This window comes from Cinclus cinclus, chromosome 1 (assembly GCF_963662255.1).
Source record: "Cinclus cinclus chromosome 1, bCinCin1.1, whole genome shotgun sequence".
Classification (NCBI taxonomy): Eukaryota; Metazoa; Chordata; class Aves; order Passeriformes; family Cinclidae; genus Cinclus; species Cinclus cinclus.
Genome location: NC_085046.1, coordinates 129,370,468 through 129,479,975, shown reverse-complemented (window position 1 = coordinate 129,479,975; position 109,508 = coordinate 129,370,468). Strand labels below are relative to the sequence as shown.

Genomic DNA, 109,508 nt, shown 5'->3' with positions numbered 1-109,508 from the left:
CTCTGTGACATTAAAACATAAGCAAATAGACATAAAATGAAAAACATACAAAATTATATCACAATAGAATTCTCAGTATTAGGCCACATGATTTATTCAGTAGTGTTTATGTTCCCAAATTACAATTATGTCTATCCATGTAAGACTACAAAAGTTACCATTAGAATTGTCTGTGCTTATAAAATACCAACATTTTCTTTTACTGTAATATACTCATTAACACCAGTCTGCAACGAGTCACATATAATCATAGGCACTTCAAAGGCTTTAAAGACGTTTACAACTTAAATGCATTTTTAAAGAACAAAAATTTAAACCTCTACTTGTACCTTCAAATTGCAAATAATTAACAAATACAGTGGCCATAGAAATCTGCAGCAACTTCTCAAAATACTGTTAAGAGTCTTTGGGTTTGCTTAGGTTTGTCAGTAGCTTACTACAAATCTTCTTTACAGGAGATTTGTTTAGTAAGAATACGACTATACAGTTTGTAGTAATAATCCAGTTTTACACATTAATTTGCTGTTACAAATCTCACTGAAGCTACAGGTATGCTGAGAAACAATGCGAAGTGTAAAATTTATATTCTGACACTCAAATTTATACAAAGTGGAGGTTGAAGTTTACATAGCTGAAAAATTACATTTACACTAAAAGTTACTGTTATCTGAATTATCTGAAGACAAATTGCACCATGACAACTACAAAAAGGCATTTTTTTGAAACAGATAAATTAATGAAATAAAAACTAACTTGTAAGATCAATCTGAGACATGCTGACCAAAATTAAACAACTTTCATTGAACCATAGGATAAAACAATAATTTTAATTATTTTATATTTATGCATAAAGTTTTAAAAATCATTCAGTGAACATCAATGGTTTTATAAAATAATGCTTTGCCACTGTTATTCACAGAACACTGCAAATGTTAAGTTTTAATTTTACATTTTTTAAACGAATACGTGAAAAGTTTTAAATACAATGGGGTTTTATCATAAAGGTGCCATAACGGCTCTTTAATGAAAAAAAAACTTCATTATTCTATGCAAAAGCTTTATTTAAAAAAGTTCAGTGATCTCATAAATAGAGACACTAAGTAGGAATTTTATGCATAAAACTCCTTAGTTGGTGCCTTTTGATAGGCAGCACAGGATGGTTTACGTTCACCAAGGTCGTAACTGCCTTCATCCTTCTTTCTCATGCGATACACCAGCAGCAGGATAAGGAAGATTGCAAAAAGAAAACCAATAACTCCGCCAGCAATAACAGCTGTAATCAAAGAAACAAGAGATTCACAATATGCCAGTAAAACAAGTTTAGCACCATACTTCTTTTTTCTTTCACACAATGAATTTGCTATTATTTTCAAATTGCAGGAAAGGGCTTTCATTATGCAACTGTCTTCATTATTAGTATCCTGAAATATATTGTCAGAAAGCTTGTTGGCATTCATGAAGGCAATAATTTGAAATGACAGTCCACTTACAAGACAGATATCCAACAACCCCAGTTTTCAAAAAGTTATTGAAGTTTTTTCAAAACCTCAACTAAGAAGACCACTAGTACTGCCAGAGCATAAAACTGTCTTTCAAACTCATTTCAACAGTTACATTTTCAACTTTAAAAGATTTTGTTACCCTAGCTAAGAAATGGGTTTTTGCTTTTCTCTGTCAGTCTTCACTCTGACTCTACGTTGAAATAAACTTCCTATTGATCAATAATAGGAGAGAACACTTCATGCAGTCGTGAGTGTGTGAAGAGTATCATCTCCCAACAAGACTTCAAGAGGAAACCCACATGCTTCCACTGATGTGGATTTAAGGCTATTTCACAAATTGATGCTCACAGGAAGATGTGGTCCAAAACTACAGGATTTTCATGGCTCCCAACTCCCCTTCCAAATACATGGGGGGGAAATTTACCTGTAAACACACTTCTTAGGCAAAAAAAGAAAATCTCACAGGTAGTGAAAACAATGGTGGCCAGCTTGTGCCTCCCTGGGTTATGCACAGAAATAGATCCTCTTTATCTTATGGGATATCTGTACCTTAATGGATTGTCCTTATCCATCCCTTTCCATCCACTCATGCCTGCCATGAGCTCCTCCCAAGCAGTGCTCATCTGCATCAGATGGACCAGGCAGCAATGTGCTCTTGGGAGGTGAAAAATACACTTCTTCATCACAAGCATCAATCAAATTCCAACTCCTTCCAAATTCCAGCTCTGAGCTGTGAAAGCTCCAGATATTCAGACAGCAGTGTCCAACTTGTGGGCATCAAATCAATTAGCAATGGACTCTGTTATTAAATATTACCCAGGATGCCCAATTTATTCTCATCAAATGAACCACTGGATACCACTATGAATGTGCTTAGTACTAATGTGTTTAACAGTATGAATCTGCCAAGAAGACACAAATGTTAAGTTTACATTATTTGATATGGATCCTCTGTTTTTTCTGTTTTATTTCTGGTGAGATAGACCTTGGCAAACACTGCCTCACCTGCCAGAACTTCTGTTCTCTGGAAGAGGTTTTCTGAATGCTTCTGAGTGAACACGTCAGTGTCATCACCTGGCTCATCGCTCTTTTTCTTGGCATCCATCTCTGGCCTTTCCTCTTTATCAATTTCTTCAGGTGACTGTGGCATAAAAAGAAAACTGAGCATTGCTTACACAGAGGGCAGACCACAACTGGCACAATCACTGCCTGCCGTGGGCAGTCACGTAGCTGTGGCTCCACGCACATACTGCACAATACCAACACAACACATAGGAAGCTTTAGAGCACAGAAAGCTGGTCTAGACATTGTAATTGGATCTATTTGTCGTCATCATGTCAGAATGAAAAACACTGCTCGTAAGTTTAAAACCTCCGAAAGTACATTTAGCAAACAGCTCTTAATATTGCCTGTGTTTATCAGAATAACAGCCTCTGAACAAAATAACAACTCTGAAATTAACAGATCAGATGTTAATATGCAGAACACCTTTGAGGGGAACTTAGACAGTATTATCTACAATGGTAGAAGGAAATACTAAATTACTAAACAGAATCTGCCAAGTGTTCAAACTACAGCAAAACCATACAGCACACTTCTTTGAGAAGGGAAGTTTAACACAGAATTTCTGAATAAAACTCTTTGAGAAATGTAAAAATCGTACAGCTCAGACTATCTTGAGAAACTGTCTAGTGTATCATACATTATTTTGCACCTCTCTTTTCTCTCCCGTGAAATCCAGGTGTTGCCATACAGACTTTCCAGTAGGAATGAAAACAAACAGCTCTGTAGTCACTTAGCAGGCTGTAGTCTTAAGTAAAGTTTGGGGGGGCTCTTTCATCCATATAAATAGAAAACTTAGCATCAAACCATTAAGAATGTACAGTGAAACAATTTTATATGGTCACGCACCTTTGTTTGTGCAGGCACCTTGGTCTGCATTTTTGCTGTGGTGGTGTCAGCCCTGGATGCATCACTAGCTGTTGGGAGCTTTGGAACTGTCCTGGATGTTGTCATCACTGCACTATCCTCATCTTCCTCAGCACCTGGAGACAAAATGTAACACTTCATTGACCTGTGAAATTCTTTCAGAGAAATTACGTTTTTCATTATGACACCAAGGTAGAGGTGGTTGCACAGCCCACCCTAGGCAAGGGGCCTAGATAACAATGCCCGCTAAGATAAAGATGTGAGTGCAAACAGTGCACCCAAACTGTTAGGGGGATACTTCCCCCAAGTGATCCCATATAAAAGGAAGGAAGTGCATCAGCTGGAATTAGTAAGAAGCAGGTAACTACCATAATACTCTTCAAACAGAAGAACCCTTCCTGAAAAAGAGGTATGAAAAAGGCTTTACCCCTTGTAATAGGGGCAGAAAGTCTGGAATGAAAGCAGCAGCTATCACACCTGTGTGACATGGGCAGACCCCAGTGCCGTGGGCTCTGATGAGGTCCCACGGCATCAGGGGCTCTGCTGGAGCTTGGCAGTACCACCCCCCACCCTGTGGGTACCCTCAGCAGCTACCTCCAGCTTCCCCAGAGCCACCATGGGCACTCCTGGAACCCACACCCAGGGGTGCAGTCTCCTCCTGGGTGTGGCAGGAGGTGTTGGTGGGGCCTCAGGCTCATGCGGGGGTACCCAAGACTCCTACAGCAAGGGTGTGTGGACAGAGGGTCCTGTACAGTGAGATAAGGGGAGCTTACACACTCATGGCCTGTGAGACGGATCAGTTACAGAAAGTGACTCAGAAATTTGTAGTTGCTTGTTACCATTTTAGAAATGGTAGATATTGTGGTTGTCTGTTGCACTGCTGATATTAAGCTTAAAAGTATAGTTCAGTGATTGCTAGTTAATGATATACCATAAATAAATCAATACACTTCATCTTTACTTAAACCAGATGAACTGAGTAGTTTTTGCCTGTCACATACTGCTTCAACAACATTATTTCTCTTCTAGAGCACATCTGTTGAATTCTAAAAAACTATGCAGTTTCTATCAACAGGAAGATTACTACTACTTCAGTCATTAGGAATTCACATGGTTTTAAACTCCGCATAATTCAGAAGCCCTTTTCTTTTGAACTGAGGAAGAGGACAAAAAACTCCCTACAGATTACCTTAAATTTAATTTCCTCCCCATTCAAAGCCCTGCTGGAATATGAAGGCTCCTTTAGAATAAGGTAATGGACATGTCTAATAAATATCCTTCAGTGATAGTGAAAGGAAGAAGACACAGGAGAGAGACTAAATTATTAGCAAGGCCTGAAAGAGGAAAAAAGAATTGACCCATTCTTGGACCACTCCTTAGGAATCTCAATGTGTTCTGCTCGTTACAGGCACCGGTTACCCAAGTAACCCTTGGGTAATAAATCTAACAAATGTGCATAAGAATAGTTCCTTACAAAAAAACCACTCCTACAACAGAATAGAATGACTCACTCATTCCAAAGTGATTTTTTGATTTGTTTTTTTAAAGAAAGAAGACAGGCTGAAAATATGAGCACAATAATGATGTTTTGAAGTCATGATCAAGAGTTACAAACATTTGGCATTTAAAGGAGGGGTGCCAACAACAACTAAAACAACAACTAAACTAACAACAACAACTAAATGTCTGTACGGTAGAAAAGAAAATTTAGATTCATTAAAAAAAAGATACTGACACTGAATAATACTGGGAAAAAAAGCTTTCAGAGATACCAAAATTACAACTCCTAGAATGAAGACCTCACAACAAGAATCAGGTATTTTCCTGAAATGCAACTCAAAGATCAAAAAATCAACATCCTTCTTCAAAGCAGAGGTGTGGAAAGGCATACAAACAGGAAAAATTTTCTGGCTTTGACTCAAGAGTTTTCTTTGAGAAATAACGGCTCGCTAGATAGCTCAACCTACTTTACCTTCTGAAGTTCCTCCATATTACACAAAGCTTTCACAGGCAAGGAAATTAAAATTTATTATCAGATTAGAGATCTGATAAAACTCATCTTCAGAATACAGAAATGTATTTTCTTCTTTTTATGAAATTAAAAGTTCCACTTAATCACAACTGCTCCTCCAAATTCGTAAATGCCATCTTTGCTTCAGGCAGTAGTTGGGTCTGCCAGACATAATGGAGAGTCTTACTGTCTGAACCTCTCTGGCTAAGGAGAATGCAGATCCATGTTCTCTCAACTAACGGGGAAATAATCAAATCCCTGGACTAGTCCCTAGATTTGCACCAGAGGTACCCAGCTCTTCTTCCATACAGCCTCAGGGAAATTCTGACAATCCCCAAAATGCTGAAGCAACTATCATTTAGGCCTGATTTGGGTACTGGCTAAGACACATCCCCCATGGCTCCTGCTTTCTCATTAGCTTTTTTTATCTAAACAGGTCTCTGCTTGGCATGGAATAGAGCTAAACAGGAAGACATTTTCGTTGCTAAACTACAGTAGTATTTTTGGAATTATCTGTAAATAGGACTGAGGGACCAAAAAAAACACTCACTAGTCCTCTCCAGAACATAGCAACAGCATTTCACATAGTACGATGTTCCCTAAAAAGCACAAAAAAGAGCATCACCAAATCCAAATAAGACTGGAAAGAAAAAGCCTACAGTGTCATGAGCGTGACTTCCAAGCAGGTTGTTAAGAGGAATACTGTGAAACAGTTGGAGTGTAAGAACGTACTTCTTCCCCTGGAAAATACCATTTTTTCTATAGCTGGTTTCTGGGTTTGGTCAGCTTGGGGTATGGCACTGGTTATTCACTGCCTCGAGTCCCTCTTATTGAGGGCACCACAAAAGCCCTACGCTAAAATTAAACCCATAGCCATCTCTGTGCTAGAGCTGAGAGATCTCAGCAATCTTTTATCCACTGTAGCTTCTTCAGGATGTCCAACTGCTGTCTTCACTGTGGTCAAAATACCTCTAAATTGTGCTGCAGTATTGGAAGTATCTAATATAACCCTCAGTGACGTGTCTATTAGCCACCCTTGGACAACAGGAATGTGAATATTTTTTAACACTCTTAGTGCTTGAGGAAACTTGTCAGGAAATCAAGATGTGCCACCTTAAATTACTGCATAGAAAATAGAAATTACTGTACAGATAGCAGTATTTTTTTTTGCAGAAAAAAGACCATAGTAGTTAGCAGTCTGACTTGTAAAGCAGCCAGTGATTAACACCTCTATCAAAAAAATCCAATCACTTCACCCTATCTTTTGGCATCTGATTAGTCTGCTGTTGCACATCACGCTCTGGGAGTACCACCACCACAAGCAAATTTGTAATAAGGTGGGCACACACATAACCACCACCATTTTCACACCTTCCATCTCCATCAGCAGTGTGACACACATCAAAATTACATATTTTTAGCTGACTTATATCACCTACATTCACTGAACAGTCCTCAATGCAACCCTTCATCAGCATAGTGTTAGGCACCCAGAGATGATACCATAAATATAATTCTGTGCCCTGCCAGGGAACTGCAACTAAAATAAATTGAGACAGTGCAACGATGTCACATCTCTGATAGCTCTCACACAAGGAAGAAAAAACAAAGACACCAAGAAAATTTGAAGGAGGATTAAAAGGAATAGTCCTAGCTATACTGAAGTATAAGATTCTGTCCACCACATCAAAAACACATTTTCAAACAGTATCATAGTAGATTATTATGTCAGAAGACCTGAAGGACCAGGGAGTCAATGTCAATGAAGCATGCTTAGGGCTGGTTTAGCAGGTGGACAGAAGAAGCTCTTGCTCCAAGACAATGTGAAAGGCACTTAGGAGTGGGACCATAGCAAATGGAAAATGAATCCCTGCTGTACTGGCTGCACCATGGCAGGGGAAGCACTCCAGGAGAGGAGTGCCTGCCAGGCATGCAGCCGTATGGACCAGGAGCACCCAGTGCCAGCCCTGGACCTGTGCTGGCTCCTGTGCAGCACCCAGCAGCTCCCCCAGCCCCATGACCATGAGACACAGACCCCCAGGCACACCACCCCCTGCCCCGAGCCCCACACCCCACTGCCACAGGACTCCCAAAATGTCTGCTGGCCTTGGAGTGCAACATCAGCTCCCCTCTCGGACAACAGCCAAAGCAGATCTGCTCTCTGCTCTCGTGTTTCTTGAAGAAGCTCCAACCCCACCACAACTCTTCTCCCAGGGCAGTCCCCAGTCACAATGTCAGAATACACAGTGTTCATCCTGAGCCAATGTTCTCAACTCAAACTGCTATTGACTGAGAAATGTTAGGCTGGGGAAGAGAAGAAGGGGAAGGAGAAATTTGCATGATTTTCTGATGTATATTACTATGAGTGATTTTGGAGAAGACACAAGAACAAGACAGACTGTTTTTCAAAGAACTTGTAGATAAATCTAACAGACATGGTACCTTTCCTTAATGTAATGGGTAGTCATGCTGCTTAGCAGCTACTTTCACTTAGCTCCAAGACCAAGACTCTGTTAAAATCTTTTATGCCAGATGAAAAAGTAGCAACAGTGTATATAGGCTGGGAAACTACTTTTGTTTTTTATTAATATGGTATATAAAACACCACTGCTAAAAAGAGTGATGATGGACTGAAGTATCTCCTCAGAGATGGAGATTACAAGAAGGAAACAATGGACTAATTAAATCCCTATGGATATTCTACTGTTGATATAGGACAACCAGAAGGCAGGCATGGCTTCTCTGGAATTGTTGACCCATTGATTCAGATTCAACAACTGGGCAAATGCACAACAGCAGCTGAATGTACGCAAAAAAAAAAAAAAAAAAAAAAAAAAAAGAGGCTATGAAGGGAAAGAAAAAACCAGAACACATTACCTTTGCTACTCCTTACAAAAAGCCCTCAGCCAATTTCTAGTTTGAAATGTGTCACTCCTACAGTGACATTTGTCCATGTTAATGCTGCTTGAAGACCTGCAGGGGCATTAATGGTGGTGCTGACAATTCCTGTTTATCTCCATAGGCCTGATGGCAGCTAACAATTTTCACAGCAAAGAAAGGAGTCAGCAATGTTGTCATCTTGGATCTGTTTGCTTGGACTATGCTTGCTACATAGCAAGAAAACCACTCCTGAGTGGGAAGGCTCTTCCTGCTAGAAACATTACATTACATCACTAAGAATCAAGTAAAGAGAGAGAGAGAACACAGTATGAGAGATACTGATCAATGGTGCATCTGCAGGACACTTTCAACAGAAAACAGAGAGCAGTAAGCATAGGTGGACTAGGATGAAAAGGATGCTACTTTGCTTCCCTGAACTGAAGACCTTTTGCCTGGTTCAAAAATATTCGATCTGGGTGTATATAGATATATAGATCTGGTCAGGTGAGCTCCTTGCAGGGGCATCCAGCTTGTCTCAATCTACAATGAGACTTTCCTGCTTTCTTGAAGCAAAGAAACAGATTTCCAGAGACAGCAGAAGTGCACTCCAACTTCCACCCACGGCTCAAGGCTGAGCACAGGAAAAGAAAGAAGAGAAAGACAAGGTGTTACTCTTGGTGAAGTCTATCTAGAGGTAGTTTCTGTCTTTTTAGCTTCACTTTTACAACAGAATCGCAGAACTGTTAGGCTTGGAAAGGATCTCTGGAGGTAATTCAGTCCAACCCCTCTGCCAAGGCAGGGTCACCTGGAGCAAATTACAGAGGAATGTGTCCATGTGAGATTTGAATGTCTCCAGAGAAGGACACTCTACAACTTCCCTGGGCAGCCTGTACCAGTGCTCTGCTTCCCTCCCTCACTGTCAAGAAGTTCTTCATCCTGTTGAGGTGTTCTAGTTTATGGCCCCTGCTCCTTGTCCTGTAGTCCTGGGCACCACTGAAAAGTTATCTTGGCATGATCTTGGCACCTGCCTTTGAGGTATTTGTAGCTGTTGATGAGTTCCCCTCTCAGTCTTCTCTAAACAGCTCCCCCAGTCTCTCCTTGTAAAAGACATGCTCCAGACCCCTCATTATCTTTGTACCCCTCTGCTGACCCCCTCCAGTAGCTCCTTGTCTTTCTTGCACTGAGGAGTCCGGAACTGGACACAGTTCTCCAAACGTGGCCTCACTAGGGTGGAGCAGAGGGACACCATCACCTCTCTTGACCTGCTTGCCACACTCTTCCCAATGCACCTTAGCACACCATTGGCACTCCTGGCCACAAGGGCACTGACAGCTCATGGTCAACTTGTCACCCACCAAAACCCCCAGATCCTTCTCTGCAGAGCTGGGTCAATCCCCAGCCTGTGCTGGCCCTTGGGGTTATTCCTCCCCATGTGCAGGATCCTACACTTCCTTTGTTGAATCCTGGCTTAGAAAGATCTGAAGCCAGTTCTTGTGCAGTCTTTTCCACTTCAAAAGCAGGTCTTTTTGAATTTTGAATCTTCCATATTAAAAATAGCTAAACACCACAGAGGGATGGAATAAAAGCTACACTAGACCATTATTTATACAACTATTTATTGTCAACCTATTTCCTTTTCTGAAGCATATGAAGTCACGAGCATCTGAAGACACGACAGAATGGGATGCTGACTGAAAGCACATTTTCCTGGAGATCAGAACAGCCCTTAGACAGTCCTAGGAACTGAACAAAAATCACCAATTCACTGATTTATTTTATTCAAATGAAATATTAAATTTCTCCTCAAACAAGCCTACATCAAGGAGGTCCAATTAAGCCTCTAATTACACTGAGATGTCAAATTAACCTAACAGAGGACTCCCAAAACACAGGACATCACCCACGTATGAATGATGATGGGCCTGGATTTGCCTGGCAACACAATCAGATGTCTGCAGAAAAGAAAAACAAAAATCCATCTGAAAAACCTCACATGTCCCTTACAGGTAACACAGACAAAGGCACTAGAAGAAGGGCTCATCCTTTGAAAGTACACAAATTATATATAAGCATCAAGATATATTAAAAAAAGAAAAATAACAAACATATAAGTAACGTACTTGGAAAAAAAAAGGGATTTCCACAACAGCTCAGCCAATATTCATGACAATAAAGAAATGTTTTCCAAAACTACCATAAAATCCTGCATTTAGCTTTTAACATTTGGAGTCTCCAAGCTAGTCTAGAAGATACTCCTCAAAGAGACTTTCTAAGAGAAATGATTAAGAAGGTTTCACTGACACTTTTTTTTGAAAAATTTTGAGCCAGCTACATGTCTTTAATGAGTGTTTGAGAACTCAGCATGCTGTATTTAAGAGTTTCTTTATTCACTATATGGATGTCATTTCCTCAGTGAAAATTCACAGTTTTGGCAGTATCTAGATTTCTAAATGTAAAAGAATAACAACAAAAGAGGAATGGACACCATGTTTGCATGAACCTGACTGCATATAAGAGAAAACAAGAATGCTGCTGCTATGTTTTCTTACAGAGTGCTAAATCAGTATTATGTCATGGGGGAATTAAGCCTTCTATAATACTTATTTCTAAACTCCAGGGAGACCAACATATAAATCAGAGAGAACAAAGAGAGCCAGCAGTGAGAAAATAACACAGTGAAATGATTCAACTAAGGAGTAAGAGAAAAAAGCAGAAAGTTAATACTTAAAACCTGGCCCACAGGGATGCCCTTCTCAGTAAATAGCAAAGCACTCACAATATTCACTGCAAGTATCATCTCTAGCTTATAAAGCAAAACTGCACAGACTTCCCTCAAATAATTGCATTACTTCTTACACTTTTAAAAATGAATTTGTGACATGTTGTCTCACCTGAACCTGACCCAGAAGAATAATCATCATCATCAATTGGATAGACGCCTGATGCTTCTTCAACAGAGCTGTTGTCAAGGTATAAATCTTTATCAGAGGTCAAATCTGCTCTCTGGAAAACAGATAAGAGGGAATGGTTAAAAAGGTAACAGTTCTCCAGCACAGCAGTCTCTTCATCTTCAGTTCTATTTTCTACGTTGATGGAGGCACACTGAAGTTTGTACTTTCAGTTTATGCCACACATAATGTAAGTTGTTAAAGAAATTTGTAAAAATCCAAGGCTGCACAATGAAAACCACACTTCATCTCATTAAATGCATGAATGAATAAAAAGGATTTGCAAATATACTCTGCAGAGCTTCTGTAACAAGAAGCAAATCCCAGGACTGAAGCCCTCTGTCAGGATCTCAAATATACAAATCTATAGGCTGTCACATGAAGTATGCTCATTTGGTCTCAGATGAAAAGGAACAAAAGCATGAATCAAAAACTACCTCAGAGTTTAATCAAGTCAAACCTCATTACACTCTCTGGCAGCAGTTAGAATTAACAACTAACTTCAAATGTTTCTAAGACAGCTCTATTGATTAAAGATTATGACATTTCCAGCCAAATCAAACAGCATCACACTCTGACTCCTAAATGAACACATCTCTCCTCAAATTTAACTGTATCTTCAACAGGCTAAAAACCTGGTTTCTTGTGACTATCACCACATTTCTGTGTCTGCAAATATTTCCCTACTAAAGAAAGATTCTGTTAAAATGAGCTCAAAATAGAACAAGGTATCAGTCATCTTTTAAACTGACAATTCAGGCTGAGAAAGACTAAGAATTGTCTTCACCTCAGCTTGTGCATTTTTAACAGAGAACAAACTTCCTTGGGAGAGGTCAGGCATCTTGGATGGCTGAGAAGGTAGCTGCCACTATTACTCCTATTACTTCAACCAGCACTTCTGTCAATGCCTGTTTGCCATGAATTTTGAAGAAAATGTAACAGTTATAAATTTTAAGTTAAAAAGCCCTAAATAGCAAAATGCTACACGAAAATTCATCTATTCAGTATCTCATATAAGCACTCAATTCTGCCACTCTGAGTCCCAAAGGTTTCCAATTTACTTATCACTGCATGGCTTTGACTGCCTCTTTTTTATTCCACCCAACATTCATTAGGCTAAAGGAGTAGCAAACAGTGAATGGGATAAATCCTGTATGCAAAGACTCACATCTGACTTTACAAGGTAACTTTTTCCTCAGAGGTCTTCCCCAAAGGTCTAAAATTATTGTTCAAGACACTTGTGATTTCTTTTTAGGATTTTTTTGCTGGCAACAGATTTCTGTTTAAAGCTTCTTCACAGCAAAACACTACTCTTGAGTTTGATCTACAATCATTCTTTATGAAAAGCAGAAAGGCCATCCTGATTATTAGTGTATTTCAGAGTAAAAGATCTTTGCATGGGGAATACCTAACACTTCTCTGAACAGCTCTGAACTATAACAGTATTACCCCTGTAGTTCTCTTCTACAGAGGAAAAGAAAACCCACATGATTCTTGATCAAAGTCTCCTCCACCTATGGCCACTCTTATGTGGGGGATATGTAGGGGGAAAGAAGTGCCCTGTTATTAAGATAAGCTTACAAAGACCTGCTCTGATTCTGCTGCTGTTAGCTCACATGGTCTGCCTGGACTGGCTGCAGTCCAAAGCAGAAATTCAAGATGATGTCTGGTCACTATCAAACAACTTAATTCCTTTCAAAGATGTCTCCAAAGGAAGTCATGAAGTACCTTAGTAGGTATGTAGGTGGAATTGTAATTAAGACACAGCTGAGACTGTTTCCGTATAGGAAAACAACTCCCTGTCACAGGACAAATATCCTGCTCTTGATCCAGCTGCCACAATGGACCAAGCCACTTCACCCTATTTTGTTTTCAGACACAATCATGGTACAAAACAGACCATTCCTCAATATCAGGCAGGAAAAAACAAAACCTTTTTTAAAGGAAATGCAGGTGGTTGGCTGTGAGTATAGAAAAGGCATACAATATTCAAAGGGTATCAGAGGCAGTGAATGTTACCTAATGCTAAGCTGGGCAAAAAGTTTAATATCTACACTCAGGAATTTCCCAACAATGGAAGTTTCTTTTGGAAACAGGTGAGAAACAGGCTGAGTTTGCAAAAGTAAGGGAATGAAAACTAGTCTTCATGAGAACAGAAGCATCACACAGCCATGCCCAGAATTTTTAGCATTCGGTAAAAATATGAACTTATCAATAAATTTATTACCTAGACTATTTCCAACTTCTGTCTGTGTCAGAAGCAAACTGTATCAATAGGATTCAAAAACCGAAGAGCCATTTCTCCTTCCCAGCTCAAAACAACCATCCTGCTTTCTTGCTCTTTCCTTCCTTGCAAAACTCAGAAAAGACAGAAATGACTCGTGACAGTTCTTCTAACAATTCAGTTTCTGTAAGACAGATGAGCAGCTTAACCAACCCAGCCCAAGCTGCAACCGCCTGGTCAGGCAGGCTCCCCACCATCATATTCCCTCCCTTTTTTTTGATGAATTATGTCTCTTTGGCTGCCAAAAGCTTTTATTTCCTCACTAAGCCGAGATGTTCTCAGGCTCTAAACCAGCTGAACACAGAGGAACAGAAATGGAAGAGAAGCCTGGGCAGCTTTCAGCAGGAATTTAAGCAACTGTTGTATTTTATTATGGGCATGCAAAGAATACAATGTGAAACATTATTTCATATCTAGTACTGTGGATGGCACCAATCCATCAGAATGAGCAAACTATTCCCCACAGTTTTATAGAACCAGTACAGTATTTACTACAGGGAGAAATACATGGTACAGTTCAGATCAGCCATCAAGCTCTACCTGAGGAAGATGCTTTGCAGCCTCTCTGACCAGAGCCCCTTGCCTCAGTTCAGCCTGTTTCAGTACAGAAGATTCTTGTCTTGTAGAACTCAGGCAGGACACAGGCATCCTCTCAAATCAAAAGCAAAGGAAGCATACTCTATCTTAAAAATCTCCAAGCATCTGCACAGATAAATGCATTCACTGCACTGTCTTTGCAAGCTGGCTAGTAGACTCGTGAGAGAAGCAGCCCCTCTACACCCACAGCTTGCACCTTTTATCCCAGTTGCTCAGAAACACATAGATGCCTTAGGCCACTTGGAATGAAAACTGCCTTAAGGCTCAGAATAAAAAGAAAAGCCCAAGAGTTAACAAAAAAACCCACAGCCACTAAAAATAATTCTGTGAAGATTAATCTTAGAAAAATGAGAGCAAAATAATGAAAATAAAAGGATACTTTATAGTGTTTAAGTCAGTACCAAGCACTGAAGCCATGCTTTACACTTTTATGTTAAGCTATGTTAAAATAAACTTGACTTAGTATTTGCTCTAGAAATGTTTTCTCACTTGTCAGCTGGAAATCCATGGGGGTCCATGGACTACTTCCAGGATGTTCACAAAAGACAAGTTGGAAAAACAAATCTGTTGTCAGAAGGCTTGGACATAGGAAAGTCTGTACTAGCATTTAAAGTCTGTACTAGCATTTAAATATATTTAGGAGGAAAAATAAAAAAGTTAGCAAATTCTAGTTCCATAGAACTATCTTTAGGCATTATGAAGACCAAATATTTCAGTGACTGTTTCCTGTGGCTAACAACTGAAATGAGAGCACTCGTGTCACTTTTATGTAACAGCCTTATTTTCAGACCTATTAAAACGGCAGGAACACCAGGCAAGGATGTCTCTGTTATCAGCCCTTTAATCTGGCCCTGAAGCCACAAAAACTGCTTGTTACCTCTTGACAGAGATTGCATTCTCGTCTATCATTGTTATCCCATTTATGTTTTTATTCCAAGAATACAGTGCTGCAAAATCCTGTGACCTAAATACTTCACATGCTACATGCCAATGACCACTGATTCCTGCCTGGTTATTGACTACATTGGCATAAACCTAAATCTCACAGAAGTAGTGTAGCTTAGCACCCATTAAGTAGTAGATAAAAGATATTTCCATACCAATAATATGTTGAATTTGAAATACCAGTGTCTTTATTCTACTGTATTTTACATTTACAGTACTTTTGATTTAATAAACTGGGATCATGCAGGATATGTTAAAAAAAACCAAAAAACAAAAAACAAAAGAAACCCAAACCCTTCATTTTGACACTGAGAGAAAAAACAAAGCAAAAAATCCCCACCTTTTCCCTGTCTCATTATCTCATGAAAGACATAAATTATCCATCAAAATTACAATGACAAAAAATTGAAAACAATCATCAGACAATATGAGGTTTAGGAATGGATAGCGTATTTTGTTTGAAAAAAATACAAAGTGCCTTGTCATAGCCACTCCTTTTTACAGTGCTGCTGTCACTGTCAGTCCTCCTATTCCATAGGGGTGGTTTAGGAGTAGGACATTAAAGACTTTTATGCCATGTGGATGAAGCCAAGAAAGCTGGTGTGAGCAGCAATGAAGGAGTCATGTCTACCATGGCTGTCGTGGCTGTTGAAACTCAGACACTGGAGCAATGAGTAGCTGACACATGGAAGGAAACACTTCATTATTTACAGATAAACTCAAATTTCTGCTCTCTATCTTTGGGTATATGCATGGGACAAAGAATTCGAGGTTTGCAGCTGTGTTGCTAATGATACTTTGCCTCCCTTTTTCACCAGATGGAACTCTTTTACATGTAACCCATTCAGTATGCAGAGGACTAGAGACTAATATTTTAAGAGTGATGTTGTATTACAAATATCTAAGCCAGAAGTCTCTGAAAACTTGCAAGAATTACAGCTGTTGATTAGCCAAAGTTCTTCCCTGTAAGAAGGAGAAAGAAAACAGATTTTCTCTTCTACTGACAGAAAGTGCAGTTTCATATACACGTGTATAAAAGCATGCTCAGCTGGAGAGTCTGAGTTCACTAAAGTGCTATACTCTTCACATACACTATGTTTTTCGAAAGCTAACTATGTGAATGCATTCATCTAAAGCCTGAGAGTCATTGCAGAGGCTCCCACTGAAGGCTGGGGAAAAGGCAGTTGTGTGAAGAAGCTCTATTTCTAGGCTTCCTGCAAAAGGAACTATGATCTGCCACTCAAAAGGATTTAGTCCTGACAGACCTCAGCACTGATGGCCTTGAAGCTGGCAGGTGTCTTCCTATCATTGTTTGCCAGTTCTTTGCTTTCCTTCATTGTACTAGGAAAGGTGAAACTGGCCCATTTAGAGTTTGTTAACCTTGTCCAGGAATGAGAGGCATGATTTTAAACAAAAAAAGTACAAAAGTTCAAGACCACATTTTCTCCTCAAAACACCAGGTTTTCCCAGAGAAACATGCCAACCAGAAGAGCATCAGAGCTTCCCATTTCTCACTGTGTTACTCATTCTCAGAGATGAGCCTCTCCTGGCCCCTTCAGTCTGCAATTTCCTATGCTGCCCACATGTATGCAGCGACTAACATATAATTTTGACAAAGGATTTTATGTTACAAGGTATGTTTACCACTAATTGCCTCAGTACAGATGTCTGCCTTTCCTGTCACTGATGTGCCCTGTGGTTGGCCACAGTAGAAAATAAGCAGCCCCCAGTATTTCCTTCCAAGGTGACACTGCCCATTTTTAAGGGCTCACAGGACAAAGTCTTCCCAGCAAACCCCATCTCAGGTGCACTGTGCCAGCCACGGTGGAGCCCTCAGTGGAAGTGTTAGTGGGATGTATGGTTGTGGGATTTTCTGGGAAGTAAGATACATAACTGGTGACATCACTTAAGCAGAATGCTCTAAAGACTCCCAATCTTCTTCCCTGGAAGAACCATCCTGCTTGCACAATGCTGATATTAGCAGAGCAGGTATTGGCTGCAGGAGAGCTGCCCTGCAGCACAGTCTGGGTCATTGTGACCACAGCCAAAATATCCTTTCCATAACGACAGGCACCAGACTTAGTTTTCCAAGTTTGAGAGCAAGACAATATATGTATTGCTCATTTCCCCCAAATCATTCTGCCAAGTTAGCATCTCCCAGTTTTACCTCGAAATGGCTTAAAACCCTTGCCAATCCTCGTGCCTATCTGCACTCCCAATGTGAAACCCTGCAATGGGAACTGCCTGGAATTCCAAAAGCCACCCCCCCCTCCTCCACTGCTGCCTTTGGCCAATTAAATAATAAGCCTTGACTGGACTTGTTCCGGAGAGCTTGTTTCCACAGGTATTTTTAAAATCTTAGATGACATTTGCTGTCCTTCCTCAGGTAAGAGTGGAAAAGCAAACTGGCTTGGTATGGGTGTCCCTCCTAGTGCGGTGTTTGCCTCTAGGAATGGTGCTGGTGCCAGCACTGTCATCCTGCATGGAGCAGAGCACAGCCACCACTGCAGCTGGAGCACCTGCCAGAAAAATTATTCACGCTCCTCGTACCTCATGTATAACTTCCTGATCCTGCACAAAACTATAGCTTTAGGCCTCCAACCTCACACGACAGATAAAGAAAGGGTTTGACCGCTCGTGGCTGTAGAGGAGAGGCAGAAAGCCCAAAATAAACACAAGTACTGCAAACTGCTTCTACTACTGCTACTGCTCGACAATAGAGAAGTCTACGAAAAGAGCTGATTTACAGAGATTGCCTCATGTCAGAGCCAAGAGTCTAAATATGCTGGCTTTTAGGATGCGCACAATCTGTTACGCCAGACTAATTACCAAAACAGAGGCGCGTTTGACAGGGATGGCATTAATAAAACAACTCTTGCTGGTGTCAGGCATTTCAGTATTCTATGTCACGGCTTGCACTGAAAAAAAACACACCACATCCAAGGAGACACCAACAAGCTACCACCACGTCAGCTACTGTTCACTCACGGCCATACACCAAACAAACTACAGTGCTGCAGTTGATAGGTTTAAGTTCACACTCTTCAGAAAGCCACAGAAACTCATGTGCCTGTTTTCTAACAGTCATCTGTGCCTTTAGAAATATTCCCTAATGTGCAACTACATGCCGTATGGTACACTGCATGGTAACAGAATTTAAAATGGTAACAGGAAATCTTGTTTAACCTTACATGTTTTTCTTCCCATTATAAAGACTCATAGATCTGTGCAGTGGGTCTTTGGTCTGCTTACAGCTTTGGAGCTGACACTTGTCCTGTCTTGAGGAGAAAGATAAATGTCCTCTGAAGTTCTGGCTTGTTTGTGATGAATTCCAATGGGAAAAGCCTCTGTCTTTCAATTTATTTTCAGAGTGTCTGACTTCCAGCTGTGCATCATTTATCTACTAGATGCACAACGAGACCAAACTCTAGTCCTTACCCACAAATTGTCCTGCCCACGATGGGATAGAGGCTGCTGTGTGAAGATGCAGGAGGGAGATTAGCGAGCATAGCAGCAAGACAAGGTGGAACTTTCTGTCCTTACACAAGTACCAAGAGCAGGATCTGTGATGAAGGACAGATCAAACAACTTCCTCCACGGTCTACACATCAGTTACCCTGCAGCCTGCCTAGGCTATTAAATTAGGCTCAAGCTCATGAGCAAGCAATAAAGGACTGCTAGCTGAATGAGACCATAGTTATACCACTCCAAAGATATATTCATCATCTCAGACGAAGATACATTCTCATCTACCCTGAGAAAACTACTTTTATCTTCATTCAGTTAAAATAACTGTCTGCAAAAACCAGCCTTCACCTCTGTGGAGCTTTGCCACCAATACAGTACGCTGAAGAGCAGCTCTACACAGGCTACAGGTCAGGACCAAGAGACCTTCCTAATTCCACGACCACATGAAACTTACTCCAACTTCAAAATGGTTACTTAGAAATTATAGAGGGGCCCACCAAATCTGATGTCAGCTGAGTCAAACAGCACTGCTGTGCTGTTTATGGAGTTCTCCAACTCCACACCATACAGTCTTTTCTTGTATGTGAAACCCAGAAATGAACACTGCACTTGTCTCCTTCACCTTGAAAACCTCAAGACTGTTTAACAGTCAATTAGAGTACACATCAATTCCCGCTCCCCATGTAGAAGCAGAAGTTTAGTATCAAAGTTTCTCCAGATATCCCCAAATAACAAGATTCAAAGCCCATCCAAGCTTTCAGGCCAAGCTATTAATCGGTGCAAACAACAGTTTATTCTTCAACTCTGTCTTTGACATAGGCATGATACAACAGGGAAACTATTTTAAAGGGGCCACAGCTGGATCAGCTTCCAAAGTGCTACTCCAGACTGAAATATGAAAGGGCAATATACAGGCAAAACAGCATCAGAAGCCAGCAATGTGCATCACAGATTGATTTATCTCAATTAGCACAGCAATTTCCTGCACATTTTCCAAGAAGCATCCATTGGTTTCCCTAAAAATAGGATCGAAATCACCATGCAAATTGTTGTCACAGCTCAAAACGCTGATCAGTTTTTTAAGGACACATCAGCTCATGTGCAGACAGGTTAAATGTAGGGCACAGCTATAACTGAGAAGCTAATGCACTCCTTTGAAAATGCTGAATGAAGAGGTCAGCCTGTCTTTGAATCACCAGTCACAAATTTGAAAGTAACAGGAGAGGCAGGTAGCTTTTGGTGCAGAGGTCATAACTGCAAGTACCTGCCCCAGTCAGTGCTTTTAAGTCTTCCACACACACCTCCCCTCTCCTTTCATGCTTTACTGATCCTTTTTGCTAATCAATCAGAAGAACTAACACTTATATTTTCCTCCCTCCTCTTGAGAGTGTGGATGAATGATTAAAGCTGCCAGGGTAACCTCTTCGGCATGCATGCCAATAACTCCCCACCTAATAGCCTTTCCTCTGCCTCACTGCCCTGGCCCACTGGTGATTACAGCAATCCCTTGAAGTGGTCAAATTGCAGGGCAGACCCCATGGAAACCCATTTGCAGTTGTTCTAGTTCGTACCAAAGAATAATGTTTTTAATACAGATTGTTCTTTTTAAAGCTCTACAAAAGCAGCTGCAATCAATCGTAGTGGGAGCACTGCAAACCTCCACCAGGTTTCAGAAGCCCTGTATTGATTCCTTTCCAGTCCATGGATTTCAGCAAAGTAATCCCACGTGAGGAACTGAGAGTCAACTAACACGTAATCATTTAAATTAAGATCTCGTTGCCATTGGTAGCAAGAATTTGCAATAAACTGTCTCAGTCAATTACATTCCTTCTGCATAAACAGGAAAGTTACACATAAAAAAACTGTATTATTATGACCACATTAATCAGCAATTAAATATAGCTAGCAAATGTTATGTATGGCAACTGAAGTTTGTCAAGAGATAAGGAGGAATCAGACTTCACAGTTTAAGGAGTGACCATTTCCAGTTCTATAATGCATAATCTGCAATTCAACAGGGCCTTACTCACTGAACAACAAGGCTGTGATTACCTCAGTGGACACTCCTGTTTGTCACCTGCAGCCACCAGCACTTCTGGTGACATCCCACCAAAGCGTCCCACAGGCAGAAAAATGACTACTACTAGATCTACAATCTGCTTGATCTTTCCAAAATTGTGTGCAGTTGTAGCAATTAGATGCAGGACTTACCTCCCTCCCACAACCACATTTCATAAGTTAAAACTCCACTAAATTAAGAGAAATCCTGGATTCCCTAGGATGGCGAAGAATGCTGTTGGTAGCACATTTATCTCAGGCTCACTAGATTCTTAGTTAAGGAAACTAGAGTTCAAATACGCTGTAAGTACGTTTAAACAGAACATCTTTGTACCAGGTCTCTCAGTATCACTGCAACAGAACATGTAGACTGGGCACTCAATGCAAGAACAATTAATCACTCTTTAAAAATATATAGAAGCACCCAAATCATCATCTTTATATTACTTTGGTTGATAGTAGAGAAGATATTCTGCTTGGAAGTGGTACTGTATAATGATGCAAAGTGCAAACTGAACTGCAGATCAATGTGAATTTTGCATTACTCAGAACATGCTGGATGTGTTGACTTCTTTCTCCTGTCAAGGAAAACAATCACTTTATTTATTCAGGTAACTACTTCCAACTTGTTGGGTGGTGGTTGGAAGCATAGAGGTAGAGGATTAATTTGTTCTAGGTCAAAAGCACTGGTAAATTCAAAACTTGGTTAAACTAGGCCACAGTCTCTACTGCCAGATGGATAAATGGTATCACTGCTACCTTTTCCACTGGTATAGGCTTCTCAGCCACCAACAGCAAACACAGACAGCACAGAGACACCAGGTACACCCATATGAGATACCTCTTTTTATTCCAGATCCCCAAACAGAAAGACAACAAAGATGATTTTATTGCTATTTCCAGATGTCACTTCATCTCACTGGTTTCCAAGATTAAATTGCTGGATTCAGCACTCTGATCCAATATTACTTATCTGAATTTTTGCTACAAAGGCTTGATTTTCATATCCTTTTTGATGCCTACAAAGATAAGAAATGAGTTTACTTCACATGGGATAAAACATCATTCTAGTAACTTCCACGATGAAAGCAGCTGAGTGAAATCAGAGATGGGGTGGCTTGAGCAGGCTCCAGAAGCACTCTTCTGTGTGGTATGGTGCCCTTCAGGCACGACTCCCTCCTTCCACCAGGGAGAAGGAACCGGCGCAGCACCGGCACAAGCCAAACACGGCAGACAGGTTGTGCTGGGGGGGGACACAGCAACCTGCCAGCAATGACACACAAATTCCTAGCCAGCTGGGACTGAGGCAAGAAGGAAGGATTTTCTCTCCTACCTTCCCCATCTTTGACTTTCCTGCTGGCTCTCTGGGGCTTGCAGTGCAGCATCAGACTCGACAAGGGAACCATGGGGACAATTTCTTCTGAAGACATACACAGCCCAGAACTGCATGCAGAATTACGTAAGGGATGGATATAGTGAGCAGAACCACTAAAAGAGAATTTCAACTGCATTGTTAGGAATTTCTCCCCACACAGTTGCCCATGTCAACTGCACAGCAAGACAAACCAAGGCAGAGCCTTGGTGAGGCATCTGCTGGGAGCCTCCACACCTACACTTCCATATACTCTAACAATTAACACACATTTTTATTCCTGAGAAGAACCAGGGAACGTGTCTGCTCTTAAAAACCCCCACAAATGTACATGGACTTGGACAACATCAGGCTGAAATGGTGCAGTGAAAGGTACACTAAAATAAAAGGGCTACTCCACAAGCAGCGGAAGGGCTGACACCCGATATCCAACACAGGTTCCCCTCTCCTGCTTCTTTCCCTTGTGCTACTGTCTCCCTGTGAGCTGTGCACATGGATATGGCAGAACATGGATCAGAAACTGTGTAGATATAGGAATTTCTCAAAATGAAATTTTTGACTGGAATTACATAAGACACCACCTTCAAATAGCACATAACTTTTTGGTTTAAAGCATGGTTAAGAAAGCTGTTGATTTAATTGAAGTTTCAGTGATAACAATCTCTCCCAGTTCTCATGAGCAACTGCTTTTAATAGAACTGAAATAAGCTTCATATTGATTACTTTCAGCTGATGTTTTAAAAATAATGCTATATAAAATTAGCACCAAAAGAATTAATACATTTGTGATGAAGGTAAGGTTAAATTACACTGTATTTGATAAATCTACTTCCCATGATTCAATGGGAAGCAAGCCAGGTATGTTGTTTGACAGCATTTTTAACAGTCATAGATCTGACTGAAGAGTAAAATACAACAAAGACTCTTTAATGGTATTAAGTATCTTCTAACAAAGAAGAATTCTTTCTTTCTTTCTAGCATTCATACTTTAAATCAGAGTTCTGCTGGAGGGAACAAAGATTTCTGTATTTCTATAGCCAAATCTCAGATTTTCATATAGCTGTCCCAGCACCATCAATACAAGGTTAGCACCACTCTACAATCTTTACTGCCTTATCAACAGTCTAAAGCTTTTAAAAATCTATATGGCTACAAAACCTCCTGGGAGATGTTACACATTGAGGATTCCACAGCATTATTGACCTGGGCAGCCTCTTTATCCACAGTAAGTTATTTTAAGCAACTTTCTGCCAGCAAGGAAGTCTCTTTGTTAGACTTTGTCTGTACAAATGCTAAAACACTGCTTACAATACAGCACAAAACAGGGAGCGACTAAGCAGAAACCAGAGTGAGGTCTGTCAAATTCTCTTTTTATTTCTCTTTCTCCTCCACTTTCCTGTTACGCTTCTAATACCCTACAGATCACTGCCCTGCTCCCAGAATTCTTCCATGCACCTGAGCCACCTCCTGAAAGGGGGCAATGTGAATGCACAAACAAAACAGACTGAATCCATGTGGTTTTGGGGCCATGCCCTCTAACTTGCACACTTTCTTTTGCCTTGTTTGTTTATATATATATAAAGAGAGAGAGAGAGAGCAGAGAAGAAGAAGCTGGCAAGTGTATTTACCTACTGAATAAGAAAATACATCACCTGGCTTGGGAGGTGAGGAAGAGAACAATAAAGAGAGGTAAATTTCTCATACTTCAAACTCACACCCTGAACACCGCTCTATTCCTAAATCCCTTATCAGATAAAGGTCTCCATAAAAAAAAATTAAAAAATAATAAAAAAGATAAAAGTCTAAGGATCAGACATCTTTGTCATGGTAGGAAAAGCAAATACACATCAGCATACATCAAAAAGCAATCTTGTGGTCTTCTGCAGGCTTGTGCCTGGAGGTATCCACAGAGAAGGCCAGTGCTAGCACAGCAGTTTTCCTTGGATGTAACTTATAAACAGCCACAGTTGAGCAGTCACATCCATGCTTCTACTTTTCTACCTACAAAAATATTTACGAGGCAATCCTGTTTCAGGGAGCAGCTCTTGCTTGTACTTGTACTCTGAAGCTTCCTATCTTGAAAGCTTGTGCGCTCAGTGACCCATACTATCCCTTGGAGTCATCAGAACCACTAGGACCTAACTTGCTTTAATCCAAGGGCACATAAAATCTACTCAACTGACAGCCCATACTGGCACAGAGAAGATTCAGACTTGATACCAACTTCTGTATCACACTTGATAACTAGAGTCTCAGCTGAGGGCCAAGATACACAGTGGAAGCTGCCCAGGGAGGAGGGTGAAAGAAAGAGATTTAAACTTTAATCCACAAAGTCTTTTCTAGTGGTATTTTATTTCTGGGTATGAGATCAGCTTTACTATTTCCTTGTTAAACCTGTACCTTGTGGAGAGAATGGAAGTAATGGATGTTTTTTAAGTAATCGATTCCGTAATGCTCGCAAGTGCCACAGAAAGAGATTTTAACCCATGTCCTATGGAAGTAACTAATTCAGCACAGACATCTTTCTGCTGCTTAACATGGTTAAAGGTTGGCAAAAACAGCAGACATGAGTAAGTAACCTGTCAATCATGTGTTATTCTAGATAAAGCGCAGATATATTCCAATTATCTTCACCTTATTTCCAACAGTTTTGCTTCAAAAATACAGCACAATCTGCTCCATATAGCTGTCAATCAAATGGACAAATTCCCTTCAGTTTTCACTGCAGATTTGTCTAAAGCAATTGCACTTCACGAGGGTATCCCAAGATTAATAATGAAACTTTAATTCAAATCACACATTTTTCTCTGCAGGCAATCAAAAAAGTTGCTACACTGACTGTATTAGAAAGCTTCTTAGCTCCTGTTTCTGGCTGCTTCAGGAAAAGGGTCACTCAGTACTTAGAAATGGAACAAGCAAAGAGGGGTTTCATCAGCCTAAGTGTTATGGATGTCTGCTGCTTAACAGACCTGACCTTGTGCAAACCTGCTCACCTCCCTGGGCTCTATGAGCTTAAAAAAACAAATCCAAGGACAAAGAGGGAAGGTGTAAAAACTCTGCTTAGGGAGACCATACAGCAAGACATTCAGACCACTCCAAGACAACGCAGAATAGTTTTGCAACATTACTAGTGCAAACTTGCATAAGTACATCTAAGAAAACAAAGGTCAAGAACTGAACTTCAAATTACAGCAATGCAACAGCAAGCAATATTTTAACATAATCACCTATTCAACTAGAAGTGTAGAATGCTCATGTAATGTTATTTTAATAGAAAAAGTACAGGAGTGATCAAGAACAAACCTCTCCACAAAGGGTAGGGCATGAAGGGTGTAAATCAGGTTCCCTCCTAAACATACATGAGCAAATTAGATCAGGAAGTTATCAATAAATACAATTCTTCAAACAACACAACTGGAAGCAGCTTTTTATGGCAAGTTGAGAAGAAGAACATAAGGAGGCAATTGCAACATTTTATATCATGGAAGGCAAGATCTGATTATTTGCTTTGACCAGACAGAAAAAACACTTTCTTATGCTTTTCTTAGGGACAACAACTGAAGAATGGCAGATGATGACCAAGCAACATTTGAGAACTGAGAAGGTGAAGATCATTTCTGCTGAAAATTAAAGTCGTGTCACTTTATTCAACTTCACAATGATATAAACAAAAAGCATGAGGCAGAGGAACAGAATAGCTACTGTCACTGGATAAAGGAGAGTCATCAACCCATTTCATTTAAGAAACATGAGTCTCTACTGGACACATCCACCAAAACTAATGATACTTGTCCAGTGAAATACATAGCTGCACTTGCCTTGTGGAAAAAAAAAAAAAAAACGTCTTATCGGGATAATGCTGACACATCCTGAGTCTGCAGTGCTGAAACTGCTCACCTCACAGCCTGACAGAGCATGGCCCCCTCTGGAGACAGGGACTGTCCTTCCTCCACTAATTACATGTGCACACACACAGGCCCACGCAACAATCCCCTGGGAAGCTTCTGATGGGCTGGGAGAGCCGATTATTACCGGCTTACAGCTCAGGTGTGCGCAACTGAAAGGCTAAACAAGCCTCCATGTCATCCTTTTTAAGTTAGTTTGAAGGGGGGAAAATGAATGGTTATGAAGAACATCACCAAAAAAAGTGTCATAAAACACAGCACAAAGCAGTGGAATAATGCCTCAGGTCTCACTTTCTGGAATGAGATCTGTGTCAGAAGCCTCAATGCCTCTCAGAAAGGCAGAACTTGCTCTTTATTTTCTCTCCAGACACCATGTCCTTCATGAGGTACTTTACAATTTTAAAAAGAAAGACCAAGCCATGCTCCACAGGTCTAATCCAATATTATAAAGGTCTGCTTTGGAGGTCACTCCCTTTTCTACGGCAGGCCATGGGGCAGAATGGAGAGGAAAATGTCCATATCCCACCAGACCCCTGCCCATGGCTCCAGCAGCTCCTGGCCCTGGTAAAACTACTGCTCCTCACATGAACCATCTCAGCAGCCACCGGATTCAGGCAGGCAGCAAATGGCACTGGGAGCCACAGGCATCCCTTCAGGAAAGCTGCAGCCTGCTTCTACAGAAAATCTCAGCAGCATTTTCTTCATTACTTTCCCAGCAGGGCCAGTTCGAAGTGGCACAACATCTGCACTCAGAGAGAAAAAAAGCTAATTTTGCCATCAGAAAGCTGTGGAGAGATTTTCAGCAAGCTATCACCAGGCACATGCTCACTGGACACTAATTTGGCCCCACTCACTTTGTGGCAGCTCCAATGCAAGCCCAACCAGGCACTGGCAAGCCACCAGGACTCAGTTTTTCGAAACCCCATTTTGTGAGGATGGGAGAGGGCTGTATTGTTCCCCTCTCTGTGTTCACTATTGCCACATTTCAGAGGTAACACAAAATGGAAAGCATTTGGGTTGGGAACAGCCAAAAGCAGTCCTTCAGCACTCGCTGATAAAAAGGATAAAAGTGGCACTTGAAGATCTGACCACAAAACCTCCGTACATACAGACCGCATACTGAAGGAGGGGTGCAACAGCATTGCTTTTTTTGTCTGTTCTCTTTTTAAATCAATACATGACATTCAAAAAAAGCTATAATTTAGGATACCTCACACCATTGCTCAATCTTATAGTATCTTAGGAAACTAACTTAATATCCACTATTGATGTATAAACAAGATATATAGTATCCTATATATCTTGGGATATCCCATTATCAGTTTATAATCAGCCCTATCACCTCTAATTAAAGCTCACGTCACTTGAGGAGTCGCTAAAAGGAGCAAGCTTCTCCCTAACTTTCAAGCCTCCTCCGCTGAATTGCACAGCTGAAGGTTTCTATTTTGTTGTCATTCACGATATTATGCAGCACAGAAGGAGCCAAACAGATTAAATGGACATCTGCATTTCCAATCTGCTATAAAAGTGGTTTAATACCAAGCCGTGTTTAAACAGTGAAAGTGTCTGCAATTTCTGCTCTATAATCTGTTAGTAACCAGTCTCAATGCTGAGCTTCCATTACTGCTTCTCTGCAAGTAAATGGAAAAAAATTTCCAGGGCACATACTTCTTATTTTTACCCCAACACTAAAGAGGAATTAAACACAGATTCAGACTGCATTCACAGTGATCCTGGCACACGTCAAGTCTCAGGCTTGTATTTTCAAAGCAAAGCACAGAAAGTACCGTGAAACATCCAGTTATGGCAGCTATTTGGCATTTTACTTCCCCTCAGAATGCACCATTGCAATAAATACCCGGAGGACTTGCCAAAACGAAACAGAGTAACCCATTAGAGCCCTCATCCTCATACTCTGAAACCTCAGAAGTGAGGTGCTCAGAGAAAGCACAGGATGCAGCTGTGGTCCCATGCCACCAATGGAGTCTGGCTGCTCCGCCTGGAAGCCATCCCAACCAACAGCATCAAACTCCACATCTTTCTCAAACTTGCTGCTTGATGTTGTAATGACTGTGGGATTAAGACCATGGTGCTGGGGATTCAAAGGCTTACTTCTTTTAACAAGAAGTAAGTGAATCTGTGTTCACAAATTTTGCTTAACATGTGTGTCCCTTGCTCTCAGGAGCTACACAGACACAATGCAGAAAAGCTATGCAGATCAGCAGCTGACCTCCCTGCCCAAGAAAACTGAAGATGTTTCCATTTAAGCAGGGAAAGACCAAGGAGGAGACATGGGCACTCTGGTCCAGGTACAGGATTCAGGTTGGAGTGAGGTCAGAGCTAAAGACAGGAAGCTCCCAGAGGCTCAGTGTACCTCGTGACAGGGTCACACCTGGATTACACTGCTGGACATGAGCATGCCCCAGGCCATCCCTCTTATGAAAGAGATGGTTTCCAGAGTGAATTAATGCTCAGCCTTTCCACCTTCCTTAACTCTGCTATGCACAGGTTATCGCAGTTCTCTCTGACATGGTATATAAAGCACAACTATCATCCACCACCTGTTTATCCCTTTGATACCAAAAAGGTGACACCTTGGCTCCCGGCCCAGTGCCAGGCTTCATGTGACAGAAACCCTTACTTTTACTGAAGTGGTCACACAGGTTGTCCCACAAACACACTAGGTTACACCACTCAATTCAGTGCGGGAAAAGTGAAACAGTTCTCCCTAACAGGGGTATCAGGATTGAATTCACACATCTCAGCTGACAACTGCCTTAAAAGCACCACTTGCTCCCTGTATTTATTCATCAATAAATCCTGAGTGTCTTGCAAGTGCCCAGCACGGTGGGCTAGACCAGGAGCTCAGAAGATGGGCACTGCTCCTCACTCAGCTCTGCTGTTGCCTACAGTCACCAAACCTCAATGGTGTCTCCTATGTGGGATGGGGGATCCTGCCTGCCTCATGGGAAGTTCCCACAGCCTGAAATATAACATAAGCCTTGGATAAAACCTAATGTATTTTTCCAATGTTACCTGCATCTACTCCTACTAGCTGGGTCCCTCTGCTTGGCACAGGGAGACAAAGGATCAAAGCAAGTCCTTGAAGAGACATATACACATGCTTTTCCCTCTCAATACCTATGTACAATCAGGTTTAATCACTACAAGCAGAGTTCACTTGGAATTTTAGATCCACTGGCCTCATACTGGATTATCCAATTCAGAGCTTTAGCACTCCTGGATGAGACTAAGGAGGTGGGGAGACAAAGCCACTGTGTATTTCAAGCACCTAATTTTACTTCTATTATGAGCAGCTGAATTTAGGACCAAAAGGTCCTTCTACACATCAATGGAGAGAGGCATGCTCCAGCAGGGTGCTCACAATCCTGATTTTATGTTTGAATTCAGACTCCTCAGTTAACAGTAGAACAGTCTTTCCAACACATGATAAACAAAGGGAGTCAAACTCTGACTGAAATAGCATGTATGACATCAGGTTCCAGTAGGTCTGAGTGAGTTTTGGAATAATGGAGAGGCACATTACAAAACCAGCAGATCATCTGCATCTTCCAAGGGAACAATTACTGTGACAGAAGCACATTTACGAAACTCAGGAAAAACCTCAGTATCTCAGAGCTGCCATGAGATCTGATGAAAAAAAACCCAAACCCCATGACTTGGGGCTCCAGAGACATACTTGTGCAACTGATGGTTTCAATAAGAGATCTCTGTTCATTTGCAATGACACAGTATAACCCCATCAAGTAGGTGACTTGTCCCTGGGCTGGAACAGCAAGTACTCATTTCTCTGGACAGTTTATAAGAAAGGGAGAAAACAGCAACCACAGCATAATTCCTGACTGCAGAGATCTTTCAGCAAGAAGCAGCTGTATTTCTCTGGCCCTGTACAACAGCAGCTATTCCAGCTATATAAGCACCTGGATGTCACTGTCATGAAACTAAATGTGCAGATTTAGCTGTAGAGAAAACAAGTTCTTCTGGATAATTAGCACAGCATTATGTGCCAAAAAAAATTCTTCCAGGTTAACTTTTTACCTTTTCCTCTGCTTCTTACAGTCACTTGTTGACTGCCGTGAAAATTATATTGTTCCATGCTTGGAGAACTATAACTCTCCTCCAGTTCTTAATATTACCCTGTACAGTCATTAAATCAATAGCAACATAGATCCATTCTAAATGCCATCCAGTGTGTAGAGGAGAATGCATGCTGAACATAATAATACTTTAGAAACAAGATTTTTCTTGTATGACTTAGAGAAAAGGAAACTAAAGGAGTAGCTGCATTGTGATACAGTCATTGAAATCATCAAGACACACAACTATTCAGACTTGTGCTATCCCAGAAGGATTTAATGCTTTATAAAACCTGAAGACTGTGTATTTTACTGTATCTTCTCATGCACCATGAGAATGAAGTGTAATCTACTAAAGCTTAAAATTAAACATCCTGTATCTATCATGCCACGGGACAGAAACCAGTCAAACCAGTTCAAAATTCACCGTTGTCTTCTATGTAGAAGAGCCTTGTGTACTTATCAGCTACAGAATAGCAGAAAAACTGACCTAAGGCCAACCTCTAAAAGGGAGTTGTGCTTGTGTTAAAAAGTGCTTGAAATGTCTTGTAATGATACACACCTATTCTATCTGCAGACAGTAAGAACCTACTCCCTCAGTGTAAGACAGCACTCCAGTTCCTGTTCCTGTGCCACCTTCCTCACTTTAGGCTATTGATAAATGCCCACACAAAACAAAAACCCCCTAAGGATACCTGCATATAATGCACTTACAAACAAGGCTGTCCTGGTCAGCGCAGATTAAATTACCTTACAGTGTCTTAGAAAACCTTCCAAAAGGGACAAACTGTGCTCATGTAATAGGAGGCTGTGGGAACAAACAAGGCGAGAACAAAACAAGACAATTATACAAAAGGAATTTCCCAACAAATGTCTGAGAGGCAATTACAGGATACTGGCGTGCTTCCTGGCCCCAAGCTGAAGTACCATCGCTGTTCATCAGCGACAGAGAAAAAGGAAAAAAAAGCACAAACAAGCATGGAGAATTTAAAATCCATTCCTGGAGAGCCCAAACTGCCCACAGGGCGAGGCTTGAAGTGGGGCATTCAGCTTCAGAGACACCTACTTTTAGACAGGTATTTGTATTGAGCTCTGTGCCCAAAATCCTATTTTAATCACTGGAAATCTTGTAGCTGTGGCCAGGGGAGTCCTGTTGAGCTTCCTAAACACAGGCACCTAGCAGTGCTTGAGGTGCCTCAGGCACACTGCCTTGTTCCCAGTTCCTGCTCCAGATGGACATGTGCCTCCTGCAGGTCCCATCGCATCTTCCAGGACCAGACCGTGTGAACCTCCCAGTGCCAGAAGGCATCTTAAATGTCACAAAAAAGTTAAGGTTATTTGTCTTCTGTGTCCCGTGCTGGGAGGGCTGGATAAGCAGGCAGGAGAAGGCCGTCTCGGAACTGGGGAGTGGCAGCATACAAGACAAAAGACCCTGCATGAAGTTGTGCTGATGTCTGAAACACTTCTGGAATGCTTGCTCAGCTTTGCAACATAAACCAAGTTTGACTTGTCACCCTTCAGTGACAGGACCCCTGCACTGCAAGGCAAGCTTTGGAGAGCCATAATCCCCACCTGCTCCTCACAGCAGCAGACATCAACCCAAACCTCTGCATCCCATGTGTGCAAGATTACACAGGATACAAGACCTATGCCCAGAATTTTTTTCCCCCATCATGGTGGGTTTTTAACTAAAAATTCCAGGCACAGAAAGTTTCTAAACCTTCCAAGTGAATTTAAGTAACCTGTTGCTTCAAGAAGTGAAAAGAGCACTAATGTCTGTGTAACACAAATCTATCAGACAATTTCTTAACAACTAGAAAACCAAGGACCCAAATCTTCGCCCTCCTTCCCTTAACTTCGGTTTACTTAAACTGGTTATCCTTGCATCTCTGACAATCTGCAAGAGCACCCCGAGAATCTGCAATAGCTCCTGCACCAGTGAAGGGACACATCTGAGCTCTCCCAGTGGAGCTTTTCTATAGATCACTAAGCTCCCCTCATCCCCTGCTGCCTGTGACACATCCATGCCAGAGGCTGTGGGAGTGTAGGCTGCTGCATCAGCCACGGCTCCTTGCAGAAGGAACAATCCTCCTCCCCTTTGCCATAGTGAAAAGTATGTTAGGAAGGACATGAAGGCTGCAAACCTGAACTGGATCTTATATCAAATGAGCAGCTGAAGACAGCAGAGTGAAGCATTACCAGCTGTACCAAAACACACACAGATCTTCTACTTAGAGAGCTTCCCATTGTACAGATCATCAGCCATACTTACACGGACATCAAAAAATGTTAGCAAACATCTCATTCTTTCTTCAAGGCCAGAAAGACAGGTCCAGGCAGAATTTGCCCAGACTGATGCCTTATTACTGACGTTTCTGTCTTGGCTGGATTAAACCAGAAACTGGCCAGACACGAGAGTTGATAGTAGCTCTCCATTCCTCATCAAGGTGGTGATGAAAGCTCTGAATAAGGCTTCCAAAATAAATCCTACTACAACATTTTTAGGGTGTAGGCACACCCCAAAACCGCACAAACCAACAAGAGGGTTTTTGTTCTCTTGACTCAACTCCAAGCATTTCAGAGCACTCTACTAAAGGCCAACCAGAAAGGCTACCTATTTCCTTCCTTCCAGGCTCTCAAAAACACGAGCAATGGTATTTTGCTTCAACCATAAATCAGGCTGTCTACTAACACACTGCAGCATGGTATGTAGAATTTCATTTGTATGGGCAGTCAAGGAGGAAAAAAAAAATAATTACCATGTGCCATACCTCATTCAATTCTACTAAAAATAGGCTTTTTGGTTTATTGCACTAATTCCTAAGGGGATAAAAAGACTATTTTAGACTTCAAAAAAACCCCAAAACCTGTATATACATGTACACACAAAAGATACACTTTTAAAACCCCGTTCACAAAATCCAGCCATCACCAGAAAAGGACAAGTCCCAGATTTTAATTCCTTTATAGGCTTGGATTCTGTGATTAAATTAAACATATGAGCAATTAACTTTTGTGAAAGTATCATATAACTTTTACTGCATAGACAGTTAGGAAGCCTGGACAGCTTCCTACAGAACAGCCATTCCCACAGGGGCTTTTAATTTCTTTTCAATACAAGTACCTCTTAGGATGAACAGAAAACAATCACAAACTCCTCTCAACAGCCTGAGGATCACAGCACAGGCTGGGGCACAGGGGAAGGGACAGAGAATTTTTTTTTAATCTTTGTTTAGCAATTCAGTAAAATTTTGAATCTTCATTTAGAAATTTAGAAAACTTGCTATACTTCTAAATTTCTTTGATTTTCCCATGAAGTGTGGTTGCTGCAATAACAGTAGCAGGTATCTAGAAGTTGTTAGCAAGCTGCTCACTCTACGTTCTGTCCTTTTAGGGCAGAAAACACGTTCAAAGTTTAAAATTTCTCTATGAACTCTATTATCTGGGCCTAAATTTTTTCCTGTGTAAAGCAAGACATCATTTAAATGTTTCTACCGTTTTGAAATGCACAAGCAAGATTTGCTTGTTTGCTTCCTGATATTGCCTTGAACCAGCAGCATTAAATCAAACATCTCTTACTTAAGGAAGGAATGAGCATTATTTCAAAATGGATCCAGCATAAGTACTACATGTAAATTTAGACTTAGATATTTGGGGTAACTTTCTTAAACAGCAAAATCTTAAGGCTGCTTCTGGCAACAGAAAAACACCACCTTTATTTTGTTTGAACTACTGACTGAGAGATGTCCCCTATTCAGCACTTGTAATGAAACCCACTGTGTTGGTTTTGGCTGGGATAGAACTTGTTTTCTTCACAGTGGTTAGTATGGGACTGTGTTTTGAGTTTGTGCTGAACACAGGGCTGACAACACAGTTATATAGTTTTAACAATATAGCTTTTGTTACTGCTGAGCAGGGTTTAAACACAGAGCCAAAGGCCTTTTCTGCTTTTTGTACTGCCACAGTGGCAGAGGGCTGGGGTTATATGGGAGGTTGGGAGGAGACACAGCAGGACAGGTGACCCTAAGTGACCAAAGGGATGCTCCGCAGCATGACATCATGCTCAGTAAATAAAGTGGGGAGAAGGAGGAAAAGGGAAATGTCTGCAATGATGGTGTTTGTCTTCCTAAGCCACCCTTACACACCTGATGGAGCCCCACTCTCCTGGGGATGGCTCCCAATGGGAAGCTGTGAATTAATTCCTTGCTTAGCTTTGCTTGTGTGCACAGCTTTCACTTTCCCTATTAAACTGTCTTCATTCCAAGCCATGAGTTTTCCAGCTTTTACCCTTCAGCTTCTCTCCCTAATCTCACTGGTGGTTGGTTGCTGGTTGGGGTTAAACCATGACACCCCACCTTGGGTGTGCTGAATCCAAAGCATAGATAGTATTAATGCCCTTGGAGAGGTAGCCTTAAATTATGGGAACTTGTTCCTGACAACCACTGACAAGAGAAAAAAAAGAGAAGTTCAGGCTTTAGCATATTCCTTTAAGGTTATAGGTTGTTAAAACACTGAAGCCAAACCTGAGGGATTTTTTTCCCTCAGAAATAATTAAATCACATTAGAAAAAAAAAACTAGAGCAGAAGTAGCATACAAACCTATCTTTCATATTGGACACTAATGGAAAAGGATACAAAACCAAATAAGTTTAGGAAAACATTAACCTTAATTATACTGTGAAAATCCATAGCTGGTAAAACAATCATCCACATCTAATATATACATATTATGTGCCTTAAGTAAAACTGAGTACCTAGCTCAAGAGCACCCCTGCTTAAAAATGAAATGCAAATAAAGCACAATAAGCCTCTGCAATTTAAAGGCAGTGCTCTTAAGTACAGTCATGAAACAACAGTTGTACTACAGCATCTCATCTGAGATTGTGTTTAGAAAGAGATGCCATTAGAGGAACAAATTTATTAGAAGAGAATGCAGCAATTCCTGCCAAGCTGTTTGACAGAAACCAGGCACCTATATAACCTAATCTGAACAACTTCCCATTACCAATACCACTTCCTAAAAGGAAGGCATTAAGGTTGAAGGGCTCTCACAGCAGCTACCACAATTCACTACACAGAGCAAAGCAATCTAGCAGAATTTCTTTTCTAAAAAGTAAAATGGTCATCCTGAAATGTCTTTCCAAATCAGAATAATTTAATGCTTCTTAACAGAGAAGGACTTGTAGCATACTATAGAATTTGCTAGTAATTTCGTGGTTTACTTTTTACAGGCACTCAAATGGGTCTTGTTATCCAGTCTCCCTCCTTCTGCCTTAGCTCTTGGCCATGCTGAAGGCAACAGTGCTGTCACTTATGGTTTAGATAAAGAGACCTCAGTGCTCACTCAGTGCTGTGGCGAGAAATACTCTGACACAGCGTGGATCTGTACTTTCATCTCTTTGCAATCTCATTGAAAACTACAGCTTTCTTTTACACAGCTGAAGTATCAAGTTCTAGCAAGGAGGCTGTAACACTGAGCTCTCAGTACTCACCTCTCCTGAAACTCAGATTACCAGGAAAAAAATGTTCCGCTCTTATTAGCCTTTTATAATGAAATAGCTATTCATAGATTCCTGAAATACCTGCAATTCTTTTCATTCACTAGGAATAAACTCATATAAAGCTTAATGAATTGCAGAAACATTATATACTAACAAAGGCAAGATGCTTCAAGAAACAGGAGGAATGCCCATTCAACATTACACAACACTGAAAAAAACATAGAAAGCAACAATGTTAAAAAAGGTATATTTCATTAGAAATTCCCACAAAATATCTGTAAGGAATATAGAAACAGGAAACTGATTTATAATGCACACACTTTCTAAAATGGAGTAGTTTGAATTACTGGAAGAGAATGAAAAATAGCAGACAATGGTAAAACACTGTTGTTTCCATATAAACCTGTCATAAACTATAAATTATACTTTCCTTGTCAAGTTCTTCAAAAAGGCAGTGAAGCAGTGAAGTGACATGCTAGCAGAAACCCCACACTGCAGATAACACTGTGCTCTCAAACTCACACAACACCTTTTGTATTCCCATGGCATAATTGAGAGGAGAGAGGTCCAAAGCTGAAGCTTCACTTGGAAAAAGCAAGATGGAAAAACTTCCCCTGCCTATTTTGCTTTTCTCAGCATTATTCCAGCAGGTGTCACAGACTCTGAAGGACAAACAGCATTCATACCCACAGCTGGCACCAGCTAAATCACCACACCAATGCAATTTGGAAACCTGCTTCCCCAAGAGTCACACCAGAAGCACGGCTGCTAGAATTTGTCAAATAAAGCAGATCTGCCAAGAAGAAAAAGCATTTTGCCATGTAGTTACACCAGTTACTTCCAATTCCAAGACACCACCCTCCCTGCGCTGCTGGAGAGGCAGCCCCCACTGCCAAGGACAGACCCACCCATGGGAGCAGTGACAAAAACAGAGACAAGGAAGGAAGGAAGGATATACTCCAGCAGGTGAAACAAAGGGGTAATTTCCCAGTACAGCTTCTCTCCAATAGCGTACCTCAAATTTTACAGTAGCAAAAAATGAATTATTAAAAAGTTGAGCAACTGCAAAAACAAAATATGATGAATCAAACGGTGACTGCAGAAAGGCAGTGCTTCATTGCTAATATACCCCAAGAGAATAAATTCTAGTGAAAGTCCTATTACATGAAAATTCAGCCACCTGGGAATTCAAACAGTTAGCAGTCAAGATTTTTTTTTAATCATATTCATCTGTCAGGCCTAACAGCAGAGAGGGAAGGATTTGACAAAACCAAATCCTCTGAAACAGAGCAGAACTGACTACGGGCTTCAGAGGCATGATCTTACTGCACTGACTGAACAGTGTGTGCCTGCAAATCCTGCCAGCTCCGGGCCAGGGGTGAAACCACCAGCTTCAGAGGACTTCAGTAAACTGGAACTCATCTGTGCCTGATCTACATGGGACAAGGCAACAAAGCTTCTTTGGTAAGAAACAGCAGAACCAGAAATATAAACAGCTCCCAGGGACAGCGAGTATGTAAGAGCAGAATGAGGGTCTCGGTCCCTGTGTCACGTGTGACACAGATTTGGAGGATGTTCATGTGCACCAGTCTAATGCTAGACCAAAGCCTACATCTGCAGGTTCCCAAATGGCTCAGTCAGACTCCAGCCCTCGCAAACATCCAGTCATCTCGCCCTGAAGAGTATCCCTAAGCAAGAGCAAGGCAATGGCCATCCAGAAACAGAGAGACACCGGGGGTTTATCCCTACATTGCTTAGTAATTTTGAGTTTGGAGCAGGGGTGGAAATCTGCAAAGAGGAAAGAGCAGGCAGTTGCCAGTTATCAGTGAAGAAGAGCATGGCTGCTTCACAAATATTTAGCAAGGAAAGCTTGGAAAGGAAAGTATTACTTAACTGAAACGGGAATATGACACACATTTTTATTCAGTCGCACACAGGAATGGTGAGTTAACAGAGTCACACAGGCAATGACAACCACTGGTTTCCTTCATGCAAAGCACAGAAGAAACATCCTTTCTTCCAATGAAGATTTGTTAAGACTCATGAACTTCTGGCATTTTGATTTCCCCTCTCAAGGGCTGACCAAAGTAAGTGAGCCAGCACTTGTACAGCACTTTCTTCTGGAGTTACTCATCTTTTCTACTGAGATAATCCCATGTTTGTCTGCAGTGATCTGTATCCCCCCCCTCTCAGCTGCATTCCTAACTTTTATTGCCAAACACAGGATGTAAACTGCCTCCAGTATATAAAATTTACTTTTTTATAGGAAGCAACAGTTCCTAGGACAAACTTGCAAGCAGCCATCTGCCTGTTCTCTGCATTTGTCAGCTCCTCCTGTTCAGCCTGCTCCTCTCAACACAACGCTTCGTGACTTTGCTTTAATTCCATCTTTTCACTGACACAACACTGAATAAAGCAACCAGTGCAGTGTTAGTCTAAGTGTTCACACCATTCCATGCTTATACTGAATTCTGTAGCATTCTCTCTTCCCTCCAGAGTACTAAAATTGCTTATATTATTTTGTAAGTTTATAAATAAACTAAGCAGTAGACAACAGCATGCTCTGGCCTGTCTTACATCAATTCAAAACTGTGAAAACACTTAATGGAGCAATTTAATAAAGCCAGGAAACCCTTCAAGGAACATATTTGGTCAGTTTTGGCCATGTACCCCACTATCACTCTTGGATTTTGCACCTGTGACTCTGAACTTGGACCTTTATCAGATGCCTGCACTCATGTCTCACTTTATGCACAACAAGGAGTCCCACCAGGGACCCCATCTGGGCTTGCTTGGTGTGCTTAAATTAGAGCATGTGCTTAAGTCATGGACTGCATCTGATTTGCTTTTTTAAAAAATTCAATTCATGCTGAAAAGAACTGCTCTGAAAATATACGTTCTCTTTTATTTTTTAGTTCATTTACAACTCCAAAATACTTTAGGACACCATACAAGTAAGTGCTTGCACTTTAAACCCCTCTGACATTTTTTTTTTCTTTTAGCATCATCAACAATTGAGCAGTCCTAAACATGAGATACATGCAAGACAAACAAAAGAATAACATCTGGGATCCATCTAATCTGAACATCCCCACCAGCCTCTCCAGGCAGTACCTGTTCCACACATCCAACAGGAGGCCCATCAGGAGCCCACCTGTCACAGCAAACACTATCACAGTGACAGAAAGTTTTATTTACAGGTCAACAACCATCAGAAGCTGAAGAGATACAAGTGAGCGGATGGATCAAACAGTATTTAGTGTTATGCAGCAAAAAGACCTTTTTTCAGCAGTATCTAGTTGTAAGTAGAGACTGGGATTTTCCTAAATCCCAGCAAAATAAAGACCATCATCCAGCAGAGCAAAACTCGTGCACTAATAGATGTGGACTCCTGCACAAGGAATCACTGCCATTTCAACCTCTCTCCTTTGACGACTGAAATCTTCAAGCATCCCAATTTGTCTTGGCTTCAGTTACTGATGCCACATGGCCAAGCCATGGCCCCTGGCCCACAGGCAGTGCTTATGGCCATCACATGCCAATGGCAGGGCCACCCAGATGCCCTGGCACGGGAGGAGGAAAAGCTCAGTGACCATGGGGCAGCGTGGGGCTCCCAGTGCCCCATACGCCCAGCTCACCTGCTCCCCTGCAAGAACACATCTGGCAGCAGAACCACGAGCCTCCAAGCCACCCCAGCCCTCCTCCACCTCTGCAGAGGTGACCAGGGGGCTTGGGGCATGATCCCCAGGGGAAGCTGGTGGCAGGGCTCAGGCAAGAGGGTTGTCCACCCTACTGTGGGCACTAGGGATGTCCGTGGGAAATTAGGATGGCCACAATTCTCTGAATGCCCTTTTGCCAGTTCAAGCATCCACTTAATTTGAGGGTTAATTTAATTAAGCCATAATCATGAAACAGTCAGTGTTTCTTTGCATCTATCAAAGTTATCAATGGATATAACCAAACATCAATGACCAAAGCACCTTCCTTTCCCATATAAATGAAGTTCTGCTAAATCTACATCCTGTGACCACACAGAAATACAGCTACAGAAAATGGCTTGGCAGAAAAGTGAAGAGAGCTGTGAGCATTTTTTTTTTTAAGAATCACTTTGGTGACGTCTATTTAAAATAAATCTCTTTTGAAAGGCATTGTAATGAAGTTCTGCGTGCTTGTCATCATGCACTTTTAAAGGACATACTTCAAAGCATTTCCTTTCTTTGCTGAGATGCCACCTAAACTATCTTTTTCTGTCACACCATATTTATTTTTGTTGCTCAATGTTTATTCCTCTATAAATCAAAGTAGTAGAGATATAGATGAGCATGTATTTATTATCAAAACAAGTAACAGGTCAGCTATCCTTGTCATGCTTTCACTCTAAGAAAAACAACAACACCTTTCCATATGCTCCTTCCTACCTGAGGTTATTCCATCCTTCAGTGTCTCCAAAGCTCTAGCTTTTTTTTTTTTTCCCCCCTCTGGAATAAGATCTCCAATTCCTACAACACAAACTTCACTGAAGTCAATGGCATTTGCTCAGGTACAACCAACAGTAAAAGCAATACTAAGTATCCCAATGGAAATTAGTAAATGCTCTAATAAATTTTGCTCAGAAGCAGACAAGGTAAAAGTTGCTATTAACATGAGCTATTTTATGCTGTACTGCTCAAATATTCAACACTGAGCACCATCTCGATCCCAATTCTTTGGTTTTGGCGGCAGTAACTAGACTGATGGAGGGGGAGAAACAAATATTGGTTTGTGAGAAAGAGGGAAGGAAGAAAAAAAGTCATCACAGAGCAGTATGCAGCTTACAAAACTGCTTTTCACTATACAGATTCAGAACACAATCAGGTTTGACAAAGCCCAAATCAATATATTTTCATCCAGAGGATACCAGAAAGTTGAGGTTTATCCGTTTCTACAGCTTCTTCCATTCAACCAAGACAACATCAGGTTAGGTTTCCCCATAACATAACTGCTGCAAGGTTGGACTGTACCTCCCCAAAAGCAGAGGAGTTCCTGAATGCCCTGCTGAGGCTGCCAGGCTGTTCGTATCACCCTTAAAGCACCTTTCTCACCATGCACAAGACAGAAGAGTCTGGGAACAGGCACACAACCACAGGTACCATGGCCCCAGTGCTGCTTTTCACCCACAGCACGCTCAAGAAGGAGCCACTGCCCTTTGCTGCATTGCATGAATGCCTGCAGCTACCAGATGAATTATGCATTTGGGATAGCACTGGTTTCTATTTTCACGGTGCTGAGCTGGCCATGTGCAGCTGCAGGACTGGACTCTATTTTTTTCCAAGCAGAAGACTTAAAATACTTCCAAGTTTGCTGCTTGAGGGTGGAAAAGCAGCCTGTGCTATAAAACAAGAACCTTCTCACATTGTTATGAGAGGTTCTAATTTAATGTAACTGGGGTAATGGGTAGCCAATTTTAAGCGGGTGGTTTGGTTTAAATATTAACTCTGGTGGTACATAAGGCTTTATTCAAAGGGTAAGTTCAGCTGCATAGTGACAGTCACAGTTTACAAACCAAGTGTAACGCAGCAGAGAACTGCCTTGTAATTAAGCCATTGAAAGTTACTTTTAATCCTCAGTTTTATATGCTGCAGTATCTTAAAAAAAAAAAAGAAATAAAATCTCACACAGAACACACTAACTGAAATTAATATAGTATGAAGAACTGACTTTTTTATATGCTAAAAACACATAACTAAATCAGTCTCCATAATCCAGGCAGATCATGCTGATGCATGGAAATCCCTCAACTGCTGGGCAACAGAAACTGTATATTTGAAAAAGTAAAGTTCCTAACTTGTTTTGATTCCTCAAGGCAAGTCTGCAGCAAACTGTCACTTAATGCATGAGCAAAATACCACTTACCCATAATTTCTTTTCAAGGACCCATCCCAAGCTGTTGTATGAGGCTAGATTGCTACACCTCTGCTGATCATGGTAAAATCAGTTCAGTTTTGGGGCTGATATTTTCTTTTGCTTTGTTTGTACCTAGTCTGCTGTTGTTTTAAGAAACAAATAATACAATTCTGAGAAATTCCTTTTGGTTCCCCTTTTTTTTGCTTTATAAATGGAGTTTTGCCTTTGCCACCAAACAGCCATAATGCATACGTATGAATTATTGTTTTCCTGTCCTGTAGAAAATTCTGCCTGCTCCAGCCTGAACTCTACATGCTTTCACACATCCTGGATGTTCTGGAAAATGGTATCTGTATCACACCCAGACATCCTCTGACACTGAAGCTGAACATCAATCCCGAACAGACTAACACTACACTTCAGTACTGCTTTCTTACTTCCCTCTCCACAAAGAATCTCTGGTCCTAAAAAGACACCTGTCAATTCTGGATGCTTAAGTTTCAGAGGTTAATTTACTGATATTTAAAACCAGACTTTTAAAAGAAAAATGTGTTCAGAAACTCAGCTGTGTGACATACGTAATATTCACCTGAATTCATCAGGAAAAACCACAGCATCACTTGAGCATATGATTCATTTCAATCCTCCCTGAGAAACAAACAAATTCGTATCTCTAAAAGGATTTGTCTTGGAGAACTAACCCCTTCCTGAGTGCTGGGAAGTGCCAGATACCCACATCTCCATCCAGACCCACTGACAAGCACTGAAAAGTGACATTCCAACAGCAAGCAAAAAAGCAGCAGGAGGGAAACACATTGCCTCATGTAGATCCAGGCAGGGAGGGCAGGAAGAGAGAAGCCTCCCCAGCTGAAGATGCCTCCTGGAGAACCTCATCATCAGGCATGAATGACTGATATTTAGCAGCTAATAAATATTAATTAGGTAAGAGCCAAATAGGTTTTAATAGCTCATTTAAAATATTAGCTGATTTTCATCATGTAAGTAAGAATAACCATATGCACAGTAATGCATAGATTTTAACTTGGTCAATTCATAAGTTGAAAGCCCTAAATAAAAGATTTTCGAAGATAAAACTGGAAAGATAGAGGTACTGTACATAACTGATTTGCTGTTCCTGCAGAAGGAGCTAGAAATTCCTTAGCTAAGGCTTAAGCATTGCCATGACAGCCATATCAGTTCAGATGTTAAACACTATAATGGGTATTTGTGCTTTTTTTCCACCCAAACAGTCAGCTCCACCTTGTCAGTCTGCCCCATTTCTTCTAGTGAAGGTGGTCCTCTGCTCTCACAAGAGCTACCCAAGAACATCCCCACGTCCCTGGCTCATCTTTTTGAAGTCCCACAAAAAAAAAAATCCACCATTACCTTCACCCTCATCTCTTACATTACTTGCAACACTGTCATGCTTCCCCGATGATGGAAGGGTTTGGAAGAGGTGAGAAGCTCAGGGACTGGTGAGAAGTCAGCTCCTTCACCTTCTGGCACACGTACTGGCAATGACAATGCCATGTACCCACTCACTTTCCATCTGTGCTTTGGCTGGCTCTTGGACAGAGTAGAGTGAGGAAATGACTGAAGTCACATCCTCCATGCAACAAAAACAAAAACAAACAAACAAACAAAAAGCCCCAACAAAAACAAAAGTAGAAGAAATCAGAAGTTACAGCACATGGATTTTCTTCAAGGTTTTCTCCCCTTTTCAGGGAAAGCTGCCTCCCTCCTATCTGCTGTTGCAGCCACTTCCAAAACATGCATAATCTTCTGGAATGGTATTAATTAACAGTTGTGAGCAGTCACAGAATGATTTTCAGCATGTAAAGTCACACCATGGCTCTTATCTTTCCCTGTGTCTCTCATTTGACTTTCCCAGTGCCCTCTGCACACATAAGAAATCAGCAGCAATAACACAGCATTATACCATCTCCTCTACAAAATTTTCAGCAGAGTTTGACATTTTTTATTTGTCGAGGGGAGATCTCTCCACACTGGAAATACAGACACCCAAAGTAGCTCTTTTATCAGGAGTCAGCTGAGAGGTGAAAGTGAACAGAAGTTGATACCTTTTTGCCACAGAAAGTGTGGAGACACCATCACTGTAGTTCTAGGCTACTTCATCCCTAACTTATGCTAGTTTTACTAGAAATACAGTGTATTTATTTACTGTGCATCAATCCAGCCATTATCATAGAATTAAAAAGTAATTTTAAATTAATGAAATATAGAGGAAAAATACTTGGATTTGATATCTGTGGTATTCCCAAGACAGCCTGGAATTGCAATCACAATGAGGAGGGTATGGCAGGGCAGATCCATAGATCTCAAAATTAGGCTCCTTACCAAAATACATATTTACTTGTTTGACCGTGATGCTGCCAAGAGACACACTGTCCTTTTGGAAAATGTCATCCATTTCACAACTTCCCCAAAAATACACTGTCCTATGCTTTTGTGAACATCCTAGCATACAAACACAAGCATCAAAAATACAAGAAAACTAAGAGTCACAGACTGCCAAGTTTCTTAATCACAGGCTTCTTCTCCCAGCATTAGAAAAAAATAAATCCTGCTCTGCTTGGCATGCCAGTGTATAATTTTAAATAAGTAGAAGGGCTGAAAGAAAGTCTTCCTTCATTTCCCAAACCCCAAGAGAAAATGAAGAAGTTATTTCCAGAGCATGTACTCAATGACCATCCAGTGAAGCCTATTCATTTTGGTCAATCATCCTAAGTCCTGCACCACACCTAATGAACACACTGCTGCCTTCTGATGCATCTTACATCACCAGCAGGAGAGTATTAAAAATACATATGGAAAAAGAAAACAAAACAGGCCTAAAAATCTTATTAAAACAACTCTCTAATTTCCTTGGTTTGTACCTCCTCCATTGAAGATGTCACCTCAAGTCAGCCTTACAGTTTCAGATTCTGCTTGTATTTTAAAGCAAAAATAATCAAAAATTTGGACAACAGTGACATGTAGGGTCTCTGCTGCACAAGCAGGGACTTGGCACACCCCAGTCATCCTCCTGCAAAGGCTAAATACTTCCCCAAGAAATCCTGGATGCATCACCCAGCCTTCTGCTAATGGGGAATTTGCTGCTGGGGCATGCTCCAGATCCTCTATGAGAAAAAATTATGAGGTACCAATCTTGTTTGTCATTTATTCATGCTTTCCCATTACTGAGCAGTTTCTCCACTTCAAAATGCATGTTTCAAGAGTCTCTGCAGAGCACAGGCTTCATTCAAGTCAGGTGTGACTGAGAAAAGATAAAAGGATGAACCAGATGCTTTGAAATAGCCAAGCATCTGCAACCCAGAAAACACTACATTCATGCTCTGCCAATAACTTAACTCTCATCCCATTTCTTTGCCCTGACTGGAGTATCAGCACCACTCAGAGCACACTCTCAACTCTGGAAACATTTCATGTAATTGACCACAAATGAAGTAACACAGATGTGCTTTTCCATAAGCTGGAGAGGCTCTTTGGTCAGGGAAAGGTGGGTTTTCAGTCACACTGGCAGTGCAGAGGACAGGGAGGGCTGCAGGGAAGGAGCAAGGAAGGAGTCTCCTGCAAACTCCGCAGCTGGGGGCTGCCCAGCTTCCCTCCTGTCACAGTCAGCTATTAAACTATACTCAGTGAAACTCCCAGTGCACTTTTTCAGACCTGTGTGAGTCAAGTTTGACTCATATGATTTTCTCAGAGTCCTTTATTCCTTCTTCTTGCCTTTCCTAACCAGAAAGGGGATGTGCAGCTGGATGTTAACAACTAAAGCTATGCTTTATGTACAGTGCAGCTCAGCAATTAGAAGATTATTCTTGGCTTTACCCCCTGCAATTTTTAAGTCTGTTATTCCTGCTGTCTCTACAGATTCAGGCTTCCCAGTTCAACCTCCATTCTTCCCATGCTGTCTGTCGTGACAGACCCTTCCTCAGATGATGGAGAAAGGGTCCCCTGCCTCAAAGGAAAGCACAGCTTACAGCCCTCTGACTGCTCTCAGAGTAAGCTTCTGGCAGGCCAAATACTAATAATTCTTTCTGAAAGGGCAAATATTAAGAAAAAGCTTTGTACCAGATGATTATTCCCAAAACTTTACTCGAAGTCCCAAAATAAAGCCCAGGACCAGCATATTCCAATAGTCTTATTTATCCTGTTCTTTCACGTGAACTTCTTCCCTACACAGGCTTGCTCTTCATTACTGGAAATAAACTGTACCCAAACTTTAGCAAGGTATTTTTTTTCTGTGGCTAAGACACCCATGTGAGCTTTTGTTTAAAATAAATAAACTGATATCATTCAAAGGGAGGTAAAAGTGGAAGTCAGAGAGGACTCTTATTGCCTGCTCCTCAAACAAGGCTTCTCCTGCACAGCACACCAAGGCTATTTCAAGAGGCACCTCCCATTTTTCACCCCTGAGCTTCACAAAGCGCGTCAGCTTAAGAAGCCAAAGAAAGAAATGGTTACTTAAGGGCAAGTGCAAATACCTTGAAGGGGTGGGAGGAAGATAGGGCTGGGTTAACACCTTGCTCACTGCACAGGGGATGGAGAGGTGAGCATCCACACAGCAGCTGCTGAGCCACAGAAAATCCCACCCCTCCCTGTGCCAGGCTCAGCATCTCCAGTGGGAGCAGAAGCACCGGGGGAGGAACCACTTCCCCCTGCACTGCAGGGCTTGAGCATGGTCATCAGCCCATGCACACATTCACACTCTTGGGGGAGCAACACTCAACATTTTCCCCTCTGGTATCCACGGAGAGGTATCAGCACTCCTGTATTTCATTTGCCAAGAGTGCTAAGTAATCCACCAACTTGTGGAAAGAGTAAAAGCACTGAGGTTAAGGTATTTGGTGGGGCTCTGTTGAACGGTTTGGGATATTTCGTTTCAGTATAAAGTAAGGAAAGCAGCTGTCAACTTGATTATAGTGCCCTCGGTAATCTGACACTTCAACTAGTCCCAACTTCAGTTGGCTCCCCCTCCATTTGAGCAAACATAGTTACTGATCACTTAAACAGACAAATGGTGATTTGCACAAAACAAGTTTTGAAGTGAGGCTGTAGAACAGAGGAGGAGCAAATTGCACCCATCATTCCCATCCTTCCTCAGTCAGAACGGAGAACACAGAAGTCTTCCAAGAAAATCCAAAGAGCAGAGACGTGCCAAGCTGCAACATTTGGCTCCACACTCACTTTCCAAAAAGCAAAGGGGATGAGGGATGCAGTTCTCAAATCATCCATGTCTGGTTAAATGCTTGGTTTGCGTGCTCCAGTGCTGTGGGATGGACACAGCTGATGAGTCAAAGATGGAATTAGCATCCCTGATACAGCAACTCTTTTCCAGCTCAAGCCAGATACCTCCAGGCTTCTCCTTTAGTTACGGTCTGGCCAAGACATGTCAGCAGTCCAGCATCCCCTTCCTGCCAACAGCTCTGTCAATACTTTGGTCACTGACAAGCAACTCCTCCCCATTCCCTCTTTTTCACTGCTGTGAGCTGAGCGAGCAGAAGGATTCCTGAGAGTGGGCAAAGGCCCAGAGACAGCTCAGTTTTTCATCTACCTTTTCTTCTACTTTTGGATCTTGTACTTGCAACATGAGACTGAAGAGCAGTGCCAATGCTAACAGTTACCTTTTGTGCCTGACAGCACAAAAGTAGCAGGGGGGAAAGAAAAAAAATCAGTCTAATGAGGTTGGAAGTACAAGAGATTGCAAAGAAAAAGAGCAAATAAATAACTTAAGGTATAAATTACAATTAAGTGCACTATAGTTACCATGTACTGTGCAGCATTGCTCAGAAATATCACCAGCACGAGTTAAAACATCCCACATGGAACAAAAAGCAACATTTCTGGTAGGAAACTAGTAGTCATACACCACCACTGTGGTGATAATGGAATGAGAAATTGTACAAGTGACAGGTCAGACAGAACTTAAAAGCCTTCAGTTTGTGTTGCTTTGTTCATTTTTATCTTCTGATAAAAACCATCTACACCAACACACACAGTAACAGAGCACGGCCCATCCCTGCAGTATACTCTATTTTGCCACTGTTGAAAAATAAACTTGTTTTCTCCCCATTTTCTTTTGAAGAAAAAAGTCCATTAAGACATGTCTTACATCTCTGATCTATCCAGAGGAAAGTCAAAGCACTTATGCTTTATGCTTTAATTGATAAATTTATATAGCTACATGGACAATGCCCTATAATTTAATTATTTACCTCCTTTGAAAAGAAGACAAACTTTTAAATAAAAGCTGCTTTACATTATAGAGGTTTTTCACTAAAATACAAGTTTAACATAATATGAAGCCTTTACTCAGAGGTACAGAGCCAGCATTGCACTTCAACTGATCACAAAAAAGATCTAGCAAATAAAAGAAGTTTTAAGGAAAGCTCACTGACAACTGCAAAACACAGGAGGACACATCTCTGATAAAATGAATGTCTTTTCTGTTAAGCTGAGTACTATATTTACCACCTGACCTGCAAGGGCTGCTTTTATACAAAAGCTCTGCAGTAAAATATATGCATGTGTAGAGGATGAAGACTTTATCATTGAAACCTTCTGCAAGAAATTAGGGGAATGAGAAAGACTCACACACTTCCGCAGCAAAATCAGGTCAGGACGCCTTTGAACAGCTCCATTTGAAGGCTGTGCCAGACTTCAGATCAAATACTTTTTAGTGCATTAAACCCAACAGCTTAAGAGATGAACTTCTATACTGCTGATAATTATTACTGGTATTATGCATTGCTGCTTCCCTCTCCACCTGTGGCTAATTATAAATAGCCTAGATTTTCCAGTCCCTGACATATGCCACTTGGTTAATAGCACTTCCAAAACTCATCCTTTGTAACCACAGGTCACACATTTCAAATATGATAACCACGTAAAGCCAGAGATTGCTAAATCATGACTTGCCCCACACATGCTCTTCTCTAAATACTCTCTGAATATACAGATGTGGCTAAATGGCATTAGCATCTCAGTAATTAAAGATGTGAAGCTGCAAAGTGCCAAGCTGGTGATTCAAATGTAAACCTGTCTCTGCCCTCCTGTGCCTAGCTACAGCCCTGGTACAGGGATCACTGTCCATGGCTCCATCACCTCCTGATGGGGCTGGTGCCCTCCTCCATGCCAGCTCTTGCACTTGATGGCCTTCAGGGCCCAAATAAAACACAGTCCAGTAGCCAAGCTGGGAGGGCAAAGGTCAAGGAAATGTCCCCAGATATATAAGACAGTTAACTATACACCTCTTCCCTGCTCAGCTTTACTGTTCACACCCTGAAGAATGGGCAACAGAGCCTACCAGTCCCATATCCAGTTATGTTTGTGTAAATTTTCATTAAAAAAAAATCTATAAATAACCTACAACAATGCCTAAACCTCAAAACTGTTCCATCAAGTAATTCAGAAATTTAAGTCTTTAAAAATTCAGACTTTTCCTCAGGTTTTTTAGGCTCTTAAAATTCACAGCTAAATTCACTCTAGCAAGCTTGGTCCTTGGGAGGGTTGTTAAGATACACCAAAACATCCTACTCCAGTTTCCTACTGCTCCTTGTTTTGCTTTCCTGTTAGGTGACACTACTAATTGTACAGCTGCTACAGCTAGCTGCCAGAGACTGCTCTAAGGAGGTTTTCCAATTAGATTAGCTGAATTGAATAATGAGAGAGAGAGAGAGAGATTAGCTTTTTCTGTGCATCTCTAGGAAGCCACGGAGAAATACCCAAAAATACTCTTGCTAATGCTCCCTTAGGACCCCTCATCTCTGATCACAAATACAGAAATGCCATGTGAGTGACTTTACTACGTGGGAAGTGTGCCAGCTCTGTCTGTACAGCAACAATCTTCATGGCAAGGGATCCTACCCACTTTTTTAAAGACTAAAACAGCATCTGCCAGAAGTTTACTCCTCAGTCCTCATCAGGTTCCTCAAGTCAAATACATTTACCCATGTAAACCAGAGGAGGCAAGCCTCAGATGAACAAGAAATGGCCAAGAAGCATCACAGAGACTCCTACCTCTACATTATAGAACCACTACATGTCTTTCCCTAAAGTAAGGGGGGTTTTGCCGTAACCTAAAGCTTCCAAATTCTTTCAGTGCAGACAGAGAAGGTCAGAGGAAAAAACTCAGAAATTAAATATTTTCTGGCACATTAAGTCAGTAGCATCACAAAATATTCACAAACCCAGAGGAATTCTTCAACCCACAGACAACATTCATGGTTCTCAAAGGAAGTACAAGAAATCCTACATCACTATTAAGTTTACGCCACCAGGCAGAAGACCAAGGTGTCCACCAGAAGAGACCTACATCAAGATTCCAAGTCATCAGCTTTTGGTTTTCATAGGAGAGATATTATCAAGCAACATTAGTGTAAGCACAAAACCCAAACCAGCCAAGGGTAGAGTAAGCTTTTCAGGCTGTGAATTAATGAAAAAAAGAAAAGAGAAAAAAAAAAAGAAAAAAAGACAACCCCAAAGCTAATTTCCCTTTTCTAATGCCCCACAGCTGTATCATGACAGCAATACTGTTAAGAGTACTGTCTTGAACCATTTTGGATCAAATGCTCTGTGTTACCAGGGGCTCAGAAGTCCCCTCCATCAGAGCCCCAGTGGCATGGGCACACGCCTGCCTCTCCACCACAGCAGAAAGGCTATTTATTACTGAGCTGAGCCCCACCAGGGGCAAAGATCCCCCTTGCAGACACAGCCCTGCTCTTCAGCGGTAGGCAGCACAACTGGAGACAACGAGTCAACTCAGCTCCAAGGTCCCCAAGGTCTCCTCCAGCACCTGCACACTTCAAGGAGGAAAGTCTGCTTTTAACAGGAGGCCAGGGAACCTACTTTCCTCACCATCAAACCCTGCACAGTCGGACCATCAAGCAATACTGAGATGTCAAAACATTATGCAAACACAAATCATGAGTCTTTATTATTTAAGGCTGTTAAATAATGTATCTATAGTCAGTTATCAGACTGGCTCCTTCTTCCAGCACCTTCGTGCCATTCCTCCCCTCTGCATAGAAATGGATGCTCTGTGCTGCAGGAAGGACCATAGCTCCTACTCGAAGAGCAAAAAACATCTCCTGGTTTTGCCAGAGGGTTTTGTCACTGCCAAACTCTGGGAATTCTGGAGACATCTGTCATGCTTCCATGCAGCAGACAGACATGTCCACTGAAACATTTTGGTCAAAAGCCATAAAAAGGCACATTCAGTTGCAACACAGACAGGCAATTTCTGCTGAGCCAGGAGTCCATTCAGGTCACAGCAGCTCTAGTGGGACCTCCCAGCCTGGTCAGGTCAGCTACAGACCTATGCTAACCACTATTTCCAGATTTTCTCCTCAGACCCCAATTTTTCCAATTCATTTACATTTTGCAGTGATGACCATGCCTGTCCCCTTACCAGGGCATTTAGGGTAGAGAAAAGGCTGTGCTGGAGAATCAAACCAAAAGCACCTATGGGAGTTATGGAGGATCAAATCATACTACTGGGGGAAAATTTATGAAACTGCTGTATTAAAACACAAGCAAAGAAACAAAACAAAACAAAACAAAACAAACTCAATTGGAAAGAACACCTTTTGTTTAAGGCTATTTTTTCTTGGTAAGTAAAGTCAGAGAGGCTGCTCCTTCCACACCAATTCAGGTCAAGAAAATTATCAACATAATACTAAGAGAAATTTTGTTCTGTTTATTTAACTGGGAAGCATGTTCTGTGGGGCATTTCTTTTCCTGACACTTGAAAGACACACATACAACGAAAGAATTAAAATATATGCGAAATACAGCTCGATATAAAGTTCTATATAAAACACATGAACACACAAAGTTTCAAAGACATTTCAAGCTAGAACTGCAACAGCCTGAGAGAGATCAGTGCTGGATGCTCTGTGGAAGACAGTCTTTGTGAACACACAATTTCAAAAGTACCCCAAGAGGTTTCATTTCATGACATTTTAGATGTCACATTAAAAAAAAAAAACAAAAAACAATCTGCCTTCATGGATGAGAAATAATCAAAGAACACATGTCTGGAAAATGATAAACTGCTTCACCAAAGACAAGAATTTAGGCTATACACATAGCACTTTAATAACTTTCCCTGTCTACCTCCAAGACTAGTTATTTTTCTTATTATACCATAGAGAAGGAGATTTGTGGGTTGCAGATGCTACAGATGCTTAAGCTACCAATTATTCTAAAGCATCAATCTAACTTCAGATGCTGCCTCAGCAGTGCCTGAGAACTTCACACCTTCTCTCAATGACATTTACACAAGCCTGGGACTAGCACAGCCCGATTTCACAGATGCTGTTCATGGATGCCCCTTCTCCTTGCTGGACAAACACTTTCCTTCGTGCCTGCACTGCTACCACAGGCAAGTACCAAGTACCTCTGAGCAAATGGGAGAAGATTCTGTCCCACAGACAGAACAGGACCAGAAGGTTTTGCAATCTGCTTTCCACAAAAATTGTCAGAATCTTGCTTCTCAGCAGCATTATCTTATGCTTATCATTGCTGTAGGAATTATATGTTGTTATTATTATTTACAGAACAAAGACATATCTATTTTTATTTATGCAATGTCACAAAGTCATATTCAAAGGAAGCTCAATTTCTGTCTGTCCCAAAGATGGTGTTTTTCCATTACCTTCACCTTTCCACTTTGCTTCCCTTGCAGGTTTTCATTTTGAATGATAAGAACACCATTAATGTCACACCTCAGTGACTATGTATTTGAACATGGAACTGCACTTGAAAAGGATTTGAATGGAAAGGCTTTGTGGATGCTTTCACCTGGTAATCAGTTTAAGGGACACAATGATTCTGGAATCTTCACATCCAGAGTGAGCACAAATAAACTGAGGAAAGGAGGAATCTGTCTCCTGGACACTGCTCATCTTCGCAGCCTGCAACATACACCATGTATTCAAACCCATTTCTAGCCTTCCCCTGCAGACCCCAGTCCAAAAAGCAAACAGGACGCTGCTCTTAAAGCCAGAAGATATCAAGTGTGTGGGGTTGGGCTGTGCCCTCCAGGTGCTGTGTCCAGCCAGCTATTACTGGCTTACTATTACTATTACTGCTGTGTCCAGCCAGCTAATATTACTCCTGCTAATACTGAAGAATCAGCACAGCTGGAATTAATGCAGCTCAACTCAGAGAAAGAGGAAAGCTTGCTTCTACTTGGATAATTAATGGAAGGACAGAGGCAGACATACCAGAAGACATCCTGTCAAAGGTGGGAGAGGGAAGACCTGGTTAGGTTATTCATTCATGTGACAGTGAGTATGATACATATTTTTGGTCTCTATTGAAACATCCTTAGTCTTGAGGCTACACCGGTTATGCTCCCAAACTGCTCCCTGGGAAGTACTTCATCTCCCAGGCTGTATTACTTTAGCAGCATTCCTTCCTATGAGAGTCAGTCCTCTTAGTCCACACAGACAATCACACTTCTGAAATACACTTCAAGTAACAGGGATGGGTCACTTCACACTGATCTGGAAGGTGACAAGTGACTTCCATTAGTGTGGAAGCACCTCTAGAGAAAATTATGCTGTATTATGGTTAATCAAACAGGAACAAAATATGTCTGCCAACACTGTATTTAAATACAGACAATATATTCTGGTTGTAAATCACAGTGCTGGCTTCTGAACATTTTGATTCTGTGCCTGTGTATACCACAGGCTATTTGACCTTCTGCAAGTCCCTTTGTCTCCTTACTATTAATAAAAGTACAATGTATTTATCTTCATGCTCACAACTCAAACACAGCCAAACAGGTTTTTATTTGAACTTCCTCAAATCAATTCACCTTGGGAACAAAACAATTGAGCTTAGAAGGGTGATTTCTGAAGAAGTTGTTTATACATAAACTAAAAGCAGTGATTTCAGATGGAGCATCCAGCTCAGGCTTTAGTTAAGCACAGCTTATATATACTAGACTCTAGTAGCCTATCTGTGGATAAGGCCAATTTCTGCAGATTCATCACCACCCTATTAGTCATTATTTCACTTTAAATGAAACTCCTGCTTGAGACATCAACAAAAATAATTTGCTCAGCACAAATGCACTTGTTGCAAATGGCTGTTAAATGCTACGTTTTCTCCTACTGCAATCAGTATTCCAGTTCTTCTGAGGATTACATGTATTCTGTATTTCTGCCTAAATATCTAGTGTGTTTTTGAAAGCATCCCCCAGTCCCCCAGGGCTGAGCTAATCAAGGAAACAACATACATACAGAGAACTGTGATTATTAGAGGGTCAAACACTAATGCAGTCTGTACTCAAGAGACTGCAAATTATTCTTCAATGTGAGCAGGAGAAATCATCTTCCCAAATCACTGAGTAGTGTCATGTAACCTATGAATAAAATTACTAGTCCTGAAAATATTATAGATAGCAATTTATTACCATCTTGTTAGCACGAACTGAAGATAACCGAAGAACAAGCTGATCACAGAACAGCCTCCAGTAATTCTCTCATGCTTCCTACAAACACCAACTGCAAAGTGACTTGAATGTGGACCAAATCACTTGTTCATGCAAATGCAGAAGCACAGAGGGCATCTTTATGACTCAGATTCAAGTAGGGTCTTACAGGCCTCAAATAAGCTTGCCCATCTCAAACACAACATTTATGTTAAAAATCATAGCCTGTCGTATCTATTCAGAAGCAAAAGAGCACTTCTCCATAACTAGACAAAAGTTCTTTGTTCAGCCATTGAGCCTTACTAAAGCCTGCAATTCTTTGCCATAAGCAAGATGTTTAAATTGCTCAATGGCAAAAGTCAATTTGGTGAGAAAATGTAATTAATAAATGCCATCCATATGCCTCTGCTTGACATTTCATAAAGACAACTCGCTATAAAGAGAAGTGCAATTGGAGAGCTCTGCGAACAACTGGCTTCTCTGCAGGCTCTTCTCCAAGCTCAGGAAGCCCTGCCAAAATGCCACATTCCCCACCAAGGATGGCAGGTAGTTCTCCACCATCCACCCCTCTCCCACCAGAGGGATTAGATCATGGCTGTGTGTCTGACAAGTGACTTCCCATAACTTGCACCTCTACTAGTCAAGAAGTTAGGCTTTTATCTTGTCATCCTGAGATTATACTTAGTTTAGGACTATAGAACTTTAGATTCACCACATCTCCAAGCAAATTCTGCACTTAACTCCACACTCTCCAAAGTCTACCATCTTTACTTCATTAGCTGCAGTAACTGTCTCAAACGTACCACAGAGGTGTTATCTGCCCAAGAACCACAATCCCAGCACCCAACTTCAAATCCTAAGATATTTGTCCTGACTTGCTCCTGAAGATTATGCTCTCATCTACTTCCTTGATAAGGATCTAGGAAAAAATGCAGAGAAAATATCTCTGCACTTCACACCTCAATACTAAGTCAGTTCCAATGCAGACCTCAGGGCAAAGATATTAGAAAGGAACTTCAGTGCTTGACCTTGGGTCAAGATTCATCTGTTCTTTAATTTTTAAACGATAATCTAACCTGAGAGGGAAACCCAATTCCAGAAAATGGCTCCTGAGAACGTCCTTCTAAGGGGTGGCTGTAATACCCAAGACTGGTGGCAAACCCCAGAGCTCCCTGGGATTTCCAGAGTGTGGAGGTGCAGGCAGCTTTTGGATGAGAGAAGCCAGAACTTCAGTCAGAGCAAGGGACGCAGCCATGGCAGATTCCAGGTGTTGCCAAACCACAAAAAGCAATGGATGAACCTTTATTAATTCTACAGTGATTAGAAAAAGTACATGTGAATTGGAGGTGGGTAGCAATAAATCAAGACTGAAAAGACTTCCTCCTCTCTTTAGAAGACACTTGACAAAGCAAATTTAACACACATAGGAGGGACACACACGGTGTATAAATCTAAATACCAGCTACCTCTTAAGCCCTCTTGTCCTGTAATTACGATCTCTGAAGTCTAACTGTCTTATTAAAAAAAAAAATCCCTCCTCTCCAACACACTGTCAATTTTCCAAATTCCAAAACCAAAGTAACCATTAGAAACAAATGCAGGGAAATTACAGCATCATGCTTCTCAAATACTAAATACTTCTGAAAAATAAACAAAATATTACTCTTGGATCATCTTGCAATGATTATGTTAACAACTCAGCAGTCAGATGCTTACACAAGAAACTGAAAGACCACTTATAGAGTGATGCCCCAGGGCTCTGATCCACTGAAAGTCCCAAATTCAGTCCCAAATTCAGCCCCACACACATGCATTGATGATGTGAAGCAGTCTCCAGACCCCAGAAGCTTCCTGGGGAGAGAATGGACTTAACCTTCTGTGAGGAGAGCAGCACTGGAACACTGCAGTATGCAGCACAACCTGCTAGCCAGCAAAGTTTCTCAGTGTGCACTTGGGCATGCAGAGAGGATCAGACTATCACACAAGCTCTGGAAAAGCATTCGTCCCACTGCTGCAAACTAGAATGAAACGGAAAGGTTTATCAGCCTCTTCCGAATGGGAGCTGACAACTACAGCTGGATACTTGGCACTGCTCTCTGGTGCTATTAAAATCAGCAAAAGCTGGCTCCCAGCATCATCAGGACTGGGCTCAAGGGCTCAACCTTTTAAAAGGCGCATCAGGCCTCTCACTCAGTTTTTCTTTTCTTTCCAGCAGTTTCATGTCAGTGTCCTTCCCTCTCTTATAAGCAAACCAAGAAACTCTCAAGGTAGATAGAAAGCATGTTTTTTGCCATTCAGCCAAGTCTGTGTGAATGTCCTTCCAGACCCACAGAGGTTACCAGACCCCACTGTAATCTGATTTCTCACCGAACACTGCGCTGATGGCACCAAACCCCAGCTGCAATCCACCAGCTTTGGTTTGGGTGACACTTGCTGTGATAAGAAACAGAAGTCCCTTTTTGTTCACTGTCCGTATAAGGTTAAGAACAATGTAAATCAGTAACTGCAGCTATGCTTAAAGAAATGGTTTGTGTAAGTGAAACTAGTTATAAGGAACAAATAGTGTTGCAATCAATACTTATAAGGTTGTGTAAGAACTTTTTTGCAGCCCAAGTCAAGAAGAGGATACTGAGGAAGACTCGTGAGGGCCTTTATCAACGACCACCAGAAAGTAGAAAACGAACCCCTATCAACTGCCGGAGCATGCGCGATAAGCACCAAGAGGATGACTCAAGAAGAAGAGCGGGTGCTTAAAAAGAGAACTGAAAACCCCGGTCGGCGCGGCAGTTGGTGGAGCGGTGACTCCCCTGTCGCCCAGCGCTGCATTTTGCTTTTCTTTCTAATAAATTGCTATTTTAATTGGCTAAAATGGCCCGTTGTGCTCATTGATAACACTTGCCACCATGTGCAGGCTGGCACTAACAGGTTAGGCTCCTCTCACCCTCTCCATCACAGCCCTGTCCTGAAGCAGCTGCTCCCCCGGGGAGGCTGGCATGGCACAGCAGAGCACAGCTGTGGTGTGACAGCCCATGTCACAGCACACAGAGTACGCAGCCAGCACCGACAAACCACTCCTGGGGGCTCAGTGGCAGGTCTCACTTCCAGGACATTCCTAACACGGTGCTAAAATCTCCTTGGCACACCCCAATAAAGGCGTTTGTTAGTTATGTGGACCAAACACAGGGAACTCATTGCTTTAAGAAACAAAATATGATTCAGCTTCCCCCCCCCCCGCTCAAAAGACTCATGGATAATTTACTTCATCAAAAATTAAGTTTTGCATGAATAATGGTAATAAATAGTAGAATCTAAAAACAAGAGGAAATTCAGAGCTAAATCCATTTGACAGTAGTCTGGAGAGCTGGGAGGATTTTTTTACTATCCATATAGAATTCCTCTTATGACAAGGACAGACTTCTGCAGAGAAGACAGATTGGGCATCTGTCTTTTCCCAGAGACTGGTCTACAAAATCCTATCTTAAGGGACCACAAAGCTGCTGCCAGGCACAGTTAAAGGAAAAAGAAGGGAGGTGAAAGAAAAGGAAAAAGACTAACCTCCTTTTACTTTTCCAGTCCCTGAAGTTTCTGGCAGCAGTAAGGGCGCTGCAGCAGAGCCAGGCAGGCTCCCCCCACTGCCCCTTGAACCGCACCACACCAGATATGCTCCAACAACCCACCTCACACTGCCACAGCGTGTTCATCCTACGGCAAAAACCCACCAAACTTAATACTTTACTAATTACTGTGGCAGTTTAATAGCTACTCCACCAGAGAACTCCGTACTGACAGCGTTTCTATAAAATTACAGTATATTGTACCTCATTAGCCAAGGGTGTTTCTACAGCACAGTTATACCTGGCAGAAACAAGGGCCAGCTTTCTACCCAACGCTCTTTTAATCAGTCCTTAAGAAAAGTGTTTTGCAATTGTATCCTTAGAAATCCGTAATGATGAGCCAGATTTCATGAAGGCTATGACTTGGCTAATTTACACAACAGCTAGAGAACTTCAAAAATCAACCCAAGCTAGTGACATTATTTAGTTCAGTGAAGCGGCTCATTTTAATTGGATTAAACTGTCATGGGTTTTTTCAAATTTCGTATTGAAACCTCAATTCATCATTTCCTAGTATTTGCCCAAACACTGCATCAGTGTCATTTGCATACCCCTTCCCTCAAGACAGTCTCAGATCCACAGATGGAAAAGACCAAAACACTCCGGCCAGCCCTCGCCGGCTCCTGCCACGAAAGGTTGGGAGCGTTCGCCAGGGAGAGGCTTTCCCAGAGGTACAAATCCCGGCAAGAGAGCTAATTGCATTAAGCAGAGGGCCCGGTTAGCGAATACACTGGTGGCGCGGAAAAAAGTGTAAACAGCAGCATTATCCCGAGCACCTCGCGGTAAACCCGAGGGGAAGGGCCGGCCGGGTCCGCAGCAGGCTCCGGCTCCGCGAGCCGGGACCGGGGGCTGGCCGGTGGATTTTGCAAGGGACGCTCCCGGCTCACCGCCCGCGAAGCCCGGGCAGGCGGCGATGTCCCGGGCCGGCCGCTCGGACACGGGGCAGCCCGGCGGCTCCCGGTACAAGCCCCCGCTCCCTGACCCAGCCCCGCTCCGCTGCCTCTCGGGCGCTCCGCGAGCGCCGGGCAGCCGCCCCTCCTCTGGAGAGGAGGGAGAGAGGCACCGGGGGGGCTCCGGGACCGGCTGGCGGCTGGGTTGTTGCGGCAAACTTCGGCCGAGCTTGGCTGGAGGGCGGCAGAGTGCTCCGGTCCGGCACGGTGCTCCTCTTGGCTTCGTGAGGTTTGGGGTTTTTTGCTGGGATTTTTGTTTGTGGCTGAGTGGGGGGGGGGGTTGTCTCTTTCTTTCTTTTCCTGGCGAGTGGGACGGAAAGGTGTCTGCCGTCTGCAGACCGCTCAACTATCAACAGATGCCCCCCGAGCCAGCCCAGTGCCCGGCGGACGGCGATGCCACGGGGCAGGGCTCAGGCTGCGCACCCTGCGCTCGGCTGCCCGAGCCGAGGCGCCCGCCCTTGTCTTGTCCCGTCCCGTCCCGTCCCGTCCCGTCCCGTCCCGCGGGGCTGCCGCCGCCCCCTCTCCTCCGCCCCGCCACTCACCGGCTGCCCAGAGGCGCAGGCCACGAAGCTGACGGTGAGCGCCAGCCACACGCCCCGCATTATTCCCGCGGAGCCGGCGCGGCGGCCGCCGTGGGCCGGGCACAAAGGAGAAACCGGGGGCCGGCGGCGCTCGGCAGAGCCCGAGGGCGCGGGGCAGGGCCGGTGGCGCCCCGGGTCCGGCCCGCCGCGCTCCTTCCGCGGGCTCCGCGCTGCGCTCCGGCGCTGCCCGGCGGGCCCGGTGCTTGGGGCGCCCGGGCTGCAGGCTGCGCGCTGCCGGCTCCGCCGCCCTCCCTCCGCCCCGAGTGCGCGGCGGCGGCGCCGCGGCTCCCAGTTAAACCCCGCAGAAATTCCTGCAGGATTACAACACAGATTGGCAGCTCCCCCAGCCAGTGGAAAGAAGCAGCGCGCCGCCACCGCCGGCTCTCGCCCCTCGCAAATTCAAGCAACTTCCCCCCCCCCCCCCCCCCCCCCCTCACTTCCCTCCTCCTTCTCCTCCTCCTCCTCCGGCTTGGTCTCCCCTCTCTCGTCCTCCCCCCCAGTGGAAGACATGAGCAGCGCTGCGGACCGACCGGCCCCGTATAAAATCGGGGCCGTGGACAGGCTCCCCCTTCGGAAAAGAAATCCGGCCGCGTGTTTTTAGAAGCGCTGCGCTGCCGGGGTTCGCATCGCTGCTCCGCGCCACCCTCCCCGGCTAGCCTCGGTGGCAGCTTCAAGCGTCGGGAAAAAAGCAACATGGAGGGGTCAAAAATCACGGGAAACGGGGCTATCCCGAAAATGCCAGCTCGTTGTGAATCCCCGCTTGGCGTTTTGCCTCAGAATTCGTTTTTTTCGACTTTTCGCTCTCAACAAGACTAGAAACTTTTAAGGTTGAGGGGCGGCAAAGTAAGAGAGGGCTGCGATTTGTAGCCAGTTTCATGGATCCAGAAGCTATGTCTTCAAAATAAATATTACGGGAATTGACGGCACTGAGAATGCGTGCTCCCGAAGGCAAAACAAGAAGTGTTGCTACAACTAGTCCATGGTATTTCTCAACTGAGGAAAATTGTGCTTTTGCAGGGCTTAGGAGCCTCAGCCCGGTCCACTTGCATATGTCAGCGTGTTTTCCACCACTGAACGTGTACAAACATGACATCAGGCATTGGACATGGGAAAGGAGCAATAACCAGGACAGCGAAATATATCGGTCTCCCTTGCAAACTGTGTCTGGTGATTTAAGTCAGAAGGTAGCAAACCGCGTTTTATAGCCTGAATCAAATGGTCACAAGTACCATAATGGTCTCTTTTGTTTGAGCAAAATCCATCCCTCTCAGAGGTCCCGCCCCCGGAGAGGGCAAAAAAAACCCCAGGGAGATACCCTGGGGAGATATTTTTCCCAGGCCGATGTTTTTCCATGCCTTTCACTTTGCTTACCCTGTGCTCTGTGAAGGACTTTGGCCAACGGGTTGTGTTGAGATCCCAACCGCCTCCAGTTCCTGATCTGGTTGCCTTCCTATCAAAACAGGCATGCCATGTAAGAACATAAAATAATCTGGCAGAAGCAATCTCTCACTATACTCATCACTTTCCCAGCCTCTCCCAGGCAAACACATCCCTGGTGATCCCTGTGCAGTGTGGGCGCAGTGGCTGAGTCTGTGCTGGGAAATGGCAGGACCTTTCTCAGAGTGGAAGCTGGCTGTGCCTGGATTGCTCTTACTGTGTTCAACCCACTCCCAGGAACCTGATACCTCTCAACAGTTACCACACTTGCTATTTCTAGATCCACCTTCCGGACATGCCATGTCATTGATTTTTAGGCTGCGTTCCCCTCTGAAATCCTATCAGATTTTCAGTGGTTTGCTCCTTGTTGGTGTCACACACACAGATTGTCTAATGTATTCCTTATATTAAACAGATTGTTTAATATAATCTTTCTCCTTCAAAGTATGTTGCAGTATCCTCTTCCTTTGCAGGCAGCCGGATTTCAATTCAACTAAGCAACGATTTCGGCACTGTTTGATGTGGGTGAGTGAAGTACAGTGAAGCAAAGGGAGTAAAACTCCATTTGGGCAAAATCTGTACGACCTCACATAGGCATGGGGTCTTACAGGCAGCCCAGACTGCAGGGAGGGGAGAGATGAGGAGGTTGCAACTTGCCCCCAGTCAAGGGGGAAACCAGAAAAAGCATTCCTTAACAGTAGGAAAACAGAACGTCACATTAGAAATGAATAACATAAAAGAGCAAATGTGAAGACAAAGACACTGCCTACAGGAAGCATCCTAAGGGTCATCAGACACCAAGGGGCAGGTGATTTACTACATTAGGGTATTTTTTTAAGCATTCTTTAAGATTTTTTGCATTCTGTAACATGCACGTCATTTAACATGTCAGCTAAGCTCAGCTTACTTCCATGTTACTGTGCATGATTATGAGGGTTTTACATACTTGGCAGAATCTATCAAAGATCAAAATATCATCTGCAACAAGCAAAGAGAAGACTTTTCTTAGCCAAAGATGATGGCAACAAATGGGCTCCTTGTGGACCACCAGTGTACTTATGAGCAGTGCCCTTGAAGGATCTGGGGCTAAGACCTGCAGATCCTCCAAATCCTTAAGCCTCTGTGGGGACGATATCTGATGTCAAACATGAAGATAGGCGCACACATTAATGCTAGAAGGAGCAGAACTAAAGATCAGAAGCCAGACAGATTGTTTGAAAAGATAGAAATGACACTGAGGACTAAAAATAGAAAAAAAAACCCCTCACAGGAATAAAAAGATATTGTCCTGTGTCCCACTTACTCCCTCTCCACTCTCCCGAGTCTTCTGTCTGGGAGCACCGTACAGCATTAAGAGCATTTCCACATGTCACCCCCATGGAGAACAGCTGCAGGCTTGGGAATTTCTTACACAGACTGTCAGTGTTCACTGTGTTGCTTTTGTGTCACTCTGGGTCCCCCCAGCCCTCCAGTGGACACAGGCCACCCCATCACCACACCAACATTGAGTCAAACCAGGCAGGAGTGGGATTCAGGTGAGATTAAGAAACAAACTTCACCAAAGGCTTTTTTTTTTTTCCAAAATATGTTGCATGCTGGAAGGTTGCAAGAAGACTTCAAGTGCAGCATGCGCCGTGTGGTTATCAACTGCAGAAGATCCAAATGCCCACCAAATTCAAAAATTCAGTTTTGGGTCTCTCCTAAGAGGAGAGTTAGTGGAATTTTAGGGAAGAGTCATGTTTAGAAATATGTGGGAACTGTGAAAAAGCAAGCTGGGAAATCTTAGGAATAAGTTTCCAGCCTATGGCTGCCAAGGCACCATTAAGGATAAATGCGCATCACAATTTTTGAGTGCTTCCCAAACATTCATTTTTGCATGGCCAATCTTGCAGGTGACTTGCACCACCAGCAGGGCTAAGGAAAGGTATCTGCATGGGGAGGAGAGTTCCTAATCATGCAATTTCTCCATATTTGTTCAATAATACAAGTTGTGGTTGAGAATGCTTGACCCAAAGCACAACCTTGAGCCTCGCACCACAGTGGGTGCCAAGGTGGTGTTGGCCAGAGCTGATTGTTATGTAAATGACTGATGGTTGTATTTGTGCCCAGAATGGGATAGCCTTGGCATCGCATTCAAAGATCGGAAGAAGTGGCAAATTTTCTCAAATAACTTATTCAAAGAGAGACAGAACATGTGAAAAGGAAAAATACAGCTGACATTAAATCTGTTTGAAGCCACACTGACAATGACCTGAAAACAAACTTGGTACAATGTGTCAGTTGGACAGTTTAAAAAGATTTATTACCACATCCCCAAACTTCCAAATTTTATGCTTCTAATTTAAGAACAATAGAACTGCTCATCTCTTCTATAAAAATGCCTGTAATATTTTTAAGTGCTGTTGTGTTCATTTCTGCAATATAATCTGAATTCAGGGATGTGGTAAAATGGGAGTGGTACTCATGGGGCCATTGAACCACAGGAGAGGTGCCAGCAATTTTTGGTAACATGTCAATGCATCCTTCCTCAACAGGCTCTTGTTTTAAAGGGTAGCTCTTCTGAGTATCCCCAAAATACCCTAGGACAAGCTTGCTTCTCTTTGATCCAGAGGCCTCTTTTGCTATGCAGTTTCTGAATCATATATGTATGCAGGTTATTTAATTTTCACTGTATCTATAGTTTTGTTTTGGTTAGATATGAAGTAGAAAACATGTCTGCACAAAAACAGGCATCCCTGATAGCTGAAGCAACAGCGCAGCAGGAGCTAAGGGCATTGCTGAGAAACCAGTGCTTGTTGTGTCTGCTGTGATCACTGGGAGCTCACAGCTGGACTATATGGGGTTTGTAATGATGGGCTTTATAGGAATGCAACAGAAAGTCTGAGCATGGCCTGCAACAAGTGACAACAGAAACATGCAGCTGACAAAACTTTATCTTGTTCATTTTTCATGGACAAGTATAGCAGTAGGAGGATGTAATAAGAAAATAAAAGGATGGCATTAAAGGCAGAGCACAAGCAGCAGCCTCCTACAAGATAGTGGGTTGGGTGAAACAGTCCAGAAGTAGCCTGCAAATGGGGCTGGTTTGTGTTTGTTACTGTGCAAAAAAAGGAGTATTCATAAAAAGAGATGTACACCAGGGCTGGGGCTTCGCTCTGGTGAGGGGATGCAGAGGGGATGTGCAGGGCAGCAAGGGGATCTAGAGACATCTGGGCTCATTGAGAATGGTTCAGCCAGCTTTCCAGGAGAGTTACTTCCAGAGAATCCCAACCCTTTTCTAGAGGGGAACATCTGAGCCAGTCTTTCATCCAGTTTCAAAGATGGCCTTTACACCTGGCACTGAAGTCCAGCTTTGGCAGCATCCTGGAGTAGGGCTCATCCCCTGATAATCAGCAGCTCATTGAATCTTTTCAATGTTAAAAACATGCCCCAAGTGCCTTGCTGATTTAAGAATCTCTTTTCCAGGGGAGATGCTTAGCAAGAACCATAAGTAAAGTGAATGACACAATGCTGACAGCTAGAACTACCAAAAAATTATGAAACTTGGCCAAAACCCACTTCTGTCCTGGGTACAAAAGCTTTGTCTTTTGGACACTAACTGTCAATGTCACTTTGTGCTGGCCTCCTGAACAGGGTAAAATTTACCACTCTGACAATTCTAGCCAAGGCTATCGCACTTTTTTTCTTTTTTTAATTAGAACAAAATGTACCTTTAAAATAGAAAAGGTATTTCTTTATTTCTGAAAGTTCTATTTAGAGCCATGGTTAAATATTTGCCTGAGATATTTGCATACCTGAAAGTGTCTCATATGTGATGATGTCTGGAAATGAAATGCGGGGTGATTTAGTTTATTATCCCAAAAGATGATATCATGGTTAAGGTTTGTATGCAGTACATCAGAAGAAAAATACAGAAGGGTTGAATTGAAATAGATTTTAATACTGCAAGGTATACTGCTCAAGTTAATGAAAGGCAGACATACATTTGGCTGCTGTTGCTAACTGAATAATGCAAGTAATAACAGAAGCATCTATTCAATTCCTGATGAACGTGAGTAATTTCCATTATCTTAAAATGTGTGGGAGTTATGAATTCGAGGTGCAGTGATTGCCCAACACTTTTTCATTATTATATCTTGTTGTCAGTTGCTTATACATTTGCCAAAGTTTAATGCATCAAGCTGAAATTTCCTATACTGGGTATCAACTTCCAGCTGACTTCGTTTGTTTCATTTTGTTTTTGTTTTGCAAGTTTTATCAAGAATGGTGCATCTGTTTCCAAGAGCAAGGTTAGGAGAAAGTATGTTATTTTGTCTATGGTAGTACAAATTCCCTCCAAAATTTCCCTGAGAAGATGTTTTACCTCCATGCATGGAAGGAAAGCCCAAAAATTTGGCAAAAGAAGTCAACCAAACACCAGAAGTTTTCTTTTCAACACATTTGGGAAATTATTCCCAGCTTTGGACCATGTCTAAGCTTTTACTGTCTTTGCAGTTTGTACATGCTCAGTAGAGACTTGCTAAATTCTCGCATCTAAAAATCCTATCTAGGCCAGACATGTTCCAGCTCAGAGCCATAGAAATCTTTCTGTGCTTATTTGGCCTCCAAATAAAAGGGCTGTAGAGTTCCCCTTGGCACTTGTGAGACAAGATCTGCTGTGTGTGCCTGTGCAGCAACCGAAAAGAGAGGGGAATTTGGTTTACTCGTGGAGGAATAAAGAGAGGGTCATTGTAAGAGTTGGAGACAGAAGAAGAAGAAGAAGAAGAAGAAAGAAGAAGAAGAAGAAAGAAGAAGAAAGAAGAAGAAGAAGAAGAAGAAGAAGAAGAAGAAGAAGAAGAAGAAGAAGAAGAAGAAGAAGAAGAAGAAGAAGAAAGAAGAAGAAGAAAGAAGAAGAAGAAGAAGAAGAAGAAGAAGAAGAAGAAGAAGAAGAAGAAGAAGAAGAAGAAGAAGAAGAAGAAAGAAGAAGAAGAAAGAAGAAGAAGAAGAAGAAGAAGAAGGAGGAGGAGGAGGAGGATATAGGGGGGATATGGGGAGGGAGAAGGACAGGAGTGAGGGTAGAAGGAGACATTGGCACAGAGGGGCAAATGTCAGGACATCAGACCCATGGTAGGTGATACCCATGGGGGCAGCAAGGGAGGAAAGCAGGGCCATGCAGTGTCTGGGATGGCTGGGAGGACAAGGGGAAGGATACAGTCCTGACCAAGACAAGATGATAACTTCCATCATTGAATAACTGTGTTCTCCTCCAGACCTTGAAATTACATTGCCAGATGTAAGGAACCATCTTTGCTGTCAGCAAATAGCAAAGGTAAGATGTCTATCAGCCCCAATGCCCTGCATTGGTGATCAGTATAAATAATAGGCTTTTTAGTGAGAGATAATGATGGCAATAAGATCCATGCAGCAGTAAGATCCATGCAGCAGTAAGATCCATGCAGTACTTTGTTGCAGAAGTTTAAAGCTATGGAGACAGTGACACAAATGACTATCATTAAAGATGGTATCATAAAGGATTAGTTGCAAGGACAGCCTTAATTTTGATTTTTCTCAACTTCAAGCACTTTGTTTTGTAGCTTAAATGTTTTTATAGCAAAAATTTTCTTCATGTTGTTCTTAATATATAATGCCGGACACATCCCACTTAACTAACTTCTGTTGTCTTGCTCTGGAAATCTGTACCCATATGAGTAATGCTTGCACACATGAAAAAATCACCAGAATTAGCTGACAGCACTTATTACCTCCTAACTTATGGGTGTAAACAGATCCTGAAGTACTTGCCCATTTAATTCACTGAATGTGCTAAACTTAGTCCAGATTTGTGTGTAATTAATGAAAGTATTTTAAAACAGTATCTGCTACCTCTTGCCTGCTCGTACTTCATTGTTCAGATATGAATATATTTTAAATAAACATATATTCCAACAGCAAGTGAGCATCTGTCTATGTCAAGCCTTATCACAGCTCTCTGGGTTTTTTGCATTTCTCTTTCTTTCTCATTTGGTGTTGCTTTTACCTTCTCAGGACGGAACTGGATCCAGAGGCAAAAGAATGAAATAAAGATGTGTCCAGGTTGTGCATGTTTCTGCATATTTATTCAATTTCAGGATATACATCCTGTGAGCATCAAAACAAATTAGTCTACAGTACAAGGAGAGTCTACAGTCTGGCTGTTTTAAAGAGAAAATGCAGCTGGACTTTTCGTGCTAAAGAAAAAGCTTCATTTTCCTGTGACAAGCTTTTGCTTTTTGAGTCTAATTGCAAACTCCTCAGGTATGTAGAAAAAACCTGCTTATTAGGGATGAAATGAAATAATAACCACTGTCCGTCAGAGCCTGTAGGACAGTCTCCAAGGGAAGTCTGGCACCCAGGTGAGAAGAACCATCACCTACTGCCATGAGATGGTGCGATGGGGGCTTCTCCTGGCTGGAGTATCCCTCATTTTGGGGCTCTTAAATCAAAGGGGAGTTAGTACACACATTGTCAATAATGACCAGCTTTCTAAGATAGTAAAATGGCAATTATGCAAGGCTGAAAGCAAAGGATAAATTCTGAATGAGAGAAAATTAGTTCAAAGCATGTGATTAAATAGTGGTAGTTTTAAGGTCTTAATTCTCATCTTCTGCTATGTGGAGCAGGAGTAACTCATCTGTAGTCAGTGAACCTACAGAGATGTAAAACAGCATTGGAGGAGAATCAGGCCATTGTTCTCTGCAAAACTCACTGATAAGACATTAATTACTAAAGAGAAAATGCCATCAAAGTATTTTAAATGCTTTGTAGAATTCAGGAGACAAACTCATTAAATGCTATGTCATACAGGGAATTAGTTCCAAATTTGTGAATGTGGAGAAGGCAAATGCTGCACTACAGATAAATGAAAGATCGTCTTGAAAGCCTTCTTCAGAAGACCACTTGCTTTTGGAGTGGGAGCCAGCTCTACACATTACACCCAGAGATGTGAAACACTTCCAGATAAAATAAATCACCCTGAACCTTGGTCCATCTCACATACTGAATGCCAGCCAACTTCAGTTGTTTAAGGTTTGTAGAAGTTCACTGGACTCTGTTTCCTGCCCAGCCTGTCTCCCCTTCCTCCCCTCCACTCATAGCTCTCATCTTAGGTCAAGCAAATCTTGGAAGCAGAAAAATTAAACACCAGTCAGACAGCAACATGTGCGGTCTTTCTAGCTGAACACTCAGTTAAAGAGCAAGAAATATCTGGAGGAAATCCCACCTCCAGGGATATGATAAAATCTATGGTAAAATTCTCATTTGATCTCTCCAAGGGCAAGATTTTATGCTCATCTTCAGGATAATCCCCAGATTGTTTTTCAGACCCTAATTGCTGAGATAGGGTGACCAAGGATTTGAAGATTATGATGTCTTTTTGAACAAAAGTCCTGAGCAGTTAACCCTCAATCAAATCCACTGTGAAGGAGATGAAGCACATTAGTATACATGAAAGAGCAGCAGAGGAGTTATTAAAATGACCATGTCACAGTGGACAGTGCTGTGAGCCTCAGCCAGCACATGTGCTGTGTCCTGCTGGCAGACCCTGGCTGCTGAGGTTCTCAGTCCAACATCATGGGTGTCTTGAAGGCGCATTTTTCCCTCAGGCTATTTGCTCCAGGCATGGGCAAAAGCCCTATGGCAAGATTCTGGGAGTGAGGCTTCTCGGGGCTGAGTTCCACATCTGGCTGTGTGGTACAGAACAAGATGTGCTTGTCACATGAGACAGGGGCAAGGTGAAAGTGCCATGGTAATGCGTCCCTAATACATGACCTGTGTGCAACACTGTCCTGGGGTCTGATGGGGTGACTACATTCTTGTCATAAGATCTGTGTGGAGGACAGAGCCCGTTGAATGTCCCTTGTATCCAGCTCTTTCTTGTCACTATTGTTGAAACCCAGCCACTCAAAGCAGAAGGTTCACACTCTGCCACTGGCGTCATTATGTACTGATCACACTTTCCCACTGATGGCAGGAGCTCAAAAGGATTATTCACAGTCCCTCAAGCTGCCAAAGAGGCTGTCCACTGCAGAGCAGCAGGGGTGGTTCCCTGGCTCCCAGGAAGATGCATCTGCCAGAACAGCAATGTCCTCAGCTGAGGGCCATGTCTCCCAGGACAGCAGTGTCCTCAGCTGCAGGACATGCCTTGTCATTGCCATCCAGTCCTGGGCACCCACAGTTCAAATTTCTGAGTGACAAGAAGCTGGTAAGAGGTGTATAGCTGTGGTCAAAGTGGTCATGAGAACACAGTTTCACTCCTAAAAATAGAGATAACTTGTGCATCAGCCAGAGGCCACTCCAATTATGTGTCTCAGTGAATAGTGCTGCTGCCTCACAGACATAATTTCAATCTTGAGTGGCACAGTGAAAGGGAAAAATCCCTTGCATTTTGGGATGGATGCTGTTCTGCTACCAGATAGTTCAGACTTCTCCTACCCCATGTAATCTCTGAGTTTCTGTGGTTTGGCTGCACTTGATTTGGAGCACTGCACCTGTCAGTCCTGTGGTATAATTCCAGGCAATAGTGCAGATGGTCAAGGAGATCAAGTCTGAACCAGTGGGTGTAACCACAGAGGCTCACAGGCAGAGTCCTTTCAGGTGCAAAGTCTTAGGCACAATGCAGAGATTGACCTCAAGAGTGTCCAGCTGCACAGTTTGAAGCGAGTAGAAGTTTTGGTTGTCCTGTTGCAATGGTAGTGGTAGCTGTGAGCACCCTGGTGCCAAACAGTGTTGCTCACTGAGGCAGCATGTGGCCAGGTTGGCTGACTGCAGGTGTTAGATACTGAGGTGGGAAGGGAAATGTGTGCCACTGGCTAGAGAGATGTACAGCATGAGGTCCTTCAATGAAGGTAGCCACTGTCTACATGGGGCGTGGCTCCAACTGGCTGCCCCTGTTGTCCTGTTGTCTGTGATTTCCTGAGGCAGCAAAAAGCTCTGGATCAGGATAGAGCCTGGTCCTGGATCAGGGCAGAGCCCAGAGAAGGTGTGAGCTGGAGAAACCACCTAGTGATTCTGGGAAGGACCAGAAGTTGACATATATCAAAGGTCAGGAAAAGGCATAGATGCAGCCACAATGGGCTTAATTTAACAAGTGGATGAATTGCAAGCACTGCCTGGAGCAGCCAATCATCCCACTAACATGCAGCTCCAAGGCTAGCCAGGAGAGTGCCCTTATCTAACAACAGGTCACAGATCAAGGAGACCTACTAGAAAGAGTGTCTTTTTTTTTTTTTTTTTTTTTTTTTGTGAGTCATATATTTTGAATCCAAATCTATGTGGAACCTGATTTAATAGTAAATTTGTACCAAATTGAGGAAAATGTTAGAGATACCCTTTACTATTTTTGCAAAACAGGCCAAAAAGTGGATTAATAGTATAGAATAAGAAAGAATTAAAGCAGCAAAAGTCAAAGTCATGGCTGTGCTGCTGCAGTGTCTCATCACTGGGCATCAGCTTGCTGGAACTGTGTCCGTTCCAGTGTTTTGTTAAAACACTGCATTGGGAACAGTAATTAAACAGATTCTTATGATGGTTTTCAACATATGCCAGCTGGCTCCCAGCCAATGTTGAAGCAGAAACATTGTGGAAACTCATGGTCAATGATGACTTTGATCTTTGAAGGGCTTTGTAGTGTTGGAGGGAAGTGGGAGAATAGGAGGGAGGGAGAAGGATGTAGGCATTAGGGAGGAAAAAGACTAATGTGCATTGGAGTGGGAATTATCACCTTTACAAAGGTAGTGGGTGCTTTCTACTTTTTCCTCTTTCTTTACCTGGGGTAGTAGGCACATTCATAAACTTTATGGTAAAGACTCATGTTTGTTAATGGCAACCCATATGAGCAACAGAAGTCCCTTGAACATTCCCACATGTGTCATTGGGATTGCTCTGTAAGTGCCTTCCTCTGCACACTGGCTTGCAGTGGCAGGCTCTGCCAGCACATTAATTTGCAGTGGACACTGAGTGTTGGAATCCTTCAGGACAGAATCCAGAACAAAGATGAAGAAGAGCTCTTCTGCAGCCTAGAAAATCATAAACACAAATGCTATTCAAATTATCTGCTTAGACATTGCCTGAAATGCTACAACAGCTCTTTAGGCACGTGAAAGATCATTGCTTCTGTCCCACTAGGTTCACTTTACAAAGTTTTGATGTTTCATGAATGAGGAACAGGGACAATGGACAGCCACATCTGGGATGAATGAGCACAGAGGGATGTTTCTACAGTTCCAACCAGTTAGTTGAATTTGGTATGACTTTCCCATGTTAGCAGCAATAGGCATGAAGAAGGAGAATCATATTGTCCTTTTAAAGTCTTAGAGACATACAGAGATAGAGGATGTTGCTGATTTTCGTGTGTAATGCCAGCTGTGACTTGGTCAGAAATTAGCCCATGTTCTCAGCCTGTGCTGGAGGGCTCTGAATAGTGGTGTGGTCTCTCTAAAATAAACCTCACTTCTGAGATCACAGGTGCTTTCACTATTGTTCTAGGAAATTCTTTACAGAAGCAGGATTTGCTTGACAGTACAAGATGCAGTGCTTCTGTAGAACCCCAGGAAAGTTGGAAAAAATTGCAAGTGTCTTCACATTGAAAAACCCCACCTATTTGCCTTCCAAATTCTTCACTAATGTTAGATGGTGACACTTAAGATTTCTCCTTCTTTCTTGTTTTCTGTAGTGAACAACATTTTAAATTCATTAAATCCCAACTCGGGAAGGACACATTTAGCAGCCACAGGGTTTTGGTGCAACTCCTAAGAATTTCAAAGAATAAAGTCCTTAATGAGTCCTCCTGTGCTTTTACACACACAAAAGATGCTGTCAATGAGAATAACTTTTATTTTAGTTCAAGGGCTCTAGCAGATAGCTGAGTTAAGTAACTAACCTTGCATCAGCTGAGCTCCTAAACACATCAGTAGCCATTTATGTGCACTCCTCAGCTACTTTAATTGCAAGGTGAGGCAACTGAGCATGAACTCTGGTGGGAGCATTTTAAACTAAAGCATTTCCTCCAGAACTGAATGACAGTTTTGTTCAGTTTTGTATCTGAGTGATAAGAAAACAATAAGCTGGAAAAGATAACCCTGTTGTTTACAGGATAATGTCTGGCCCCACTGTGAGACCTTGAACTAGAATGAACGTATAAACAATCTTGAGAATCATTCTTGCCTTTTATATCAACCAGGTCCTCTGTGCAGACATATTTAATTGACTTACAAATTACTAATAGCAAAGGAATTTATGTAAACCAGTTATAAAACAATTTAAGTGTGCAAGATGTATCTCATCCTCTTAATTAAAAACCTATTAATTAAAGTATTTTTTGTGTTTATACAATCATATTGCAAACTTCATGTAGTATACCTTGAACTCTGACTGCAGAAACAACCATTGAATGCCCCAGCAATATGCAGAAGTACAAATGCCATGCCCAGAAAAAATATCCGGGTAATTACATGGTAATTACATCTACCATGGACTCTTAGGTAAGGTATATTTCTGTGTGCTTCTCCAATGTGCTCACATAACTTGAGCATCCTTGCTTTCTGAATTTGTTTATATGCTGAGGCAGGCTTGCAGACATGTGAAAAGGGAGGGCAGCAGGAACTCAGAGGTTCTTCCTCAACAAATGGAGCATGGACCCACTTGGTCTCCCTGTTGGCTTGCAGGAAAGAGACTTGTGTCTCTTAGCAGAGCCAACTAAAATGCTCGGCCTCTTGGTCATTATTTCAGTGCTATGACAAAATCTTGGTTTAAAAAACTGGGGATAAAGAACAGCTCTAGGTGCTGCAGTAGGAAGGACTGAAGCAGGTCAGCAGCCACTGATGGAGAAGCAGCCTCTTCCTACAGGGCTCCCAGTTCCTCTCACTCCCAGGTCAGCAGCCATGGGTGCTGCTAGGCCTCTAACATTGGACAAAACCCTGAAATTTGCCCACCCCACAAGGAGCCAGGAGCCAGCCTTGCAGCGCAACCAAAGGAGTAACTCTTTCCAGAGGGTGCATGGGTGCCCTGTCTGTCCCAGGACACTGATCCCAGCACTGGGAGGAGCTGCTGGAGCTGCAGGGCTGCGCTGGAGTACTGGCCACCTGCATTTTTAACTGGATTTTTCCCAGGTGAGTAGACATTTATCCATCCATGACTGATTTCCTACAGCAAGATGTGGTTTTGCCAAGTGAAGAATAGTAAGGCAGAGAAACTTGATTGGGAGCAAGGCCTTGTTTACTGCAAGTGCAAGAGGGAAACCTCTGCCAGTGAAACCTCTGCCTCTGCTGTGTCCCTGTGGGAAGGCGTCCATGGCACGAGCAGGGAAGTGACAGCCACACATGGCTTAAAATTGCCTCATTGTGAGACCTCAGCACCAGACTGGGAGCTCTGACCTACAACTCTGCTCTGCCTGGAGCATCAACCATGAGGCTGAGCCTTCAGGTGGCTCAGCTACAGGTGGAAGGAGAATGCAGGTGGAAGGAGAAGGAGGGGAAACACTTCTCCACTGCACAGGAAGAAACAGGGACACTGAAGGCTGAGAGGCTGTCATGTAGCAGGAGCAATGTGTCTCCAGCTTTGTGTTTTGTGGGAAGTCACGATATGCATGATTCACATCTTCATCCCAGTGGAAACCTAGACAAAGACCAGTAAGAGTAGCATTTTTTTATGAGCCTTCCTTCCTTAGTTAAGTATTATTTTCCAAAATACTTGACAAAACCAGAGTCGCCATTTTCCTTGATAAACCAGGTTGCTGCTACCCTTATTCTTCTGGACTGCTCTCTGTCCATGTGACAAGTGAAAGGGGATTCCTAAGAGAGTTTTAGTCACAGTTTAAACAGACCTTGCTTTTTCAGTGGAGTGTGATGGCTCACAAAAAGTTGCTCCTCCCTTAATGAGCCCCTGAGGATTCAGTTGTGTCTTTTTTCAAGATCTGTGATGCACATATGTATCTATATGGCATCCTCCCAAATTCTTTCAAAGATAAAATGTGAGATGAACATCTGGTTTGCACTATTACAATCCTTATTAAACACTAATTTCTTCTTCAGAAAAGCACCATCTGTCACAGCTCAAGCCCTTGTTTTCTAACATGGATTTTTCTTCAGAAGTACACAATGAAATAAATCTTCACCAGTTATAGTCCCCTGAAATTTCCTGAGATGAAAAAGCACAGTGACAGTAGTAGACTCCAAAAGTTGATTTGTTTCAAAAATCCTACATTCTTATTTAACTTGGTAAGAAATCATATTATCAAGGATACTAGTTCCACTTCACATTATGAAGAGTGCATTTAAATGTTTTGATAAATCTCTTGCTGAAGGATTTGATACTTTTTCAGCAGCTTAGAGCACTGCATCTTCAAGCCTTAATAGTCAAGGTGCAGATTTAGACAAAATCTCTCTTGTTTCTCACAAAATTTCTGCAAAGAGAGAGACAGCTTGCTATAGACATTAGAAAGTTAATTTTCATGCCAGTTCAGTTTGTCTTTATGACCCTATTCTTCAGCCCAGCAGTCCCAAAAAAACAGGAGAGGAAAACACCTCTGAGCCATCCATCATCTGCTGCCTTGTTCAAAGGCAACAGGATTCCCTGCATTTCCTGTGGTTCTGAGTCTCCCAAGTCTTTCTCATGACATTGGATGATTCACCTCACTCTGCTCAGGAGCTTGAGAGTCTAAGAGGATTATATCCTCCTGGGCTCTTAGGCCCTTATTCTTGCCCATTACTAAAGCAAATCTAAATAAATGCTATTAAGAGGCTAAATTCAATTTGCTGTCTATTGGTGTTCTGGTATGTCACGAGTGAGAAGCTATGTGCATATCACTGTGCCCATGGAGCACCATGTAATCAGCACCCTCACAGGGCTTTGTAAAGTGCTGAGATGATTCCAACCTCTGCAGGCTCTCTGCCGGGAGAAGATAAAGATGAATGAGCACATTTAGCTTGATTTCAACCCTGCTCAGGTGCTGGCAGCTGAAGAGTTTTGCACACAAAGAGCTACTGCCAGGATCAGTGTTGGATTTAGATGGAAAAGGAGAAAGACCAAGGTGAAATCAGTCCCTCCACCTGTAGACGGCTGAGGATCTGACTTGATGAGGCCAGGCAAGCCCCTGTACGGAGTTTTCCTTGAAACATGATACTGTGAGTCCTTTCTCTCTGAAGAAACCCCCAAACTTGCTGAATGGCTGGTGTCAATAGCAGGTGAGAGTGTGTCTGAACTCCACAAATGCTCCGCAATGATGCTTTTCCTCACATCAACATCCAAGAGCAGCTTCCTTCACCTCCAGATCTATGTGATGACAACATGCAGCTACTCTTGTGTTTGCAAATTCTTGCTGCATCTTGTAATTTGCAGGTGTTGTGTGGTCCATGATGCAGCACAATATGAGCACAGCCATGGAGACTCCAGCCATGGAGTGTACTGGAGTTTATGGTCAAAGCAGCAGCAAAAAGGAATTAAGAAATTTAAGCTCATCATAATACAGCTTCATGGCGAAGGGTATTCTACATACTAAAAAAAACCACATTTTTCTAGTCTGGACCTGCTCTTTGAGGATTATTAGAAAGCTGCACCAAGTAGTGACTATGCAAGAGATGAGGGGTGTGCCTTTTTACTATATATCTGAAATTGATCCTAAATTTGCTGCTGATAAAAGTGCTTCAAGGAAAACCCTTGGGAGATATAAACAGTGTAGGGATTTTCATCAGTTATGACCTGTTGGATGAAGGTTCCCATCTGTATCAGCTTGACAGTAAATTTTACAAAAGTTAGGAATTAGCAGGTAGAAACTGATTATAAAGAGTGGGTGAGCAACCATGTGGAGTCAGAAATGCCTGCTCACACCATGGTGAACATGAGGAAGACACGAGTGCTGGTATGCTGACCTAAGGGAAACCCTATGTTTTCCTGCAGATCTGTATCTGATCCAAATTCTGTACACCTGAGGAGAGGGAAGGGTTCAGCCTTCCATGGAAATTGACATCAGCAAGAAGGGTTCAAGGGAGACCCAGGCATGGCCATAGCTATCTTGGGGAAGAATGACCTTTTCTTAGTGGTTTCTGGATTTCATTGCTGATCTAGCTCAAATAATCCTCACCTGGTAGTGAGGACCTGGTACCAGGTCCTTACTCTGGTACCAGAACCACACCCTGAGGTAAGGTTCAAGAGAGCAGCTGAACCACTGCACCTCTCCTGTTGGACACTCCTCTGCCTATGGTGCTTCCCCTTCAGACACCACACTGGTGCAGAGCAATTTCAGAAGCTTTTTAATTATCTCAGCAGGAAATGGGGCCAAAATCATAGTGTGTTCAGTGCACTGGTATCTTCTCCAGCTGTGCTTATTGCATAAAACCCCTCCTGTTGTTCCTCGAGTGATACATCTTTGCCAAACAGCCAGGGGTCTCAGTATACCTGCTAACTGAAACACAGGCAAGTGGGAAAATTTGCTTCAGAATCACAGGAAATCTTGTCCTTGAGGGTGGCACTGGCAGAGCAGCCCAGGGCTGGCAGGCTACTGCTCTGCCCATCACCCATCTGTGTTTTTTGGAGGAAGGGAGGTCAGAGGTGGAGGTCACCTCTGTGTCACCCTCCAGGTCAAGGATCAATCCAGTGGCATTACTTAGAAAACAGAAGAGCAAATGTGCAACCTCAGCAATGTCACCAAAATTCCTTTTGACCGTTAAACAAAATCAAAGAACTATCCAGAACCGCTGGAGTTTCTGTGCCTGAGAATTACCTATGCAACATAGTTGTACGGTTGCTTTCAGCTGATGGATATCCGCTGCAGTTTTACGTACCCCAAGTGTGAAAAATCCAATACAAACTCAAATTCCTCAGGACTTACTTCACAGCAATTTTAATTTTAAATGGCTCTTGCACACAAGCAGACTTTGAATGAAAAGCATATGTCCAGATCCAATGCCTCTTGTCAAGCACATGCATAGGACGATCAGATGCAAAGCAGCAAACTCTAAATGTGTGACCTGAGTTGGTGGTGGGAGCCACTTCCATGCACTGAGCTGAGAGTTTACAGGAACTTACTGCACTGAATAATTCCAGCAGGGTACGAGGAGTTTCATCCCATTGCCTGAGGGAGGTTCGATTACTCTGTACTGCATGTTGCAATCCTCAATCAAAATGTTTCACTATGTTCAGTTCACAGAACAGGAACATCTGGCAATTTACAGCAGAACGTCTTGTAGCGTTTAATGCCCGAGTATCTCTTTCCTACAACCTATTTTCATTTTCCTGAACAGAGTCCCAATTTCCTGAATTTTTAAACAGTCTTGCTAACATAATCAAATTACCCTGATTCCTCGGCAACAATTTCTAAAAGTCATAAAAGCACTGTTCTGGCTTTGCAGTGAATCCCTATTACATGTAGAGGATTCTGTAAACACTTTAAATAGAATGCTTTTAATTCAATCAGATGAGTAAACAGTGTTTGGTTTTGACTATTCAATGTATTTGAGCCACAAGCATTTTTTCAAGTGAGTGGCTATGGGAGTTTGTAATGCAACACAAAGCAAACACTGAGAATATAAAATCACACTTGTTCAAACAGGATTAGAGAGTTTATTCTAGCAGAGTTTCCAAGGATTTCAGAGAGAAAATAGCAATTTTTTTTTTTTTTTTTTTTTTTTTTTTTGCTTAGAGAGGTGGAAAATATGTGATGCCTAGTCAGTGATTGTACTTGGTAGAATCCCAGCCATACCGTGCAGTGGTTCTCTCTGGGTAGCAGGGCAGGGATGCCATTCATTTTTTACAGTCTCCCAGTCCTTTGCATTTCTCTCCAGTTCTGTCTTTGCTCAGCAATTGCTTTCATTGTATTTTGTTTACATGAACTGGAAGCCAGAAAAGATCTAAAAGCCTATTTCTGGCATGCATGCAGCAGCTGCTGAAAATAGGAACTACTCCATGTGTCCTCATGTATGCTTTTTGCAGGCCCTATGTAAGACATGGTGGTAAGAAAGGGAGGAGTTTCCCTGGCCTGGGGTATGGGTACAGTGCCTCAGCCCTTGCTTGGGCAATAGCTCTTTCTCCCCTGCCCACACTGCTGTACCTCTCCCTGCATCCCTCCTCTCTCACCATCCCTCCCTGTGCTTCCTGCAAAGGTCTCCAGGTATCTTTTGCCAGTATTTACTGGTAAAACATCCTACACGGTGCTGGAAACATCCAAAAGCATGGAGTGGGCATCAGCCCTCCTCCACTTCTAGCTGTGTTGGACTGCATCTGGTGTCTGGCCATCCCCTCTCCCAGAGCCTTCCTCCACAAGGCAGCAGCACATCAGGCTGATATCAGAGCTTCATAGGAAATGACTGCAAAAACCTCACCCTGTTCAAAATATTAGGCAGCACAGAGAGATTTCTGCAGACTCCCTTAGAAGTATTTCCTAGGTACTGCATTCCAATTTTTCATGATAATAAAGTATATGCTGTGGGGGTATGTGAATTCTTTGTCCTGGATGGTGGTTTCAGATCAGCTTGTGAGCCCCCACCCATTTCTTCAGAGGCACTTGTTATTTGTAAGCAGACACTGAATTGCTTGAACACATGATTTGTAGAGTATGGGCTGTGGGTTGTGCACAAACACAACAACACAATTTTGTTGTTGTTGTTGTGGTTTTTGTGGGTTTTGTTTGTTTGTTTGTTTGTTTGTTTGTTTGTTTGTTTCACCCACTCACTCTTCAGGACTTGCTTTATGCAATTGGCAATTTAGGTGACCCAGTGTCATTTCTGATACTGGATTATACTTCCTGGTTGAAGTATTTTAAAGAGAAGAGGTGAGAACAGCAAGCAGAAAACAATGCCATTCTGCTGCAAAGACACATTTCTTCTACAGCTCATCATCAAGTTCCATGGAATTTTTGTAAGCATGAACAGTGGTCCAAATACTGGTCAAAATGTCAGTAAGAAAATTCCACTGTACCCAGGATATTAAAAAAATATACTAAAAATGTAGATTTTTTTTCCAGCTGATCTCATGTGTCTGCATACACACCCACATTTGCACAGGTACACGTGTCGATGTGAAACCAGAAAAAAAATATTAACCTTGTGCAAATACCATATGTACAAACAGTTTTCTAGGCACTTACTGTAAAAATATACAGTTTTGCAATCCCTCTGCAAAGTTTGAGGAAATGTTTAGTGTTACCCATTATTGTGCAGAATATCTAAATGCTGCCTTGATTTAGTACCCTGTCAGCAGTCCAAAATCCTTGTCAAAAATGGTTAGAAAGCTGAATTTTTATTGTCAATTTCCTTAAAGTTGATGTTCAGAATTAAATAATATTCAACCACTGCAGTGGTACCTAATTATTTCTGCTTTTGTTCAGGACACAGGAGTGCTCTAGAGAGCCTGGGTAATATGAGTGAAAATTTCTGAGTCATTACCATTAACAGAAGCTCTGATATAAGATAAAACCAACTATTCCACATGGGTATTTCCAAAACAAGGGTGATGGTCGTCCCAGACATTTTGGGTCTGGACAGCACTGCCCTGTGCTGTGCCCCTCTTGTGCTCCACACCTCTTCATGCTGTGGGCTGAGCAGCTCCAGTGCCCCAGGATTTTGAGGCTGTGGAAAATCAAAGCATCCTTCCTGCAAGTCTTCCCTACATCAGCATATTCCAGAGCTAAAAAAAAGTGCAGGTTAGGGTTCCTTTTCACCTCATTGATGATCTAATACTCACTTCCATTTGACCAAAGTAGGGAGAATGGTCTTAAAATAGGGAAAGTGAATGCCTCCAGTGGAATATTTAGATTCTCAAGAGTTATCAAATATACTTGCCACATGGGTGGGAGAATTTCCCCACACAGCTTGCAAGATGATATTGCAAAAAGACTACTTATAAGGGTAATATTAGGCAATAGTCATATTTTTAGCAACATTTTAAGTAATTTAGCATCTGGAAATAAGGAGAGATAATCACTCCCAAGTGATTCACACAGTAGAATCTGCTTTGTAGGCCAGAGTTTGGAAAGCTCTCTGCTCTCAGTAGTTATTTCTGCAACAGGCTCCAGTGTGATACCATGAATCATTCAGCACCAGTGTTTAGTGCTTTCCCAATAGCCTGTACCCATGTCAGATCTTTCTTAGAGACCAAGTGCAATGGCAAAGCTTGCACAATAGGATCTTCAGACATGAGACTGCCTCAACCTAGAAAATAACCCTGTCCACGAATCTAATGGTGAAGAATTCCAAATGTTTTTCTCAGCTATCTGTGTAGCATTCCTTTGACACTGGGGGGACATGAGAAAGCCTAAACAAAGGTAATGGAGTGAGTTAAATGGGAACAGTTCTCCAGCTGGAAGACTTCTTGCAGTTTTTCAATCCCTCTCTCTTGGTTATTTTTTATTTAGGTAAGATATAAATTAACAAAAGAATTATTGAGCATTTTGGAAACAAATTTCAAAATTTTATAACCAGCTAATATAGGTGGCTGTTTACAAAATACTGAAGCAATGAGATTCTCATTGAATTTATTGAGAAAGGGAGGGCTAGGGTATTTATAGAATTTATTTTCCCTGACCAAAATCATGCTCACAGCACATTTCACCCCTTGCAGCCAGGTATTGATGTTTTGTTTTTTTCCTAGATGTAAGCCCTGGTAGGGTAGGATTGTACCACATCAAGATCACATAAGATAAATTAACCCCTCCTTTTCCACAGTTGGATGCTACAGCATCCATGGGGCCCACCACCAGGGCCTCCAGTCAAGGCCAGCAATTCACTGACACAACGAATCAAATGGGGACACTGGCAGCTAGTTAGTCACAGAATGAAACTTTGAATTCCTGCCTTTTTTCATTTTATATCATCACCTTGTCATGGAGGCAGCATTTTGTTGGTAAGCTTTGGAAGTCGGTAAATAACATTGTGTAGAAAAGCGGTGTGATTTAAGTGCTCATAATTGTGAGCAGGCTGAGATTTCAAATACCTCTGCAGATGGTAGAAGCAGGAGATGGGCACTGGGATGTATGCTTTTTAAAAAAAATTATTTTGGTTTGTGTTTGGGTTGTTTTTTGTTTAAACTGCTGCAGGTTGTGTAGCTCATTTGCAATTAAAATACCAAAGACAAAGCGGCCGCAGGAACACAGTCATTTCCGATTGTGGCAGTGAAAGACAAGAATGTTGAAATTTCAGTAAATGTTATTCACAGCCTCTAGCTTATCAAAAAGAACCATGGTATTTAGAGGTAATTAATGGATAAAATATGAACAAAGATTAAACTACAAAGGCTAAAAAGGATTATTTAGAGCATTGCCATTATGCAAAGTCTTGACATTAATATTTAGACACTCATGAACACTTATATAACTGCAGCTTATTTTTAATGGTCTTCTATCTTGCTTTGACAACCGGCTGACAAAATGTAATTTAGGACTATAAGCTGTGAGCCCCACATGGAGAAGAAAAGCCTGTAATTCACATCATGCCCAGGCTTTTAATACTTAAGAGACGATGACAATTGTATGGCGGAGTGCAGCTTGCAGGGCAATATCCATTTACATGCCATTCGAGCACCTCAGGCTACATGAAGCACTGCAGAGTGCATCATTTAAAAAATAGGATGAAAAGAAGTCAGTTTAGTTACTAGTGAGCTGACATGAAGGCAAATTAATTCATAAGGTAAGAGGAAGAAAGGAAGTCCTGGTTCTGTCAGTGCAGCCACATACCCACTGACTCGGGCACATCTGTGATTTCACTTCGTGTTGTTGATTCATTACAGCAGATTTTCTGTCCTTCCCTTGGTATAAAACTACAGGAAGGGGGTAAAGCATCAGATCAGTGTTTCCCAGGCAAATAAAAAGTGAAGCAGAGCCAATGTTTAAAAAAATCCCATGGTTTGTGTGTACTAGGAAATCAAGGTTATTAGTTAACATTTGTTTTTTTTTTTCTCCTCATCCATACTGAAGTTAATAATTATTAAGCCAATTTTGAGAAAGACAGGGCCAGGGCTTAACCCCTGCTAAGCATGGATGTCACCAGTAATTAGCCAGGGCTGCCCCTGATGTGCTCCCTGGGAACTCGATGTGGGCGACAGGCTGTGGAGATGCTGCTGCAGCACCTGAGTGGCTGATCTGCCCCTGGTTTGCATTGCTGTAGCTGTTTTCCACTTGGAGGAATCTGTTAGTGGCTCCCTGAAAAAGACTCTCAAGCCCTCGTGCGTGGCTGTGCTCTGAGGTTTGAAGGTGAAGCACTGCTCCTTCTGTCCACACTCAGGTGCAAGGAGTCTGGCAAGCAGGGCTGAGGACACTGGGGCCAGGTGGCTGCTGCAAAGAGGGGAGCCCCAGTCACCCTGGGGTGGCTGATGATGGAATGGCTACCTAGAACAGGGGCCAGACAAAGTTAGAGAATAAAGTAGGTATTTATTAAAGGCCTTCAACACGTACACCTAGGCAGTGCAAAAGCCTTGCAGAGACTACACCCAAGATGGTCACAAGATAATTCAGGCAAATATGAGTTTGGTCTATTTGCATGTCAGGGGTTAATTGTCCAATTGCAGCTTCAGGTAATGAAGTCATATTCCCCTAGTTTTCTTCCTCCCAATTCCCTTTTGTTTATACTTTTCGGGGCCTGAGGCTGTGAGGGTGACCTTGGTTCTCAGGCCTGGAAGGATTGTTTTGTCTGACCAAAATGTGAAGAGAGCTTACTGACACTCTATATGGAGTTCAGAGTTATATGCTAATGCAGTTCAGGATCTGAAAAACATAAAAGCTGAAAACTTAAGGCATCACTGATGGTTGCTGAGCTGATGCATGGCTGGCAGAGTAGCTTCCTCTCAGTTAGTCCTCTCAGGGCCAGTGGCCTCAGAGGAGTTGAGTGGAAGTTCCATCTCTTTGCTTGTCATGGTATGTCCTGTTTGTCTCCAGTTTTATGGCTGCATTATTTGGCCTTGAATTTATATGCATAAAAATAAGTGTTTATATTCCCACTCTAACAAAGGTTGATTTTACTCAGGGATTACAAGCAAGAGAGAATGAGTATAAAAGTAAGATGAAGACAGAAGATCACATTTAGATGCGCAGCCAACACATCTGCCATCAGTCAAGGTCTGTTGCTGCACTACATTTCCAATCTACTTCTCAACTAAACTGCTAGCAGAGACTAACGGTGGCATGTTGGTCTGGGTCTTGGACACTCTGGGAGAGACCTCAGACACTGTTCCCCTCCTTCTCCTCCTAGAGCTCATCAGGGAGCTGAGCAAGGCTCTGGTTCAGTGCTAGGCTCTCCTTGATCAAGCCCTGGAGATCACCACCAGTGGCCAGCACTTTCCACTCCTCATCCTCTTTGACAGGTAATGAGCTCTCAGGTGGGCTGTTTGCTTTACCTCAGCTTTGCAATAATTGCTTTAATCAACACACTCAGCCACTGTGGCTGGCTACAGACGGAGGGAAGAAACAGGCTTATTAATATTATTAGCCCTTTGTGTGACCTGCAGGCCTGCCTACCTAGTGCTTTCCAGACCAGCATAGTTATCCTGAACCTGGCTGAGAACTGGCTCTTCCTTTTGTTGATGGAGCCTTTCTTAGGAAAACAGCCCTCTAGAAGGTCTTTTGTGGCTTCACAGCTTTACCAAATCACTGAGATGGTGTAGTCCATCTCAACAGGTAAAAGAGGCCTGATAACAGTGGTGACATGCTAAATAGGTGTTGGCTTCAGTGTCCATGCAAACTGTGGGAGGGATTTGGGAACAATCTCAGTGGATTAGTCTGGGAGAAGGATGGGCACCCGTGCTTTCTGCTGAGGCTGCTGGAGAACACCCTTACCCTGAAGATATAATTGAGACTTCCACATGATTGTATCACTTGGGTCATCCTACACCTTGTTTAAGGATTATTTGGGCAATCAGCCCAAGGGTATGATCTTAAGATATTATGTGATCAGGAAAACGCCTCCCTCAGCTCCTGCTGCCAGCAGGTAACATGGGCATCTCCTGAAGGACTGACCCTCCCAGATCGAATACTGCTACAGAGAAGACAGTGGATGATGGCTCTTTGTGGTGTTAATGCAAAGTGTGGTGGTGCAACTTCATGAGTCTCAACATGCCACTGATTAGTGTATAAAAATGACTATGAGAAAAAGTCACTTCATATCTGACAATTTTAATTTCTTTCTTCACTCCTTGCTATAAAGACAAACCCTTCCTCTCCCATCTTTTTCTGATCATCTTCACTGAGAGGACATGTGTCTTGAAAACATTTGTAATAGGGAGCTGGAAGCCTCCTGCTTAATGTGTGACAGGCAAAGGAAATCACTCAATGCAGAATTAACTTGGCAAAGGACAGGCTGACCTGGTCCTGCAGCTGGAGCAGGCACCATTACAGCTCTGTCAGAAAAGAGGCATCAGGAAGAAAATCTGTGCAGCCTGAACTGGGGTTGCACACAGAAGCAGCACCAAGGCACAAGCTGGGAAAAGCCACACTGCCCTATATGGAGCCACAGGAAACAAAAGGGACACTACAGGTTCTCCCCCCATTAAGGGTATTGTGAAGACCATGTCATAAGCCTGGAGGGTGTCTGCCATGTCCCTGCCCAGAGGGCTGCTGCTTTGGAGCAAGAGAATGATGAAACAGGGTGAACAAACCATCAAAGAAGACTAACATCTCCTGCACAGAAAGCCAGGAAGTGACTGGGGGTGCTTGCTCAGGCTGTATGAGTTTCAACTTCTCCAGACTGCAGGAGGAGGAAGAAATGCTCCTGAGACAGCCACTCTGCCTGAGAAAGCTCCAGAGACAGCCATGGATGCTGGTGATCTTATGATTGAGAACATGATGTGATGAGCTAATGAACTCCCTCTATGATGACACCAGGTAAACCTCACAGGCACAGAACTCATGAGGTGTCAACAAGGGTTTAATTTACACAGAATTGGACCGTGGGCTACATAACTCAGTATCACCCCTCGGCAGGACCCCTCACAGGTCATGAGACTGGGAGCTGCTGCCTGCCTTTGGACCAGGAGCCTAAATCTCACCAGAAATACCGATTCTGGGAAGGAGGAGGCAAGAAACTATTGAGCCTTCATTGACATCTTGGGAAAATATGGCAAATTGTAACATTTTTTAATATATGCTAGGATTTCTGTTGAGATAATAATATTAATGACCTTTTGGCTAGGCTGGGAAGGGCAAGGAAGTCGTTGGTGACAGCCCTACAAGAGGCCCACCAGAGCCAGTGGCTCTCTGGTGCAGCAGTTCACGTTAGCCCTTGCTAAGTGGTTTTGACTCAGACTCAGCAGAAGCACATCTGTAATGATTCTGTTGCTAAAAGAGGTTTCTAAGCAGTGCATCTATAACCTGCTTATATTTTTATGTGTGTAAAAATGTAAGTGTATCACTCCAGTTCTGGACAAACTATACAAAAGCCACAGGTGGAGTAGTTGTTAGCCCAAGCACTTCAGCAGGGTTGGAAAAGGGATGGCAAGAGATGCTGGGGACTGCACTCATTTTGCCTCGGCTCTCAGGAAGCTGGTTGTTGGTGCTGTTTATGAAGTTTATATCAGTGCCATATTCTCAACACAAGGCAGTCCATTAAATATCAGATCACAAATCAATGATGTGCAAATGCTGCGTGCCACAGAGAGACTTCTGCTCATTTCCTGTGTGTAACTGTTTATTTATTTTCTTCAAAACCTGCAGACTGGAAATTCAGGCTTCTAAATTGAATGTAATTTGTCCATCACAGCAGGATAGCCACCATATTCCCCAAAAAAACCATCTGTAGTAATAAAAATACAACATAAAACCCAGGCCTCACAATGAAAAGTCCACTTCATTTTTAAACCTTCTTTGCAATAGTGATACTCCTCTTGCTTACTGGTACTGAGAGCCCAGACGTGTCTGCCACACTTGTTTCATATTCTCTTTGGAATATGAAAAATATTTGTTATGAGTGATACGTTGTTTTTTAACCTGCCAAAGAAGGACTTCTTCTATGTATGATAGCTGCTGCTTTCCTCTGCCAATCTGAGTTTTTAACTTTTCTGTTTATGATGGACTGGACACCAGAGGAAGGGAATTATTTTGGGGTGCTGCAGAGTAAGATGTTTCAAAGATATTTGGCTGTAGGAGTGTTGATCTGCTGGAGGGTAGAAAGGCCAAGGCTGGGCCAAGGCCAGTTGTGTGAGGTTCCACAAGATGAAGTGACGAGTTCTGTACTTGTGTCACAACAACCCCAGGCAGTGCTACAGGCTGGGGCAGAGTGGCTGGAAAGTAACCCATTGGAAAGGACCTGGGGCTGCTGCTTGACGACAGTGGCTGGATATGATCCAGTGTGTGCCCAGGTGGCCAAGAAGGCCAGTGGCATCCTGGCCTGTGTCAGCAATAGTGTGGGCAGCAGGAGCAGGGCAGGGATTGTCCCCCTGTGCTGGGCACTGGTGAGGTCACCCCTCGAGTGCAGTTCAGTATTCAGTTTTGGGCCCCTCACTACACAAAAAGACTGGTGTTAAGAAAAGGGTAATGGAGCTGGTGAGGGGTCTGGAGCACAAGTCCTGTGAGGAGCAGCTGAGGAGCTGGGCTTGTTTAGCCTGGAAAAAAGGAGGCTCAGGTGTGACCTCTTCACTATCTACAACTGCCTGAAAGGAGTTTGTACTGAGGAGAGGGTCAGTCTCCTCTTCCAAATAATAATCTATATGACAAGAGGACATATAATATATATAATATATATATTATAAATATATATATACATATAAATAAATATAAATTATATATAATATATATAACATATATAAAATATATATTTATATAATATATATTTTTATATATATATATATACACACACACACATATACAAAGTCATATAATCTATATGACTTTGAATTGTGCCAGAGAATGTTTAGATTGGATATTAGGAAAAACTTCTTCACTAAAAGGGTTGTCAGGCATTGGAACAAGGTGCTCAGGGAAGTGGTGGAGTCACCACTCCTAGAGGTATTTAAAAGACATGTAGATGTGGCATTTCGTTCAATAGTGTCAGGTGCCAGGTTAATGGTTGGACTTTATGATCTTAGGAGGTCTTTTCCAACATAAACGTATTTGTTTTAAACATTTCTTTCCTTGATCACTCCTCAGCTGCCAGACCACAGGACAGCATGGAGCAAGGAAGCCCCACATGAGTCTTGTTCCCACTGTGCTCTGCAGAGCAGCACAAGTAACCAGTGAGAGTCCTTGCTGTTCAAATGCCTGAAACTTCACTCCTTCCTAAGGTCCTGAGCTCAGCTGGGGCATCCTCACACTACAAGCTTGAAGCTTCACTGTGTCAATGGAAATTGAGTCTTCCTGGGGAAAGAAAAAGCTTTTGTTTGGGACCATGAATGTCCTCTGAGTCCAGTTCATTAGGTTTCCGGTAGGCAATTTTGTCTTGGATTTCATCAGGAATTTATCTTGATGCTCTCTGGGTCATTTCCTTGGCTTTACCTGCTGGCGTCAGGACTGTGGCTAGAGGCAAATTGATTCTCTGATGTCCTTGCAAATGAATTAAAAAATCATTTCAAACACAGTTGAGAAAGGTCTTTCAGGTTCCTGTGAACAGCAACCTTTCAACACTAAATGATTCTGGCTCCAAATCTTTTCCTTGAAAATACCTTGAAAATAAACACAGTCTCATAAAATCATTTAACTTGAGTAAGACTGAATGCATAATTGCTGTTTATAATAAATGATTCATCCCATGAAGGAAATTTTAGCATTAGCTCCATTTTCATTTTCAAAATAAAAAATTATATCTAATGAGAAAATGGAATTGCTTTTCTAACACAGAAATGACAGGGATAGATTTTCCCCCTCCTTTACATGGACCTGGAGTCCCTCTGGGTGAGTGTAGCATCTGTAAGGGGAGATCCTAACTTGCAGGTTCAGGTGAAACCAGACCCAGGCCTGCTGCACTCAATAGGATGCTGCCTTTCACTTTGGGATGTGCAGGCTCTGAGTTTTAGATGCACATTTTCCTTTAAAGTAACTGCACACCAGCTAATTGTTTGTGTGTGTATGTGTGTGTATGTGGACCAGATGCACAGATTTGCGGACCCCAGAGAATTTCAATGCTTTCAAAGGATGTGATGTAAAATTCTGTACACTAAATTTATTTCTTCCCATGCAACTGTGTACAATCAGTTCTAATAGGAACTAGACACTTCCTGCACGTCTGTTTTTTAATGGAATCTGCTAAGTTTTACAAGGGCCATATTTAGCTGTACATCCTCTCATCTGTTAACTGTATTATCCTTTTAAGGAAGTCATTAGCTGCTCACTAAACACTCTTCCTATAGTGGTTTTACAATGCATGCACACTGAAATGTGGTTCTCTGCAGGCTAAATAGCTCTCAGTAGTGAAAGAGTGCATATGCATGTGACTGGAATAAATGAGGAGGACGTCTAAAATGTATGGCACAATTAGCAAATGATGCCTTCCTCTCTACCCTCCAACAGCTCCTAAGACAAACTTCGTATACTTAAACAATTTCCTTTTTGTTTTAAACATCTCATGCCACCCAGACCTTTTATTTTCTGGTACATTTTTGTTTCAGCTTGAGGGATAAAAATTATTATCATATCCTGACTGGTTCAACATTTGCAGCTGAAGCTGTTTTCTTCTGTGTATCATTCTGGACTAGCTTCTACTTTTCATCTCACACCATTCTGTTATACTTTGCATGTACAAAGTGAAATCATCAAATTTCAGCCTAAGAGATCTATTTTAATATGAAGCGGAAATAAAATGAGGAAGACCATAAGTGAAGTTTCCTTGAAGATGTTCACTGCACTTCCTCTTCATGAAAAGAAACTGGAGGCTGCCCCTGGCAAATGCAAAGTTTATTTTAATGTAAGTGTACAGGAAAGACCTTACTCCTTGAACCTGCCACAGTCCTGCTCTGTGAAGTCTGCATAAAGTTTACATGGGAGTTACAAATCAGGAAGAGAAAGCACTGAAATAAGTGGTCTCTACTTCCTATGGGATAATGATACTGTACTCTGCCAAAGTGCAGGCTGGATTTTCGTTGTACCTCTTATTGCCTTGAATAATCAAATACCTAGAAATTGGAATTCACATTCCTTTCTTTACTCACCTGCATCCACTTCCTTTACAAAAGCAAAAAAATAAAGACCCTACCAATTCTTACTTTCCAGTGCATATGTTTTTGTCCTGAGTTTTGTGGTTCTCCCTCCCTCTAACCGAGACTTGTGGAAGTATGTGAGCAGGTGCCTAAACAATTTCAAGCATTCCCACATCAGGAAAACTTCCCTTTCTGACTCTGTGGGACTCAGTAGCCCCTGGGAACAGGTCAGTGGTGACAGGAACTGCCCATGGGCTTGCATAATCCACATACTTTGCTGTTCACTTTTGTGGACTTCTCCCACAGCAGTGGTAGACAGCAGACAAAAATAAATGGCAGAAAAATTATTCTACCTTACATTTTTGAGAATTGTGATGTTTGGACTCTTTCCTCCTGTCTGAGCCTGTCATGGGCAGGTCAAGGATGGATGGGGTCACAATACCAGTGAAGAAGCAAAATGCTAAGGCATGGACACAAAAGTAAGACTTGCTATCCCAGTTGGCTGGCAACATGTATTTGGAGAAACAATGAGATGGCTGGGGAGGATGAAACTGGGACAGTGTGTGCGCTCAGAACAGGCAAGTAACAAGCCTTGGGCTCATCCTAGGGTGCTGGTGGCATTGTGACCTCAGCAAGACCTCTGCTCTGACATGCTCTAACCATCGCAGGGGCCAGGGAAGTGGGAAGGAGCTGGTAAGTCTTGTCTTCAGTCAGGCAAAAGGATACCTCACTCTCAGCCTCTGTGAAGCCAAGGGGCCACAGCACATCATTCTTCCCAAAGATGCAAATCCCATGAGTCTGATAACTGGAAAAATCCATAGTAAAACATGAAAAAACTTTTAGAGAGTTTTTCCTTCATCTGCATTTTTAGGAGGTGTGATCAAACTCTCAAGGTTGTTAGCCTAACATTTGGCATCCTTTAAAAAAATATTTATTTTCACCATCCACATAAACAGGATCTTTGTTTTTTTCCCTCCTTTCTGAAAGAAAAAAATACTGGCTGGTATGTTTCTAGGGAGCTAAAAAGAGCAAGAGTGCATACAAAACTGGATATGTCCACTTCCCACAAAGCTCTGCTGGTGTTCTGGTGTTTGTAGGACTTGGTCCTTTATGAATGAAAACAAGAGTTTGAATTCAACATGACTTAAAACAAAGAAACAATGTAAGAACAATAAAAATAAAATATTTCAATTTTTACAGAAGTTATGGAAAAAATTACTTTTCAAAAAATCCTCAAGCTTCAAAAAAACTATTTTTCAAAAAAATCCCCAAGCCTCTTTTCAAAAAATAGTCAGAACTTAATTTTTCAAAAATTCTGCAACATTTTGTTTTGTGAGTTAGAGACTACACCCATTGATGGAGCAAAGAAAATATCAGGATGGCCATGTGTGTAGCAGACATGATTCCAGTCGTACAGAGAGCTGTCATCTCCATGTTAGGCTTCCAGGGAGAACCCAGGGGCCTCATTCACAGCTTGGACACCCCCCCCCCCAAACTAGGCCCTGCATAAATTCCTTGAGACATGCACAGCCAATTTACTTTTAAGAGCAGAAATATACAACAAGTCATTATTATTATTGTCGTTCAATAGGAAATGGATGCGGAGGGTACGGTTTTGATTAAGGAGCAGTTTATCTCTACTACACAAAGGAATAAATGACTACACAGAGAGTGAAGCAATGGGAAAAACAGTATTTTTGATGGAAATCTTCAGTCTAAAAGCCAAAGTTTGGTGTTTAGGGTGAAGGCAGACCACTGTGCACTGAGTCTTGGTGGATGCAAAGAATGAGACCACCTTGCTTCTTAGCCAATGATTTCTGACAAAACTCCTCGCCAGAGCCCTCAGGCGACTGCAGGCTTGGTTACCAAAAAGGAAACAAACTACAACTTTTTTACAACAGAGGAAGGTCACAGACAGACTCCAGCAATTTGTGCTGGGACCTGCTGATCAACGGACTCATAAATTACCTAGACAGAGAAGTAGGCAGCAAGATTTTCTGATGATAGTAAGTACTGAAGATAGCAAGGCACCCTGCATTTGCCAGGGCAGGGTTATAAAGTTCAACCTGATGCATAAAACACATGAGATATAAACTGAACATGCATTGCCTAGTGGCAATGCTGGTAGGTCTAGACTGTCAGTGGTGTGTTGTATGCATAACTACACAGTAAACAGATTTATTTCAGTTTATCTTTTAGTTAAATTGTCGTGCAAATTGCACGTCTATAAGCTGCAAAACCCAAATACTTCCTGCAGACTCAGAAGGGCTGTGCTGGATGGAGTGATGTTCTTCAGCTTTGAATCTGATCTCATGGCCAGTTAAAGAGTATGATTAAGAAAGGCTAAAACATCTGGAAAACAGCTGATGATGATGTCCCCCCAGAGGACATAATCAAAATATCCTGAAAGAATATTTTTGTTGCAGAAGCAAGGCCAGTGTTGCACACACAAAAGTAATTTTTCTTGGGAAAATAAAAAAAAACTATCCTCATCCAGAAGATTTTTTTCTTCTCTCTATTAAAATTCAGGAAAATAAATTGAAATAGCAATTCCTTCTTTTTCGGATAATGAAAACAAATGCTTACTAATATCTCCATATTTAGACAGGACAGCATACTTGGGGGATGTAGTCACTCATTTGGTATCAAGGGTTCCTTTGTTTGCAAAAGCAAAAATAGCATTTGAACAACCCTCATGGACACTTGGGCCTTCAAGCATAATGTAGCTGTAATACAAAATTACAAGTAGTTCAAACCCCCTTTGAAATTTCTGTTGAGATTCAGCTCTTTGAGAAGTCGCTGGAGAGGCTGGCTCAGGAGGGGTTTGCAGAGCGTTTGGGTATCCAAGCCAAGTCCCCCTGGTTCCTCCCCAGAGCTGCACCTCTGGGCAGTGCAGTAGCTCAGGTGATGGCCAGCAGCCTTCCACAGGACAGCCCTCACTAGCCCTGCTTCTTAATTGGACAGAGATAAGGGAACATCATAACTGCACATCGAAGCTCCTTCCACAAAGGAAGAGGGACCTGCTGCTCTTGTCCTTAAGGCCTGAACTCATTTCTTCCCTGGCAGAGTCAGACACTTCCTCTTGTTCAGTGACACAGGGCTCGGCTCTGCCCTCCATGGCCATGTGCTCATGGAATGGCACAGAGCTGGCATGTCACCAGCACAGCTGGTCAGGACAGAAGCAGCACAGCTAGACAGCTCCTTGACATCAGTAATGAAGGGAATAACACCTCAAAGCCTTCCTGAAGAGCATTTCCACCCCTCTGGCTTTCTGGCTGTGCCAGTCTTTTCTTAATAGACAGGAATGCATGGGGCTGGCTCCTTCAGCTTAACAAAACGAGACCCTGGCAGCTGCTCCCTGTAAATTCTTACCTGACTCTCCAAGGACATGGAGGTCATGGGTCAGCTTCTTAGTCAGGCAGTAGGGATAAAATAAGTTGATGAGTTTTAAGATGGAGCTTGATCCTTTTAGTAAAGGACTTAAATGAGTTGTTGGGCCAACCTGGGAGACCCAAGTTCCCAGCAGTTTTGGCTCTGTGTTTTTCTATCTGTATGGTACCAGCTGTCTTCCCAGAGGATGACAGGCAGCATCAAACAGCTGAATCATGCAGTGTTGTACAGCCACAGAAATGCTGGCCAGTACTGTTTTCAGATATTAACCTTTGATGATGGCCTTTAGTCAATCATTGCCCACACTATGGCAGCAAAAGATTCCTCCTTATTCCTCACTATGGGTATTGTTGAGTTCTCTTCTAAGATAGTTTTCTCCACTTCTTTTACATTTCCAAAGAGGAAAACACTGAATCAAATGTCCTTAAAGAAACCTTCTTTCAGCATGATATTTTTCCATTATGTCTTGTGGTCAGCAGCCTCTTGTGCCTGCCTCCACAGTATTCATTTTTCCCCTCATGGCAGCAAAAGGTTTACATGATCCTGCCATTACCTGCCATGTTTCCAAGGTGAGTCAGGTGATTTTAGTGGGATCTCAGAAGCAGCCATGATCAACTGCATCAGTTTCTGGCACATGGCAAGTACCACATTCCAACCTGCCAGAAGCAATTGTCTCTACGCAAAGTTAATCTCATTCAAGGTAAGGGAACTGAGAACATGGCAAGGAAACTGGAGAGCTGCAATCCAAAATTTTGTGTAGTCAGAGACATCTGAGATCCCATGCTGTGAAGAGTGGACAATATCTAAGGCAGCATCATTCCATGCTTCAGTCCCTCTTCACATCCTCATGCAGGTCTGCTGAAGCCAGGAACAGTTCTTGTGGCCTCTACTATTTGGAGATTCAGGATTTTTGCCTGAGTTTCAAACAGTTACCAGAATGTAACGGGAAATGTGATCACAAGGGGTCCGGACTTGGTAGCTTTCCTATTTAGTTAATAAACCAATTTCTTTAAACTTAGCAATTTCCTGTGGTCTGCAGCATATTTCCAGAAAGGAAACTCAAGTGCTGCTGTACAACTGCTGTCTATAAGCAGCAGAACAGAAAGACAATACACAAGCCACTTTCATTTATTTCACAATTCGGAAGTAATCACACTCCTTTGTAGTCATATGCTTTTTACTCAAAGCTCTCTGTGTACTTCCTCTCAACACAATGTCACGTTCTGTTGCTAAAATTAATGCTTCCTGAACAGTGATCTCATACCAGAAGAGCTGGTAACACCTCTGACTCAGAGCCACCCACACACCTCACTCCACCCAGCCAGCACCTTTCCAGAAGAAGTCCTAAGGTGCAAGCTGACCCATGCAGAGTCTTTTCCTCAGCACCCTACCCAACATTCCTAATGACCTGCTTTGTTTCCAGCTCCATAGCACAACATTCACACTATCTTTCCCCATAAAGAGGTACCCAAAAGATGATTTGACTCTGCCTGCCTAAACTGGGTGTAGGACTAATGGCCTCTTGATTTCCAACCATTAGTTAAATTACCACCTGGTGCTTCAGTGGTGTTCATTTAAAACAATAATAAACTCTCAAAACAGAGTAGCATCCTGTTGTCCAAAACCAAATCATTTATGAAGAAGAGCATCATCACTCAAGACTACAAAAATAAACAGAGAAAGATAGTTACTTGGGGTATATTACAACTGGTTGCCAGCTCCAGGCAGCTCTTGCTGTCCCATCAGACCTTCTCAGAGTTCATCCCTATAACACCGATTAAATCAGTTGTCAGTAATCTGGCTAAAGACGGCCTGTGGGGATGAGCTAAAACAGAGGAAAGAAAACTACAGCAATAAAGGAAAGTGAATCTGAGAAATTATGCATAACAGTAAACAGCAAGAAACCTGGCTGCTCTTTTCAACAGCATAAACAGTTATGAAAATTCTGTGTGATCATCACAGGGGTGGGGAGGGGTGGCGGGGCAGCATGCAGGAAGCATCAAATACTTACAATCCAAATTCTTGCAGAAGATTTCAGTTGTTAATGCAAGCACTGCTGTGCTGGCTTCCCATGTTGCTGGCCCTGGGCGAGCCTGTACTCCAAAGTACTGGGTAGTTTGGCATGGGGAAGTCTGGGAAGGGATCTAGAAAACATGTTCACAAAAATGTTATTTAAGACACAGAAATTCAAACCAGCAAATTTGTGGCCAGATTTTGTCATACTACTTGTATTTATTGCTTACCCAGAAAACAGACTAGTTAACAATTCTTCCTGTATCCACAGTGACTGAAAGTATTTGCACTTCCCAGGGTATGCACAGTGACTCTGAAACCAAGCTGAAGTTTGAATTTCTAGCCAAGGCTCTTCACTGAGACCTTTGCCAGTAGGGGCTTAAACAATCTCTCCATCCTTCCTTGGAAAGACTATCTCTTAAGCCCTGAATATCCCATATCCTCCCTTCTTTTCCCTGCTGTTCCCACACCATCTGTGCACATACTGGCACCAAGACGTATGATTCCTTGCCAGTGGCAACTACTCCTGACAGGGAACTGATGGGAGTAAGCAGAGCAGGCCCCAACTGAAGGGAAAAATATTGCCCAGGGTCAAGCACCTGAGGCCAGCCCCAGTCTTACCCATGCTGTTGGATACAAACAAGACACCTCATTCAGGCTGGCTAGCAGTGGGGAAGGAGCAGTGTGGGTACCTGGAGACTTCCACAGCCTGGTGTGGAGGGCACCCAGCTGAGCAGGTCCTACCTCCATCCATCCTAGCAGCCACAGACAGGGTGTGCTCACCCACAGCAGCTGGAGCTGCTCAGAGCTGGGGATAAGCAAGCACACCAGTGGCCCAGAAGTTGGAGAAATATTGACACATGGGTGGACTTTAATTTGTGCAGGCAAACTCTAAATATCAGTGCATTGAAGGCAATTGCATACTGTTCCTGCTTTTCCAATTAGTCTGAGGTAATTTCATTGGAAAGCACTTAGATTCTCAGGTGGAGGTTTTGGGTGTTTTCTCTGAGGCATGGACTGGGAGGGACTTCCAACTGGTTTTTGAGGGTTCTCCCTGGGAGCTCCATGGGCAGAGAGTCTGAAGGCTGCTGAGCACCCCTGTGTGGATGTTGTTTTACATTCCTGTGGTCTTAGCAATGCTATCCCTCCACACACAGCAGAGGAGGTTGTCTTTCATCTGTCTTTCCAAGACATCACAGCATTTTTTTCTCTGCTTGGAGCCTCAGAAAAGACTGGAATAATTTCTCTGAGAACAGTCAGGTTATGGATCTAAACCTAAGCTTCATTTGATGAAGAAATCCAACCAAAACGAAAGCAGCATTACAGAAAACTCATCTTCATACAATCATTGCTGTCTCCTTTTCTTCTCAGGCTTAGGATTTGTACTTAGGTTAACTCTACATTTCTAACTGTCTTTTTGATTTAACAGGGTTGGTAGGGAAGGGAAGAGCTGTCATAAATTGTTTCACCATCCTTTTTTTTTTAAATTCTAAATCAAACAAACTTTGGAGGAAACTGTTTTACAAACAAAAAGAGTAATCTTGAATGAAACTCGGAGAGCTGTCTTGTCCCAGTCTCGCACTGATTTCTGGAGCAGTCACACATAAAAACATGGGTGTAAAATGCTGAAGAGGACCTGATTCTGGAAAACTTCATCTAACCTATATCATGAAAAGTATGTTACATTATGAATGCTAAATATAAAAATATACATAAGATTTTCAGGTGAATATTAATACCCAGATTGTTAAAAGGTGACCCATTGTGTCCATTTCACATAACTGAAAAGTTGACAAGTGATTGCTATCATTTTCCTCATTCTTGGGTCTGAAATCACCTCCTCTGTTTGCAAATGCTTTGGGAGAGGTTGCTTAAGAAGAAGAGGTGTGAAGTAAAACCCAGTTTGTAAAACATTAACTCTTGTTGGCTCCAGAAGAGAAACTACAATGACAATTAGATTTGGCCATAGACAATGGAGCAGCTGATCACCAAAGCTAAAATCAGATTACCCAAAATTAAAATCTTGCCTGGCTGCCGCTGAGTTTCAGATGTTCTTATTGTAAGTGTACCAAGAGGAATTGCAATCCTGTTATCCAGACAAGGACCAAAAGCCCAAATCAAATACCAGACAGATTAAACTGTGGCTTCCCATGTCCCCTCCCTCCTGCAGAGCCCAGAACCAGGCACTGCCCTTCCTTGGACACCTCCTGCCAGGCACTGCCTTTGGCTCTCCACCAGCATCCTCTGAGCCAACTTATGACACCCAACCTGCAGATCCAGTTTAAAGGATGATGCAAACTGAAAACTTTTTGTCTGGTTGGTCTCTTGAGCTTTTCCACTCTTTGTGTTCACACATTGGTTGCAAGATTGCACATAAATTCAACAAGAAATTTTATCCTCTGCTGGACAGGCATGCTGTGGTCAGAGATGGTGCAATATCATGTTGGCAAACATTTGGGCTCCTTGGTATTTTTGTAAATTTATTAATATTCAGCCAAAGTTTGCAGAAGGGTTTAGCTAAAAGGTCAATGAAAGAATATCTGCATATTGTAAATCTAATAATCAGAGAAGATGTAATTTGTGTAAATTTGTAAAAAAGCCAAAGTAAACACGTTAAAGAAATTGCTCATATATCTGAGGCTAGAAGTGGGGTAATAAAAACAGAAATGATGTACATAGGACCTATTGTGGTATAGAAACTTAACCTCAACATATTGATTGAGGCAGTTCTTTTCCCTGAATTAATATATGCCTACAAGTGAGTATTTGTTTTAGGAAAGTTAAATAGAAAGGCCATGAATAAATATAAAGGCTGAGATGAAATAGCCATCTGGACTACATTAGCCCAAAATGCATAACTGAAGCAAAGAGAGCATACATCCTTTGATCCAGTCACGCACAACTGAAATGAAAGTCAATAGGCAATTCCTCTTATCTAATCATTGGAGAAGAGTTTGCAGCACATGTGAGTGAGAAGCAGCACTGAAGAGATCCAGCTGGGGCCACCTCTGCAGCAGGAGGACCCCAGGTACACAGCCACAGGTGTCCTCGTGTCTGGTGCTACATCAGGGCCAGGACTTCGGTGTAAGCCCCAGCTAGGCTTAGTTTAAGCTGCTAAATCCGTGTGTCCTGCCTCAGCATCTCTGCAGTTTCCACACAATTAGCAGCAGAACCATATGGCAGGGCAAGCTTCAGGTTGGCTCTGTGCAGCTGGAAGAGGTGGGGTGGGTTTGCAGTGCCCCATTCAGCCATGGTGGGGACACTCAGCGTCTCAAGTGAGTGAGAGTGGGCAGCCAAGCAGGGAAACATCAGCCCCTTCTATTCCAGATTGGTCTTGCAAGCAATGGCATTGAGAGGGGGCATGCAGTGTTGTACTGCTGCCTTGGAGTAACCTCCATTTGCTTAAAGGTGAGGACATGGGAATGGGATTGCCAAAAAATAACAATGGGAATGACCAGCCTGCACTTTCAGAACTTGAATTCTACCTCAGCCTTTGAATCCAGGGCTGGCTCTGGTCTTCAAGGTGCATGGATGCAATTAACACTAAGGTGAAGGAATGGACAGAATTGAGGTCTTTGAACAGGATTTGAAACCTACCGTTGAAATCCCAGCCAACTCCTGAATGAGCTATAAACTAATTAGAATCTGCCTTCAGTAAGCTCTGCATCCCTCAGCACCTCCATGCCCAGGCCATGAGCAGCCCATCATCGAACCGAAGCCTGGAGCAGGTGGCTCTGCCTCCTGGCCCCTTGGTCTCTTGGTCAAAGATGTCCTGTTTGTCAGGGCTGCAAGTGCCCTTGGTCTAGGTCAACAGTGTTGTGCTGGCAGAAGTCTAATGTCTAAGCCATCGGAGCATAAGAAACTTCTCACTGCTGTAGATGGCTTGAGGGGACTGAATGGGGGGAGCAGGGAGTGGCAGGGGGCTGGCAGTCAGGGCAGAGCAGGGGGCCAGGAGGCAGCACCACCTGCTCAAGAGCCAAGCAGGAACGAGATGCCTGTTAATTTGGTGATGGGCAGCACACTGCCTGAGTGAGGAGACAGTGGTGCTCGGGAAAGCAAAGCTTGCTGAAGGCAGCTTCTGATTAGTTTTTCGCTTACTCAGGAGCTGGCTGGGATTTCGGCAGCTGTGTGAACCAAACTGTCTCCTAAGCAGAGCCTTCTCTGGAAAGGGGGAAGAAGAAATTTAGTTGAATCCAAAGAAATAATTTTTCAAGATCCCGTTGTCAACTGCCAGCTTCTTGAATAGCTTTTCCATTTGTCCTCTGCTCCTCAGTTCTGTGCCTGTGGTTAATGTGATGGGTTTTAAACAGGCAGAATGTAAAGTCAGCCCTCCTGTGCTCAGAACAAGAAGTCTGTGGCCAACAGCACAATATTATCTAATAATCTTTCTCCATCATTTCCCTAGCTCACAGAGCAAAGGAAATGATACGCAATTGTTCACATACACACACACACACACACACACACCCCTATGTATATGTATTTTCTGACGTTACAACATGAAATATTCATGCAGAAAGTTTTTCCATTATTTCCCAAACTCAATCCAAAATTTCTTAGATGGGTTTGTCTGACTGGCATTATGTAAGTAATGTTAAAGTTTTTAAAGGACTGAAATGATAATTCCAGAAAAAAAAAAAAAAAACAACAAAAACCCAAACACAAAAAAAACCACAAAAAAAAACCCCCACAAAAAATCCCCCTAGAGCCTGCTGATTTTGGGAGTGGGACATTTTTAAAAGTTAAATTTTCAAATCTTTGAAAACTCTTGTCCTGGTTTACAATACAACAAACATATTCTATTACCATCTGAGAAGGGTGATCATCCTTATCTCTGTGGGAAATGTCTTCTGTTGATGGGCCATAACTGATAAGGGTGATCATTCTTATCTCTGTGGGAAGTATCTTCTGTTAATGGGCCATTCAGTCCTACTGTATAACTGATAAGATTACATCATCCCATTGGGAGATGCTCCAGCCAGGAGGACGAGCCAAGCCTTTCCTACCTAGATAAAAACTGAGGTTTAGAACGCCAAAGGCAGCCTTTTTCCACTGGATTCCAGAGGAAGAACCAGGTTTTTATCCACATCATCGCTGGACCCTTTGGAGGAAAACTGCACCAGCACCCTGACTGACAGGGTATCAGGTTGTATTCTGACTCTGTCAGTGGTTTTATTTTTATTATTGCATGTATTTTGAGGTTTTTTTTCTCTTTTTTTTTCTCTTCCCTATTAAAAATTGTATTACTGACTTGAAGTCTCACTGGTTTTGCTGTTCAAACTAGTACAACTCTTCATTGAGTAACTTCCAGACTGAGACAGACCCATTCCAACTAGCTCTGTTATGCAGTGGCAAGACTGCCTAATTGAGAGATGTGCTTCATATAGCTCTCTTAATGCTATCAAAAATTATATATTGAGTCCTGTAACATACTGGTCATGATGGATGTTCTTTGGTAACAATCACCAGTCCAGTGAATATGTGTGCTCTCTTCCAGTTAGTTAGGAAAATCTGTGTGCCAGACCATTATATCCCGAGTACAGACCCAGCAGTACAGAAAGAGCAGCTGAAAAAATACACTACGCCTTTGAATAACAGCTCTGAGTCCCGACAGCTCCCTTATTTAAATCTAATCTCCAAGCTGGAAAATAAAATGAAACAAGTTTTCTGTCAGGGACTGTATCACCCACTATTCTGCGCATCCCCTCACTGGAGGATGTCTTCCCTTTGTCCTCAACAGTTTGGAAGGACACTCTTTTTTTGCCATTTGCATTTCACCATATTAAATGAGGAAAACTTGTACAAGAGTTCAGAAGAAAAGAGGATGCCCCATATCCCAGGCACTCACTCTTTCCCACGCAGCATGGCCACCCTCCTGCACTGTCCATCTGCCAAGTAAAATTCAACATCTTGGAGACAAATGGCAAGGGGGAAAGATTTTTCATGAGAAATGGTGAAGTTTCAGAGCAAATACTATATTCATATTTGTCAGGAACAAAAAGTACCATTTATAGTCACATGTGGCTGAATATAAATGAGTTTGCACAGCTGAGTTAACTTTAACCCTGCTAGGGAGGAAGAGATTTAGCTTAACTGGAAAACCCCACATCAGATTTCTCCAGCCACAGCCCCATGCACTCCTATACTGGCCCTTTTGGTCACACCACTACAACCTGCCAGCAGCCTGAAAGATTTGTAAATGAAACACCATACTCCAGGACCAGGGGAAAGAAATACAGTTGGAAGATTTTTTTTCTACCCCATTGAATCCAAACCCAAATGCATTTGCAAACCTACCAGGAAAGCTCTCAGTGCTCTTACTTATCCAGACTTCATTGTGGTTCCATTAAATCTGAAAATGTCTGAAAATGAGGTCAGGGTGACCCATCTGAAATAGGAAGGCCGAAGTCAGAGGGCGAGGCAAACAAACACAATTGCTACCTTTAGTCCCATTTCGGAGTCCATCTCTCAGGGTCCATAGTTTCTCATCTAGAGATGTGGCTTCAAGTTCCTGCTCTGACCCAGATGTTCCCATAGGTGTTTCTGGTGGGGCTGGCTGGTTTCTTGGCCTGCTCTAACACTCACAGCACCTCTGCCCTCCCTGAGGTAGCTGTCTCTGTTGCTTGGTCATCAAGACCCTGTTTCACTCCTGCAGCCTCCCATTCAAGCCTTGTTTGGGGCTCCCTGGTAGGACTCCCCATTGCTGATGTGGAGCTGTGTGTGCCAGGCTGGAGAGAGGATGTCTGCATGTGACAGAAGCTGAGTGTGCCACTTGCTGCCTCCATGCCCTTGTGGGGAAGTCCAGGGGAGACCAGGGTCAAGCTCTGCCATTTTCTTCACCATTTGTCAAGGAAGAGCTGGAGATTCTCAGGACACACTGTGATTAGCTGATGTGGACTCACTATCAAACACAGGCTGCCAGAGGAAAGATTAAGGGATAGAAAAGAAGGGGGAAACATATCTGGGACTTGTCCTGTTTCCACCCTGTGCATGTTGCCTGAGCTGAGTTTCATGCCCTTGTACATGTGCCTGGCTGCCAGCTGAGAGCAGGACCAGCAGCAGGGCTGTGACATCCTGCAGTGCTGGGGGTGTGCAAGCTCCAGAGCAGTGCCAGACAGGAGGTCCCAAGATTTCCAGGCTGGGCCCACCCAGGAAGAGAGCAGCTGCTTTGCAAGGAAAGGTGTTTGTGTGGCTGTAGGCTGGGGGAACTGATGCAGTCATCCCTGTTGAGCTGGTGGGTCTGATGTTGCTGGAGATAACTGAGCTATGATATCAGTATCACAGTGTCACAGATGACACTGCCAGATGACAACCTTGCATTAAGCAACTTCCACCCCCCTGCCTCTCAGCAAGAAACAAGTTTAAAAGATAACATCTTCAAGATAGTACATTTTCTAATTCATCTTTTGAATCAAAGTCAGTAAATTGTGGGTGTAAATAGGTAACCTGAATAACATGGCCTTAGAACTCGGATGGATGGATGGATGGATGGATGGATGGATGGATGGATGGATGGATGGACGGATGGATCCACCTTTGGTAAAAGTGGCTTTGGTGGGCTTGTCCTAGATCAGCAGCTGTCCACATCTGCTTCCTGCTTGCTGACAGCTGGAAAGGCTGAAACAGACTGTGATTCACCTAAGCGTTGGACCGGATGATCCTTGTGGGTCACTTCCAACTCAGAATATTCTATGATTCTGTGATGGAGGTGCTTCTCCAGATTTTTAGTCTGTCCAAGGCCACTTCAACCATTTCTGAAAGTACATGCAGTCCCTGGAGGGAAGGTGGAGCCCTGGACTCAGCAGGGGAGCTGGCAGGCACGTGTTTAGTCCTTGATTCCTAAAGCGAGAGAGTAAACACAGGAAAGCAAAGACATGTTTTCCACAGGAAAAAGCAAAGGGGGGGGGGGGGTGGGGGGGTGGGGAGGGAAGATTTTTATATCAAGATGCACTTGTCAGGAGCCATGAAACCAACAGTTCACTAAGAAAACAGAAGCCATGAAGGGTTCATTTGCTGACAGGTTCAGTCTCCTGTGGCCATTGAACTCGAGACCTACTTCAGGGAGGTGAAGTACAATCATTTATATTGTTAAAAAAACCACTTGGCTTTATCACAGCCTGCCACAGGAGTATAGACACCTACAGATCTGGGAGTGTATCTCAGATCAATGGCAAGACTAGAAAGGAGGGAAAACTTCCCTGGGGGTGTTGAAAGCAAAACAGCCCCCCAATCTTCAAAGGCTGCTTAGCAAAAGAAACAGATCCCACAAGCTGATTTTTGCAGGCACTGCTTATCTTTTCCAGTGCTGGAGGTTTCACACTTTAAAGACTCACTTCCTCTACAGTGCTCACACAACATCAGTATAATAATATTTCCCCCTCCTCTCTGATGTCAGTCATTATCTTTCAGTCTCCCATGTGTCTTTCTCAGATCGCAAACACTGTGGGCTCTTCTGCAGTCACCCCTTCACACAGACAAACAGCAAATAACTGCAAATCATTCCCAAGATTTGCTTTCCCAGCTCCGCCAGGCTTTTTCAAGACCTTTAATAGAAACCATGCAAAATGACTCGTTCTGACCCATGGGTAGCAATGCCTGTAGCTCATGGCAAAGGAGATGTTAACTGCAGCCTGCCAGTCTCTCCTCTCCCTTTCTATCCACTCAGGTCTCTGTCTGTCTGTCCTGCCACGGTCTGTCAAACCACAGCCCCTGGCTTTTGGGCAGTTGGGGGTCTGGCAGAGGTGGCAAAAATCCTGCTCTTCACCCCTTCACATGCATCCATTTAAATGGTACAGATAGTAGTCCTGATAAGTTTCTTGCTTTCAGAATGCTGTCATGGTCTGGGAATGCACAGCTCTGCATCTTTCTAAGTCATCTTTGCTTTAAAGAAAGTTGAAAGCCTGCTGCCTTGTATGTCATGCGCAGAGATAGGCAGAACAGACTGGGTTAGCTGCAGAAGAAAGACAACACAAAAAAATTAGTAACATTTGGGGTGATTTTACCCAACCTTTTAGGAACTGTAGTTCTGACAAAAGATAAATTGCCAGTGACTGAAGATGGCATAACAAGAACCTGAAATATCCTTTATTAGCATGTATGTTGGCTCAGTAAATTATGTAATTTCTATTTTTCTATCTTTGGTCCCTGCCTATCCACAGCACTACTTCATGCAATAATAAAATATTTTCTAAATAAAGCTCCAAGCCCAAAGACCCCACTCTGGGTAAATTAACGAAAGTAAACAAGCAAGCAGCTAACTGAAGCTAATTATATATCTGCCAGCAGCCTTGCTTTTAAGCACCTTACAGGTGAACATTTTAATTACTTAATGTGCTCTATTGTTCTTGAATTAGATATAAGAAAAATAACATTGATCCAATCATTTTTTTATTTTTACACACTGGAGTTGGTAGGCAAGTGATTTTGTAAGGGGATTATGCACGTATTTATCCTCCTTAGCTATGGTAAAGTTCTTTGCTTCCTAGTGAGGTTGTTTAACCCTTTTCTAACAGCTGAAGGAAGCTGGAGATGATGAGTTACAGCTTAGGAGAGCTGAAAGCAGAAATACAAGTTTGTTTCTTATCTTTTGCCATGCTGAATATTGCTTATCACAATAGTAGGAATACAGCCTCAAATTTAGCAGGTCTTATAAGAAAGAAGGTGAATGTCATTCCAGTATGGAACCCTTAGTTTCCTTTTTTATGCTGTAATGGGCTCAGAGTATCAGCAGCATCCTAAAAGCACACCATTGGGTAGAGGGGTGACATGTAATTCCCATCTCATCGGGTGGCATTATCTGTTGATGAAGTATAGTATTCCTGCAGCTAGAAAACAGCATCATGCTGTGAGGACCAGTGGGGAAAAGAGATGGATGCCTCAAATCAGTGAAGCACCAGCAGCACGTACCTGGACTCATCCCATGTAATTTGGGCGCTTGCAGGTGATGCAATGTGAAGGCTGGTGTAGCTACATGCCTGCTGTCAGCAGTGAAGGCTCCTTTGGAGGTCACCTGCAACTGCAGAGAATGATAAAACCCTCTACAACCTCCCTGTAGGCTCTTTGACAGAGCCTATAGAATATTCTTGACTGGCAAGGAAGCCTATGGGGACTCTGCACCTAATTAAGGCTCTTCTGTCAATTGTCTTAAGTGGAGATGAATCCAAGCATCCCATCCTGCTGCTGGGAGAGGCTGACTGCTGCATGATGGAAAGTGACATAGCTGCTGAGGGAGAAGAGTGAAAAGCCATTGTTAGGAGATCAGAACAGAGGCAGGTCCAGGCTGTCACCAGGACACATGTGTCACTTGCTCAAATCTGAAGCCTTGTGGGACCATATTAGCTGGAAGGATAGAGATGAGCCAGGAACTCAGCTCAGAAAGGGTTTATTTTAGTTCCTTTTTCTTTTCCCTTTAAAATGGCTGTTACCCTCTTATCAAGCTCAAAAAGTAATTAGTCCTTAACGAAAGATCTCTGATGTGTCAAGGCAAAAAGAGCATGGCTGTTGGAAACAAACACCAGGGTCTGACATGTTCAAGAACAGTATATCAAAAGCAGAAATTGAAACTTTTTAACCTGGTACAAAGACCCTTGGGCCATCATGTCTTTAATTCTTGCTATAACAAAACAGGAAAAAAACCATGACACAAAGATCAGCTCACTCAGTAATTACAATAAATGCAAAACCAAACCCAAGGGAGCCTTAAGCTCCTGGTGTTAGTGGCAGGCCTTTACCAGATCATCCACTTTCACAAATTACTGTTTCTTCATGCAGGAAGAAACGTGCACCTGGGCAAAAAACCCACAGCAAACAGGTTTCTCTGGAGTTGCCCATCCAAGAACTGTACACAACACTCCAGGTGGGGTCTCACCAGAGCAGAGGGGCAGAAACCCTGCTGCCCACCCTGCTTTGGATGCAGCCCAGGACACATTTGGCTTTCTGGGCTGTGAGCTCAAATTACTGGGTCATATCCAGTTTTTCATCCACCAGAACCCCCAAGTCCTCCTCCACAGAGCTGTTCTCAATTAATTCTCCCAGTTTGTATGCAAGATCTACTTTGCCCTATGTGTGTTGATCCACTTTTAGGAAACCCTAATTTTACATCACCAGCCAAGGTATTGGTCATGAAAGCTCACTGGAAAAGGTAGGTAAATTGGAGTAAGCCAGTGAAACGAAATGAAATTAAGAACAGAATGTAAGAATGGAGGGTGTATCTCCTTGCTCTTGTTCCATCTTATGTTATATTTTCATTTTTAAGGACTAAGAGATGTGGATAACATTCTTGGAATTACTACACAAGCCCTTTCTTAGGAAGTCCCATGGTAATTTTCAGGTAACAGCATGGAACCCAAAGGTCTGGGATTTTACTCTTCTCTTTGTCTTCAGCTTCCTGAGGAAATGTAGACAAGTGACTTACCCTTTGTCCCCATTTCTATTCTTTAATGTGAACTTACTGGCCACTCCCCCCCATCAAGTTTGCAATGACCTATGCATTGTTCCAAAGAAATTTCTTCAACATGGAAGTGGTACAAGAAAAAGAACTCTACAGCATGAAAGATCATTACAGGTAATCATGTTACCATCCCTGTGAGAAGCACTGGGACTGAATGAACAGCGTGTGCTGCCCAAACCCAAAGTCACCAAGTGGAACATTTCACCCTGAGAGATATTTTGGGATGTTTAGAGAACATGTCACCAGGAAATTGCAATTCAGCTCTATCTGGTTTCTCCACCCCAACCTCTGTCCTGCTATTCCAGATGCATTTTAAATGTGGGCAAATGGAATGCATAGATGTGGATTTGGGAGCCAAATATGGCAAAGTCAGCAAAAGGGTAGAAATAATAATATTTAAAAAGTTATAAACGTCATTTTGCATCACCTACAACTCTTACAGCACATAAATAAGAAAAAACACAACCCTAAATATCTCAGATAATGTAAAAAAAGGTCTTGGTTTTCTTCCAGGTTATTTATTTGATTAATAGAAAAACATGACTCTTAGCGATATTTTTCACTGTATTCTTTTTCCTCTCCATTAAGTACTGAAGTCAGGCTACAATAAAAACCAATACAGGCTTAGCTATATTAGTGGGTACCCCATGCAGAACCAGATTGAGAAGAGCAAGGACAATATTTCCTCCTGCAAGGAATGACAGCTGCAATTTCTTCTTCCAGCTGACCATATAGAAGCTAAATTATTTTTTTCCCCAATAGCCATCTTAGTGTTAATAGACAGAAGTTGTAGTAACTGGTACAAGTTGGGTGCCTTGTTGAGGTTTGTGACCAGAATGAACTTCCAAGTTTTTTAAAAAATACAACACTTCAAGGAGAAAGGGGAATTCTCTGCAGATGATACGAAGTTCTGAATGCTTGCTGATAAATACTCCTGAGTCATCCAAAACTCTGAGCCACACAAACACATGAAGCAATTACAGTGTGCACCCAGTGGCTTCCCTGTCCTAGAGAGATTGGCAGGGATGAGGGACAGGCTCATCTGAGCAAGGAGATAAACTCACAACTCACAGCTACAACCACAAGTTCAAGGGGATGGGCAGCACTGGAGATCATGCCCTGGTTCAGCTGAGCTCCTGGGAGCAAAAACCAAACCACCTTTTCAAACAGCAGTCATCCTACCCCTCCCAGTGCCCTACACATAGGCCTGTGGGAATAAGAGGAAAGAACCCTGCCCAGAGCTTCATCCCAAAGATCCCCAGGAGAAAGTAGTGCTCCCTTCTAACCAGGAAGGTACTTGGACAAGAAATTGGTAGTCTGTGCATAGTGGAAACCAGAATAGAAGACGACTGTTCTTGCTCTACAAAGACTAGAACTATCATTTAATGCTTTAAATAAATCTTCTCAAAGGTACTAATTTGATTTTATTTTGCTTTGGTTATTCTGTAGCAAGTTTGACAACACGGGCACTTAGCAGGACTATGCACATAGCACTTGTAATTAAAGTCAACGGGAGTTATGAAATCTTTAAAACCAAGCCCGGGTGGCTAAAACCAGTAGCCCAAAATTAGAAGCAACATTTGAAAATCCAGGTCACGTTCTTTGTGTTTGTGTTACAGCGTCACCTAGGGGCTGCAACTGAGATTAAAGCCTACTCCTCTTGGCCCTTCCAGGGGTACAGACAGATTTGTATGCTTCCAAATGTTCAGGTGTGCTGTAGTCATCACCACAGAGACTGTACTAAACTCCGAGCATTTTGATGAGAAAGTTAATCTGGTAGATTTATATGCACGTATACAAATGCACAGAATTATCTTATGCATTTTTTTTTTGAGCAAAAACCACTAAAATACTGAACTAGAGGGCACAGCAGTTTCAGAACACACTTTGGATCACAGCCACAGGAATGCTGCTGCTGTAAATTCCCCTACTCTAAAAACATTAAATAAGCCATCCAGTTATTTCATGATCATCTGAAAACTGAGATCCTCAAAAATGATGAAAATTGAACCCATGTGTATCCTTAGTATAGTCTGGCACTCACAATGTTGCTGATTATAGGAATTCAATGTTTATAATTTACATTCTTTCCCACACTTGCTTTTTTTTCTGCGCTGAAGTAAAAACTCACTTGATCTTACTATAATATAATTTAGACTGTCGAGGGCAAGACTGCTCCTTTGTGAGAAAAACAAAATCCAAGCATGAGAGACCAATTCTTGTCTTTCACTGAGAAATGATGGAAACAGAAGATGATACAGTCCAAATTAAAGACACAGGAAGGACTTTGAAATAAAAATTGACACCCCAAGTTTCCAAAGTCCTTTGAGATAATAATGACTTGGACTCAGAGTATGAAGGAATTTGATAAATTTTGCTGAACAGCTGTCCAAAGCAAACAGAGAGGTCATACACATACAACTGAAGATCTGTGTAGGGTCTATTCTTTGTGATGTTCTTCAGATGGATAGCATAGCTGCAAAAAGCAACACCACACCTAGAATCATCCACAAACCAACCAACCAACCAACCAACCAACCAACCAACCAAAAGTACTTTCTCCAGACCCAAAGTGGGTTCCTAGAACCACGCTCATGGTTTATGCATGCAGCTCTCACATACAGGCAGGTTACTGGCTTCATTGGTACAGTACAAAACCTGAACAAGCCTGAAAGCCTAATTATTATCTTTACACTGCCAGTGGTAAGCCCTCTGGTCCCAGCTGTACTGGCATGTCTGAAAGGTGTATCACTTAGCCCAAAACAAGCTGGAAGTAGCAGAGTCTGACTATCAGCTGGCTTCAGGGGGGCTCATACAAATGAAAGCAGCACAGGGGAAGGCACCTGAGGTGTACCTGCAGCCACAGCACTGACAGAAGTGTGAGCAGGCATAAGGATAACAGACCACACACTCTGCTGGGCACAAGCCAAGACTCTGGCTGTCCTTGTACTTTTCAGCACACTGTATGAAGAGCTTATGGCTGCACCTTTAGGGAACTACTTTAATTTGCTGAATTAGGACCAGGGCCTGCCATGGCTCCAGAGAACAAAACTGTGGTGTGGATAAGAAGGCAGATCACGTCTGCAAAGGGAGCTAGAGTACTGCCGGAGGTATTTTGAGCATACAAGTAAAATCAGCTCAGAAACCTCTGGTTAAAACCTAATTGTGTGTTCCTTAGAGTGCTCCAGCACCTATCAGAGGGAACAGAAGGCTCATGAGAGTAGTGCTTAGGCACACACACTACAGTAGGCAAACCAATACCAATTTCAATCACAATGCCAGCTTTTGGCTCCAGCTTCTAGTCTGGGCCAAATAACATGATCTTAATTGTGTGCAAGTTGTGCCACAGGGTGACTGAGCACAAATGCAACCACTAGGTCCACCTGACACTGCTGATGAAGCTCCACCCTCAACAGCAACTATCAAGACAAAAAACAAAGATTGATTGTGCAAATGTAGTACAGCTCCATGCTAATAAAGGAGCACATTTTTGAAGTGTTGCTTCTTAAACAAAGTTTCTTCCACTATTATAACTTTTTCCCAATATTTTTAATGCTTTAATGAAGAATGAAAAGATAAACACCCTCTCCTTCTCTAATGTAGTAAACAGTGTTCTGAGAGAGGTGGCTCCTAAAAATTTTTAATCAGGTATTTTCCCATCCTTCAGAAGAGGTTTACAAACTGAACACTTGAGTTCTAGGTGTTCTTCCCAGACTATGAACAAGCTTAAGTCCTTAAGTTAGGCTATCCCTAACTTTACTAAACCTCAGAATGTATGGCCTCTCTGTAAACCAGAATTCAAAAAGTTAAGTCACATTGAAGGAAAGCCCTTCCCAGCAAATCAGAAAGTCCCAGTATTCAATGTCTGTCTAGAGAAGGAACTGAAGAAGAAAAGGAAAGCTATGGAAGAGCAATCAACAGCTCACAATAGGATTTAGGTACAACAGAACTAGAAACTGCTGTTGTGGGAATTGTCAGCAGTAGAAGCCAAAGCAAGTGTTTCAGACACTCAGTGGCACCTTTATAGCAGTGTTCACTTCCTGACAGCCTGTCCTACAGTCCTTGAACAGGAGGCCTCATTTGTTCTTTGAAGATCTGTCATGAGACTATCTTGCAACTCAGCTCTCCCATCCAATAATAAATAAAACCCAAAAAGAGTAAGTAAGACAAGATC

At 42.5% G+C, this 109,508-nt stretch overlaps 1 protein-coding gene across 1 annotated transcript; it reads right to left on the bottom strand.

Moving 5' to 3' along the window:
- Positions 1-1,109: 1,109 nt before the first annotated feature.
- Positions 1,110-59,013, bottom strand: SDC2 (syndecan 2). The gene is made up of 5 exons (XM_062503164.1): positions 58,954-59,013; positions 11,215-11,326; positions 3,415-3,548; positions 2,508-2,643; positions 1,110-1,273 (listed from the first exon to the last, which is right to left on the bottom strand). The coding sequence occupies exons 1-5, from the start codon at positions 59,011-59,013 to the stop codon at positions 1,110-1,112; spliced, it is 606 nt and encodes a 201-aa protein (XP_062359148.1).
- Between the last annotated feature and the right edge of the window lie 50,495 nt (positions 59,014-109,508).

Coding starts and splice junctions, on each gene's coding strand:
- SDC2 (XM_062503164.1), bottom strand. CDS start 59,013: ATGCGGGGCGTGTGGCTGGCGCTCACCGTCAGCTTCGTGGCCTGCGCC. Junction 11,327..58,953: donor CCTGCGCCTCTGGGCAGCCG/GTGAGTGGCGGG, acceptor TCTGTTTTCCAG/AGAGCAGATTTGACCTCTGA. Junction 3,549..11,214: donor TTCTTCTGGGTCAGGTTCAG/GTGAGACAACAT, acceptor TTTTGTCTCCAG/GTGCTGAGGAAGATGAGGAT.